The sequence below is a fragment of the Symphalangus syndactylus genome, chromosome 17, assembly GCF_028878055.3.
Source record: "Symphalangus syndactylus isolate Jambi chromosome 17, NHGRI_mSymSyn1-v2.1_pri, whole genome shotgun sequence".
NCBI classification, from domain to species: domain Eukaryota; kingdom Metazoa; phylum Chordata; class Mammalia; order Primates; family Hylobatidae; genus Symphalangus; species Symphalangus syndactylus.
The window spans coordinates 12,090,651-12,210,302 of NC_072439.2; the positions used below are offsets into that span (position 1 = coordinate 12,090,651).

The window sequence follows — 119,652 nt, forward strand, 5'->3', positions numbered from 1 at the left end:
GAAGCTGGAGTGGCTGTGGGTGGGCGGCCCCCTCACGCTGGCTTCTCCTGAGTCCCTTTCTGTTCACAGATCCCCACCCCTGGCTATCCGCATGCTGGTCATTTCTGCTTGGAGACAGTTCAGGTGTGTCCCACAGTTGCTGTCGCTGGGGTTCATGGCTCTATTGTTACTGGCCACCTGCTCTCACGGCTCACATTTCAGTCCTGCATATGTCAGTTCCTCGTACTTTCTTTCTTTACTGTATGTATGTATATATGTATGTATGTATGTATTTGAGATGGAGTCTCACTGTGTTGCCCAGGCTGGTCTCAACATCCTGGGCTCAAGCAGTCCTTCTGCCTCAGCCTCCCAAAGTGCTGGTATTACAGGCATGAGCCACCACACCTGGTCTTCCTTTCTTTCCTTCTCCCCTCCCCTCCCCTCTCCCCTCCCCTCTCCCCTCCCCTCTCCCCTCCCTTCTCCCCTCCCTTCTCCCCTCCCTTCTCCCCTCCCTTCTCCCCTCTCGCCTCCCCTCTCCCCTTTCCCCTCCCCTCCACTCTCCCCTCTCCCCTCTCACCTTTCCCCTCTCCCCTCTCCCTCCCCTTTCCCCTCCCTTCCCCTCCCCCCTCCCTCCCTCCCTCCCTTCCTTCCTTCCTTCTCTCTTTTTTTTTTTTCTGAGACAAGGTCTCACTCTGTCACCCAGGCTGGAGTGCAGTGGTGTGATCATAGCTCACTGCAGCCTCGACCTCCCAGGCTCAGGTGATCCTCCTGCCTCAGCCTCCCAAGTGGCTGGGACTACAGATATGTGCCACTATGCCTGGCTAATTTTTACAGGTTTTTTTGCAGAGACAGGGTCTCCCTCTGCCACCCAGGCTGGCACAATCATAGCTCATTGCAGCTTCGATCTCCTGGGCTCAAGTGATTAACCCTCCCGCCTCAGCCTCCTGAGTAGCTGAGACTACTGGCATGCACCACCATGAAAGGTCAATTTTTAAATTTTACATTTTGTAGAGATGGGGTCTCACTATGTTGCCCAGGCTGGTCTCAAACTCCTGGCCTCAAGCGATTCTCTTGCCTTGGTTTCCCAAAGTGTTGGAATGACAGGTGAGAGCTGCCACACCTGACCCCCCTTTTCCTTATAAATCACCCAGTCTCAGGTATTTCTTTACAGCAGGACAAAAATAGACTCAGACAGGCCGGGCGCGGTGGCTCACGCTTGTAATCCCAGCACTTTGGGAGGCCGAGGCGGGCGGATCACGAGGTCAGGAGATCGAGACCACGGTGAAACCCGTCTCTACTAAAAATACAAAAAAAGTAGCCGGGCGTGGTGGCAGGCGCCTGTAGTCCCAGCTACTCGGAGAGGCTGAGGCAGGAGAATGGCGTGAACCCGGGAGGCGGAGCTTGCAGTGAGCCGAGATTGCGCCACTGCACTCCAGCCTGGGCGACAGAGCGAGACTCCGTCTCAAGAAAAAAAAAAAAATAAAAAAAAATAGACTCAGACAACTGTGTTTAGGCATCACTTAGAGGGTGACGACTGTCCTGATTTGATTGGAATTGAGTGGTTTCCTGAGACATAAGACTTTCAGTGCTGAACAGGGACAGTCCTGGGCAAACTGGAACCACTGGTCCCTGTAAGTGTTGATGGGACACTGTGCCAGTCTGTTCTCATGCTGCTAATGAAAGCATACTCAAGGCTGGGTGCAGTGGCTCAAGACTGTAATCCCAGCACTTGGGAGGCCGAGGCGAGTGGATCACGAGGTCAGGAGTTCAAGACCAGCCTGGCCAATATGGTGAAACCCCGTCTCTACTAAAAATACAAAAATTAGCCAGGTTAGGGTTAGGGTTAGGGTTAGGGTTAGGGTCAGCTACTTGGGAGGCTGAGGCAGAAGAATTGCTTGAACCTGGGAGGCAGAGGTTGCAGTGAGCCGAGATTGTGCCACTGCACTCCAGCCTGGGCGACAGAGCGAGACTGTGTCTAAAAAAAACACCTACCTGAGACTAGGTAATTTATAAAGGAAAAAGAGTTTTAATGACTCACAGTTCAGCGTGGCTGGGGAGGCCTCAGGAAACTTACAGTCATGGCAGAAGGAGAAGCAAACATGTCCTTCTTCACATGGCAGCAGGAGAGAGAAAAATGAAAGCCCAGCAAAGGGGATGCCCCTTATAAAACCATCAGCTCTTGTGAGAACTCACTATTACGAGAACAGGATGGGGAAAAGCATCCCCATGATTTAATGATCTCCACCTGGTCCCTCTCATGACATGTGGGGATTATGAGAACTACAATTGAAGATGAGATTTGGATGGGGACACAGCCAAACCCTATCAGATACCTGGAGGGAGAAGTCAAGAATGTAGGTGGCAAAACTTTCTAAACGTGCTTGATGTGGAACAGCTCTCCAGCAATGTGTGTCCTAAGACAAAGCATGAGCTTCTGAGTGTGGTGCACAGCAGCCTTCCAGATGGGGCTGTTGGGCCTTCCTGCCCCACCTCTCACAGTTCTACACCCCGCCCCACACTAGGCCCTGACGTTCCCTAAACTGACTTTCTTTCTTTCTTTCCTTCTTTCTTCTTTCTTTTTTCTTTCTTTCCTTTCTTTTTTCTTTCTTTTCCTTCTTTCTCTTTCTTTCTTCCTTCCTTCCTTCATCCCTTCCCTTTCTCTTTCTTTTCTTTTCTTTTCTTTCTTTCTTCCTTCCTTCCTTCCTTCCTTCCTTCCTTCCTTCCTTCCTCTCTCCTTTCCTCTCTTTTCTTTTCTTTCTTTCCTTCGTTCCTTCCTTCCTTCCTCCATCCCTCCTCTCTCCCTTCCTCTCTCTTTCTCTTTCTTTCTTTCTCTCTCTCTCTTTTCTCTCTTTCTCTTCTTTCTTTCTTTCTTTCTTTCTTTCTTTCTTTCTTTCTTTCTTTCCTTCCTTCCTTCCTTCCTTCCTTCCTTCCTTCCTTCCTTCCTTCTTTCTTTCTCTCCTCTTGCCCATCTCAAGTGCAGTGGCACAATCACACCTCACTGCAGTCTCGACCTCCTTGGCTCACTGATCCTCAGCCTCCTGAGTAGCTGGGACTGCAGGTGCATGCTACCATGCCCAGCTATTTTTTCTATTTTTTATACAGATGGGGTCTTATTATGTTGCCCAAGCTGGTCTCGAACTCCCATGGTGCTGGGATTACAGGCATGAGCCACTGCACCTGGCGGGTTATAATTAACTTTAGTTTTAATAGCCACAAGGGGCCAGTGGCTGCCATTTTGGACTTTGCTGGTGTAGTTGTGTGACTGTTTATGCTCTCAGCTCCCACTTAGTGGGAGAATCATGCAGAGAGTCATGAGACTGAGGCAAGAGGATCATCTGAGCCCAAGAATTCGAGGCTGCAATGAGCTACAATTGTGCCACTGCACTCTAGCCTGGGCCACAGAGTGAAACATTGTCTTAAAAAAAAAAAAAAAAAAAGCCAGGTACAGTGGCTCATGCCTGTAATCCCAGGACTTTGGGAGGCCAAGGTGGGCGGATCATTTGAGGTCTGGAGTTCAAGACCAGCCTGGCCAACAAGGCAAAACCCTGTCTCTACTAAAAATAAAAATAAAAAATTAGCCAGGCATCATGGCATGCACCTGTAATCCCAGCTACTGGGGAAGCTGAGGCAGCAGAATCGCTTGAACCTGAGAAGCAGAGGTTGCAGTGAGCCAAAGTCGTGCCACTGCACTCCAGCCTGGGCAACAGAGCAAGACTCCACAAAAAAAAAAAAAAAAAAGACAGTGGATTCTTCTCCAGTCGAGCCTCAGATGAGAATGCAGCCCAGCTAACACCTGGATTGCAGCCTCATGAGATGCTGAGCAGAAGGCCCAGCTAAACCCTGTCAGAATCCTGACCCCAGGAAATGAGGAGGTAACAAGTGCATGTTGTTTGAAGCTGCTAAGTTTGTGCTGATTTGTTACACAGCAATAGCTGACTAATACACTTTCTCTACGTTAGTCTTGACTTCCTTTCTCCTGCCACAGGGATTCGAGATACTTTATCCCTGCCATGTAGAATCCGTTCCTTCCACTGGATGCTTACTCAATTCCTATTTATCCTTCCGAACTTGAATAACTCATCACTCTCTCAGAAAACCCTACCCTGACTGCGTGTCTAAATCAAAGACCCCTGTACACAGATTCAAAGTTCCTGGTTGTGCCTCTAGTTTTGAGCCATTCTTGTAGCATCTTGTTAATGGATCTGGGCCTCTTCCACTCGGATTAAAGCTCTCTGAGTTCAGAGAATCCTATCTGTTTCATTCAGGGTTCAACACAGCCAGGCCTGGCCCATCATAAAGGTTGGCTGGATGGAGAGAGTGAAATGAATGGCGCTTCTATGTTTGATGCTAAATAGCCGTGGAGTCCTTTCTGTGAAGCAATGATGGTGATGACAAGACCATTTAGAGAACACAGGAATCCTTAGAAAACCTGTGGGGCAGGGTCAGCAGAGGCAGCTGGGGTCGAGTGAACACTGTGTGTGTGTGTGTGTATGTGTGTTGGGGAGTGAGCTCATACTCTGTGCCTTTCCAGCTCTAATCACAGAAGTGAATCTTGGTGTCTTTTGTTTCTAAACCACCCATCAAGTGATTCTTGGAGATTCTCCGGCTCCTCTGAAGGCAGTTCAACTCGAGTGTAAGAGTAAATGGGAAAGTGTGGTGCGGCTTCACTCCCCGCTGCCCCTGCCTCCCCACCGCCCCTGCCTCGCTCCCCACCGCCCCTGCCTCGCTCCCCACCGCCCCTGCCTCGCTCCCCACCGCCCCTGCCTCGCTCCCCGCCACCCCGGTACATCTCTCCTTTCTCATTGGCTCTGGATGGTAGCGGCCAGGCATGGAGTGGCCGTTCCCAGAGAGACACGTTCCTCTGAGGAGGGAACATTCTGGCTGGGCCCCAGCATAGGGTTGCCAGACTCAACAATAAAACATTCAGCACACTCGGAGACATTAGAATTTCAGATATGTATTCATTCATTTATTCATTCATTCATTCATTCATTCATTCATTTTGAGATGGAGTCTCGTTCTGTCGCCCAGGCTTAAGTGCAGTGGCGCAATCTCGGCTCACTGCAGCCTCTACCTCCTGGGTTCAAGAGATTGACCTGTCTCGGGCTCCCGAGAAGCTGGGATTACAGGCGTGCGCCACCATGCCAAGCTAATTTTGTATTTTTAGTAGAGACAGGGTTTCACCATGTCGTCAGTCTGGTCTCGAACTCCTGACCTCAGGTGATCCACTTGCCTCAGCCTCCCAGACTGTTGGGATAACAGGCATGAGCCACGGTGCCCTGCCAGAATTTCAGATTAACAACCAAAATGTTTCGTTTTTTTAAACAGGGTCTCACTCTGTGTCGCCAAGGCTGGAGCGCTCACTGCAATCTCTGCCTCTGGGGTTCAAATGATTTTCCTGCCTCATCCTCCCAAGAAACCATGTGCCACCATGCCCGGCTAATTGTATTTTTGGTAGAGATGGGGTTTCGCCATGTTGGCCAGGCTGGTCTCAAACTCCTGACATCAGGGGATCCGCCCACCTTGGCCTCCGAAAGTGCTGGGATTACAGGCATGAGCCACCGCGCCCGGCCAAAACATTTTTTTAGTAGGAGAATGTCCTAAATTTTGCACAAGAGAGACATACTTATACTAAAATACAGATTAGAGACAGAATTCTCCAGAGAAACAGGACCAATTGAGTGGATACATAGACATATACGCACAGATGCACACACAGACGCACATGCACACACACACACAGACACATGCACACACAAACTCACACATGCACACACACAGACCCACACATGCACACACAGATGCACACATGCACACACAGATGCACACACACAGATGCACACACGTGCACACACAAACGCACACATGCAGTGCACACAGATGCACACATGCACACACAAACGCACACATCCACACATGCACACACATACACAGATGCACACATGCACAAACACATGCACGCAGATGCACACACACACACACACACCTATGTAGACACACATAGATTGAGATTTATTTTAAGGATTTGGCTCATACCATTGAGGGGCTGCAGGTCTGGAATCTGCAGGGCAGGCCAGAGACCTAGGGAAGAGCTGATGCTGCAGTCTCAAGCCCAAAGGCTATCTGGAGGCAGATTTCTTTCCTCTTGGGGAACCTCAGTCTTTTAAGGCCTTCAACTGTTTGGGTGAGGCCCACCACATTATGGAGGGTCACCTGCTTTATTTAATATCTACTGATTTAAATGTTTATTTGGCTGGGCGCAGTGGCTCATGCCTGTAATCTCAGCACTTTGGGAGGCTGAGGCAGGTGGATCACCTGAGATCAGGAGTTCCACACCAGCCTGGCCAACATGCAAGACCCCGTCTCTACTAAAAATACAAAAATTAGCCAGGCATGGTGGCAGGCACCTGTAATCCCAGCTACTTGGGAAGCTAAGGCAGAAGAATTGCTTGAACCTCGGAGGCAGTTTGCAGTGAGCCGAGATTGCACCACTGCACTCCAGCCTGGGTGACGGAGCTAGATTCCATCTAAAAAAAAAAAAAAAAAAAAGAAGAGAAGTTAATTGGGCTGGGTGGGTGCAATGGTTCCCAGCACTTTGAGAGGCTGAGGCAGGAAGATGGCTTGAAGCCAGTAGTTCCAGACCAGCCTGGGCAACATAGCAAGACCCCATCTCTAAAAAAAAAAATTATGATTGTTAAAATTTTCTTAGAGGCAGGGTCTCCCTACATGACCCAGGCTGGTCTTGAGCTCTGGGCTCCGGTGATCCTCCCATCTCAGCCTCCCAAGGTGCTGGGATTACAAGCGTGAGCCACTGCACCCTGACTCTACAAAGACATTTTTTAACTTAGCTGGCATAGTGGTACACATCCATATTCCAGCCACTCCAGAGGCTGAGGTGGGAGGATCGCTTGAGCCCAGGAGGTCGAGGCTGCAGTGAGCTATGATCACACCACTGCACTCCAGCCTGGGGGACAGAGTGAGACCCCCCCATCTCAAAACAATAAAAATAAATAAATAGATGTTAATTGTATCTAAAAATTACCTTCACAGCAACGGCTAAAATAGTCTTTGACCAAAGCACCAAAGCCCGGCCAAGGTATTGCATAGAGTGAACCATCCCAGGGACACACTTAGGCTATAAAAGGATGTTTGATTGTCTGAAACTCAAGCTCCATGTGGTGTTCTGTATCTTATCTGCCCACCCAGGCCTGGTTTTCATCCCCACGGGCGTCCAGAGCAACTCCACTCCCTCCAGAGAAGCCCTCGGCCACGTGGGCACGTCCAGGGGACACCACCCGGGGAAACAGAATGGCATTGTTCCCCCAGCTTCCTTTTCTGTGGGTTTCTAATGGGGAAAAGTGTTGGAGGCCAGGCATGAATCATTCTCCACCCACGCAGGAGACCCAGCATCCCAGAGGAGCTGAGGTGGAGGGGAGGCAATGAGATCCACCTTTGCAGACAATGTGGAGGTGATTCACCCCCTCTGCAGAGAAAGGCGTCCCTGCAGGCTGAGAACATGCAGAGTTTGAGGTTAAGGTCTGTTGGGGTCTCACGAGCGTAAAAGAATGTAAGCTAGAGAACCAGGTGTGGTGGCTCCCGCCTGTAATCCCAGCACTTTGGAAGGCCGAGGCGAGCAGATCAGCTAGGGTCAGGAATTCGAGACCAACCTGGGCAACATGGCGAAACCCCATCTCTACTGAAAGCACAAAAATTAGCTGGGTGTGGCTGGGCACGGTGGCTCATGCCTGTAATCCCAGCACTTTGGGAGGCCGAGGCAGATGGATCACGAAGTCAGGAGATCGAGACCATCCTGGCTAACACAGTGAAACCCCGTCTCCACTAAAAATACAAAAAAATTAGCCGGGTGTGGTGGCATGCCTGTGGTCCTAGCTACTCTGGAATCTAAGGCAGGAGGATCGTTTGAGCCTGGGAGGTAGAGGCTGCAGTGAGCTATGATAGCACCACTGCACTCCAGCCTGGGTGACAGAGCAAGACCTTGTCTCTAAAAAATAAAAAAAGATTACGTATCTATTCCAGGGGTCAGGAAACAACATCCTGTGAGCCAGAGCCAGATCTGGTCTGCAGAATTATTTTTTCATTTTATTATTATTACTAGAGACTGGGTGTCGCTCCGTCACCCAGGCTGGAGTGCAGTGGTGTGATCACAGGTCCTTGCAGCCTCAACCTTCTGGGCTCAAGCAGTCCTCCCACCTCAGCCTCCTGAGTAGCTGGGATCACAGATACGTGCCCCACCACACCCGGCTAATTTAATTTTTATTTTCTGTCGACATGGGGTCTTGCTATGTTGCCCAGGCTGGTCTCAAACTCCTGGACTCAAGCGATTGTCCTGCCACGACCTCCTAAGGAGATGGGATTGGCCGGGAGCGGTGGCTCACGCCTGTAATCCCAGCACTTTGGGAGGCCGAGGCGGGCGGATCAGGAGATCAGGAGATTGACACCATCCTGGCTAACACGGTGAAACCCCGTCTCTACTAAAAATACAAAAAATTAGCCGGGCGTGGTGGCGGGTGCCTGTAGTCGCAGCTACTCGGGAGGCTGAGGCAGGAGAATGGCGTGAACCTGGGAGGCGGAGCTTGCAGTGAGCTGAGATTGTGCCACTGCACTCCAGCCTGGGCGACAGAGCGAGACTCCATCTCAAAAAAAAAAAAAAAAACCAAAGATAGGATTACAGGCGTGAGCCACTGCGCCCAGCCAGGATTTGAACTTTAGTGTCCATAAAGTGTGAGGAGAACATCGTTGTGTCTAATTCTTTACACGTGGTCGGCTGCTTTAGCTTGACAATGGGAGAGTGAAGGGACACAGTCCTCACTGCCTTGTGAGCATGAAAATATTTACTGCTGCCAGCGCGGTGGTTGACACCTGTCATCCCAGCACTTTGGGAGGCCGAGGCAGGTGGGTCACTTGAGGCCAGGAGTTTGAGACCAGCCTGGCCAATATGGTGAAACCCCGTCTGTACTAAAAATACAAAAATTAGCCAGGTGTGATGGTGTGCCCCTGTGGTCCCAGCTACTTGGGAGACTGAGGCATGAGAATCACTTGAAGCTGAGAGGCAGAGGTTGTAGTGAGATCACGCCACTGCACAGTGCACCTGTGGTCCCAGCACTTTGGGAGGCTGAGGAGGAAGGTTGCCTGAAGCCAGGAGTTCAAAACCAGCCTGGGCAACATAGCAAGATCCCCTCTCTACAAAAAACAGAAAAATGAGGCCGGGTGCAGTGGCTCATGCCTGTAATCCCAGCACTTTGGGAGGCCGAGGTGGGTGGATCACCTGAGGTCAGGAGTTGGAGACCAGCCTGGCCAACATGGTGAAACCCCCTCTGTACTAAAAATATAAAAATTAGCCAGGCATGGTGCTGGGCGCCTGTAATCCCAGCTATTGGGGAGGCTTAGGCAGGAGAATTGCTTGAACCCGGGAGGCAGAGGTTGCAGCGAGCAGAGATTGTGCCACTGCACTGCAGCCAGGGCAACAAGATCGAGACGAGACTCCATCTCAATAGATAGATTAGATAGATAGATAGATAGATACATAGATACGTACATACATACATACATAGAAAGAAAGAAAGAAAAACGAGCCTGGCGTGGTGACACACACTTATGGTCCCCACTATGGGAGGCTGAGGTGGGAGGATCGCTTAAGCCTGGAAATTTGAAGTTGCAGTGAGCCAAGATCGCACCACAGCACTCCAGTATGGGCAACAGAGAGACTTTCTCTCTCTCTTTAAAAAAAAAAAAAATCGGGTGGGGTGTGAAGGTCAGGAGAACTTTGGGTTTTAGGCTGCTGGAGGGATTTTAGTGTGTGTGTCGCCAGGGATGATGTAATCTGATGAACACTTCAAAGGCACCCTTAACGGCCGTGACCAGCTCACAGAGGGGCAAGGGAGGGAGGAAAGAGGCCAGTCCCTCCAGAGGGGATGCTGGTGGCCTGTCCAGAGCCGTAGCTGCACAGATGGTGAGGAATGACTGGATTAGGAATCTGTTTTGAACACTAGCCAACAGGAGTTGTTGATGAGTGTGACAGAAAAAGTCTGTGGTCACAAATTCTTTGATGCACCTCCCTTTGAAAGATGGCACTCAGGCTGGGTGCGGTGGCTCACGCCTGTAATCCCAGCACTTTGGGAGGCCCAGGTGGGAGGATCGCATGAGGTCAGGAGTTTGAAACCAGCTTGGGCAACATAGGAAGACTCCCTCTCTACAAAAAAATTAATTAGCTGGGCGTAGTGGCACACGCATGTGGCCCCAGCTACTAGGAGGCGGAGGTGGGAGGATCGCTTGAGCCCAGGAGGTGGAGGCTGCAGTGAGCTGTGATCACACCACTGCACTCCAGCCTGGGCAACAGAGAAAGACCCTGTCTCAAAAAAAAAAAAAAAAAAAAGGAGGCGGGAGGATGACAGTCAGGGAGAGACTGGAAGAGGCTGCACCGTGGCTGTGAAGGGGGAGGAAGGGGCGCTGAGGCTTGAGACGCTGGGAAAGGTGGAAAACGGATTCTCCCTTGGATCCCCCAGAAGGGCCCAGGCCTGCCCACAGCTTGATGGTGAGCCCTATAAGATGGATCTCAGACTTCTGATTTTCAGAACTGTGAGATAATAAATCAGTATTCCATTTTTAAATTTTCTGAGACAGGGTCTGGCTCTGTCATCCATGCTGGAGTACAGTGGCACAATCACAGCTCACTGCAGCCTCCACCTCCTGGGCTCAAGCGATCCTCCTGCCTCAGCCTCCTGAGTTGCTAGGATCACAGGCATGAGCCACCACATCTGGCTAATTTTTGCTAATTTTTTTGTGGAGATGGGGGTCTCACTATATTGCCCAGGCTGGTCTCAAACTCCTGGACTCGAGCAATCCTCCCGCCTCAGCATCCCAAAATGCTGGGATTACAGGTGTGAGCCACCAAGCCTGGCCAATAACTCAGTGTTCCTCTAAGCCCCCAAGCGTGGGGTCCTTGGTTGCAGCAGCTGTGGGAACCTCAGACTTACTCTTTCTAGCAATGGACCACAGCGACCCACGGGAGCCCCTCACCCTCACTCAGCGGCCCAGCCAGCAGTCACGTTCCACCTTTTTTTTTTTTTTCTGAGACGGTGTCTCGCTCTGTCGCCAGTCTGGAGTGCAGTGGCGCGATCTCAGCTCCCTGCAACCTCTGCCTCCCAGGTTCAAGCGATTCTCCTGCCTCAGCCTCCTGAGTAGCTGGGATTACAGGCGCCCACCACAACGCCTGACTAATTTTTCGTATTTTTAGTAGAGACGGGGTTTCACCATGTTGGCCAGGCTGGTCTCAAACTCTTGACCTCAAGTGATTCACCCACCTTGGCCTCCCAAAGTGCTGGAATCACAGGCATGAGGTACCGCATCCGGTTTTTTGTTTTTTTGTTTTTTTTTTTTAAGTCTCACTCTGTCACCCAGGCTGGAGTGCAGTAGCGCGATCTCGGCTCAATGCAGCCTCTGCCTCCTGGGTTCAAGCGATTCTCCTGCCTCAGCCTCCCGGGTAGCTGGATTACAGGTGTGCACCAACATGCCTGGCTAATTTTGTATTTTTAGTAGAGATGGGGTTTCACCATGTTGGCCGGGCTGATCTGGAACTCCTGACCTCAAATGATCCGCCTGCCTCAGCCTCCCAAAGTGCTGGGATTACAGGCGTGAGCCACCGTGCCTGGCCATTTTTAAGGGCATAGTTGCAACCCTTGCTTATGGGAAGAGAAGCACCTTCAGCCTCTGACCCCACGTTTCTGTCTTGCTGTGTGGCATCCAGCTTGCTGTCTGCGTGTCTCTGAGCCATGGAGCCCACTGTGGCTGACGTACACCTCGTGCCCAGGACAACCAAGGAAGTCTCTGCTCCGGATGCCGCGTGCTGTCGAGTGGCCACCATTGGCGTGGTGGCCACCAGCCTTGTCGTCCTCACCCTGGGAGTCCTTTTGGGTAAGTGGCTGTGGGATTGGCTGGGTTCACAAAACAAGGGACGTGTGCAGTCACCGAGAAGTGACTTGATGGTGTCTCCATGGCCATCTTAGAATCAAAGGGCAGTTAGTCTAGGCGTGGAAATGAAGGCTGCCCTAGGTCAGGCAGGTGGGCGGGGAGTGGAGCAGATGAGTTCCTGCGTGTGTCAGTTTTCCCGATTAAAGAATCTCCCAAAGGAAGTTTTCACAGCTGGGGTGACAGAGAAACAGAGATAAGGAAATGACCTTGTTTTAAATTTTGGCAAATCAGCAAAATACCCAAAAATATATATATATATATATATTTTTTTTTTGAGACGGAGTCTCGCTCTGTTGCCCAGGCTGGAGTACAGTAGCGCGATCTCGGCTCACTGCAAGCTCCGCCTCCCGGGTTCACACCATTCTCCTGCGTCAGCCACCCCCAGTAGCTGGGACTACAGGCGCCCGCCACCGCGCCCGGCTAATTTTTTGTATTTTTAGAAGTGACGGGGTTTCACCGTAGTAGCTAGGATGGTCTCGATCTCCTGACCTCGTGATCCGCCCGCCTCGGGCTCCCAAAGTGCTGGGATTACAGGCGTGAGCCACCGTGCCCAGACCCAAAAGCATTTTTATAAAGCGGAGCAATTGGGTTGGGAGTGGTGGCTCACGCCTATAATTCCAGCACTTTGGGAGGCTGAGGCGGGAGGACCATGGGAGCCCAGGAGTTTGAGAATAGCCTGGGCAACATGATAAAGCCCTCCATCTACAGAAAATACAAAAAATTACCCAGGCGTGGTGGTGCCTGTAGTCCCAGCTACTCAGGAGGCTGAGGCAGGAGAATCGCTTGAACCCGGGAGATGGAGGTTGCAGTGAGCTGAGATCGCACCACTGCACTCCAGCCTGGGTGACAGAGTGAGACTCCATCTCAAAAAAATAAATAAATAAATAAAAAATAAGGCCGGATGCAGTGGCTCACACCTGTAATCTCAACATTTTGGGAGGCTGAAGTGAGCAGATCATGAGGTGAGGAGTTCGAGACCACCCTGACCAACATGGTGAAACCCCATCTCTACTAAAAAGAAAGAAAGAAAGAGAAAGAAAATAGCTGGGTATGGTGGTGCACGCCTGTTATCCCAGCTACTTGGGAGGCTGAGGCAGGAGAATTGCTTGAACCCAGGAGGAGGCAGAGTTTGCGGTGAGCCAAGATCATGCCCTTGCATTCCAGCCTGGGTGACAGAGCGATTCCATCTCAAAAAAAAAAAAAAAAGTTAATTTTAACATTTAAATGATGATAATAAACAGCAATTTGGGGAGAAATGCTCTTGTGTAGCAAAATAGTAAGTTCACGACCCTATGAGAATCCTTTTTTTTTTTTAATATTTGTGGAACTTCCGGAAACTCCCAGAGCCAGACACGTTTGACTGAGGCCCTCTAGTGGCCGTGGGTACCAAGTGCAATACAATTTGGATTCCTCGTGTGAGTGTATTTGTGTGTGCATGACTGTGTGCATGGTGCACATGTGTTCATTTGCATGCGTTTGTGTGTGCATGCATGCGTGTGTCTGCGTATGTATCTATGTGTGCATGGATGTGTGTGTGTGTGTCCGTCCTCACACTAGTGAGAGGCAGGGGCGGGGCAGAGTTTCTCATCTGCATTGTAACAAATACATTTTGGGAACAACAGATAAATATAATTTCCATCAGGACCCCCCTGAAAGGAAGTCTTTTTTTTTTTCTTTTGAGATAGAGTCTCACTGTCTGTCTCCCAGGCACGACAGAGTGCAATGGCACGATCTCAGCTCATTGCAACCTCCACCACCCAGGTTCAAGCAATTCTCCTGCCTCAGCCTCCTGGGTAGCTGAGATTACAGGTGTGTGCCACCATGCCCAGCTAATTTTTGTATTTTTAGTAGAGATGGGGTTTTGCCATGTTGGCCAGGATGGTTTCGAACTCCTGACCTCAAGTGATCCACCTGCCTTGGCTTCCAAAAGTGCTGGGATTACAGGCCTGAGCCACGGCGCCCCACCAGGAAGTCTTTCAAGAAGCACTTAAGGCCAGGTGTGGTGGCTCCCGCCTGTAATCACAGCACTCTGGGAGGCTGAGGCAGGAGGATCGCTTGAGCCCAGGAGTTCGAGACCAACCTAGGCAACATAGCAAGACCCCATCTCTACAAAAAATTAAATAATAAAAACAAGAAACATTTAAAATTAAAAATTTTAAATGTTTTAAGTGAAAATGAGTGTTGTGCATGCCTGTAGTCCCTGCTACTCGGGAGACTGAGGTGGAAGGATTGCTTGAGCCCAGGAGTTTGAGCCTGCAGTGAGCTATGATCACACCACTGCACTCCAGCTTGGGAGACAGAGCGACACCCTGATAAAAAATGAAAAAGAAAAAAGGACATGATGCCAGGCATAGTGGCTCACACCTGTAATCCCAGCACTCTGGGAGGCTGAAACAGGAGGATTGCTTGAGCCCAGGAGTTCCAGTTCAGCCTGGTAACATGGCGAAACCCTGTCTCTACAAAAAATGCAAAAAATTAGCCGGGCAGGGCGAAGCCACCTGGGCTCCTGAGTGGAGTGGGAACTTGGAGAACTTTTATGTCTAGCTGGAGGATTGTATATGCACCAATCAGCACTGTGTGTCTAGCTTGGGTTTAGTGAATGCACCAATCAGCACTCTGTGTCTGGCTAATCTAGTGGGGACTTGGAGAACTTTTACCTCTAGCTAAAGGTTTGTAAATGCACCAATCAGCACCCTGTGTCTAGCTCAAGGTTTGTAAACGCACCAATCAGTGCTCTGTGTCTAGCTAATCTAATGGGGATTTGGAGAACTTCTGTGTCTAGCTAAAGGATTGTAAATGCACCAATCAGCACTTTGTGTCTAGTTCAGGGATTGTAAATGCACCGATCAGCACCCTGTCAAAACGGAGCAATCAGCTCTCTGTAAAACGGACCAATCAGCCCTCTGTAAAATGGGCCAATCAGCTCTCTGTAAAGTGGACCAATTAGCAGGATGTGGGTGGGGCCAGATAAGGGAATAAAAGCAGTCTGCTCCGGCTAGCAGCAGCAACCCATTCCGGTCTTCTTCTGCACCGTGGAAGGTTTGTTCTTTTGCTTGTTGCAATAAATCTTGCTGCTGCTGTTTGTTTGGTTCCATACTGTCTTTATGAGCTGTGACACTGCAAGGGTCTGCAGCTTCACTCCTGAGGCTAGCAAGTCCACAAACCCACCGGGAGGAATGAACAACTCCAGACAGGGCGCCTTAAGAGCTGTAACACTCACCGTGAAGGTCTGCAGCTTCACTCCTCAAGCGAGTGACACCACGAACCCACCAGAAGTAAGAAATTCTGAACACGTCCGAACATCAGAAAGAACAAACTCCGGACACGCCATCTTTAGGAACTGTAACACTCACCGCGAGGGTCTGCAGCTTGATTGTTGAAGTCAGTGAGACCAAGAACCCACCAATTTCGGACACAGTAACATGGCGAAACCCTGTTTCTACAAAAAATTAGCCAGGGCCGGGCATGGTGGCTCACCCCCGTAATCCCAGCACTTTGGGAGGCCGAGGCAGGCAGATCATGAGGTCAGAAGTTTGAGACCAGCCTGGCCAACATGGCGAAACCCTGTCTTTACTAAAAATACAAAAATTAGCTGGGCAGACTGGTGTGTGCCTGTAATCCCAGCTACGCGGGAAGCTGAGGCTGGAGAATTGCTTGAACCTGGGAAATGGAGGTTGGAGTGAGCCGAGATCGTGCCACTGCAGTCCAACCTGGCCAACAGAGGGAGATCATGTGTCCAAAAAGAAAAGAAAAAAGCCGGGCGCGGTGGCTCCCGCCTGTAATCCCAGCACTCTGGGAGGCCGGATCGGGCGGGTCATGAGGTCAGGAGATTGAGACCATTCTGGCCAACATGGTGAAACCCCGTCTCTTCTAAAATACAAAAAGCATTCGTTGGGTGTGGTGGCACGTGCCTGTAGTCCTAGCTACTCGGGAAGCTAAGGCAAGGGAATCGCTTGAAGCCAGGAGGCAGAGGTTGCAGTGAGCCAAGATCGTGCCACTGCATCCCAGCCTGACCACAGAGTGTGAGACTCCGTCAAGGAAAGAGAAAGAGAGCGAAAGCAAGCCAGCCCGCCAGGCGTGATGGTGGGCGCCTGTGGTCCCAGCTACTTGGGAGGCTGAGGCAGGAGGATCACCTGAGCCCAGGAGGTCCAGGCTGCAGTGAGCTGTGATTGCGCCACCGCACTGAAGCCCGAGCAATAGAGACCCTGTCTCAAAAAAAAAAAACATTTAAAAAAATAAAGATGAGAATTCAGCCCTTCCCAAACAGCTCACCATTTTAGTTGGAGACGTCAGGAGAGGCTGAGTGGAGAGCGGGAGACGTTCGGAACTATTTTTGCAACTTCCTGAATCTGCAGTTGTTTAGAGTAGAAACAGAGTGAGGTTGGGACACAGGCGGGGCAATTCAGTCCGCCCACCAGGGTGCTTGTGTTTCTTTATTTTTAGTTTCTTGAACGAGAAAACATACCGTTTTTAGAACTGGTTCAGAATATTCTATCTACTGGATATATGGCTATGTAAATACCCATCTAGCATATCTATCCATTTAGGATAAACGGAATTGGGACCCAGCTTTCATGGTTTACACGGTTGTTATTTGCATCCTTTAAATGTAATTACGGCCATTTTTTTTGCACTGGTGTGCACTTCTGGTAGTGTTTTTTTTTTTTGTTTTGTTTTGTTTTGTTTTTTTTTGAGACGGAGTCTCGCTCTGTCGCCCAGGCTGTAGTGCAGTGGCGCGATCTTGGCTCACTGCAAGCTCCACCTCCCGGGATCACGCCATTCTCCTGCCTCAGCCTCTCCAAGTAGCTGGGACTACAGGCGCCCGCCACCACGCCCGGCTAATTTTTTTTTTTTTTTGTATTTTTTTAGTAGAGACAGGGTTTCACCGTGGTCTCGATCTCCTGACCTTGTGACCCGCCCGCCTCGGCCTCCCAAAGTGCTGGGATTACAAGCGTGAGCCACCGCGCCCAGCACTTCTGGTAGTTTTAACGTATTTTTGACCAAAACTCGTGCTCTCATGGTTTCTGTGGTTGCTCTCGTTTTTATTTAGATTTTTTTCTTCTGCTGCTTGAATCAGCATAGGAATTTTTTATGACTATTATTTTTGCTGTACTTTGGACACGACATAGCCAACAGCTAAAAACCAGTGCTTTCTGCCGGGCACGGTGGCTCACGCCTGTCATCCCAGCACTTTGGGAGTCCGAGGCGGGCAGATCACCTGAGGTCAGGAGTTCCCGACCAGCCTGACCAATGTGGCGAAACCCCATCTCTACTAAAAATGCAAAAATTAAGGCTGGGTGCAGTGGCTCACGCCTGTAATCTCAGCACTTCGGGAGGCCAAGGCGGGTGGATCGCCTGAGGTCAGGAGTTCCAGACCAGCCTGGCCAACATGGTGAAACCCTGTCTCTACTAAAAATACAAAAAAACTAGCCAGGTGTGGTGATCCACGCCTGTAATCCCAGCTACTCAGAAGGCTGAGGCAGGAGGCTGAGGCAGGAGGATCGCTTGAACCCGGGAGATGGAGGTTGCAGCGAGCCGAGAAAACACCACTGCACTCCAGCCTGGGTGACAGAGTGAGACCCTGTCTCAAAACAAACAAGGCTGGGCGCGGTGGCTCATGCCTGTTAATCCCAGCGCGTTGGGAAGCCAAAGCTGGCGGATCATCTGAGGTGGGGAGTTTGAGACCAGCCTGACCAACATGGAGAAACCCCGTCCCTACTAGTTGGGCATGGTGGTGCATGCCTGTAATCTCAGCTACTCCGGAGGCTGAGGCAGCAGGAGAATCGCTTGAACCTGGGAGGCAGAGGTTATGGTGAGGCGAGATCATGCCATTGCACTCCAGCATGGGCAACAAGAGCAAAACTCTGTCTGAAAACAAACAAACAGGCTGGGCGCGGTGGCTCACGCCTGTAATCCCAGCACTTTGGGAGACCGAGGAGGGCGGATCACAAGGTCAGGAGATAGAGACCATCCTGGCTAACACCGTGAAACCCTGTCTCTACTGAAAATACAAAAAAAATTAGCCAGGCGTGGTGGTGGCAGGCACCTGTAGTCCCAGCTACCTGGGAGGCTGAGGCAGGAGAATGGCATGAACCCGGGAGGTGGAGCTTGTAGTGAGCCGAGATCATGCCACTGCACTCCAGCCTGGGTGACAGAGCGAGACTCTGTCTCAAACAAACAAACACAAACCAACCAGTGGTTTTTGAAGATGACCTCATGGGACTGTGGCCGGAGAGATCTGACGGCCTCTGGCTGTGCTCATGCCCCTGCAGTAGGAGGTGGGGACTGTCATTTCACCATCCCTGATGCCATTCCAGTGGTTACTCCCTGAAGTCAGCTCAGATCCTGGGCCAGGCACTGCATGGGAGACAGGCTTGAGCAGGACCTCTTCCTGCCTTCGAGGAAAACGTGGGGGCGTCTGGGGCTCACACTTGACGCTCATCCACCTTGTGCTGTACCTGGGGACCTCCGGGTGGGTGGCTGTAGTAGAATTCAGCTCCAAACCAGGATGCTTTTGGGAACTGAGGGAGAGCCCTGTGAGTAGCTATTCAGGGCAACCACAGGGGCGTTGGCCACCCCACTGCGTGTCAGGAGTGACCACCAGGGGGTGTGGGTGCAGATAAGGCGGGGCCCGGGTGGCAGCTCAGTGGAGCCCTGAGCCCCCAAAAGTGGGCTTTCTCACGGGCCCTGGTCTCGTCCCCAGCCTTCCTCTGCACACAGGGCGTCCACGTGGACCACACGGCTGAGCTGCGGGGAATCCGGTGGGCCAGCAGTTTGCGGCGGGAGACCTCGGACTATCACCGCACATTGACGCCCACTCTGGAGGCACTGGTGAGGGTGGTCTGTGTTTGGAGGCCAGGGAGGAAGAGCGGGTGGCCGGGGGCTTTGACCTGGAGCTGCTTTCCATGTGGGAGGGAGGCAGGCCACAGGCAACGAGGCTGAGGTGGAGGCTGTGAGACCGGGACGCCAGGCCATGGGGCGGGCAAGACGAGGCCAGGTGGCCAAGGCAGGTACCTGCAAGGCAGAGCTGTATCCACTGAGGACATACTCACATGGGACTTTAGGCCACATTTAGAGGTTTTGTTTGTTTGTTTGTTTTTTTGAGACGGAGTCTTAGTCACCCAGGCTGGAGTGCAGTGGAATGATCTCGGCTCACTGCAACCTCCACTGCTCAGGTTCAAGTGATTCTCCTGCCTCAGCCTCCCAAGTAGCTGGGATTACAGGTGTATACCACCACGTCCAGCTGCTTTTTGTATTTTTAGTAGAGACGGGGTTTCACCATGTAGGACAGGATGGTCTTGAACTCCTGACCTCAAATGATCCTCCCTCCATGGCCTCCCAAAGTGCTGGGATTACAGGCGTGAGTCACCATACCCGACCCGCCACATTTAGAGTTTTACATCTTATTCTAAATGGGAATCAGAGCCCTCATGCATAGCTGGGGGAATGTGTTTGATTTTAGTTTTTTGAGACAGAGTCTTGCTCTGTTGCCCAGGCTGGAGTGCAGTGGCAGGATCGTGGCTCACTGCAACCTCTACCTCCCGGGTTCAAGCGATTCTCCTGTCTCAGCCTCCTGAGTAGCCAGGGTTACAGGAACCCACCACCAAACCTAGCTAATTTTTGTATTTTTTGTAGAGATGGAATTTCACCATGTTGGCCAGGCTGGTCTTGAACTCTTGACCTCAAGTGATCCACCCTCCTCGGCCTCCCAAAGTGCTGGGATGACAGGCGTGAGCCACCGCACCCGGCCTAGGGGAATGTAAAATGAGGCATCCCCAGAAAGCAGGAAAAGGGAAAAGATACCACGGTGTAGGCTGGGCGCGGTGGCTCACTCCTGTAACGCCTCCTGGGCTCAAGCAATCCTCCCACCTCAGCCTCCCGAGTAGCTGGGACTGCAGGCACACACCACCATGCCTGGCTAATTTGGGAGGCCGAGGTGGGCAGATCACGAGGTCAGGAGTTCAAGACCAGCCTGGCCAACATAGTGAAACCCTGTCCCTACTAAAAGATACAAAAAATTAGCCAGGCATGGTGGTGTGTGCCTGTAATCCCAGCTACTTGGGAGGCTGAGGCAGGAGAATTGCTTGAACCTGGGAGGCAGAAGTTGCAATGAGTCGAGATCGTGCCACTGCACTCCACCCCAGGCGACAGAGCAAGACTCTGTCTCAAAATAATAATAACAATAAAAAATCTAAAAATAAAACATAGGCTGGGCGCGGTGGCTCACGCTTGTAATCCCAGCACTTTGGGAGGCCGAGGCGGGCGGATCACGAGGTCAGGAGATCGAGACCACGGTGAAACCCCGTCTCTACTAAAAAATACAAAAAATTAGCCGGGCGTGGTGGCGGGCGCCTGTAGTCCCAGCTACTCGGAGAGGCTGAGGCAGGAGAATGGCGTGAACCCGGGAGGCGGAGCTTGCAGTGAGCCGAGACTGCACCACTGCACTCCAGCCTGGGCGACAAAGCGAGACTCTGTCTCAAAAAAAAAAAAAAATAAAAAATAAAACATAAGTCTGGGCGTGGTGGCTCACAACTGTAATCCCAGCACTGTGGGACGCCGAGGCAGGTGGATCACGAGGTCAGGAATTCGAGACCAGCCTGGCCAACATAATGAAACCCCATTTCTACTAAAAATACAAAAAATTAGGTGGGCATGGTGGCGGGCACCTGTAATCCCAGCTACTTGGGAGACTGAGGCAGCAGAATCACTGAACCCGGGAGGCGGAGGTTGCAGTGAGCAGAGATTGCGCTACTGCACTCCAGCCTGGGCGACAGAGCAAGACTCTCTTAAAATAAATAAATAAATTCATACATACATACAGATAAAAATTTAAAAGTTTAAAATAATAAATAAAAGGAAATGCTTTCTCATGGAACCTACCCCTTCTCCAGCTCCCTCCAACACCTGACAGGCCTCTTAAAGTGCCGGGGCGCCCATGCTGTGGTTCTCAACATTTGATGTTCTTGTTTCTATTGCAGTTTGTAAGTAGTTTTCAGAAGACAGAGTTAGAGGCAAGCTGCGTGGGTTGCACAGTGCTAAATTACAGGTGAGTTGGAGCTTCCATTGGGTGAAGGAAACTTGGTGGACATCTGGGAGTTTCTGGAGGATTCCAGAAAAGTTTGGAAGATTCTAGAAGATTCCAGAAGATTCCAGCAGGGAGGAGCCCCTCCCTCTCCAAGGGCCTCTCCTCCATACCTCTAGGGATGGGAACTCCAGTGTCCTCGTACATTTCCAGCTGCACTTTCTGCTGCGACCCCTCCAGACGCTGAGCCTGGGAGTGGAGGAGGAGCTGTTGCAGCGAGGGATCCGGGCAAGGCTGCAGGAGCACGGCATCTCCCTGGCTGCCTATGGCACAATTGTGTCGGCCGAGCTCACAGGTGAGTGGGCAGCCGAGACCGAAACCCCATCACGAGGAGGTTGGAAGGGGGCAGGTGTTGCAAGATACATTTTGATATCTACCCCTTCCCATAAAAAGAAAACAAACTGGCCGGGCGTGGTGGCTCATGCCTGTAATCCCAGCACTTTGGGAGGCCCAGGCGGGTGGATCACCTGAGGTCAGGAGTTTGAGACCAGCCTGGCCAACACCCCGTCTGTACTAAAAATACAAAAATCAGTTGGGTGTGGTGGTGTGCACCTGTAATCCTAACTACACAGGAGGCTGAGGCAGGAGAATCGCTTCAACCTGGGAGGCGGAGGTTGCAGTGAGCCGAGATCGTGCCACTGCACTCCAGCCTGGGCAAAAAGAGTGAAACTTCATTTCAAAAACAAACAAACAAACGTAAAAACTGACATTGCCTTTGCCTTCATGGTGTGGACCAGGGGTCAGCCATCTTGTTCTGTAAAGAGCCAGAGTGAGGCCGGGCGTGGTGGCTCACGCTTGTAATCCCAGCACTTTGGGAGGCCGAGGCGGGCGGATCACGAGGTCAGGAGATCGAGACCACGGTGAAACCCTGTCTCTACTAAAAATACAAAAAATTAGCCGGGCGTGGTGGCGGGCGCCTGTAGTCCCAGCTACTCGGAGAGGCTGAGGCAGGAGAATGGCGTGAACCCGGGAGGCGGAGCTTGCAGTGAGCCAAGATCGCGCCACTGCACTCCAGCCTGGGTGACGGAGCAAGACTCTGTCTCAAAAAAAAAAAAAAAAAAAAAAAGAGCCAGAGTGTTGTTGTGTTGTGTTGTCTTCTCTTTTCCGTTTTTTTAATTTTTGAGACGGGCTCTCACTCTGTTGCCCAGGCTGGAGTGCAGTGGTGAAGTCCTGGCTCACTGCAACCTCTGCCTCCCGGGTTCAAGCAATTCTCCTGCCTCAGTAGCTCCCAGCTCACTCCTGAGTAGCTGGGATGACAGGCAGGCACCACCACACCTGGCTAATTTTTGTATTTTTAGTAGAGATGGGGTTTCACCATGTGTACCGGGCTGGTCTTGGACTCCTGACCTCAGGTGATCCTCCTGCCTTGGCCTCCCAAAGTGCTGGGATTATAGCTTTGAGCCGCCGCGCCCAGTTAATATTTTCATCTTTGTGGTCTCTTGGGTTTCTGTGACAAGCACTCAGCTCTGCTATTTGTAGCACAAAAGCAGCCACAGACAATACATAAATGAATGGGTGTGGCTGTTTACCGATGAAACTTATTAACAATAAGAAGCAGTGGGCTGGATTTGTCCCATGGCCGTAGTTGGCCAACCCCCTACTGTAGAATTAAGGATAAATGCTACATTCTAATAAAATTGTATGGAAGGCCGGGTGCGGTGGCTCATGCCTGTAATTCCAGCACTTTGGGAGGCCAAAGTGGGCTGATCACTTCAGGTCAGGAGGTCGTGACCAGCCTGGCCAACACGGCGAAACTCCATCTCTACTAAAAATACAAAAATGAGCTGGGTGTGGTGGCACGTGCCTGTAATCCCAGCTGCTCAGGAGGCTGAGGCAAGAGAATTGCTGGAACCTGGGAGGCGAAGGTTGCAGTGAGCCAAGGTTGCACGACTGCACTCCAGCCTGGGTGACAGAGTGAGACTCCATCTCAAAAAAAAAATTAATAAAAAAATAAAATTATACGGTGCATGATTTTGTAGGCACCTGGGTTTAAAAAATAAAAAAATTGTAAGGTGCAGCAGGTCATGATTGGAGAGTCAGTTGCAAGTATTGTTAAAGATTTGTTGCCAGGCGCAGTGGCTCATGCCTGTAATCCCAGCACTTTGGGAGACTGAGGTGGGTGGATCACCTGAGGTCCGGAGTTTGAGACCTGCCTGACCAACATGGTGAAACCCCATCTCTACTAAAAATAAAAAAATTAGCCAGGCATGGTGGCGGGTGCCTGTAATCCCAGCTACTGGAGAGGCTGAGGCAGGAGAATTGCTTGAACCTGGTGGAGGTGGAGGTTGCAGTGAGCCAAGATCACACCACTGCATTCCAGCCTGGGCAACAGAGCGAGACTCTGTCTTTAAAAAAAAAAAAAAAAAAAAAAAAAAAAAAATGGCTGGGCTCGGTGGCTCACACCTGTACTCCCAGCACTTTGGGAAGCCGAGGCGGGTTGATCACGAGGTCAGGAGATCGAGACGATCCTGGCTAACACGGTGAAACCCTGTCTCTACTAAAAATACAAAAAATTAGCCGGGTGTGGTGGTGGGTGCCTGTAGTCCCAGCTACTTGGCAGGCTGAGGCAGGAGAATGGCGTGAACCTGGGAGGCAGAGTTTGCAGTGAGCTGAGATCGCGCCACTGCACTCCAGCCTGGGAGATGGAGCAAGACTCCGTCTCAAAAAAAAAAAAAAAAAAAAAAAAAAATGAGTCACCGTGACCTCGACATGCAGGACATTTATGGTTCCCTCCCCACCAACAGTCACATGCTGGTTGAGGTTTTAATAACCTCTGCTCCAGCGTTCACAGAACTTCGCTTGGTGATAGGGAGGTTCCAGGCCCTGTGCAGTTTGGTGGCCGCGCGAGCCCTGGGGCTAGTGAGACTGAGAATCAGTGTTGAAGTGGATTTCATCCTTGCTGATTGAAGGTGGAATTTAAGTGACGCCAGGGTGGACAAGGCAGCTGCTCACTTTACTCCATGACCTGTCTGCAATAGGACGTTTTCTTTCTTTCTTTTTTTTTTTTTTTTTATGAGATGGAGTCTCGCTCTGTCGCCCAGGCTGGAGTGCAATGGTGCGATCTCGGGTCACTGCAACCTCCATCTCCTGGGTTCAAGTGATTCTCCTGCCTCAGCCTCCCGAGTACCGGGGATTACAGGCTCCCGGCACCACACCCAGCTAATTTTTGTATTTTTAGTAGAGACGGGGTTTCACCATGTTGGCCAGGCTGGTCTGGAACTCCTGACCTCAAGTGATCCACCCGCCTCAGCCTCCCAAAGTGCTGGGATTACAGGTGTGAGCCAGCGTGCTCAGCCAACAGGACGTGTTCAAAGGGTTTTACCGCTTATTCAATGAGCTTCTATCTTCTTTGTTTTGTTGCAGGAAGACATAAGGGACCCTTGGCAGAAAGAGACTTAAAATCAGGTATGTTTTTCTCTCTGGCCTTTTCTCTGATTGCAGTTACTGACAGAGGTTTCCTAAGACTCCTTTCAAGGAAGTGAAAGAATCCCTGGAACAACGTTGGGCGGGGTGGCTCACATCTGTAATCCCAGCACTTTGGGAGGCTGAGGCAGGAGGATCACTTGAGGCCAGGAGTTTGAGACCAGACTGGACAACATAGCAAGACCCTGTCTCTACAAAAATAATAATAAAGGCCAAAAGTAATTTTAAAAATTATTATTAAAAAATAATAAAAATTAGCCAGGCATGGTGGCGTATTGCCTGTACTCTCAGCTACTTGGGAGGCTGAAGAAGGAGGATCGCTTGAACCCAGGAGGCAGAGGCTGCAGTGAACTGAGATCGCGCCACTGCACTCCAGCCTAGGCGACAGAGTGAAACTATGTCTCAAAAAATAATAAATAAGGCCAGGTACAGTGGCTCACGCCTGTAATCCCAGCACTTTGGGAGGCCGAGGTGGGTGGATCACCTGAGGTCGGGAGTTCGAAACCAGCCTGACCAACATAGAGAAACCCCGTCTCTACTAAAAATACAAAATTAGCCGGGCGTGGTGGCACACGCCTGTAATCCCAGCTACTCGGGAGGCTGAGGCATGAAAATCGCTTCAACCAGGGAGGCAGAGGTTGCGGTGAGCCGAGATCACGCCATTGCACTCCAGCCTGGGCAGCAAGAGTGAAACTCTGTCTCAAAAAAAATAAAATAAAATAAAAATAAATAAATAGCTTGCCCACCGCCATGTAAGACATGAGTTTGCTCCTCCTTTGCCTTCCTTTCTACCTCCTTCGACATGATTGTGAGGCCTCCCCAGCCATGTGGAATTCAATTATATCGGCCTACTGACTTGTATGTTCTTTCTACCCCTGGGCACCATATTGCTGGGTCAATCTTGCTGGTGCAAGAAAAATGAAGAATCAAGATCTCGCTGTTTGGAGCATAATTTCCAGTGTCTGAAAGGCTTCCATCTGGTGTAGTTCTGCTGGGCTCAGGAAACCCATTCGCAGGCCTCCCAGAGAGTATCAAGCAACTGAAATTCACATCATGGCATGCAGAAAAAGAGATGGCAGAACCCACACTCATCTTGATTATTTTCTTTCCCCTCCCTAATTCTTATTTTCCCATATGTAGCTACATTTCTTCCCCACTATATAAACCTCCCATTTTAGTAAGTTGAGGGAGAGTGATTTGAGATTTATCCCCATCCCTTTGGCTAACATCATCTGATTAAAGCCTTCTTCCCTGGCAAAAAAAAAAAATAAAAATAAATAAATAAATAAATAAATAAATAATAAAATAAAATAAAAATAAATAAATAAAATAAATAGCCTGGGTTGGTGGTGTGCACCTGTGGTCCCAACTACTCAGGAGGCTGAGGCAGGAGGATTGCTTGAACCTGGAGTTAGAGGCTGCGGTGAGCTGTGATCGCACCACTGCACTCTAGTTTGGGTAACAGAGCCAGACCCTGTCTCAAAAACAAAAATAAAAACAAGAAAAGGAAAAGGAAAAAAAAGGAGAGAGAGAGTTTCCACGTTTCCATACCCTGGGTGTACTAAGTATAGCTGGTGCTTTACTGCAACCAGGAGATGTAGCACGAGGTCAGAAAGTCGGTTCTTTTCTGTCCCCAGGTCGCTGTCCAGGGAACTCCTTTTCCTGCCAGAACAGCCAGTGTGTGACCAAGGTGAACCCGGAGTGTGACGACCAGGAGGACTGCTCTGATGGGTCCGACGAGGTGCACTGCGGTCAGTCTGCCTGTCCGGCCTGGTCTCTGGGCCCCTTCCCTTTTCCAGGGTCAGCTGCTGGCTCTGGTCTATGGTCACTGTGCTTATTTCACTCGGGCACACGGGCCTGGCATTTATGGGGGCTGGGCGGAGAAAAGAAAGGGGCCCCCACGGTGTGGGGAGAAACGTGAGCAAACAGCAGAGTAAAGGAAAAGTGCAGGTGTGTGATGGGAAGAAGCCTGGGGAGAGGACGGAGAAGATATCAGGCTGAAAACAGAGGTTGTGGCCAAAGCCTGGAAGTCTTGAATACCAGGGACTGGAGCTCTGTCCTGTAAGCAGTGGGGTGTGGCCACAGGGATTTGAGCAATGGAAAGAGACAATTAAAATGCTGGGAGAGATTAGCTGGGCACGGTGGCTCACACCTGTCATCCCAGCACTTTGGGAGGCCAAGGCAGGAGGATCACTTGAGGCCAGGAGTTTGAGACCAGCCTGGACAACATAGTGAGACCCCATCTCTACTAAAAATAAAAAAAAATTGGCTGGGCACGGTGGCGCACACCTGTCATCCCAGCACTTTAGGAGGCTGAGGTGGGCGGATCACGAGGTCAGGAGATCGAGACCATCCTGGACAACACAGTGAAACCCCGTCTCTACTAAAAATACAAAAAATTAGCCGGGCGTGGTGGTGGGCGCCTGTAGTCCCAGCTACTTCGGAGGCTGAGGCAGGAGAATGGCGCATGAACCCGGGAGGCGGAACTTGCAGTGAACCGAGATCACACCACTGCACTCCAGCCTGGTGACAGAGTAAGACTCTGTCTCAAAAAAAAAAAAAAAAAAAAATTAGCCAGCGCGGTGGTGTGTGCCTGTGGCCCCAGCTACTCAGGAAGCTGAGGTGGAAGGATCGCTTGAGCCCAGGAGACTGAAGCTGCAGTGAGCTATGATTGTGCTACTGCACTGTCCAGCCTGGATAATAGAGTGAGACCTTGTCTCAAAAATAAAATGCTGGAAGAGTAGCCAACATTTTTCTAGCAATGCTAGCCCATGCATTAAGGTAAGGACAGCAGTTTAAGTATTGGAAAGGAAGAGGAAAATCTTAATTCATTTGAAATCATTGTCTGTCTAAAATAAATCAATATCCAAACAGAAGGAGAGAAGCTGCAAGAGTAAAATAAAATGAATCAAGAAATTGACTAAAAAGCTATTTAAAATAAAGGCTGGGTGTGGTGGCTCATGCCTGTAATCCCAGCACTTTGGGAGGCTGAGGCAGGAGAATCCCTTGAACTTGGTTGGTAGAGGTTACAGTGAGCCAAGATCACGCCACTGTACTCCAGCCTGGGCTACAGAGCAAAACTCTGTCTCAAAAAAAAAAAAAAAAAAAAAAGCTGTCATTTTGCTTTATACAGTAATAATAAATTAGAAGATACAAAGGAAAAAATACCTTTCATGATCAGTAGTGACAAAAAATAAAATATCGGCCGGGCACGGTGGCTCAAGCCTGTAATCCCAGCACTTTGGGAGGCCGAGGCGGGTGGATCACGAGGTCAGGAGATCGAGACCATCCTGGCTAACACGGTGAAACCCTGTCTCTACTAAAAATACAAAAAATTAGCTGGGCGTGTTGGCAGGCGCCTGTAGTCCCAGCTACTCGGGAGGCTGAGGCAGGAGAATGGCGTGAACCCGGGAGGTGGAGCTTGCAGTGAGCCGAGATCGCGCCACTGCACTCCAGCCTGGGGGACAGAGCAAGACTCCGTCTCAAAAAAAAAAAAAAAAAAAAAAAAAAAAAAAAAAATAAAATATCAAGACTAGGCCGGATGCTGTGGCTCAGGCCTGTAATCCCAGCACTTTGGGAGACCAAGGCAGGCGGATCACTTGATGTCAGGAGTTCGAGACCAGCCTGGCCAACTTGGTGAAAACCTGGCTCTACTAAAAGTACAAAAAATTAGCCAGGTGTGGTTGTGGGCGTCTGTAATCCCAGCTACTCAGGAGGCTGAGGTAGGAGAATCCCTTGAACCTGGGAGGCGGAGCTTGCAGTGAGTTGAGATTGTGCCACTGCACTCTAGCCTGGACGACACAGCAAGACTCCATCTCAACATCAACAACAAAAAAGAAATATCAAAGACTAAACTTAAAAATGTGCCATGCCTGTGATAATAATTATTATATATAATTATAGAATTACAAAATTTTGGGGCCGGGCACGGTGGCTCAAGCCTGTAATCCCAGCACTTTGGGAGGCCGAGGCGGGCGGATCACAAGGTCAAGAGATCGAGACCATCCTGGCTAACACGGTGAAACCCCGTCTCTACTAAAAATACAAAAAAAATTAGCCGGGCGTGCTGGTGGGCGCCTGTAGTCCCAGCTACGCGGGAGGCTGAGGCAGGAGAATGGCGTGAACCCAGGAGGCGGAGCTTGCAGTGAGCCGAGATCGTGCCACTGCACTCCAGCCTGGGTGACAGAGCGAGACTCTGTCTCAAAAAAAAAAAAAAAAAAAAAAAAAAAAAGAATTACAAAATTTTGCTGAAGGACATAAAAGTAGACTAAATAAGCAAAGAGACACAATATCCTACACAAACATGTACGTGTGGTCATCATCCCTTACCCACAGCTAAGAGACCTTTCTCTACCACTCACTGGTGCACGTGACCTTGGATGCTTGACCTACGTGCCAGGATGGGGCAGCCAGAGGAGCTGAAGAGGGAGGGATGGGGAGACCCCAGAAGAGTTAGAGAAGCCAAGGAGGGGCCCCCAAGCATCTCTTTGAACCCAGGGACTGTAGATGAGAGACTCAGAGATGCATGTTCTGGGAGTTTAGGGTGAGGTCCTGCCTTCGTGGGGTCCTGGCTGGTGACCTGCTGTCTTGCAGAATGTGGCTTGCAGCCTGCCTGGAGGATGGCCGGCAGGATCGTGGGCGGTGTGGAAGCGTCCCCAGGGGAGTTTCCGTGGCAAGCCAGCCTTCGAGAGAACAAGGAGCACTTCTGTGGGGCCACCATCATCAACGCCAGGTGGCTGGTGTCTGCCGCTCACTGCTTCCATGAGTAAGCCCCCATCCCGAAGCGCCAAACCCAAACCCTCTGTATTTCTCCTGCCTTCCTGCGTGCACTGGGGGCGTCACTTCTGGTTTCCTTAGAGCCCTTTGAAGTAATTTTTTCTTTTCCTTTCTTTTTTGCTTTTGCTGTTGTTGAATCTGAGGGCATTCTTTTTTTTTTTTTTTTTTTTTTTTTTTTGAGACAGAGTCTGGCTCTCTCACCCAGGCTGGAGTGCAGTGGCGCGATCTCGGCTCACTGCAAGCTCCGCCTCCCGGGTTCATGCCATTCTCCTGCCTCAGCCTCCCGAGTAGCTGGGAATACAGGTGCCCATCACGACGCCTGGCTAATTTGTTTGTATTTTTAGGAGAGATGGGTTTCACCGTGTTAGCCAGGATGGTCTCGATCTCCTGACCTCGTGATCTGCCTGCCTCCGCCTCCCAAAGCGCTGGGATTACAGGCGTGAGCCACTGTGTCCAGTCTCTTTATTTTATTTTTTCTTTTGAGACAGAGTGTCAGTCTGTCGCCCTGGCTGGAGTGCAGTGGTGTGATCTCAGCTCACTGCAACCTCCACCTCCTGGGATAAAGCAATTCTCTTGCCTCAGCCTCCCAAGTAGCCAGGACTACAGGTGCACGCCACCACACCTGGCTAATTTTTTTTTTGTATAATTAGTAGAGATGGGTTTTTGCCATGTTGTCCAGGCTGGTCTCGAACTCCTTGACCTCAGGTGATCCGCCTGTCTTGGCCTCCCAAAGTGCTGGGATTACAGGCACACCCGACTCTAGCATTTCACATTCCCACCAATGGTGCACAGGGGTTGCAATTTCTCCACATTCTCCACTTGTTGCTCTTTTTTTTTTTTTTTTTTTTTGAGACAGAGTCTCATTTTGTCGCCCAGGCTAGAGTGCAGTGGCACGATCTCGGCTCACTGCAACCTCTGCCTCCCGGATTCACACGATTCTCCTGCCTCAGCCTCCTGAGTAGCTGGGATTACAGGTGCCTGCCACCACGCCCAGCTAATTTTTTTGTGTGTAATTTTAGTACAGACAGGGTTTCACTATGTTGGCCAGACTGGTCTCGAACTCCTGACCTCATGATCCACCCGTCTCGACCTCCCAGAGTGCTGGGATTACAGGTGTGAGCCGCCGTGCCCGGCCCACTTGCTGTTCTTTTGAGAGTAGCCATCCCAGTTGGTATGAAGTAGCATCTCCCTGCGGTTTTGACTTGCATTCCTCGGTGACTAATGACATTTTGTTGATGTTTTGCTCATTGTGGACATTTTTTGCATTCACTTTGATTTTTTAAAACATTGTGTTGTGATATCCTTTTTTTTTTTTTGAGACAGAGTCTCACTCTGTCACCCTGCTGGAGTGCAGTGGTGCAGTTTTGGCTCACTGCAACCTCTGCCTCCTGGGATCAAGCGATTCTCCTGCCTCAGCCTCCTGAGTAGCTGGGATTACAGGTGCCCACCACCATGCCCGGCTAATTTTTGTATTTTTAGTAGAGACAGGGTTTCACCATCTTGGCCAGGCTAGTCTTGAACTCCTGACCTCATGATCCACCCGCCTCAGCCTCCCAAAGTGCTGGGATTACAGGCGTGAGCCATCGTACCTGGCCTGTTTTTTTTGTTGTTGTTTTTAAAGACTGCGTTTCGCTATGTTGCCCAGGCTCGTCTTGAACTCCTGGGCTTAAGATCCTCCCGCTTCAGCCTCCAAAAGTGTGGGATTACAGGCACGAGCCACTGTGTCCGGCCTGATTTTTATAAATACTATTAATAATTATGAATGTAGGGGGGGATACCCCTTACATTTTGCACCCAAGGCGAGTGTCCCATCTGCCTCCCCCAACGGCTCTGACCCTCGGTGGCCTCTGAGCTGGGGTTTGCTCCTGCAGGTTCCAAGACCCGACGGAGTGGGTGGCCTATGTGGGTGCCACCTACCTCAGCGGCTCGGAGGCCAGCACCGTGCGGGCCCGGGTGGCCCAGATCGTCAAGCACCCCCTGTACAACGCGGACACAGCCGACTTCGACGTGGCGGTGCTGGAGCTGACCAGCCCTCTGCCTTTCAGCCGGCATATCCAGCCCGTGTGCCTCCCGGCTGCCACACACATCTTCCCACCCCGCAAGAAGTGCCTGATCTCAGGCTGGGGCTACCTCAAGGAGGACTTCCGTAAGCATCTTCCTCGGCCTGCAAGGGAGCTCAGGCAGGCAGGCGGGCAAATAACGCAGAAAAGGGCCGGGCGCGGTGGCTCACGCCTGTAATCCCAGCACTTTGGGAGGCCGAGGCGGGTGGATCACGAGGTCAGGCGTTCAAGACCAGCCTGGCCAACATAGTGAAACTCCATCTCTACTAAAAAATACAAAAAAAAAAAAAAAAAAAGCCTGGCATGGTGGTGCACGCCTATAATTCCAGCTACTCAGGAGGCTGAGACAGGAGAGTTGCTTGAACCCAGGAGGCAGAGGTTGCAGTGAGCCAAGATCACACCACTGGACTCCAGCCTGGGTGACAGTGGGAGACTCGTCTCAAAATAATAATAATAATAAAATAATAATAATAATAATAATGCAGAGGGCCGGGCGCAGTGGCTCACGCCTGTAATCCCAGCACTTTGGGAGGCCGAGGCGGGCGGATCACGAGGTCAGGAGATCGAGACCACCCTGGCTAACACGGTGAAATTCCATCTCTACTAAAAATACAAAAAATTAGCCGGGCGTGGTGGCGAACGCCTGTAGTCCCAGCTACTCGGGAGGCTGAGGCAGGAGAATGGCGTGAACCCGGGAGCCGGAGCTTGCAGTGAGCCGAGATCGCACCACTGCACTCCAGCCTGGGCGACAGAGCGAGACTCCGTCTCAAAAAAATAATAATAAAATAATAATAATAATAATAATGCAGAAAAACACAATGGGTCTGCATTGTTCTCTGATTCTGTATTTACGAATTCCACTGCTTGCTAAGATATATTTATAACCCATCATCAATGCTACTGCTTTTTTTTTTTTTTTTTTTTTTGAGATGGAGTTTTGCTCTTGTTGCCCAGGCTGGAGTGCAGTGGTGTGATCTTTGCTCACTGCAGCCTTTGCCTCCGGGTTCAAGCGATTCTCTTGCCTCAGCCTCCGAGTAGCTGGGACTACGCACCACCACACCCGGCAACTTTTTGTATTTTTTAGTAGAGACAGAGTTTCACCATGTTGGCCAGGCTGGTCTCGATCGCCTGACCTGGTGATCCTCCTGCCTTTGCTTCCCAACGTGCTGGGATTACAGGTGTGAGCCACCTCACCCAGCCAAAGAAATTGATCTTTTTTTTTTTTCTTTTTTTTTTTTTTTTTGAGACGGAGTCTTGCTCTGTCACCCAGGCTGGAGTGCAGTGGCGCGATCTCGGCTCACTGCAAGCTCCGCCTCCCGGGTTCGCGGCATTCTCCTGCCTCAGCGTCTCTGAGTAGCTGGGACTACAGGCACCCGCCACCACACCGGGCTAATTTTTTGTATTTTTAGTAGAGACGAGGTTTCACCGTGGTCTCGATCTCCTGACCTCGTGATCCGCCCGCCTCGGCCTCCCAAAGTGCTGGGATTACAAGCGTGAGCCACCGCGCCCAGCCGAAATAGATCTTAATGTACTGAAATGTACATCTAAATAGCCGCGTGTGGCCCATGGCTACTGTATTGGGTGGTGCAGTTCCAGGGGGTGGTCAATCAGCCACAAGATGACTGACAGAGGGAAATGAATCCAGTAGAAAAAAATAAGATGGGGTGTATCGCTTCTCGGCCTTTTGGCTAAGATCAAGTGTAATAAGATGGGGTGGGGGCTGCAGCTTTAAATAGGGAGGTCAGGAGATGCCTCCTGGAGAGAGGAGAGGAAGGAGGAAATCAGGCAGATTCTGCAGGGACAAGCATTTCAGGCAGTGGGAACAGCATGTGCAAAGGCCCTGGGGTGGGAGGACAGCAAGGCAGCCCCCGGGGCTGGAGTTGATATGACCTGATTTAATATTTAGCAAGGGTGGTGCTGGCTGCCAAGTTGGGAATGGATTTCAGTGGGGTGGGACCAGAGTAAGAGAAGGCAATGAGGAAGAGCTGTAATGACCTGGGCAAGGATGGGCGTGAGACAGGGGCTGATTCTGGGTATATTTGGGGGCTGACTTGAGGCCAACTTGGAATTTGAGGACTGTGGACCTGGAAGGAGGGGCCTGAGATCCCTGAGATGGGGAATGCTGAGGGGTGGAGCTTGCGGAGGGGAGATGAGGACCTCCGGCTGGGGGTGTTAAGTCTGCTGCCTCTTCCTTGTCCAGGCAGAGAGTGTTGCCAGGTAGGGAGTTTACCTTTTGCAGTTTCGGAGCCAGGTGTTGTAGGCGGCCACGCTTGCAGCTGGGGAAACTGAGGGAGGCTCGAAGAGATGTCCTTCAGCCTCCCAGCTCAAAGTGGCTGCCAGGGCTCTGGCATTCTCACCCTGCTTTTCTCTCCCCATCGGGCCAGTGGTCAAGCCAGAGGTGCTGCAGAAAGCCACTGTGGAGCTGCTGGACCAGGCCCTGTGTGCCAGCCTGTACGGCCACTCCCTCACTGACAGGATGGTGTGTGCTGGCTACCTGGACGGGAAGGTGGACTCCTGCCAGGTAAGCCCCCGACGCCCCAGACCCCAGAAAAACACAAAAATAGACACGAGCGTGTTCAAATGCTGAGCAATGCACAGATATCTGGATGCCCGTTGTGAGCCCCCAACGCCCCAGACCCCAGAAAAACACAGAAATAGACATGAGCCTGTTCAAATGCTGAGCGATTCACAGATATCTGGATGCCCATTCTTGAGGAATTTTAAAGCAGTTGGGACTGAGAGGCAGGTGCTGCTTAGAGGATCTTCCTGAAGCTCTAACCTGACTTCACTCCCTCCTCTGCCCTCCATGGCTCCCTGCTCCCTTCCAGTGGGCCCCAGGTGCGTGCCACAGAGCCTGGGGTCCCTGTGTAATCTCCCTGGCTACAATGGGGTCCCTGTGTAAATCCCCCTAGCTGCCCTCTAAACCGGGACTTGTGTGGGGACACAGACACTGTTCCCAGCACTGGGCCTGATACAACGTGGCACCCAAGAAACACTTCTTGTATGAATGAGGCCAGCACATACCCTGGGCATCAGATTCTCTCCATCTGTACAGGAAAGGTTGGTCTATGGGAACCCCATGGACTCTTGCCCCTGGGTGGTCAGCTGGGCCATGAGCGAGCTGCAGGCTCAACTCAAGAAGGTTCCAGGGCTGGGCGAGGTGGCTCACGCCTGTAATCCCAGCACTATGGGAGGCCGAGGTGGGTGGATCACTTGAGGTCAGGAATTTGAGACCAGCCTGAGCAACATGGCGAAACCTCGTCTCTACTAAAAATACAAAAATTAGCCGGGCGTGGTGGCGGGTGCCTGTAATCCTGTAATCCCAGATCCTCCTCGGGAGGCTGAGGCAGGAGAATCATCTGGACCTGGGAGCTGGAGGTTGCAGTGAGCTGAGATTGCGCCATTGCACTCCAACCTGGGCGACAAAGTGAGACTCCGTCTCAAAAAAAAAAAAAAAAAAAAAAAAAAATCAGGGGTCACCCAAAGCTGCCTCTGCTGTATACCTGGAACCTTCTTTTTCTTCTTTTTTTTGAGATGGAGTCTCGCTCTGTCACTCAGGCTGTAGTGCAGTGGCATGATCTCAGCTCACTGCAACTTCCGCCTCCCAGGTTCAAGCGAGTCTCCTGCCTCAGCCTCCAGAGTAGCTGTGATTACAGGCATGCGCCACCACACCTAGCTAATTTTTGTATTTTTAATTAATTAAGACAGTGTCTTGCTCTGTCACCCAGGCTGGAGTGCAGTAGCACCATCTTGGCTCACTGCAACCTCCGCCTCCCGGGTTCAAGCGATTCTCATGCCTCAGCCTCCCGAGTAGCTAACAGGTGCCCACCACCACGCCTGGCTAATTTTTGTATTTTTAGTAAAGACAGGGTTTCGCCATGTTGGCCAGGCTGGTCTCGAAATCCTGGCTTCAGGTGATCTGCCCACCTTGTCCTCCCAAAGTGCTAGGATTACAGGTGTAATTACAGGATTACAGGTGTGAGCCACCTCGCCCGGCCGATAATTATAATTTTTGTTTTCAAGGTATTTCATTGTTCTTTCTTCCTTCAGCCACCTGGTCTTGTTTGCAGTGTCCTGTTCTTGTTTCATGGATGCCATTTCTTTCTTTTTCTCTGAGGATCGTAATTTAATCCCAGTTATGGTTCTTCTATATTCTATATTTGTGGTTAACTGTATTTCAGGCCAACATAAGTTACTCTGTTGTAACTGAGTGTCTTTATTTCATGGAGATTGGAATCCCTCAACTGGTGCTTAAGAATGAAAGGCTGGGTGCAGTGGCTCATGCCTGTAATCCCAGTACTTTGGGAGGCTGAGGCAGCCAGGTTGCTTGAGGCCAGGAGTTTGAGACCAGTCAGGGCAACATAGCAAAACTCTGTCTCTACAAAAACAAAAGCAAAAATTAGCTGGGTTTGGTGGTGCATGCCTGTAGTCCCAGCTACTTAAGAGGCTGAGGTGGGAGGATTATTTGAGCCCGGGAGGTGGAGGTTGCAGTAAGCCCCACTGCACGCTAGCCTGAGTGACAGAGTGAGACCCTGTCTCAAACAAAATTGAAAATTTAAAAAATGTCGCTCAATTCTTGATGTGATCTTATATTTGCTATTCACTTTCTCTCAGTGGGGGACATTAACAGTTTGTGTTCTTGGATTCTATGTCCCCTTTCAAGGGACCAAAGGCCTCCTGGTCTCATTGATCCTTTGTGGTTGCCCAAATCCCTTTTCTACCCCAACCAACCCAGGTCCTCTTGAGAAAGATCTCTCTTTTGTCTTGAGCTTCTGCACAGGGGCTGGGCGGCCACTTCCTCTCTCAGCCTCTCGTGAGTCTTCGTGGTTTCTGGTCCACCACCAGGATCTCCCCTGCCTAATTATTTTTAGCATGGCTGTGGATTTCTGTCTTTTTTGTGCATACCTTTGCTCTTGTTTCTAAGGCCTGGTGGGTGAGGAAAAGATAGGGAGAGACTGCTACATGTGCTTAGATTGCAATATTGAAACCAGAATCTGGAGAAAATGCTAGGAACTAATAAGAGAGGGCTCCTGTTTAAGAATGTAAGAGTCGGCCGGGCTCGGTGGCTCAAGCCTGTAATCCCAGCACTTTGGGAGGCTGAGGTGGGCAGATCACTTGAGGTCAGGAGTTCAAGACCAGCCTGGCCAACATGGTGAAACCCCGTCTCTACCAAAAATACAGGAAAATTAGCCGGGCGTGGTGATGCGTGCCTATAATCGCAGTTACTTGGGAGGCTAAGGCAGGACAATCGTTTGAACCTGGGAGGCGGAGGTTGCAGTAAGCCGAGATCGCGCCACTGCACTCCAGCCTGGGCAACAGAGTGAAACTCTGTCTCAAAAACAAAAACGAAAACAAACAAAAAGGCGATACACAGAATGTAAGAGTCAGCGTGAACTGGATATGGCAAGGTAAAAAATGGTGAGGCCGGATGAGTGAGAGCAGATGAAGCACTTTGGGAGCAGTCCCGCAGCTACGAGTGAGATATCTGGAGGCACCCGCATGGCAGCCATACTGTCAGCCTAAGCAAGTGGTGACATTATCAAAGATGTACTGAGTTAGGAGGAGGAGGGGACGTTATTTATTTGGGTCACGTTTTGGCCTGCCAGAGATAGGACTGAAAGACATCTTAGAGATCCTACAGTCCAACTGTCTTGGGTTTTGTTTTTTTTGCCTCCACAGAAGAGGAAACAGGTTCTGAGATGTGACTGATCAGCCCCCAAGTGCTTTGTGAACTTGTGTGGAGAGAGGTCCTGGCAGTCCCAGCTCAGAGCTCCTTCTTGGGCCTCGTAGCACTGGTGTTTGGACTGGCTGCTACCGACCCATCCTGAGGGTGTGTGTTGGTTTCCTAGGGCGACTCAGGAGGACCCCTGGTCTGCGAGGAGCCCTCTGGCCGGTTCTTTCTGGCTGGCATCGTGAGCTGGGGAATCGGGTGTGCGGAAGCCCGGCGTCCAGGGGTCTATGCCCGAGTCACCAGGCTACGTGACTGGATCCTGGAGGCCACCACCAAAGCCGGCGTACCTCTGGCCCCCACGGTGGCTCCTGCCCCCGCCGCCCCCAGCACGGCCTGGCCTACCAGTCCTGAGAGCCCTGTGATCAGCACCCCCACCAAATCCACGCAGGCCCCCAGCACTGTGCCTCTTGACTGGGTCACCGTTCCTAAGCTACAAGGTATTTTTGGGGCAGAAAGGTAGAAGATGATGATGTAGGCTCCTATCTTGATTTAGGGAGAATTGATATCTTCATAGTATCTTCGTAATTTTGGATCTTCCTGTTCAAGGAAAGGTCACGTGTATCCATTTATTCCCATATTATATTGCGTGTACCCTCATGGTATCTTTCTGTACACAGGTCTTGCCAATGTCTTGTTAACTATGGCGATCTATCAATGGGATACTTTTTTTTTTTTTTTTTTTGAGACGCAGTCTTGCTCTGTTGCCCAGGCTGGAGTGCAGTGGCACGATCTCGGCTCACTGCAACCTCTGCCTCCCGGGTTCAAGTGATTCTCCTGCCTCAGCCTCCTGAATAGGTGGGATTACAGGCGTCCACCACCATACCCAGCTAATTTTTGTATTTTTGGTAGAGACAGGGTTTCCCCATGTTGGTCAGGCTGGCCTCAAACTCCTGACTTCATGATCTGCCCGCCTCGGCCTCCCAAAGTGCTGGGATTACAGGTGTGAGCCACCGCGCCTGGCCATGCTTCATTTCAGTTCACCTATACCCCCACTCTGTTCTGAAACCCCATAACAATCATACCCTTCCTTTTCTCAGCCGCCCCATGGGTCTCCTGGAGTGCAGCCCCGTCTTTGCAACGAGCCTGTAAACCTGGCTTTGTGGGCTGCGGGGCTGCAGTGGGGTCTGTTGCGGGGGGTCCTCAGGCTGACTGGGCCGCTGTATGTTGCTTTCTTAACTTCTGTCCCCCGAGCTAGGCCACAAACTTGCTAAAAGACCTTGGGCAAACTACGGACACCCCGAAGCCTCCACGGCTTCATGTGTGGAACGGGAGGGATTGCAGCACCTTTAGGGCCTGGCTGCAACCAGTGTCCTGGGACCACCCCACCGGATGCTCCCATCCGAGCAGGCCAAGATCCCCAGACCCGGTCTTGTGTCCCCCTTCCAGAATGTGGGGCCAGACCTGCAATGGATAAGCTCATCCGGGTCGTGGGCGGGTTCGGAGCTGCCTCCGGGGAGGTGCCCTGGCAGGTCAGTCTGAAGGAAGGGTCCCGGCACTTCTGTGGCGCAACCGTGGTGGGGGACCGCTGGCTGCTGTCTGCTGCCCACTGCTTCAACCAGTAAGGCCCGCCTCCTCTGGGAAGGCTGCTCGGCTTCCCCTCCTCACCAGCCCCTCCCTGTCAGAAACCATCCTGCTGGGGCTGCCGCATGGATCCCCTGGGGAGCAGCCCTTCCTCTCCTGAGGGTAGCTGAGAGACAGGAGGGAGCCGGTGCCAAGGCTTCTAAGGACAAACAGGGCATAACCAGGGGAGGGGGAGGAGGGTTTCTTGCCCATTGCTTGCTACCCAGGCAGCGTTTATCTTGGAGATTCCCAGGCATGGTGGCCCGCATCTGTGGTCCCAGCTACTCAGGAGGGTGAGGCAGGAGAATTGCTTGAGACCAGGAGGTCGAGGCTGCAGTGAGCCTGATGGTGCCACTGCACTCCATCCAGGGCAACAGGGCGAGACCCTGTCTCAACAAAAGAGACTCATAAAGCTGTAGGGGGCTGGGGGGGGGGGGCAGTGGCACAGGTGTAGAAAATGAAGCCTGAGGGTCCCCTGACTTGCCCAAGGTCCCTGAGTGCAGGATCCTTTTCAGGAGGAGCCCGGCAGCCCCTCTTCCCCTGGTCCTCCTCCCTGGAGCCGAGGGTCAGAGGAATGGTCCTGGGGCCCAGGCAGCCCTGTGTGGCTTCCTGGGGGTGTGCATCAGCCCCGTCCCTCCCCAAGAAGGTGGGCATGCGCTGGAGGGCGGGCACGTCTGAGGGCCCTGTCTCCATAGCACGAAGGTGGAGCAGGTTCGGGCCCACCTGGGCACTGCGTCCCTCCTGGGCCTGGGTGGGAGTCCGGTGAAAATTGGGCTGCGGCGGGTGGTGCTGCACCCCCTCTACAACCCTGGCATCCTGGACTTCGACCTGGCTGTCCTGGAGCTGGCCAGCCCCCTGGCCTTCAACAAATACATCCAGCCTGTCTGCCTGCCCCTGGCCATCCAGAAGTTCCCTGTGGGCCGGAAGTGCATGATCTCTGGATGGGGAAATACGCAGGAAGGAAATGGTGAGCCCTGCCCCGTCGAGGGGAACGGTGGATTTATTCTCCAGGGCCTGGCCTGGGGAGGGTCAGGATGGGCATCTCTTAGCTGGACCCTAAACCAATTCCACTGCACAGGGACCTCTGTGGCTGATCCCTTTGTCTTTGGTCCCACTGCCCACACACCACTCACCTCCCCATTCCATCTGGGGGCAAAATCTGGCCGTTGCCTGTTTGTATAAATAAAGTTTTATTGGAACAGGGGCCACGTTCACACATCAACAGATTGTCTATGGCTGCTCTCCTGCAATAGCAGCAGAGTTAAATACTTGTGATGGAGACTGGCCCTTAAAGCTGAAAATATTTAATTCTCTGACTATAGAAAATGTTTGCTGGTGGCCACATGTGGTGGCTCACACCTGTAATCCCAGCACTTGGGGAGGCCTCAGCTGGTGGATCTCTTGAGGTCAGGAATTCAAGACCAGCCCGGCCAACAGGGCGAAACCCCATCTCTACTAAAAAAATACAAAAATTGGCTGGGTGCAGTGGCTCACGCCTGTGATTCCAACGTCTTGGGAGGCCGAGGCGGGTGGATCACTTGAGGTCAAGAATTCGAGACCAGCCTGCCGAACATGGTGAAAGCCCCTCTCTACTAAAAATACAACAATTAGCAGGGTGTGGTGGCATGTGCCTGTAATCCCAGCTACTTGGTAGGCTAAGGCAGGAGAATTACTTCAATCTGGGAGGCGGAGGCTGCAGTGAGCCAAGATTGTGCCACTGCACTCCAGCCTGGGCAACAGAGCAAGACCCTGTTTCAAAAAAAAAAAAAAAAAAAAAAAAAAAGCAAATGCTCACTGGTGCTTGCTTGTGCTAGTCTATCCCGAGACCCCTCCCACCCCAACAGTTAATGCTTCCCTTGACCTCAGAATGGCCTCCGACACATTACCCAGGTGCTCGGGTGGCAGCCCTGCGGGGACAGTGGGGAGACTCTTGTGCTCTGAGTGAGGAATCTGAGGCCCACCTCCTTCTCACTCTGTGGCTTTGTGCGATTCCTGCAACTCTGTCAGCCCTGGTTTCTTCGTCTGTGGGGTGGGGATGCTGCATCTTGGGGCTGTTATCGGAGCTGAACTAGAGCTGCTCTGATGATCACTCTGCAAGCGGCCTTTCTGGGCTCTTTCCTCGGTAGCCACCAAGCCCGAGCTCCTGCAGAAGGCGTCCGTGGGCATCATAGACCAGAAAACCTGTAGTGTGCTCTACAACTTCTCCCTCACAGACCGCATGATCTGCGCGGGCTTCCTGGAAGGCAAAGTCGACTCCTGCCAGGTAAGCATTCATTCAAAGGGGGAAACCAGGCAGTATTTCCATGAAATGCCCACAGCCATTCACCTGGCGGTTGGGTGTGTGCAGACCTAGATTTCTTCCCTTACTTTCCTTCCCTCCCTCCCTCTTTCTCCTTCCCTCCCTACCTTTCCTTCCCTCCCTTCTCTCCCTTTCCTTCTCTCTCTTTCTTTCTGACGGAGTCTGGCTCTGTTGCCCAGGCCAGAGTGCAGTGGTGCCATCTCGGCTCACTGTAACCTCTGCCTCCTGGGTTCAAGCGATTCTCCTGCCTCAGCCTCCCAAGTAGCTGGGATTATAGGCACATGCCACCATGCCCAGCTAATTTTTGTATTTTTAGTAGAGATGGGGTTTCACTATGTTGGCCAAGATGGTCTCGATCTCCTGACGCCATGATCCGCCCACCTGGGCCTCTCAAAGTGCTGGGATTACAGGTGTGAGCCACCGCGCCCAGCCTAGATTTTTTTCTTTTCTTTTTTTTTTTTTTGAGATGGAGTCTTGCTCTGTCGCCCAGGCTGGAGTGTAGTGGCATGATCTTGGCTCACTGCAACCTCTGCCTCCTGAGTTCAAGTGATTCTCCTGTCTCAGCCTCTAGAGTAGCTGGGACTACAGGCATTTGCCTCCACATCCGGCTAATTTTTGTATTTTTAGTAGAGACGTGGTTTCACCATGTTGGCCAGGCTGGTCTCGAACTCCTGACCTCAGGTGATCCGCCCGCCTCGGCCTCCCAAACTGCTAAGGATGGCCGGCCTGAGCCACTGCACCCAGCCATAGCCACCATGCCCAGATTTCTGAAGGGCTCAATTGTGCACGCAAAGACAGGTTAATTTTCAGGCTGGGTGCAGTGGCTCATGCCTGTAATCCCAGTGCTTCAGGAGGCTGAGGTAGGATCAGTTGAGGCCAGGATTGCATGACCAGTCTGGACAACATAGTGAGACCCCGTCTCTACAAAACTTAAAAAAAAAATTTGTCAGGCAGAGTGGCAGGCGCCTGTGGTCCCAGCTCCTTGGGCAGCTGAAGTGGGAGGATCTCTTGAGGCCAGGTGTCTAGGCTGCAGCAAACTGTGATCACACCGCTGCACTCCATCCTGGGCGACACAGCAAGACCCTATCTCAAAAAACAAAGTAGAGCAGGTGCGGTGGCTCATGCCTGTAATCCCAGCACTTTGGGAGGCCGAGGCAGGCAGATCACCTGAGGTAGGCAGTTCAAGACTGGCCTGGCCAACATAGCAAAACCCTGTCTGTCTCTACCAAAAAAATACAAAAATCAGCCAGGTGTGGTGGTGGGCGCCTGTAATTCTAGCTACTCGGGAGGCTGAGGCAGAGAGAATTGCTTGAGCCCAGGAGGTAGAGGTCACAGTGAGCTGAGATCACTGCACTCCAGCCCGGGCAACAGAGCAAGACACTCCACCTCAAAAAAAAAAAAAAAAGGCATCAGATTTCAATAGTAACTCTCAAAGTTAGATGCCATTATTAATATCAATACAAAATATCAATGACAGTGTAAATGCCCATTCACACACAGTAGTTAAAAGGAAGGTGGTAAATAACCTGCAATGGGAACCTACCCAGCTCAAGTTCTTGAACGAGACTCCTGAGTTCAAATCTTGCTTCAACTACTGTGTGACCCCAGGCAAGTGCCTCAACCTCTCTGGGCCTCTGATCCTCATATGTAAAGTGGGAAGCATAGCAATGCCTGTCTTCTAGGAGTGTTGTGAGATCGGTGTCTTGCATAGTCTTTCCTTCCTATATATTCATTATATTTGCTCTTTATATCTGACAATAAAAATAGAATAATAGATATTTATAATATCTATTATACTATTTACTCTCTATATAAATGGGCAATTCATAATAGCTTTTTATCTTGAAAAGAATATTGAGGCCAGGCCAGGTGGCTCACATCTGTAATCCCAGCACTTTGGGAGGCTGAGACGGGTGGATCACCTGAGGTCGGGAGTTGGAGACCAGGCTGGCCAACATGGTGAAACCCCGTCTCTACTAAAAATACAAAAATTAGCCAGGCGTGGTGGCGGGCGCCTGTAGTTCCAGCTACTCGGGAGGCTGAGGCAGGAGAATCACTTGAACCCAGGAGGTGGACGTTGCAGTGAGCTGAGATCGTGCCACTGCACTCTGGCCTGAGCCACAAGAGTGAGACTCTGTCTCAAGAAAAGAACCAAGCGTGGCAGCTAGTGGTCAGGGGCTACTTCTATATGGTGGGACTATTCGTGGCTGTTATTGTTGTTATTATTATTATTTTTTTGAGACGGAGTCTCGCTCCGTTGCCCAGGCTGGAGTGCGGTGGCACGATCTCGGCTCACTGCAAGCTCCGCCTCCCAGGTTCACACCATTCTCCTGCCTCAGCCTCCCAAGTAGCTGGGACTACAGGCGCCCGCCACCATGCCGGCTAATTTTTGTATTTTTAGTAGAGACAGGGTTTCACCATGTTAGCCAGGATGGTCTCAATCTCCTGACCTCGTGATCTGCCCGCCTCGGCCTCCCAAAGTGCTGGGATTACAGGCGTGAGCCACCGCTCCCAGCCTTATTGTTACTATTTTTAGAGTTTTTCTGCACTTTTTTTACCGCCCCAAAACAAAAGCAGGAATGATGGAAACTCAGAGAGGAGAAGTGACTCACTCCAGGTCACACAGCCAGGCACAGGGCTGCAGTCAGGTCTCCAGACCCGTGCTGTGCCCTCTCCCCGCCGCCCTCAATGGCTCCCACCCACTGTAGGAATGCAGGAGGGTATGGCAGTGCTGGGAAGAGAGGGTCCCTGCAGGACCAACCAGTGCTCTTTTCTTCCTTTCTAGGGTGATTCTGGGGGCCCCCTGGCCTGCGAGGAGGCCCCCGGCGTGTTTTATCTGGCAGGGATTGTGAGCTGGGGTATTGGCTGCGCTCAGGTTAAGAAGCCGGGCGTGTACACGCGCATCACCAGGCTACAGGGCTGGATCCTGGAGATCATGTCCTCCCAGCCCATTCCCGTGTCTCCCCCCTCGACCACAAGGATGCTGGCCACCACCAGCCCCAGGACGACGGCTGGCCTCACAGTCCCGGGGGCCACACCCAGCAGACCCACCCCTGGGGCTGCCAGCAGGGTGACGGGCCAAGCTTCCAACTCAACCTTATCTGCCGTGAGCACCACTGCTAGGGGACAGACGCCATTTCCAGACGCCCCGGAGGCCACCACGCACTCCCAGCTACCAGGTACTGGGAGAGACGGAGGGACCCCTGGGAGTGGAGGGGCCCATGTTAATCAGCCTGGGCTGCCTAACAAGACATAACATCCTCCACTTTGGGAGGCCGAGGTGGGCGGATCATGAGGTCAGGAGATCGAGACCATCCTGGCAAACACGGTGAAACCTCGTCTCTACTAAAAAAAGTACAAAAAATTAGCTGGGCGTGGTGGTGGGTGCCTGTAGTCCCAGCTACTCGGGAGGCTGAGGCAGGAGACTGGCGTGAACTCGGGAGGCGAAGCTTGCAGTGAGCCGCGCGCCACTGCACTCCAGCCTGGGCAACAGAGCGAAACTCCGTCTCAAAAAAAAAAAAAAAAAAAAAAAAAAAAAAAAAAAAATATCCTCTCTGGCTGGGCGCCATGGCTCACGCCTGTAATCCCAGCACTTTGGGAGGCCAAGGTGGGTGGATCACCTGAGGTCAGGAGTTCCAGACCAGCCTGGCTAACATGGTGAAACCCCATCTCTACAAAAAAATAAATAAATAAAAAGCCAGGCATGGTGGCAGGTGCCTGTAGTCCCCGCTACTCGGGAGGCTGAGGCAGGAGAATCGCTTCAACCCAGGAGGCAGAGGTTGCAGTGAGCCGAGATTGTGCCATTGCACTCCATCCTGGGCAACAGAGTGAGACTCCATCTCGATAATAATGATAAAAATAAAAAGCCAGGTGTGATGGTGCATGCCTGTGGTTCCAGCTACTGGGGAGGCTGAGACAGGAGAATCATTTGAGCTCAGGAAGCAGTGGCTGCAGTGAGCCGAGATCATGCCATTATACTCCAGCCTGGGTGACACAGCCTGTCTCTAAAAAAATGAAAGCAGGGGCTTTGATGGTTCACAGCTGCGCCATGTCCTTGGGTGCGTGTTTCTTGCTAACTTGGCAGCTGTCCTCATGTGGGTCTGTCCCCGCAGCCTGGGGGCTCTCACTGTCTCAGTCTCAGCTGATTTTGACTTTTTCAAGAGCTATGGCCTGGGATCTCTTTGGGCCCAAAAGAGGTGGAGAAGGCCCCCACTGAAATACAGGCGGGTTCTGTGTAGAGGTAGCTGGCGTTCCCAAGGACAGGGGCTGCGGCTGCTGTCAGATTCTCCAAGGCCACTTGGTCTTAGGTCAGGGCCAGATGGTGCCAAGGCTGGTGGGGAACTGGCACTTCCCCTTGCTGGCCTTGGTAGCTGCTGTGGGTTGGACAGCGGCGGGAGAGGGGGGTAGGGGTGGGGGAACCCAGGGAAGCCAGCTGGGTGGTGATAGAGGGCGGGGAGGGGGGCTTGCCCCTCTGGAGACAGCAGGTGGGTATGGTACCCCCTCCATGGGTGGTAACAGGGTCCCTGAAGCCCCCTGGAAACCACCCACGTGTTCTTTCCACAGCTGTGTTCTGAGGAAGGCCTTTGCCCTTGGCACCGTCTGGGGAGGGCTTGGAGGCGATCAGGGATCCAGGCAGAGGGCACCAAGGCAGGGCTGGGAGGGACCTCCTGGAGGGCGGAGATGTGGGAGGCTGCCATGAGAGTGGCCTCCGGCAGGGGAAAGGTGTGGTCCCAACACTGAAGTCATAGGAAGCAAATGCATTTCCAAAGTTATTTGAGAAAAGCCCAAAGACCAAGCAGCAGACACAGTGTCCTTTCCTGCCGAGTTTTCCTGGGGCACGTCCCCCCTTGCATCTTACTCCCTGGGGCTCCCAGGGGGATTCGCGGAGAGGCGGCACCCGGGCGGGGGGCCTTCGTGGAGGAGGCGCCCTGGGTCCACCTGCCCACGCGCCTGGCTCCCCCGCAGACTGCGGCCTGGCGCCGGCCGCGCTCACCAGGATTGTGGGCGGCAGCGCAGCGGGCCGTGGGGAGTGGCCGTGGCAGGTGAGCCTGTGGCTGCGGCGCCGGGAACACCGCTGCGGGGCCGTGCTGGTGGCAGAGAGGTGGCTGCTGTCGGCGGCGCACTGCTTCGACGTGTGAGTCCCAAACGCTCCAAATGCCCCTGCACGTGTCTGTAGCTCACCCGGAATCGAGCTGTTGCCCGAAAACGCACCGTGACCCCCTCCTTTGTCGGGAGTGCCCTCCCCAACCCCGGCTCCCACTGCCCCAGGCCACTCCTCCCACCCCCCCATTCCCGCTCCCCCCACCCCCCCATCCCCGCTCCCTGCAGCCCTCCCCTGACCACCCACCCACCCACTAGCCTGACCACACGGGGCTGGGGCTGCGAAGGCCGAGTCCTACCCCGCGGTCCCCACCTAACCCGGGGGCTGCGCCCCCACCCCCCAGCTCCAGGCCAAGCCCACGGGGACATTGGGGTTACTTCTTTCCCCAGCCCTCGCCCCTGGGACTTGGCTCCAGACCCCCAAAGCCCACCCAGTAGAAAGCTGCCCTCCCCAGGGCCCAAGCCCTGGCAGGCGAGGGGTCTGGTCTTCCAGAGGAGACACCTAGCTCTGGGCCCTGCGGGGGTTCGAGGTCAGAAGGGGAGGGCAGGCGGGGGAGCGGGACCCTCACGGCCACTAGACACCCTTTCAGAGCGCTAATACTAGGTGGTGATGGCTGCAGTTCCTGGTGCCGCCTCGGTGCCTGGTGGGAAACACTGAGGCCATTCCGAGACCGGCAGCCAGAGACCAAGAGGCCAAGAACTCTGCCCAGGGTCCCAGCCGGCCGCTGGGGGACACCGCAGGGGCGGGGGCCAGGAGCCAGGGGCGTGGGGGCTCGGGCCGACACCTATCCTCGCGCGCCCCGCAGCTACGGGGACCCCAAGCAGTGGGCAGCCTTCCTAGGCACGCCGTTCCTGAGCGGCGCGGAGGGGCAGCTAGAGCGCGTGGCGCGCATCTACAAGCACCCGTTCTACAATCTCTACACGCTCGACTACGACGTGGCGCTGCTGGAGCTGGCGGGGCCGGTGCGCCGCAGCCGCCTGGTGCGTCCCATCTGCCTGCCCGAGCCCGCGCCGCGACCCCCAGACGGCGTGCGCTGCGTCATCACCGGCTGGGGCTCGGTGCGCGAAGGAGGTAGGCGCGCCCGGGGCCGCGGTGGTGCGGGGCTCGGGGGCGGCTGGACGCGGTCCCCACCCGCCCGGTCTCACTCGCCCGCAGGCTCCATGGCACGGCAGCTGCAGAAGGCGGCCGTGCGCCTCCTCAGCGAGCAGACCTGCCGCCGCTTCTACCCGGTGCAGATCAGCAGCCGCATGCTGTGTGCCGGCTTCCCGCAGGGTGGCGTGGACAGCTGTTCGGTGAGCCCTAGCCCGGCCCAGGCGACCAGGGGACCAGGTCCCGCCCAGCCGCCGGGGAGGGCGGGTTCCCGCTGCCACGAAGCCCACCATCCGGGCGCCACCCTCGGGGCAGACTTCTCCAGCAGATCCAGCAAGCGGCCTTTGTGGCTCTGGAGGAATTTCCACTCCACAACCGTTTACTGGGCGACCCACCGCATCCCCCACTCCCCCGGCCTGGCGGCAGAGCAGGCAGAGGCTGCAGTGGGAGGCCCCGTTCCACTCGGGGACCACGTGGCGGGTGTCCATAAATGTCTGCCACCTTTGCATTGAGCCCATTTTCCAGATAGTGAAAATGCGGCTCCCAGGGGAAGTCTCTCACTAGGGTCACTCCTCCAGGGGCCAATGACCCAAGGGCCGCTGGAGGGGAGGTACCGGCCTCTGAACCCCCTTTCTTCTCTCCCCAACAGGGTGATGCTGGGGGACCCCTGGCCTGCAGGGAGCCTTCTGGACGGTGGGTGCTAACTGGGGTCACCAGCTGGGGCTATGGCTGTGGCCGGCCCCACTTCCCAGGTGTCTATACCCGGGTGGCAGCTGTGAGAGGCTGGATAGGACAGTACATCCAGGAGTGACCGCCACATGACTGCCCAGGCCAGGACTGTCAGGCCTCTGAGCCCAAGCTAAGCCATCATATCCCCTGTGGCCTGCACGTACACATCCAGATGGCTGGTTCCTGCCTTAACTGATGACATTCCACCACAAAAGAAATGAAAATGGCCCGTTCCTGCCTTAACTGATGACATTGTCTTGTGAAATTCCTTCTCCTGGCTCATCCTGGCTCAAAAGCTCCTCTACTGAGCACCTTGTGACCCCCACTCTGCCCACCAGAGAACAACCCCCCTTTGACTGTAATTTTCCTTTACCTACCCAAATCCTGTAAAATGGCCCCAACCCCTATGTCTCTTCGCTGACTCTCTTTTCGGACTCAGCCCGCCTGCACCCAGGTGATTAAAAGCTTTATTGCTCACACAAAGCCTGTTTGGTGGTCTCTTCACAGGGACACACGTGTAATTTGCTGCAGTGACTCGGATCGGGGGACCTCCCTTGGGAGATCAATCCCCTGTCCTCCTGCTCTTTGCTCCGTGAAAAAGATCCACCTATGACCTCAGGTCCCGAGACCCACCAGCCCAAGAAACATCTCACCAATTTCAAATCCGGAAAGCGGCCTCTTTTTACTCTCTTCTCCAACTTCCCTCACTATCCCTCAACCTCTTTCTTTCTCCTTTCAATCTTGGCGCCACACTTCAATCTCTCCCTTCTCTTAATTTCAATTCCTTTCATTTTCTGGTAGAGACAAAGGAGACATGTTTTATCCGTGGACCCGAAACTCTGGCACCAGTCATGGACTGCGAAGGCAGCCTTCCCTTGGTGTTTAATCATTGCAGGGACGCCTCTTTGATTATTCACCCACGTTTCAGAGGTGTCACACCACGCAGGGACGCCTGTCTTGGCCCTTCACCCTTAGAGGCAAGTCCCGCTTTTCTGGGGGAGGGGCAAGTACCCCAACCCCTTCTGTGTCTCTACCCCTTCTCTGCTTTTCTGGGGCAGGGGCAAGAACCCCTCAACCCCTTCTCCTTCACCCTTAGCGGCAAGTCCTGCTTTTCTGGGGGAGTGGCAAGTACCCCAACTCCTTCTCTCCGTGTCTCTACCCCTTCTCTGCTTTTCTAGGGGGTCAAGAACCCCCAATCCCTTATTTCCGTGCCCTAACCCCTTTCCCGCTTTTCTGGAGGGTAAGAACCGCCAAACCCCTTCCCTCTGTGTCTCTACTCTTTTCTCTGGGCTTGCCTCCTTCACTATGGGCAACCTTCCACCCTCCATTCCTCCTTCTTCTCCCTTAGCCTGTGTTCTCAAGAACTTAAAACCTCTTCAACTCACACCTGACCTAAAACCTAAATGCCTTATTTTCTTCTGCAATGCTGCTTGACCCCAGTACAAACTCGACAGTAGTTCCAAATAGCCAGAAAACTGCACTTTGAACTTTTCCATCCTGCAAGATCTAAATAATTCTTGTCGTAAAACAGGCAAACGGTCTGAGGTGCCTGACGTCCAGGCATTCTTTAACACGTCAGTCCCTTCCTAGTCTCTGTGCCCAGTGCAACTCGTCCCAAATCTTCCTTCTTTCCCTCCTGCCTGTCCCCTCAGTCCCAACCCCAAGTGTCGCTGAGTCTTTCTAATCTTCCTTTTCTACAGACCCATCTGACCTCTCCCCTCCTTGCCAGGCCGAGCTAGGTCGCAATTCTTCCTCAGCCTCCGCTCCTCCACCCTATAATCCTTTGATCACCTCCCCTCCTCACACCTGGTCCAGCTTACAGTTTCATTCCGTGACTAGCCCTCCCCCACCTGCCCAGCAATTTACTCTTAAAAAGGTGGCTGGAGCTAAAGGCATAGTCAAGGTTAATGCTCCTTTTTCTTCATCCCAAATCAGATAGCGTTTAGGCTCTTTTTCATCAAATATAAAAACCCAGCCCAGTTCATGGCTTGTTTGGCAGCAACCCTGAGACGCTTTACAGCCCTAGACCCTAAAAGGTCAAAAGGCCGTCTTATTCTCAATATGCATTTTATTACCCAATCTGCCCCCGACATTAAATAAAACTCCAAAAATTAGAATCTGGCCCTCAAACCCCACAACAGGACTTAATTAACCTCACCTTCAAGGTATACAATAATAGAAAAAAGTTGCAATTCCTTGCCTCCACTGTGAGACAAACCCCAGCCACATCTCCAGCACAAGAGAATCCAAACGCCTGAACCGCAGCAGCCAGGTGTTCCTCCACAACCTCCTCCCCCAGGAGCTTGCTACAAATGCCAGAAATCTGACCACCAGGCCAATGAATGCCTGCAGCCCAGGATTCCTCCTAAGCCGTGTCCCATTTGTGCAGGACCCCACTGGAAATCGGACTGTTCAACTCACCTGGCAGCCACTCCCAGAGCCCCTGGAACTCTGGCCGAAGGCTCTCTGACTCCTTCTCAGCTTAGTGGCTGAAGACTGACACTGCCCGATCGCCTCGGAAGCCCCGTAGACCATCACAGATGCCGAGCTTCGGGTAACTCTCACAGTGGAAGGTCCCCTTAGTCAATAGGGAGGCTGCCCACTCCGCATTACCTTCTTTTCAAGGGCCTGTTTCCCTTGCCTCTGTAACAGTTGTGGGTATTGACAGCCAGGCTTCTAAACCCCTGAAAACTCCCCCACTCTGGTGCCAACTTGGACAACGCTCTTTTATGCACTCTTTTTTAGTTATCCCCACCTGCCCAGTTCCCTTATTAGGCCGAGATATTTTAACCAAATTATCTGCTTCCCTGACTATTCCTGGACTACAGCTGCATCTCATTGCCGCCCTTCTCCCCAACCCAAAGCCTCCTTTGCGTCTTCCTCTCGTATCCCCCCACCTTAACCCACAAGTATAGGACATCTCTACTCCTTCCCTGGCAACCAATCACATTCCCGTTACCATCCCATTAAAACCTAATCACCCTTTCCCCGCTCAACGCCAATATCCCATCCCACAGCACACTTTAAAAGGATTAAAGCCTGTTATCACTCGCCTGCTACAGCATGGGCTTCTAAAACCTGTAACTCTCCTGACAATTCTCCCATTTTACCTGTCCAAAAACCAGACAAGTCTTACAGATTAGTTCAGGATCTGCGCCTTATCCACCAAATTGTTTTGCCTATCCACCCTGTGGTGCCCAACCCGTACGCTCTTTTGTCCTCAATACCTTCCTCCACAACTCACTATTCAGTTCTCAATCTTAAAGATGCTTTTTTCACTATTCCCCTGCACCCCTTGTCCCAGCCTCTCTTTGCTTTCACTTAGACTGACCCTGACACCCATTAGGCTCAGCAAATTACCTGGGCTGTACTGCTGCAAGCCTTCACAGACAGCCCCCATTACTTCAGTCAAGCCCAAATTTCATCCTCATCTGTTACCTATCTCAGCATAATTCTCATAAAAACACACGTGCTCTCCCTGCTGATCGTATCCGATTAATCTCCCAAACCTCAATCCCTTACAAAACAACTCCTTTCCTTCCTAGGCATGGTTAGTGCGGTCAGAATTCTTACACAAGAGCCAGGACCGCACCCTGTAGCCTTTCTGTCCAAACAACTTGACCTTACTGTTTTAGCCTAGCCCTCGTGTCTGCGTGCAGCGGCTGCCGCTGCTTTAATACTTTTAGAGGCCCCCAAAATCACAAACTATGCTCAACTCACTCTCTACATTTCTCATAACTTCCAAAATCTATTTTCTTACTCACACCTGACGCATATACTTTCTGCTCCCCGGCTCCTTCAGCTGTACTCACTCTTTGTTAAGTCTCCACAATTAGCATTGTTCCTGCCCCGGACTTCAATCCGGCCTCCCATATTATTCCAGATACCACACCTGACCCTCATGACTGCATCTCTCTGATCCACCTGACATTCACCCCATTTCCGCACATTTCCTTCTTCCCTGTTCCTCACCCTGATCACACTTAGTTTATTGATGGCAGTTCCACCAGGCCTAATCGCCACACACCAGCAAAGGCAGGCTATGCTGTAGCACAAACCACCAGCCCGCCTCTTACCTCTCATTTCCTTTCCATCGTGGAACTCTGTCCTCAAAGAAATAAGTTCTCAGTGTTCCATCTGCTATTCTGCTACTCCTCGTGGATTATTCAGGCCCCCTCCGTTCCCTACACATCAAGCTCATGGATTTGCCCCCACCTAGGACTGCTAAATTAGCTTTACTCAACATGCCTCGAGTCAGATAACTAAAATACCTTAGTCTAGGTAGACACTTTCACTGGATAAGTAGAGTCCTTTCCTACAGGGTCTGAGAAGGCCACCGCAGTCATTTCTTCCCTTCTGTCAGACATAATTCCTCAGTTTAGCCTTCCCACCTCTATACAGCCTGATAACAGACTAGCCTTTATTAGTCAAATCAGCCAAGCATTTTTTCAGGCTCTTAGTATTCAGTGACAGACTAATGGTCTATTAAAAACACACCTCACCACGCTCAGCCACCAACTTAAAAAGGATTGGACAATACTTTTACCACTTTCGATTCTCAGAAGTCAGACCTGTCCTCGGAATGCTACAAGGTACAGCCCATTTAAGCTCCTGTATAGACACTCCTTTTTATTAGGCCCCAGTCTCATTCCAGACACCAGACCAACTTAGACTGTGCCCCCAAAAACTTGTCATCCCTACTATCTTCTGTCTAGTCATACTCCTATTCACCATTCTCAACTACTCATGCATGCCCTGCTCTTGTTTACACTGCCAGTTTACACTGTTTCTCCAAGCCATCACAGCTGATATCTCCCGGTGCTATCCCCAAACCACCACTCTTAACTCTTAAAGTAAATAAATAATCTTTGCTGGCAGGACTATGCTGAACCTCCTTAGGCACTCTCTAATTAGATGTCCTAGGTCCTCCCAATTCTTAGTCCTTTAATACCTGTTTTTCTCCTTCTCTTATTCCGTTTAGTTTTTCAATTCATACAAAATTGTATCCAGGCCATCACCAATAATTCTACACGACAAATGTTTCTTCTAACAGTCCCACAATATCACCCCTTACCACAAAATCTTCCTTCAGCTTAATAGCTCCCACTTTAGGTTTCCACGCCGCGCCTAATAACACTCGAAGCAGCCCTGAGAAACATCACCCATTATCTCTCCATACCATCCCCCAAAATTTTCGCCGTCCCAACACTTTACCACTATTTTGTTTTATTTTTCTTATTAATATAAGAAGACAGGAATGTCAGGCCTCTGAGCCCAAGCTAAGCCATCATATCCCCTGTGACCTGCACGTACACATCCAGATGGCTGGTTCCTGCCTTAACTGATGACATTCCACCACAAAAGAAGTGAAAATGGCCTGTTCCTGCCTTAACTGATGACATTATCTTGTGAAATTCCTTCTCCTGGCTCATCCTGGCTCAAAAGCTCCCCTACTGAGCACCTTGTGACCCCCACTCTGCCCGCCAGAGAAAAACCCCCCTTTGACTGTAATTTTCCTTTACCTACCCAAATCCTATAAAACGGCTCCACCCCTATCTCCCTTCGCTGACTCTCCTTTCAGACTCAGCCCACCTGCACCCAGGTGAAATAAACTGCTTTATTGCTCACACAAAGCCTGTTTGGTGGTCTCTCCATACGGACGCGCATGAAAGGGACTCTAGATGAAAGCAACAGGAGCAGCAGGCCACCCAACACCCCACCCCATCGTACCCTACCCAGGGACGGGTGTGGGGGGCTGTGGGTCATGGGGATGCATTTTGGTAGCACCCTTTGTTCCAATAAACACAGCCCCTTCACCCTAGCTCACTGGCTCAGCACCTCAGTGTCACAGCAAGGACCACCTGCCTGGCGCTCCACCAGGACCCGGGGTGGAACGAAGCGGGGTCAAAGCAAGCCCTGAGAAGGGGAGGGCTGTCCTCCTTAGCCTTTGGGGCAGCGGTGGCGGCAACAACACATTCCTCGTGACTCAGCAGCCCAGTGGCACTAAGGGGAAAGATGGACTTCTCCCAACCCAGGGGAGGCTGAGACCCTCCGAGCTGGGGTTCCAGGGACACGCCTCACCTCTTCCCAGAGACCCCTCAGAAGGGAAATAAAGAGGTTTCTCTCCGTCCTCCACCAATTTATTTGACCATCCGCAGGAGGTGACAGCTCCCGTGGGGTCTGACCACCCCCAACTCCAAAGTCCAGACGAGTTGTCCGCCCAGAATACGAGGCTGACCTGGGCACACTAGGGGAAGAACCCAAAGGCCTGAAGGAGGTGCCACTGGGCTGCCAGCACTTTGGGAAGGCACAGGGCCCCACACCCCCGAGATCCAAGCTGCACTGGCTGGCAGGGGGCAGGGCGGGGGGTGGCGAGGACACAGTCCCGTCTGTCCCAGCACCGGTGCCACCCTCCTAAGCCCCGGGCAGGCAGTACGCACGTGCGGAACCCGCCTCTCAAAGCACGTTTATGGAAATAAACAGGGTGGGGTGGTCCGCGGGCTCGCCGGTCACATGTTGGCTCGTTCCCGCTGCAGCCGCGAGTTGTAGGCGCGGGACACGGTGTTCCAGGCGTCCATGTAGCGGTCCATGCACATGGCGATGCACTTCTGCGGGAGCGGAGAGGCGCACGGCTCAGCTCGGGACCTCGCGCCCCCGGGGACCGCCCTCACTCCGGCTCCAGGCCGCCCGGGCTGCAGACTACGCACATGCGGTGGCCGCTCCGCCGCACCTCCCCGTTAGTCTGCGCACGCGCAAACGCCTCCCCCCCCCCCCCCCCCCCCGAATCTAGACCCTCGCGACCCTTGCCCCGAACCTCCGCCGGTCTCACCTGCTCGGAGTTGTCCAGGGAGCCCCCAGGTTTCCCTATACACTTCCGGAAACACTTGTCCGTCATCCTCTGTGGAGACACGCGAGGCTTTAAGCCGCGAGTCCGCCCCCAGGGGTGGCCCTGTCGCCCCCAGCGCCCGTCCCCGGCCAGCCCCGCACCTGCAGCAGCTCCTGCGCGTTGGCCACGGCAATCTGCACTTTCACCTGCTCCATTATGAGCCCTGGGTCCAGCTTCCCGCTGCCGGAGCCCCCGAAATCGGAGCTGAAGCCGCCCTCCATGGCTCCGCAAAGTCAACCGGACCGAGGCCGCGTGCGCCGACCCGTAGCTGCGCCGGAAGCGGGCCGCCCGGGGCACCACGGGAAACGGAGTCCGCGCGGGCGGGGACGGAGGACTACAACTCCCACATGACCGCGCGCGCCCGGGCCATTCCAGGTCGCGCGGGGGGCCTTCCGCTCATGCGCAGGCCTGGACCTGCCGTTACCTACACGGGCTACCCGTGGTTGCGACTCGGCGGGAAGAGGGCGGCCCTGACTTGGCCCGGGGAGTAGGAGGGCTACTGCGTGCGGCCGAGGCCGATCACTTTGTACTCACGCTTTGCCTCCGGCTCGTCCCGAGGGGCCTGCGGCGCATGCGCACGAGGCACCCGGCGCCTCTATACCGCGTGCTGCCGCCGGGGCGGAGCCCGGTCGCATCACGTGACGAAGAGTCCGCTCGTGCGACAGCGTCTGAGGCTCACTAGAAAAAAAACGGGCAGGGTCCCATGCATCGCCTGGGCCCTGGTTACACTCGCTACACTCGCCAGTGACCTTTTTCCTTGGGGGTGGAGGGGTCTTAGACATCCGCTTCATTAGGGACAGAGGCCCCGGCTCGAGCTTCCCCGCGCAGGGATAAACTCAGAGGCAGAACCTAAAATCAAAATGTTTATTGGAGTGTTGTACAAAAAAGTTTCCAGTCATAAAATGTATATTACAAATCATTGGAAAAAAAAAAAAAAACCAACACATTTGGCATGCATCTTCTTAAAAACCGAATCTCTGAAATGAAAGTCCACGCCAGCCCGGCTGCAGCCCAGCTCCGTTTGCAGGTTGTGCTGAGACGCTCGCTGGACGCAGGGCTTGGAAGAGGCTGCAGGCGGCGACGCCCCAGGACTGAGTCCCTCGGATCTTTAACTAAGAACTGCCGCGTGCAGGCCTCAGACCAACCCCAGCCAAAGCCGCTGGCATGAGGACAGGTGCATGATCGGATTCTGGGTCAGCCCGCAGGCCTCCCGGCTCCTGGGCTCAGCGGGGCAGGCTTCAGCGTTAACCTGGCGCTGTGCACCCCAGAACCCGCGTTGGTCCAGCAGCCGTGGGCCTCCCCCCAGGGCTGGGTGGCGTCTGATGCTTCGCAGGGAGGGTGCTAGGCTTCGCAGTGGCTTACACACAGGGACGGATGGCTTCGCATCGTTTTAAGCGGCACACAGCTAAGCGTATTTGGGGACAAATGCAAATTGTTTCCCAGGCCATAAATAACTTTTAAAAATTTGATTTTTTTCGTGTTTCCAAAGACTCAATTCTCAATGAACCTCCAATCACCCACAGGCTGCCCAGTCCACGCTTCTCCCCACCCCGTTCAGCTAAGGGCACCCGCAGTCCTAGGACAACCCCCAGCTCCACCCAAGGCAAACGTAGGGTGGGGGGTTCTGTGGGCCTGGGGTGTGCTGTGTTCAGGACAGGACTGGGCAGCGTCTGGACATCAGGACCTGCGGGTTTTGGGGGGGACTTTGTCCCTGAGCCCAGCCTGTAAGGCTGTCGGCAAATCACAGACCAACTCCGGGATACAGCTTTGCTCCTCCAGGGCCAGAATACATAGGATGTGTCTGAGAACACTGCAGACACCCCACAGGATAAGATCACCAAGACCCATCCCCAGAACACTCGCTGGCACGAAGCCCAGCCAGTCGGGTCTGGGTGATTCCTGCCATGAAGGTGGGAAGAGGACACAGTCTGTCGCCAGCATTCCCACTTTCAGCGGCTGGCAGAGGGTATCCCCGGGGCAGGCAAAGCTCCCTACCAGCCGCCTGACTGGCAGCACAGCGGCGTAGCCTCCAGGAGGAAATGCTTTGCTAAAATGCGGCCCCCTCTATCTACTGAAAGCAAGGACAGCGAGCGGGGCTACATGGAGCAGCGGGTGTTTCTGCTTTGTCGGCCGCTGGCTCCTTCCCGGCCTGGGGCTGGGGCCATCCATTCCTTCCTCCCACAGGCAGGTCCCCAGGGAGGTGGGATGCACAGTCACAGGGGAGCGGTGCCGCCCCCGCCCTGCAGTGAATGCCATGGCCGGGAGACGGCGCGTGCCCATGGCTCAGTTTTGGTGTCTTTAAGACTTGAGCTGCACTTTCTGAAGGAGGCTCTGCCATCAGAGGGTGCCCCAGCCCCGCGCCACCCCGGGGAGGAGGGTCAGCTTGTCCTCAAGGCCCTGGCGTGAGCTCCTGACCTGCATACTGACCAATGTAAAAAAATAAATATCCATTAAAAAAATAACTTCTGTGTATCTATGAGGGAGGGTGTAAACGGTGAGCTATTGCCGAAGGGGGGTGCCAGGCGTTGGGGAAGTTGGACTGAGGGGCTTGGGTGCATCGTGATAGGAGTCAGGTGGCCTTGGCCTGTCTGAGAAACATGGTTTCAGTGAGAAAATCACAGATAAAAGCTACAGTATGGATAGACGCATGTGTATATATAGGCGCAGGGCAGGCGCAGCTGGAACACGGGAGGGGCTCCACAGCGCCCTCCTCCAGAGCGTCAACACGGTGGCGTGCCCTGCAAACAGCTGTTCTGAAACTCAGCCTCTGCCTCCAAGGCAACCAGATGTGTCCCCTCCATGTCTCCCCCCCCGCTTATCATTGTGACAGGTCTTACGATGGGACTGTCCTCATTCTTCCTTCCCCGGATCTTCCCCTCCCCTGCCCTGTTGGCCCTGCACAGTCAGGAACTGAACTGCGGGAAAACTCCCGCAAATAAAGTCAAAGGTCCAAGAAACCTGGCCAGTGTGCTGTCAGAACAGGAATCTGGAAGCCCAGGCAGCGGGCGGAAAACCTGCCCTGGGGGGCCACGCCATCCCCATGCTGGTCCACACCCGCTGTGTGGCTGCCTGAGGAGTTCCCGCTGTCCGAAGCTGGGCAGCCAGAATGCAGGCGTGGCCCCCGGCCCCACCAGGTTGACGCCTGGATTCTGAATTTGGTTTTGTAGAAAGCCTTAAAAAAAACCCACCACCATTGAATTCCTACGCAGTTTCTGCGCTCTGTCCGCATCAGGGCCGTCTCCTGTCCCCTCTCTAGCCTTGCCGGCCCTCCCCCCTCCAAGCCTGAGCATCTTCTAAACCTGGGGGTCCTGGCCCTGGGCTTCCAATTTGACCAAATGGTGAGATGGGGAGTGGGGTGGAATTGAAAAGTCTCCGGGACAGCGGTGAAGTGGCAGCGAAGTGAGGCTGGGGAGACCCGCTGGGAGGGAGGGCTGGGGGAGACCCACCCACACGTTCTGGCAGTTCGATTAGAAATTCTCTAGAAATGTATCAAGAACTAAAGAAAGCCAATGATATAAAAATAGTTTTCAGTGGCTCTAGGTAAAGAAAGGTGTGTGGATGAGGAGTGTGGGTTCACATCACGTAGCAGCCTCTCGAGGTGGTCCTCGGATCCCCCTGCAGGAAGGAAGGAAGGATGGCCACGATCAGGGCCAGCCTGAAGGCGGCCAGCAGGTAGATGGCTGCCCCCACCACCCCACCAGGGAGGGGCTGAGCGACAACGGTGTCTATTTCTAGAGCCTTCCATTCCACTTCCATTTCCCCATGAGCCCGCCTGTGAGCTACATGTTCTGTGTTGGGTTCCAAGACAATCCCAGAGATCTTGCGACGCGCGCATTTAACGCAGCTGTGGTTTCTGCGCTCATCTTCTCCCCAGAGGCCAGCACTGAAGGGACCTGCGTCTTCGACTGAGGGAGCCTGGTTGACCAGAGAGCATCTGGGGAGCTGTTCAACACCCACCTCTCAGGTGACCCCCTGGCCAGCTACCCGGAGGTCTGTGATGTCGCAAATCCACACGACGGGCACGACCCAGGAGGCGAGAACAGGTCTCTGCCGTGCCCGTAACAGCCAAGGCTGGCTTCACCCTGAGCCAGGCAGCCAGATGGAGCTCCCGCCGGGAATGCGGCCAACACGCGCGTGTGTGTGCACGAGCTCACTCTGCCCCAGAGGCTGCCCCCCAGCCGCAAGTGGGCACAGGGGTCCTACCTGTTGGTGGAAAAGGTCCTCCTCGCCGAACTCGGCTTCCTCCTCCTCTTCCTCCCCATTCTCATTCTCACGCACCACCGAGGACTGCTTCACGGTCCTCATGGCCACTTCCTGGGTGGGACAGGACACGGCAGTGTGTCCCGGGATCAGGCCCAGAGCTGCTGTGGCGGCCCCGAGGGTCCCCAGACCCTGCTCAGGACTCCAGCCGAGCACCCCCCCCAAGCCAGACACCCACCTCGCCGTCCGCGTTAACCAGGACGGTGCGGAAGCTCTCGCCCGTGCCCCAGCTGCTCTGGCCCTTCCACACCAGCGTCGAGGGGGGGCTGTGGGCCACCCCCGCACCAGCTGCCCACACCTGGGGACCCAAGAACAATGGCCCCATCAGGGTCACCTCTGGTTCCAGGGACGTGGGCTAGCCACTGGCCCCTACCACACAGCCCCCTTCAATGCCCTGGGCGTTCAGTCCTTCCAGCCCGACACAGGCTTATCCAGGGTGACGGTCCCCAGGATATACAAGAAGAGACCAGGGTTCACAGATGCCAAGGGCTCTTGGCAAGCAGGGGCTGCACTGGGATCTGACACCCACCAGGCTCCACGGCCCATGCGCCTGACTGTTAACACTTCACGGGGATGCCGGCCAGCCCCAACAGCCTGGACTCAGACCCGGGGCACACCGCTCAGGCTCCAGGGAGGTCCAGTGGGATGATGCCAGCACATGGAGGTTCTATCACCGCGGCAGCTGCTGTGAGATGGTGCCTGGTGCCACCACCATCCCCACCCACCGCCACCAAGTCCTGCGCTTCCAGTCCCCTGACCCCACCTCACACCACATCCGTGGCCACCCTCGCCCTCCTGCCCCACCACCTACCGTGACCATCTGGCCAGCGCGCAGGACGTACTTGGGCGTGAACTTGTAGGCGATCTCCTCCCCCTCCAAGATCTGCCTCTTGATTCTCCAGTTCCCCAGAGACTGATCCTGGAAGACACGGCACACGCCTGACCCTCAACCGCCAGGACTGTGACACTGCCCCAATCGCCCTGGCTGGTGGCCCCGTCACCTTGACCCTGGTCACCCCCACCAGCTACGTCACCCCATTACCCCCATGCCCCGGTCATTCCAGTCCCCTGCCTTGCCCTGGCCGGCGGCCCCCTCACCCTGACCCTGGTCACCCTGATCCTGGTCACCCTGCTCCTGGTCACCCCCATCAGCTAGGTCACCCCATTTACCCCCGTGCCCCGGTCTTTCCGGTCACCTTGTCCCCTGCCTCGCCCTGGCTGGCGGCCCCGTCACCCTGACCCTGGTCACCCCCATCAGCTGGGTCACCCCATTATCCCCGTGCCTCGGTCTTTCCGGTCACCTTGTCCCCTGCCTCGCGTTGGCCGGCAGCCCCATCACCCTGACCCGGGTCACCGCCACCAGCTGGGTCACCCCATTACCCCCCATGCCCAGGTCATTCCAGTCACCTTGTCGGAGTTGTTCTTGAGCTGCACGAACTTGCCCTCCAGGTCGATCTCCTCGATGCTGACGCTGCCCGAGGCCGAGGCCTGCTGGGCCAGGTGGAAGCCACCGCTGCCACCCGTGCCCGTGCCCAGGACGCTTGGGCCGCTGCCCAAGGGCTCCTCCACCTCCAGCCGCTTCCGCTTACTGCGGCCCAGGCGCCCGGTGGCCAACATGCTGCCGCTGCTGCTCGAGGTGGCTCGTGAGACCGTGACGCGCGAGGATGGGCTGGGGGACAGCTTCAGCCTGTGGGGAAGGCAAGGAGGGCAGGACTGGTAGTGGGAGCCCCAGACAGCCCAGGGCACGCAGAGTGGCAGCCGCGGCCCGGCGCCACCTCCACCCCTGCCCAGCACTCCCAGCAGCCTCGTCCCGCCTCTCCTCCTGCCCCACCCCTCCTCCTCGCTCCGTGCTCCCAAGCCTCCTGGCCTGCCGCACCTCTCCTCCTCGCCCTCCAGGAGCTTCCGGTAGGCGTTGATCTCCATGTCCAGGGCCAGCTTCACGTCCAGCAGCTCCTGGTACTCGGCCAGCTGCTGCTGCATCACGTCCCGCATCTCCGTCATCTCCTGCTCCTTGGCGTCCAGCATCTTACGGAACTTGTCCCGCTCCCCAGCCATGGCCTCCTCCAGCTCCCGGATGCGATCTTCAGCGGCACTGGCCTGCGGAGGGGGCGGGCGGCGAAGGTCAGGGCAGCCCGTGGGTCACAAGGCCCAGGTGATCCTGGGACTGCGGGAGACGGGCCCTCAGCGCAGACTGGGGCAGAGACCAGGCCTGGGCATGGGGCGCACGGGAGGGGAGGGAAGGGGCATCGCTGGGTGCCCCGAGGGCTGCATCTAATGCCAAGAGGCCAGAGCCCCGAGCCTCGCACATCCAGGGCAGGACCCAGAGGTTGGGCCAGGAAGACGGCGGGTAGTGGCGCCGTGCTCCTCACCTGCTTCTGGAGGCCGGAGAGCTGGTAGCTGAGGGACTCCAGGCGCATGCGGGCCTCCTTCAGCTCCTCGCGAGCCGCACTGGCCGCCTTGTCGTTCTGGTCAGAGCTCAGCTTGGCGCTGTCCAGCTGCGGGGAGACGGGCGGGTGAGCGCGGGCGCGGGGCGGGGGTCCCACCGGCCGTCCCCGCCCACCGGCCCGCCAGCCACACCTTGGCCTGGTAGGTCTGCTCCAGCTCCAGCTTGTAGAGCCGCACTTGCTCGTCGTGCTGGCTCCGCAGCTCCTCCAGCGCCTGTGCCATCTTGAAGTCGTACTCCTGCTGCCGGCTGCTGTCCACCTCCACCAGGCGCCGCTCGTGCCGCCGCCGCGTCTCCCGCACCTCCTGCGGACAGAGGCTTCGTGATCCTCCGGTCCCGCCTGGGCCCCAGGCACCAGGCCCAAGGGAGGGCTCAACAATGTGCCAAGAAGAACCTCCAGGCAATTCCTGGTTCCTTGTGCACAAGTTACAAACCGATACACGTGCAGGTCAGAGGCGACCCAGGGACCGTCCACGCGCTAGAACGTGACTCAGCCACGAAACGGAGTGAGGCTCTGACACCGCCACGGCATGGATGCACCTTGAGGACGTCACACTCAGTGAGAGACGCCAGACACAAAAGGCCACACAGCGTGTGATCCCATTTCCAGGAAATGTCCGGAAATGTCCAGGACAGGCCCATCCACAGAGACAGGGCGGGGGCTGGGGAGTGACTGCTGATGGGGAGGGGGTTCTTTTTCAGTGATGGAATATTCTAGAATTAGAGGTGGTGGTTGCACAACCCTGTGGATATCCTGCCACTGCTGAACTGTACACTTTCAAAAGGTGGACTTAAAATAGCCAGGCATGGTGGTGGGCGCCTGTAGTCCCAGCTACTCAGGAGGCTGAGACAAGAGAATCGCTTGAGCTTGGGAGGTTGCAGTGAGCCAAGATCGCACCACTGCACTCCAACCTGGGCAACAAAGCGACACTGCGTCTCAAAAAAAAAAAGGGACTGTCTCTCATAAAAGCCATTATTGAAGAAAGTGGGCCAGGAGTGGTGGCTCATGCCTGTAATCCCAACACTTTGGGAGGCCAAGGCAGGCAGATCACCTGAGGTCAGGAGTTTGAGACCAGCCTGGCCAACATGGAGAAACCCCGTTTCTACTAAAAATACAAAACTTAGCCAGGTGTGGTAGCGGGCGCCTGTAATCCCAGCTACTCGAGAGGCTGAGGCAAGATAATCACTTGAACCCGGGAGGTGGAGGTTGCAGTGAGCTGAGATCATGCCACGGCACTCCAGCCTGGGCAACAAAGCAAGACTACGTCTCAAAACAAACAAACAAAAAACAAAACAGAGAGTAAATTACTGATGTTCCCATCTCAGGGCCCAAATCACAGGGGGGCAGCAGACCCGGCCCTGACAGTGATGGGATGCCCGGGCCACAAGGCAGGGGAGCCACGGGGCAGCTGTCCCGACACAGGGCGGGGTCACACCAGGGCAGAGGCACCAACTGGAGCTCACATGGATCTCAGGAAGGAAATAGCCCCTTCCTCCTCTTCCCAGCTCCCCCAGCTCCGGGACAGAAACCATGTCACTTATCACCATGGAACTGGTTTATAAAAGCAGCAGAGGTTGGGCATGGTGGCGCACACTTGTAATCCCGGGACTTTGGGAGGCTGAGACGGGCGGATCACGAGGTCAGGAGTTTGAGACCAGCCTGGCCAACATGGTGAACCCCATTTCTATTACAAATACAAAAATTAGGCCGGGTACAGTGGCTGAAGCCTGTAATCCGAGCACGTTGGGAGGCTGAGGCAGGTGGATCACGAGGTCAGGAGGTCAAGACCAGCCTGACAAACATGGTGAAACGCCGTCTCTACTAAAAATACAAAAATTAGTCGGGTGTGGTGGCACGCGCCTATAATCTCAGCTACTCAGGAGGCTGAGGCAAGAGAATCGCTTGAACCCAGGAGGCAGAGGTTGCAGTGAGCTGAGATCACGCCACCGTACTCCAGCCTGGGTGACAGAGCAAGACTCCGTCTCAAAAAAAAAAAAAATTAGCTGGGTGTAGTACCGCGCACCTATAATCCAGCTACTCGGGACGCTGAGCCCATCGTGGGCCACAGAACAAGACTCCATCTCAAACAAAACAAAACAAAACAAAACAGCAGAAACGCTTCTGAAGGAAGCTGGCCACCTTCGCAGTCAGCAAGGCGGGTGGCCCAGACAAGCAGAGCTCTGCGAACCGCCCCCCGCCTCCGCAGCCGCCCTCTCGGGACTCTGCACCCTGTGGGCTGCACAGGCCTGCGCCAGGCTCCCTACCGCAGCTCCCTGTGAGGGCCCCTCCGGGGCCTCTTCCCGGCCCCTGCACCGCCTTCGTGGGTGTCTTCCCAGGTGCCCTGTGGGTTCCACCTGGGGCACGTTCCTGGGCCACTGCACAGAAGCCCTCGTGAGTCTCTTCACGGGCTGTCTCACAGGTTCCCCCACAGGCCCCCTCACAACTGCCCCGGCCGCCTCCCTTCTGGCGCCTATGGGGGCCCCCGCAATCTCTGGGACTGCCGGGAGCGGGGCGCGGCTCCTGAGCAGCCTGGACATCCCTCCACCAGCAGCCAGCAGCTCTCCCTGGGCAGTGAGTGTGGGCCCAGCAGGCCCTGGCATTCCACCCTGCACTGTGACATCACAATTGGTTCTAAGGGACACAGGCCGACGCCTTCCCTCCCCACTCTCCCCTCCGAGCCCCCGGAGGCGGAGGCCCCAGGTGAGGGGTGCAGGTCGGGGAAGGAGGCTGGGTGGGGAGCGCAGGCTTCACCCTTGCTTTGGACAACGAGGCCCTGTGGGAGGCTGGACAGGGGCCCCCAGAAGATGCACCTGACGCCTGCCTCATGGTGTAGCAGTTAGGATCCCAGGCGGCCAGAGTTCAGCTCCCAGGGTGGGAACACCAAGCTTTTGAAAGGCAAGAAATTAAAGTAGACCTTCCTTGACACTGAAGAGATGCATTTTGGCTGGCCATGGTGACTCATGCCTGGAATCCCAGCACTTTGGGAAGCCGAGGTGGATGAATCACCTGAGGTCAGGAGTTCGAAACCAGCCTGGCCAACGTGGTGAAACTCCGTCTCTACTACAAATACAAAAATTACCTGGACATGATGGTGCATGCCTGTAGTCCAGCTACTTGGGAGGCTGAGGCAGGAGAATTGCTTGAACCTGGGAGGTGGAGGTTGCAGTGAGCCAAGATCGTGCCACTGCACTCCAGCATGGGCAACAGAGTGAAACTCCGTCTCAAATAAAAAAAAAAAGTTGTGCCCAAGTCCCGATCCCCGGCAGCTGTGAATGGACCTTATTTGGAAATGGGGTCTCTGCAGATGCCATTAGGTCACTCTGGATGACCCAGGCAGGCCCCAAATCCAATGACAAGTGTTCTTGTAGGACACACAGAGTACGGACACAGAGGGGAGGCAGCCGCGGGAAGACAGAGGCAGACACTGGGGAGATGCAGCCGAAGCCAAGGGCACCCTGAGAAGCAGGAAGGAGCCTCCCTGGAGCCGGGGGAGGGACCCCGGCCACACGGTGCCCTCAGGCTTCCGCCCTCCACAGCCGAGAGTGGGCTTTGCGTTCCCGCCGTGCCAGGCTGGAGGCCAGGCCGCTCACTCACCTCCTCAAACACACTCTTGCGGAAGTCCAGCTCCTCCTGCAGGCTCTGGCAGCGGTTCTCCAGGTCCACACGCATCAGCGTCTCCTTCTCCAGCTGCTTTTTGGCCACTGCATGACCGTCCTCGGCCTGGGAGACACAGGACAGCGAGCCGGCGTGACAATCTGTCTGCTGCATACACCCTGCTGGGGCATCCCGCGGCCCCTGGCACCTACCTTGGCCAGCTGGGCTCGCAGCTCGGCCACGTCACTCTCCAGGCCGCGCTTGTCGCTGAGGGCGGCTGCCAGCTCCACCTCGCTCCGGTGGAACAGGGACTCCAGGTCCTTCACACGGCCCTGGGCCACCGTGAGCTCGCCCTCCCTCTTCTTGGCACTGAAAGTCAAGAGGGCAAGTGAGCTGGGAGGGGCAAGGTCCATGGGGCCACAGGGAGCACCTCAGGAGCCTCAGGCAAGCCCAAGGACAAGGTCACGGGGGCCTCCGAGCTCCAGACCTTCCTGTCCCGCAGATGACGCAGCCCCGCGCGCCCCAGCAAAGGCACACGTGCCCTCATCATCTGCCCTGCACTGTCAGGAGTCCAGCAAGTGACAGGCACCAGTGCTTGGGACCACCCTGGAGGCGTGGGTTTTCCCAGCCTTTCCTGCCTGTTCTGGACCCAGGACGACCATTTCGGGAGAAATTAATGCATCCTCTGCTACAATGTTACAAAGGAAGACCCTGGCCTTTGAAGAGTCGGCCTTGTTTGTAAACTTAAGCTGTCTGAAGTAGGATCACCGGGTCTTCCACTAAACCAAATTAGCTCCAACATTACATATTTAAGATAGCAAACTCAGGCTTTTTAAACACACAAATACTACCACTGTGGACTGTAGGCACTTAAGCTTTTTTTTTTTTTTTTTTTTTTTTTTTTTAAGAGACAGGGGTTCACTTGTTTGCACAGGCTGGTCTCGAACTCCTGGGCTCAACGAATCCTCCTGTCTCAGCCTCCCAAAGTGCTGGGATTACAGGTGCGAGCCACCGCGTACGGCTGACTCTTAAATGTTTTTAAGCATAATTATAAGTCTTGGAGCTGAATTTCACCCCCTGCCCGCAGTGAACTAACTATATCCTCCCAAGCAACAGTGAGGACACCCAGGGTTCCGCAGCGTCACAACTGCTGACATTTGGGGTGGTCCTGAGTGAGGACACCCAGGGTTCCGCTGCGTCACAACTGCTGACATTTGGGGTGGTCCTGAGTGAGGACACCCAGGGTTCTGCAGCGTCACAACTGCTGACATTTGGGGTGGTCTTGAGTGAGGACACCCACGGTTTCTCAGCGTCACAACTGCCGACATTTGGGGTGGTCCTGAGTGAGGGCACCCACGGTTTCTCAGCATCACAACTGCTGACATTTGGGGTGGTCCTGAGTGAGGGCACCCACAGTTCCGCAGCGTCACAACTGCCAACATTTGGGGTGGTCCTAAGTGAGGGCACCCAGGGTTCCGCAGCGTCACAACTGCTGACGTTTGGGGTGGTCCTAGGCACTGCAGGGTGCTGAGCACTGTCCCTGGCCTCCACCCACTTCAGACCAGGAGCCCCTCGCTGCCCAGTTTTGACAACCACAAATGTCCCCAGGAATCACCCAGTGTCCCCTGGGGACAGAATCACCCCAGGATGGGGACAACTGGGTGCATCTGGAATAACACAGCAAAGGCTGCTGGCTGGACATTAAAAGAACATCCACATCCAGGTGACTCGAGCCTGTGGCCAGAGGTCAGAAGTGACAGGGACCTCTCCTGCCCAGCGGAATGCACTCCCGACTCTCCCCAGAGCCCTTTTTTTTTTGAGTTGGAGTTTCGCTCTTGTTGCCCAGGCTGGAGTGCAATGGCGTGATCTCCGCTCACTGCAACCTCTGCCTCCCGGGTTCAAACGATTCTCCTGCCTCAGCCTCCTGAGTAGCTGGTATTACAGGCATGCACCACCAGGCTCCACTAATTTTGTATTTTTAGTAGAGACGGGGTTTCTCCATGTTGGCCAGGCTGGTCTCAAACTCCTGACCTCAGGTGATCTGCCTGCCTCAGCCTCCCAAAGTGCTGGGATTACAGGCATGAGCCACTGCGCCCGGCCCCCAGTGCCTTTCGAAAGACCACCTAGGCATTTGCCCAAGAACTGAAAGTGACCCATAGCTGAAAGTGACCGTATGTCTGTCTATCTCCATCAATAACTGTATTTATCTATATAATCTATGTCCGTATATATCAATCTACAGATAGCTATATCTTTTTTTTTTTTTTTTTTTTTTTTGAGATGGAGTTTCGCTCTTGTTGTCCAGGCTGGAGTGCAACAGTGCGATCTCAGTTCACTGCAACCTCCGCCTCCCGGGTTCAAGTGATTCTCCTCCCTCAGCCTCCCAAGTAGCTGAGATTACAGGCAAGTGCCAGCACGCCCAGATAATTTTGTATTTTTAGTAGAGACGGGGTTTCTCCATGTTGGTCAGCCTGGTCTTGAACTCCCGACCTCAGGTGATCAGCCCACCTTGGCCTCCCAAAGTGCTGGGATTACAGGCATGAGCCACTGCGCCCAGCCTTACAATAGCTATATCTATCTATTGCTCTATCACTGTCTATCCATCTACCCATCATCTATCCATCCATCCACCCATCATCCATTCATCCATCTACCCATCATCCATCCATCCATCCACTCATCCGTCCATCTACCCATCATCCATCCATCCATCTACCCATCATCCATCCATCCATCCACTCATCCGTCCATCTACCCATCATCCATCCGTCCATCTACCCATCATCCATCCATCCATCCACTCATCTGTCCATCTATCCATCCACCCATCATCCATCCATCCATCTACTCATCCATCCATCATCTATCCGTCATCTCCATCCATCCATCCTTCCATCCATCCCTCCATCATCTATCCATTCATCCATCTACTCATCCATCCATCATCTATCCATCCATTATCTATCTATCCACCATCCATCCATTCATCTATCTACTCATCCATCCACCCATCCACCCATCCATCCATCCACCCATCTCTCTCTCTCTCTCCCACTAACTGCCAAGCTCTCATTCTCTGTGGGACTCTTCCTTCCTTCCTTGTGTGACCCGGGGAGGGAGGGCTGCCTTCCCAGCTCACAGTGCCCTCCCTGCCCAGGATCTGTAATAAATCTTCAAACTTGTTTCCTATCGCTGTGCTGAATTTGCACCTTCCGTCAGAAGAACCAGGAGCTACCCCAGGCTGGGATCCCAGTGCCAGAGCGATGGTCGGGCAGGCATACCCTGGACACAGGTCAGACACGAGCTACAAGGCAGCCGCTGTGTAAACAGGTCTCTCCTGTGAGGGGTCCCTGGTCGGGGGTCAGACAACCAGGTCTAAGGCCACCTGCCAGGTAAAAGCATCCATGGCAGGTACACTGAACCCCGGGTCTGGCTCCCGTTGTGTCCCGCCAGGGCAGGGCTGCCAGCCGCTCTGGCGCTGGACCTGGTGTAGCCAGGGCTCTCCACACACTGGAGGTGCAGCATCTGCTTGCTTTCGAGAGGCGTGAAGGCCAGAGACTTCGGCCACAAAGCTGATGCGCCCCCGTCCGCAGCCCTCAGGGGCACTAAGCTCTACTTCCCCACATGGAGCGGATCTCCAGCAGGGTCTGGGGTGCAGATACCCCATCTCTGAGAACATGTCACACAGGCCAGGCCCTTCCGCTCAGAGGGCTGTGAGCCCCGCGGCCCTGCTGGGGATTTTTGCAGGGGTTTGGGGGAAGCTGGAATCTGTTGGGCAAATCCTGAGTGCCCGCTATGTGGAAGGCACTGCTCTCACACCAGAGGTGCATCTAGAACCCTTGCCTTACACTGCGTGACGTCCTTGCGGAGGGAGGCATCAGCGACACAGGCTGCCCACCAGACAGGAGGCTGCCTTCGGGCAGGGCTGGATTGGGGCTGGGAGACAACGCTGGGGGTAGAGACCTGAAGGAGCAGTACTGGAGGAGACAGGGCCACCGCTGCTGAAAGATCCTTCCAGGCAGGCGAACAGCAGTGCAAAGGCCCAGGGGTGAGGTGGAAGAGTCAGGCTGCAGACCAGTTCAGAGGACTGGAGCAGAGATCAGGGAATCTGGGAAGCTCCTCAACAACTCGGTCTAAACCACAGGGTTCCGCAGGACTGCAGGGCATGCCCAGAAGGCAGGGTGCTGGCTCCCAGGGCTCAGACCCGTTTCCTAAGAGCACCAGGCGCTGAGTTAGAATCTTCAGCTGGGTGCCCGGGGTTTCGTGGCAGGCTCTGGCCTGTTAGGTCCTGCACGCTGCCCCCAGTGTTTCTCTCATTGTGGAGTTTTGGAGATAAATTTGTTAGGATAAGAAAAACATTAGGCTTGGCCCACTGACTCATACCTATACCCAGTGCTTTGGGAGGCCGAGGTGGGTGGATCACTTTAGCCCGGGAGTTCAAGACCAGCTCGAGCAACATAGCAAGACCTCATCTCTACAAACAATAAAAAAATTAGGCCAGGCATGGTGGTTCACACCTGTAATCCTAGCACTCTGGGAGGCCAAGGCGGGTGGATCGCTTAAGTCCAGGAGTTTCAGACCAGCCTGGCCAACTTGGTAAAAAAATTAGCCAGGCAGGGTGGTGTGAGCCTGTAATCCCAGCTACTCAGGAGGCTGAGGCAGGAGAATCGTTTGAATTTGGGAGGTGGAGGTTGCAGTGAGCCGAGATTGCACCACTGCACTCCAGCCTGGGTGACAGGACAAGACTATGTCTCAAAAGTAAATAAATAAAAAATAAAAAATATTAGCTGGGTGTAGTGGTATGTGCCTGGGGTCCCAGCTACTCGGGGTGGGGCTGAGGCAGGAGGATCACCTGAGCCTGGGAGTTCGAGGCTGCAGCGAACTATGATTGTGCCACTGAACTCCAGCCTGGGCAACAGAGACCCCGTCTCAATGAAAAGAAAAGATGGGCCTCACTGTAGATGCCATGCACTGCTCAGGAGATTGTGAACTGGGAATTCCTCAACACCTAGGGCGGGCACTGTGTAGCATTTTCTTTTTTTAATGTTTTAATTTGAGGTGAAATTCACATCCTGTACATTTCAACGTTTTAAAGTGAACAGTTGAGAGGTGCGTGGTGTGGGGCCAGCCAGCAGCAGCTCTGTCCCATCTGCACGGTGCAGTTCTGACATTTCAGAGCTCCGTGCACCCCTGTCCAAGCTCTAGTCATCCCAGAGCCTGCATGACTCCACTGATGAACCTGCTTATTAAGCACGGTGGGTGCTGGAGGCAGAGAGCTCAGAGCCGCTGCCTGAGCAGGTCCTGGCATGCACCTGTGCTGTGCGGGATGTGCTGAGAGTGGGCAGCCTGTCCTGGCTCGTGCCTGGCCCCAGGGTCCCCGGCTCATGGCCACCGTCAGGGTGCAAATGGTCCCTCCTGGAGCCCCAGGCCCCAGGCCCCAGGCAGGCGGGCAGTGGTCCCTGGGCCGACCTGGAGGGTCTCCTGTTGGGGAAGGGAAGTCAGCTCTCCACGGGAGCAGCGCCAGCCCAGGCAGAAGAAGGGCGTCGGATGGAGAGGTCACCTGCAACCACACATGGGAGCCCCGGTACTGCTGCACATGGGGTCCCCGGTCATTCCTCCGGCCACACTCCAACTCAGGGACAACGTGGATTCTCAAGCCACTGGCTGCTGTGACCCCCATACCAGGTGGTCGAGGTGCCACCCCTCCTGCCAGCGGGTCCCTCCAGGCTGAGCCAGGCCTGCGTGGCTCTGGGAGAATGAGCAGCGTGGGAAGACCCTGACCCACCCCAGCCTGAGGAAATCCGAGGCACCTGCAGGTGCCTGAACACTGGTGGCCGGAGACCACGGAAGACGGTGTCCACACGCAGGGCACCAGAGACCTCGCTCTAGCTGGAGCCTCACACCAAGAAAAGCCTTGAGCTCAGTGTTTCAGTGGCCTCCTGGCCCATCTGAATAAATATTCCTTTCGTCATCATCGTTCTGTTTAAACTGCCGCCCACCACATCCCACGCCCAGAATCAGGCAAGACTCACTGCCAGGCTGAGAGGGGAGATCGTTTCTCCCGACGGACACAGTTGTCACCCAGAAGGACTTTGCAGCCAACCATGGGGCAGCCCAACAACCCATGAGCACCCTGGTCACACACCACACACCCGAGTGTCCCAGCAGCCCCGGCACCAAGAACATCCGACCACAGGGAAATGCCCACGATGGGCCCTGAGGTCAAACGTGTCTCACAGTGTCCACTGGGCGCCGCCCGTGGTCTAGGTGAGTGTGTGCAAGCGCGTGTGCACACTAGGGAGACAGGCCAGGCTGACCAGGAAGCCCTCTTTGGGGAGGCTCGCGGGAGATTCTACTTGTGAGCTTAAGCTGCCCTGCGCTTCCCGCCGTCCCACATGAGCATCTATCACTTTCCTCAGCACAGAAAAAGTGACGTGGCAGCCACTGGTGGGGGAGAGAGGATGGGAGCTGTGAGCTCCAGGCTGTGCCCGTATCAGAGGGTGTCCCGCATGAGCCCAACGCCCACCTGCCCCCGTCCACCCCATGGTGCCGGGATCAGGGTGACGTCGTGCCCAGCCGTGACCACTCACCTCTTGTTGACCTCGTCCAACTCTGCCCTCAGCTTCCCAATCTCTATCTGCAGCCGGGCACGCTCTCGAGCCGTCTCATCCAGGACTCTCCGGGCATCAGCCAGCTCCGACTCGTACAGCGCCTTGATGCCACTCACCTGGGGAGACCCAGGACAGGATGAAATGAGGAGGGACCCTTCCCCTTTGACTACAGCAGCCTGGGGGCCTGGCCACCGGCCCTGCTCAGATTCCCGGGGACTGGCACGCAGAGAGAGAGGATGGCAGCCTGGGGACACTGGGACACCCTGTGTTGCCCATCTCACAGACACAGCAGAGGGAGCCCCCTGTTGGGGAGGGGTTGGCACCCAGGAGGAAGCCAGGTGGCCCTGGGTCCCAGCCATCCCAGGAGCCTCCTCCTCTGCTGCAGCCCCCTCTGGAATGATCGTCTCTCCACAAGCTCCAGCTCCTGGCACAGCGGCGCCCAGTGCCAGAGACCAAAGGCCCTGGGCCTGGACCAGCACAGCAGCTGGATGGAGCCTGTCCCCTTCCCCCGAGGACCAGCCACACCCGGACATGCAGCCCCTTGGCTGCTGTCATAGCGACATGATGCCTGGCCATTAGGTGCATTTTTCACACTCTCAGTTTCAGAACCAGAAAATGGGTGGGACGTTTAATCAAGGATCTCTCCCGCTGGGCACCACGGACACTGGGCTGATCACTCTCGGACAACTGGTGATGACAGCAACCCGGGGCCCTCCCAGATCCCACTGGGCCCAAGAGCCCCCCGCCCCCACCAGCATCTGCAACCTGGGGTCCCCTCCCAGACCCCTCTGGGCCCCTGAGACTCCCCCCAGGCCTCTGCAACCCAGAGCCCCCGCTTTCAGACCCCGCTGAGCCCAAGATCCCCCACTTCTGCCAACCAGGGGCCAGCCTGTGCCCCTCTGTGCCCCCACCTCGCACACAGGCACATGGCCCAGGGTCAGGCTGGGCTGCTCCCTGGGATGGAGGGAGGAGCATCTGGCCTCCCCGTGCCGTGTCCCCCGGACAGGCCAGCTGCCAATGTGGTGGCTCTGAGGCTCCAGGACAGAAGCTCCCACCCCTCGATCACAGGGATCTGCAGTCAGAGTCCCCAGCTGCCCCCCCCCCCCGTCACCAGTGGCCCTCACCTTTCACCCCTCGATCACAGGGATCTGCAGTCAGAGTCCTCAGCTCCCCACCCCACCAGCGGCCCCCACCTTTCCCCACGGAGACCCGGCCCAGCCAGCAAGGACACGGGGAGGGGCTGGAGAGCCAGGGGTCACCAGGGCAGGCAGAAGCGACTGGAACACCCTCTGGACCGCCCAGCTAAAGAAAGCCCCTCCCTAAGCCCTGAGCAAAGCCCCCAAACCTGCCCCTCTCGAGGGCCTCCAGGCGAACTCAAGGCACACGCGGTGCCCGGGAAGGCGACCTCTTCACTTCCTACTAATCCTGCTGCAACCACAGCCGCCACCTGCCCGGCCTCTGCACGCGCCAGCTGGGGGCACGGCTCAGGCTTCGCGTGGCCTTCTTGCCTCCCCTCCTCCCACAGGGCCATGCACTCAATGAGTTTAAAAATATGTGGAAGCAAACTGCAGTTAGATGCTACTTCGCACCCGCTAGGGCGTCCGTCAGGAAGACAGACGGTCACAGGTGCGAGCGGGTACACAGAGAAATCGGAACCTCACAGGCAGCGGCAGGAACCTGAGCTGAGGCAGCCCTACAGAAAACAGCCCAGGGGCTCCCCCGAGTCACAGAGCCACCCCGTGACCCGGTAACTCCACTCCCGGGTGTGGACCCAGAAGACATGAAATTCACATCCATGCATGTTTGAAAACTACACACGGTGCCGGGCACGGTGGCTCATGCCTGTAACCCCAGCACTTTGGGAGGCCGAGGCGGGCAGATCATGAGGTCAGGAGATTGAGACCATCCTGGCTAACACAGAGAAACCCCATCTCTACTACAAATACAAAAATTAACCGGGCGTAGTGGCGGGCGCCTGTAGTCCCAGCTACTCGGGAGGCTGAGGCAGGAGAATGGCGTGAACCCGGGAGGCGGAGCTTGCAGTGAGCCGAGATTGTGCCACTACACTCCAGCCTGGGAGACAGAGTGAGACTCCATCTCAAAACAAATAAATAAATAGAAAAATAAATAAAAGCAATGCAGTCCCTCCACCATCCACACACAGGAACATGACCCAGCTGTGTAACGGAGCGAGGTTCTGACACCACAGTGTGGATGCACCTTCAGGATGTCACACTCATGAGACGCCAGACACTAAAGGCCACACAGTGTGTGATCCCATTTCTATGAAATGTCCAGGTCAGGCCAGTACACAGACACAGGAAGGGGGTGTGTGGGCAGCGGGGCTGGAGAAGGGGACGGGGAGTGACAGCTGATGGGGATGGGCTTCTTTTAGTGGGGATGAACGTTCTAAAATTGGACGCATTGGTGGTGGCACAGCTGTGGATATATGAAAACGCAAAACCTATGGGTGAGCTGGGTGAACCGTATGAGGTGGGAATTAACTGCTCCAGCTCCGGCGCTGAGGAAAAGGAGGACCGGAGGATGGCAGGCGGAACCAGGCCCAGCACGGCCCGCTACAACACTGTGACGTTCCCACAGCCCTACAGGGCCACGGGCGTCTGTGCAAGGTGGGTACAGGGTCGGCCTGCATCTGGAGGGCCATGCCCCCATCTTACAGGCAAGGCTCCTGTGCAGAGGGCTGGGGGCCTGCCAGGACGCACCCCTTGGCAGTAACTGGGCCTCTTCCGAGGTGGGGCCCTCAGCCTCAAACCAAAGCATCCTGGGCAATCTGGACAAGTCAAAGTCTGAGGCTGCCCCAGCACCGCAGCTCCGAGTCCTGTCAACCTATAATGGGGCGGGATAAGGGTTCCCAACCCGATTTTATATATGGGGAAACTGAGGCATGGATCAGTAAAAAGCCTCCTCCTGACCACCACTGGGTCCTAGACATATCAGGTCTGCGGGGACCAATTGCAGGACGGGGACCCAGAGGCAGCAGCAGTGCAAAGCGAGCTCCTCCCGCGGCACCCCGGCCACCCCTGAGCCCTCCCTCCCATGCAGGCGATCATCTGGGCTATGCCCTCCACATCTGTGTCCTGGGAACAGACTTCTGGAATAACCCAGGTCAGGAAAAAGCGGCTAGCTCCACACTGCAAACAGCTGGGCACCAGGTGCAGGCATGGTGGTGTCTGCCCCTCCCTCGAAGCTCCCAAATGCCCCTAACCTCGAGGGAGGGGCCGACGGGACACCTTCAGGATTGGGGTCACACACGAGCTCTCCTGTCCCCACAGAGAGAGAGCTGACTGCGGCTCACGAGGCAGAGGGGCCAAGATGAACAAAACAGCAGTTTCCAACAAAGACAAGATCAGTGCCGGGAAACACAGGAGACCGTTCAAGGTGAGAAAAAGCAGCGACTCTGCAACGGCAGCCAAGCACAGCGGCATGCTGGGCACCCCCAGACCGTGTGCACGGCAGTCCTGTAAGACTCTAATGCACGCCTAGCGTGGTGGCTCACGCCTGTCATCCCAGCACTTTCGGAGACCGAGGTGGGCGGATCACGAGGTCAGGAGATCGAGACCATCCTGGCTAACATGGTGAAACCCCGTCTCTACTAAAAATACAAAAAAATTAGCCGGGCGTGGTGGCGGGCACTGTAGTCCCAGCTACTCGGGAGGCAGAGGCAGGAGAATGGCACGAACCCGGGAGGCGGAGCTTGCAGTGAACTGAGATAGCACCGCCATACTCCAGCCTGGGTGACAGAGCAAGACTCCGTCTTAAAAAAAAAAGACTAATGCAAGCCCAGCATGGGGGCTCATGCCTGTCATCCCAGCACTTTGCGAGGCCGAGGTGGGTGGATCACCTGAGGTCAGGAGTTCGAGACCAGCCTGGCCAACATGGAGAAAGCCCATCTCTACTAAAACTACAAAAATTAGCTGGGCATGGTGGCAGGCACCTGTAATACCAGCTACTTGGGAGGTTAAGGCAGGATAATTGCTTGAACCCAGGAGGCAGGGGTTGCCGTGAGCCGAGATTGGGCCATTGCACTCCAGCCTGGCGACAGCAAGACTCCACTTCAAAAAAAAAAAAAATAAATAAAAAGAACCTAATACCGTATTCTTACTGCACCTTTCTTGTGTTTATTTACTTATTTTGAGACAGAGCCACACCTAGGCTGGAGAGCAATGCCGCAATCACAGCTCACTGCAGCCTCAACCTCTGGGCTCAAACAATCCTCCTGCCTCGGCCTCCCCAATAGCTGGGACTATAGGCACACACACCACCATGCCCGCCTAATTAGTTTTTAATTTTTTTTTTTTTTAGAGATGGAGTCTTGCTATGTTGCCCAGGCTGGTCTCGAACTCCTGGACTCAAGCAATCTGCCTGCCCCAGCCTCCCAAAGTGCTGGGATTACAGGCTGGAGCCACTGTGCCCAGCCCTTTCTCGTGTTTAAATGCCCACATACTTACCATTGTGTGACAGGTGCTCACAGCATTCCACAGAGGAACAGGCGGTGTGGGTCTCTGGCCTAGGAGGCCACGCCAGAGCCTGGGTGCGTGGTGGCTTCCACCATCCAGGAATGTGAGTGCACACTACGATGCCCACACAAGGGGAATGTCTCCTAACGACACGCTTTCCACAAGGTATCCCTGTCACTAAACAACACCTGACTTGAATTAATATTTTGTTCATTTTAGATTTTTTGAATTAATTGATTTTTAAAAAATATTCCATTAGGGCCCAGTGCCGTGGTGCATGCCTGAAATCCCAGCACTTTGGGAGGCTGAGGCAGGTGAATTACTTAAGGTCAGGAGTTTGAGACCAGCCTGGCCAACATGGTGAAACCCTGTCTCTATTAAAACACAAATTAGCTGGGTGTGGTGGCGGGTGCCTGTAATCCCAGCTACCTGGGAGACTGAGGCAGGAGAATTGCTTGAACCCAGGAGGTGGAGGTTGCAGTGAGCCGAGATCACGCCACTACACTGCAGGCTGGGTGGCACAGAGAGACTCTGTCTCAAAAAAACATATACATATGGCCGGGTGCCGTGGCTCACGCCTGTCATCCCAGCACTTTGGGAGACCAAGGCAGGTGGATCACCTGAGGTCGGGAGTTCGAGACCAGCCTGACCAACATGGAGAAACCTTGTCTCTACTAAAAATACAAAATTAGCCAGGTGTGGTGGCGCATGCCTGTAATCCCAGCTACTCAGGAGGCTGAGGCAGGGGAATCGCTTGAACGAGGGAGGTGGAGGTTGTGGTGAGCCAAGATCACGCCACTGCAGTCCAGCCTGGGCAACAGAGTGAAACTCCATCTCAAAAAAAAGAAAATAAAATACATATACATATATATGTATATACATATATACACACACACGTATATATGTATATATTCCATTAAAACATTACTCATCCCATCACCCCAGCGTGACCATGAGCAAAACAACACACACACCCCCACTGAAGAACGTCCTACTGCACACCTGCCCAGCCCGCTCAGGACCAACCGGAACCTCTAACCAGGAACGTGGAGGAAACTATCAGCCTGGAGGAGCCTGGGAGACAGGGACGTAGTCACTAAATGTCACGAGATAGTGGATGGGGTCTTGGGGGAGGAAAGGACATCGGGGAAACTGAGGAAGTCTGAATACATGATGGATGTTGCTGGGAACAGTGGCTCACAGCTGTAGCCCCACAACTTTGGGAGGCTGAGGCAGGAGGATCAGCCTGCCTCAGCCTTCCAAAGTGCTGGGATTACGGGCATGAGCCACCGCACCTGGCATAAGATGATGGGAGGCTGAGGTGGGCAGATCACCTGAGGTCAGGAATTTAAGACCAGTCTGGTCAACATGGTGAGAAACCCCATCTCTACTAAAAACACAAAAATTGCACCATTGCATTCCAGCCTGGGCGAGCACAGGGCAAGACTCTGTCTCAAAAAAAAAAGTAACCCAAGATTTTTCTTTTTTTTTTTTGAGACAGAGTCTCACTCTGTTGCCCAGGCTGGAGTGCAGTGGTGCGATCTGAGCTCACAGCAACCTCCACTTCTTGGGTTCAAGCGATTCTCCTGCCTCCCAAGTAGCTGGGACTATAGGCGCGCACCACCACGCCCGGCTAATTTTTGTATTTTTAGTAGAGACGGGGTTTCACCATGTTGGCCAGGATGGTTTCAATCTCCTGACCTCGTGATCCACCCGCCTCAGCCTACCAAAGTGCTGGGATTATAGGTGTGAGCCACTGCGCCCAGACAGTTTTTACATTTTTAAATGGCTAGGGGTAGCCAGGAGAGGTGGCTCACGCCTGTAATCCCAGCACTTTGGGAGGCAGAGGCTGGCAGATCACCTGAGGTCAGGAGTTCGAGACCAGCCTGCCCAGCATGGTGAAACCCCATCTCTGCTAAAAATACAAAAATTAGCCGGGCGTGGCAGTGCAAACATGTGATCCCAGCTACTGGGGAGGCTGAGGCACGAGAATCGCTTGATCGCTTGAATCCGGGAGGTGGAGGTTGAAGTGAGCGGAGATTGTGCCACTGCATTCCAGCCTAGACAACCAGACTGTCTCGAAAACAAAAACAATAAAGCCTAGGGGAAAAAGATGAAGATACTTTGTGACACAGGCAGATTCTATGCACTTCACAGTTCCATATGTATAAATAAAGTTTTGTTGACACATAGCTGCACCCATTTATTCACCTATGGTCTAAGGCAGCTTTCACCCTACGGCAGAGCTGAGTGGTTCAGATGGAGACAGTCTGGCCCTTTTTAGAAAAAGTTGGCCAACCATGCCTGGTCTGCTGTGCTGTAATGATGAGGAAAGCTCTTGTCTAGAGGCCGGGGCACCTCACGAAGACCCTTTGAGCCTGCGGAACAGGTGTGCCGGGGCAGGACGGCCTCCCTGTGCTTCTAAGGCGCTGCAAAGGGCTGGGGACAGGCTGGGCCATTTGTTCCATCTTTCACAGCATCTAGCAAGTGCTAGGCTTGAGGGATGCCAACAAGTGTGTCCACACATGTGGGCCTGGCAGGGCTCGGATAGCCTGAGATGGCCTTTGCCTGGGAATCCTCGGACACACAGAGCAGCACAACTCTGCTGGAGGAGGCCACGGTGGGACAAAATGGCCCGGCTAAGAACTACAGCTCTGTGCAGAAAATGCAAACACCGGCTTGGGGTCACTTCCAAAACGGACTCCATCCTCCACGTTCGCCTGGGCTGCCTCCGAGACCCCCTCCAGCAGCCCTGAGCAGCCAGGGGACACCGGGGCGGGGCAAGACAGAAGATGCCGAAGCCAGGTCTCCTCCCTTGGGAACGTTAAGGCCTGGCAAGGAGGTACCTGGAGTACCTGCCTCTCCCGGGCCTGGACACGGGCCACGGTGCTGCCTCCCTGCACCTGTCCCCGCCCCCAGCACCCAGTGATCCTCCTTCAAGAAATACCCATCTGGCCAGCCCCCACCCCACCCTTCCCCAAACCCCCCAACAACTCTTGTATATGGCGATTCATCCACACCGTCAAAAGACACCCCCTAGTGTCACACGGGAATGTGGAACCCATGCTTGGCCTGGTTTTATACGAGTGTGCAAGGGTGAGCTCCTGGGGGCAGGAAAGAAGTGAGCAAGGTAGCCGGGCATGGTGGTGCATGCCTGTAATCCCAGCTACTTGGGAGGCTGAGGCACGAGAAGCTCTTGAACCCAGGAGGCAGAGGTTGCAGTGAGCCAAGATCACGCCACTGCACTCCAGGCTGGGCGACAGAGAGAGACTCTGTCTGGAAAAAAAAAAAAAAAAAAAAGGCCAGGCATACTGGCTCACGCCTGTAATCCCAGCACTTTGGGAGGCTGAGGCGGGCAGATCACAAGGTCAAGAGATAAGACCATCCTGGCCAACATGGTGAAATCCCATCTCTACTTAAAATACAAAAATTAGCCGGGTGTGGTAGTGCACGCCTGCAGTCCCAGCTACTTAGGAGGGTGAGGCAGGAGAACTGCTTGAACCTGGGACGCAGAGGTTGCAGTACGCTGAGGTTGCACCATTGCACTCCAGCCTGGGCGACAGAGTGAGATTCCATCTCAAAAAAGAAGTGAGAAAGGCGTGTGTGAGGACCTCGGGGGCCGCCACACACCAGGATGCTGTGAGTCCTGTTAGGAGCCTGAAAAAATCTGAACTGAGTCCCTCCCGCCTCCCAGCAGGCTCCTCGGCCTGGCCATTGTCATGGCTGCGTAAGCCTCATGGAGGCTGGGTCATCCTCATGGGGAACAGCTAATTCTCTTTTCGGGGCGCTGAGTAGCACCCCAGCCTCCACCCACTCTATGCCAATGATGTCTCTCTCCCAGTGTGACAACCAAAGGCATGCCCAGCCTTGGCCAAGAGTCCCCTGGGGGTAGAACCTGGCCAGGTGAGAGAGGCCCTGCTGTCCAGGGACCTGCATGCTCTGAGGCCTGACACCCCAGGTCCCTCCTCGTTCAGAGCTCCCTCCCCTGCCCCCATCCTGCCAGCCTGAGCCTGAAGCTGCTCTCTGAACCCCACCTGGCCCACCTGTGTCTAGAAGGCCCCCAGCTATTCCAGGTCACTCCCTCCATGTGGGCCCACGTGACGCCCCCCCACCAGCGGCCCCCACCCCAGCAGGCTTCCAGCTCTGCTCCCCACTAGCAGGGTTCCTGGCCCACCAGTCGCAGGCGGAACTCCCAGCTGTCCCCTGCCACATGCCCTGCAGACACGGCTGGGTGACAGGGCTCATGGGGGGGGGGGTGGGGGGCAGTGTGTCACCTGCTGAATGGCTGCCTTCACCGGAGTCAGACCCGCATTTCACCCAGCCTGAGTGAACTGAGTTGTAAAGGGCGCTGCTGCGGCCCCGAGAGGTGGCTGGGCCAGGCTCCCTCTAGGGCACAGGGCCGGTCCAACAGGGCGTCAAGCGGGGCTGGGGCTGGTACCTTCCCAGCACTCACCAGGCCCTGCACCCTCAAAGCTCCCTGCAGCTATTCGTCCCATTTGCAGGTGGGACAACAGAGGCCCAAAGACAAGAAACCAGCTCTAAGCCTGCACGCCATGGGTCCAGCAGGCGGACTCTAAGTTGGGACAATACTATCCCCACTGGACAGATGGCAACATGGAGGCTCCAAGAGACACAGGGGCCTGCCCAAAGCCACACTAATTGAAAAGCAGGGGACTGGCTGGGCACAGCGGCTCACACCTGTAATCCCAGTACTTTGGGAGGCCGAGGCAGGCGGATCACCTGAGGCCAGGAGTTTGAGACCAGCCTGACCAACAAGGCCAAATCCTACTAGAAATACAAAATGAGCTGGGCATGGTGGTGAACACCTGTAATCCCAGCTACTCGGGAGATGGTGGCAGGAGAATCGCTTGAACCCGGGAGGCAGAGGGTGCAGGGAGCTAAGATTGCACCACTGAACTCCAGCCTGGACGACAGAGCGAGACTCCATCTCAAAAAAAAAAAAAAAGGAAAGAAAGAAAAGCAGGGGACCCCACCAAGCACTGATCTTCCTTCTACCTGCCTGAAGGCACCAGCTACATTCTTTCAGGTTTCCTGTCCCCAGGGCACTGTGACAACAGAACCCACAGGGAGCCACTAAACAAAAGTTAACCTGCTGTGGCCCCACACACAAGAGGTGGGTATTATAATTATACCCATTCCAAAGGCGAGGACACTGAGACCCAGAGAGGGTAAGTGACTAGCCCAAGGTCACACAGAGGGTCAGTGGCTCCCAGAAATGACCCAACCCCCTCAACCAGCAGCTCTTCTCCCAGAAGCCCACCACGTCCTCTGATCTCCAGATGGGCGAGTGGGGGCTGGGCACTGCAAATCCCGACTTCAGCACCCGGCTCTCCCAACAGGATGCTGGAACCTGGGGACCCCAGGACTGCCAGGACCCCAACCCATGGCAGGAATCAAGTGGGTGCTCCTGCCTGCCCCCCATTCTGGAGTCCTGTCCTTGGATTGGGCATGGCCAGCGGGAGGGACAAAGAGCCTCCCCAGGGTTAGGTTAGGGGGCAGGACAGATTGCACCCAGACCCCAAGACACCCCGACCTCACATCCCCTTGGAGGGCAGACTTTCCCGCCTCTTCTCCTTCAGTCTGCACGGAAGCCTCGGGGCCCATTCACAACCTCAACACTTTCCACTGGACCCAAGGTCCCAACTCTCGCCCTTCCTTCATATTCCCTTGGGGACAGAACCTGCCAGGCCACCGGTGACCCCAGGGCACAAATAAGGGCCTCCCAAATTTCCCGTGGGACCCCAAGGCATCAGAACCTCTCCCTCGGCCCCCTACCCACCCTGGCCCTGGTGAGAGATGAGGGGCCTAATTCCCACCCCAGTCACCAGTCTCTTCTGGATTCATCAGGGAACTCGATAAAGCTCCAGGGAGAACTGAGACCACATGACTCACCCCAGAGACTCCAGGAAGACCCCCCCACACCCCATCTTGGGCCTCCTCAGAGGGCCTGGGCCCCCCAGTCACCTTGGAGCCCAGAGACCACCCCATTCCCCCCTGGATACCCCAATACCCAGCTTCATCCCCAGAGACTCCCACTCCCAGAATTGGGGGGTATCCACCGATTCTCCTTGGAATCCTTTGAGGGACGAGGCATATGGGGGGCTGCAGCCCAATACTCAGGGAGCCCCCAAATCCCCAGGACCTCTCTTTGGTGGGGAACCCTAGTCTGTAACCCTCATGGCCCCAAAATGCATCTCTCACGGAAGGGTCCCCAGAGCTAGATGGAGGCCCCTCTGCAGCCCTCACTCAGGACACGGAAGATCTCCTGGGACCCCCTCCACAGGTGGGGCATTCCTGGTCTGCACTTTTCACTCAGTGCCCTAGAAACCCCCTGGGGGTCCCCGAGAGAATGGGCCATTCTGGTCTGCACCCCTCCCAAGGGGTCCCCCAAGATCTCGGAAACTGCGGTGGGCAGGGCCTGCCCAGGTGGCACCCCTCACTCAGGGTCTCCCCCTGGAGATCCCCGAGGCCAGGCTGTCCCCACCCCTGCTCAGGGTCCCCCGCGATCGCGTACCCCGCGGTGGGCTGGGCCTGGCCGAGCTGTACCCCTCACTCAGGGACCCCTTGAAACCCCCTGGAGACCCCCAAGCTGGGACCCGTCCCGGTCTGCACCCCTGCCCAGGGTCCCCGCGATCGCGCCACCCCGCGGTGGCCAGGACCTGCACCCTTCATCCAGGAACCCCCCCCAAACCCCCTGGAGACCCCAAGCCGGGAGTCGTTCAGAGTCCCCCGCGATCGCGCACCCCGCGGTGGGCGGGGCCTGGCCGAGTAGCATCCTTCACTCAGGGACTCTCCGAAACGCGGCGGAGATCCCCGAGGCCGGACTGTCCCCGTCTGCATCCCAGCTCAGGGTTCCCCGCGATTGGGAGCCCCGCGGTGGGCTGGGCCTAGCCGAGCAGCACCCCTCACTCAGGAGCCCCCAAACCTCCTGGAGACCCCCGAGCCAGAGCCTCTCCCCGTCTGCACCCCCGCCCAGGGTCTCCGCGATCACGCACCCCGCGGTGGGCGGGGCCTGGCCGAACTGCACCGCTCACTCAGGGGCCCCTCGAAACCCCCTGGAGACCCTCGAGACCCGGGCCCGTTCCGGTCTGCACCCAGGATCCCAGCGATCGCGCACCCCGCGGTGGGAGGGACCTGGCCGAGCTGCACCCCTCACTCAGGGGCCCCCCGAAACCCCGCGGAAACCCCCGAAGCCGGGGCCCGTCCCCGTCTGCACCCCCGCCCAGGGTCCCCGCGATCGCGCGCCCCGCGGTGGGCGGGGCCTGCCGGCTGCACCCCTGCCCGGCCCCTAAGCCCCGGCGCCCACCTCGCGTGTGGTCACTTCCTCCTTCTCTGAAATCTTGAGCAGGAGCCGGTCGTTCTCCAGCTCCAGCGCGCGGACGCGGTCAATGTAGTGCGCCAGGCGGTCGTTGAGCTCGCGCAGCTCCTCCTTCTCCTGCAGCCGCGACAGGCGCGTGGGAGACAGCGGCGTGGCGGGCCCGCCCGCGCGGCCGGGCAGCGGCGTAGCCATGGTGGCTGCGGCTCGCGGCCTGCGCTGCTCCCGACGGCGGCCCGGGCTCGGCGGGCTCATTCAATCCGCGCCGCCGGCTGCAAGATGGCGCCGCGCCGCGCCGCGCCCGCCGCCCGCCGCGGCGGGGCAGCCTGGGACTGGTAGTCCGGCCACCGGGCGCGCGCGGGGCACGCCGGAAGTTGAAGTCTCCGTCCAGCTCCCGCTTCGCAGAGGCGCTGACTCCAGAGACAGACTGCATGGCTGCAAACTCCCAGCTCCGCCACGAGGAAACAGCATTGGGTTGCCATTGGGTTGCTTTCTAGTACCTGTTTCCCCACTTAGAGAACCTCAAAACGTGTTCAAAGAACCAGACACAAAAGGCCATACAGGGCCGGGCGTGGTGGCTCACACCTGTAATCCCAGCACTTTGGGAGGCCAAGGCTGGTGGATCACTTGAGAAAAGAAGTTCGAGACCAGCCTGGACCACATAGGGAGACCCCCCCCCCAACCATCTCTACTATGGAGGTGCGCGCCGGTAATCCCAGCTACTCGGGAGGCTGAGGCAGGAGAATCTCTTGAACTTGGGACGTGGAGGTTGCAGTCAGCCAAGATCGCAGCACTGCATTCCAGCCTGGGCAACAATGAGAAACTGTCTCAAAAAAAAAAAAAAAAAAAAGCCATATAGTGTAGAATGCCACTGGTATAAAATGTCCAGAAGAGGCTGTCAAGGAGTATGAATTTCAACAAATTCAGTTTAATGATCTCATTGGCTCTTATTAGCAATTCATGAATCGGACAGCATTCAATCTATTAAATAGGCACTCCAGTGAGCTGAGCAGAGAGGATGGGCATTCTGCATTATAGGCAGAAAAGGCTGAAGAAAGGAGAAATAAGAAATAAAATAAAAGCCAGGTCAGGTACAGTGGTTTGCTCACGCCTGTAATGCCAGCACTTTGGGAGGCCAAGGTGGGAGGATCGCTTGAGCACAGGAGTTTGAGACTGGTCTGGGCAACATAGCAAGACCTCGTTTCTAAAAATAAAAATAAAAAATTAGCCAGGTGCAGTGGCTCACACCTGTATTCCCAGCACTTTAAGAGGCCAAGCCGGGCAGATCATGAGGTCAGGAGTTCGAGACCAGCCTGACCAATATGGTGAAACCCCGTCTCTACTAAAAATACAAAAATTAGCCAGGCATGGTGGCTCATGCCTGTAGTCTCAGCTACTTGGGAAGCTGAGGCAGGAGAATTGCTTTAACCCGGGAGGCAGAAGTTGCAGGGAGCCAAGACTGCACCACTGCACTCCAGCCTAGGCAAGAGTGAGACTCCATCTCAAAAAATAAAAATTAAGGCCGGGCGCGGTGGCTCACGCCTGTAATCCCAGCACTTTGGGAGGCCGAGGCGGGCGGATCACGAGGTCAGGAGATCGAGACCATCCTGGCTAACACGGTGAAACCCCGTCTCTACTAAAAATACAAAAAATTAGCCGGGCGTGGTGGCGGGCGCCTGTAATCCCAGCTACTCGGGAGGCTGAGGCAGGAGAATGGTGTGAACCCGGGAGGTGGAGCTTGCAGTGAGCCGAGATCGCGCCACTGCACTCCAGCCTGGGGGACAGAGAAAGACTCCGTCTCAAAAAAAAAAAATAAATAAATAATAAAAAATAAAAATAAAAAAATAAAAATTAAAAATTAAAAAATTAGCTGGGCGCCTATAGTCCTAGGTATTTGGGAGGCTAAGGTGGCAGGTTTGCTTGAGCAAGAGAGGTCAAGGTTGCAGTGAGCCATGGTCACATCACTGCATTCCAGCCTGGGTGACAGAGCGAGACTTTGTCTCAAAAAAAGTAAAAATAAAAATATGAAATAAAAACCAATTGGTTGTTTCAAAGTTACTTTTTTCATAGGGTGTGTTTTAACCCCCTCTATTTTGAGGGGCCTTCTTTATCAGGTTAACCGGGCCCCTTTGGCTTGGTGGCTGTGAATGGTTTTTTTTTGAAAACCTGCACCCTTTAAAGTTCAGTTTAAGGCCAGGTACGGGTGGCTGTCAGCACTTTGGGAGGCTGAGATGGGGAGATCACTTAAGGCTAGGAGTTTGAGAACATCCTGGGCAACACAGTGAGACTCTGTCTCTACAAAAAAAAAAATTTTTTTTTTTTTGAGACAGAGTCTCGCTCTTGTCACCCAGGCTGGAGTGCAATGGCGTGACCTCGGCTCACTGCAACCTCCACCTCCTGGGTTCAAGCAGTTCTCTGCCTCTGCCTCTCGAGTAGCTGGGATTACAGGCGCCCGCCACCACGCCCAGCTAATTTTTGTATTTTTAGTAGAGACTGGTTTTCACCATCTTGGCCAGGCTGGTCCTGAACTCCTAACCTCGTGATCCACCCACCTCGACCTCTCAAAGTGCTGGGATTACAGGCGTGAGCCAACGCACCCAGCCAAAAAAATTTTCAATAATTAGCCACGTGTGCTGGCACGCACCTGCAGTCCCAGCTCCTCGGGAGGCTGAGGCAGGAGGATGGCTTGCATCCAGGAGTTCAAGTCTGCAGTCAGCCATGATTGCGCCACTGCACTCCAGTCTGGGCAGTAGAGCAAGACCCTGTTTCAAAAAATAAAAAAATAAAAGTTCAGTTTGACTACGTGGCACCTAGCACTAGTGACTCCATTCCAATTTTATCTGGTCTGCTGGGGACTAGAGACCCTATTGTCTAAAACAATGGCCTGCCATACATTTTATTTAACAAGGCCAGGTGCGGTGGCTCATGCCTGTAATCTCAGCACTTTGGGAGGCCGAGGTGGGCAGACCACCTGAGGCCAGGAGTTCGAGGCCAGCCTGGCCAACATGGCAAAAACCTCTCTCTCCAAAAAGTACAAAAATTAGCCAGGCGTGGTGGTGTGCGCCTGTAATCCCAGCTACTTGGGAGGCTGAGGCACAAGAATCGCTTGAACCCAGGAGGCAAAGGTTGCAGCGAGCTGAGATCACACCACTGCACTCCAGCCTGGGCGACAGAGCAAGACTCCGTCTCCAAAAAAAAACCCCCAAAATGTAATTTGACAAGACAACCTGTACAGCAGTGTTTCTCCAACTCTGCACTAGATATTTGGGGCCAGATCACTCTCTGTTGCAGGGGGTTGGAGTCAGGAGGTGCTGTCCATTACAGGGTGTTGAGCAGCATCCTCGGTCTCCACCCACTCCATGCCACAAGCATCCCAGTCTCCTACTTATTTTTTATTTTATTTTTATTTTTATTTGAGGCGGGGTCTCGCTCTGTGGCCCAGGCTGGAGTGCAGTGGTGCAATCTCGGCTCATTGCAACCTCCGCCTCCCGGGTTCCAGCGATTCTCTTGCCTCAGTCTCCCGAGTAGCTGGGATTACAGGCATGTGTCACCATGCCCAGCTAAGTTTTTGTATTTTTAGTAGAGACAGGGTTTTGCCATGTTGGCCAGGCTGGTCTTGAACTCCTGACCTCAAGTGATCTGCCCGCCTTGGCCTCCCACATTGCTGGGATTACAGGCGTCAGCCACCGCGTCCGGCCCCAGCCCCCTAGTTATGACAAGCAAGTATGTCTCCAGACATTGCCATATGTCACCAGAGGGGCAAAATTGCCCCAATTGGAGAATAACTTCCTCCTGACCTAGAACTGGCCCGGTCTTCCTTCTGCCTGGGGAACTCCTCCTTTTCACACATCTCACCTTGGGGGTTTGGCTCAGCCTCCGCCAGAGACCCCAGTAAATCACACACTGAGAATCTAATTCCCTTTCCAGCCTACTGAGGACACTGGGGGAAAGAGCCCACCTGCCTCCAACAGCCAACATTCACTTGCTAATATTCCCCTCTTACCAGATAGACCCCCAGCCTTAGAACCCAGGCAGGAAGCCTGGCATGGTGGCTCACACCTGCAATCCCAGCCACTTTGGGAGGCTGAGACAAGAAAACGGCTTGAGCCCAGGAGTTCGAGACCAGCCTGGGCAACATAGCAAGACCCAACTCTACAATACTCTACAATTTTTTTTTTTTTTTTTTTTTTTGAGACAGAGTCTTTCTGTCCCCCAGGCTGGAGTGCAGTGGCCCAATCTTGGCTCACTGCAACCTCTGCCTCCTGGGTTCAAGAGATTCTCCTGCCTCAGCCTCCTGAGTAGGTGGGATGACAGGCATGCGCCACCATGCCTGGCTGATTTTTGTATTTTTGTAGAGTTTCATCATGTTGGCCAGGCTGGTCTTGAACTCTGGACCTCAAAATGATCTGCTCACCTTGGTTTCACAAAGTGCTGGGATTACAGGCGTGAGCCACTGTACCTGGCCCCTACAAAAAAAATTTTTTTAATTAGTTGGTCGTGGTGGCGTGCATCTGTATTCCCAGCTACTTGGGAGGCTGAGTCAAGGAGATCGCTGGAGCCCAGGAGGTGGAGGCTGCAGTGAGCTATGATTGCATCATTTCACACCAGCCTGGATGACAGCGCAAGACTCTCTCTCTCTCTTTTTTTTTTGGCAGGGGGGACAGGGTCTCACTCTGTCACCCAGATTGGAGTGCAGTGGCTCGATCTCGGCTTACTACATCTTCCACCTCCCAGGATCAAGTGATTCTCCTGCCTCAGCCTCCCGAGTAGCTGGGATTACAGGTGTGCGCCACTACTGCCCAGCTAATTTTTGCTAGAGATGGGGTTTCACCATGTTGGCCAGGCTGGTCTTGAACTCCTGACCTCAAATGATCCGCCCACCTCGGCCCTACAAAGTGCTGGGATTACAGGCGTGAGCCACCGTGCCCAGCTGCAAGACTCTTTCTCAAAACAAACAACAAATAAACCAGCCAGGCAAGAGGGAGCTAAGCTGTGACTGTGTATTTAGAGAACTGATACTGTTTTCGTTCCTCATAAAGGGAGGAATATAAAATATAAAGACAGATGGTAAAGCACAATGGGAAATAAATACTACTACAGGAGGCGGGGCCGGAGGGGAGAAGGATTATTGAGGTTTGGGTGGGAAGTGGGGTCACTTTTTTTTTGTTTTGTTTTGTTTTGAGACAGAGTCTTGCTCTGTGGCCCAGGCTGAAGTGCACGATCTCAGCTCACTGCAACCTCCGCCTCCTGGGTTCTTGTGATTCTCCTGCCTGAGCCTCCTAGGTAGCTGGGACTACAGGCATGCGCCACCACGCCCGGATAATTTTTGTATTTTTAGTAGAGACAGGGTTTCGCCATGTTGGACCAGGTTGGTCTCGAACTCCTGATCTCAGGTGATCTGCCAGCCTCGGCCTCCCAAAGTGGTGGGATTACTGGTATGAGCCACCACGCCCGGCCAGGTCACTTCCTATTCTCCACCCTCAGACTGATCTGAAACCCCCTCCCCATCAACTTCTCACTGACCACCGGCCTTGGCCACTGGCTGACCTAATCCCCCAACTCGCCGGTCATTGGAGGCCCTACGGGGTCCCGCCCCCAACCCCGTCGCGCTGCCCCTCTGGGCACTTCCATCCCCACATACCCCCATACCCAGCCTTTGCCTGTGCTGTTCCATCCGCCAGGAGCGCCGTTTCCTGCCTGCCTGAGCGGGCCTGGGCCTCAGTCTTGCGCTCTGCAAACCGGGGTCTCGAATCTAGCCCCGCCCTCCTGCCTCGGCGCTGGGGAGGGGCTTCGGGTGCCCAGAGCCATCCCCGCGGGACCCCCAGGGACTGGACTCCAAATCCCAGAAAGCCCCGCGCTTCCCGTGGGTGGGGCCCGGGGCTTTCCCCCTCCCAGCGCGCAGTTTGGGAGGCGCTGGGCAATTTTCAAATTTTGGCGCTGAGCGGGAGGGGCGGTGACAGCTGAGACCGTGGTCCCCCCGGGGGCACCCACTCCCAGGCTGCTGCTGGCAGCTGCGCCCGGAGTCCGAGGTCTGGGGCATCCCGCAAAGCTGCCCCGTCCATTCCGAGGGGCTTCCCCAGGCACGACACGCGCCAGGGGGCTCCGGGCCCATTTCCATTATGGGAAACTGAGGCACAGGATGGTTAGGGACCGGTCGGGGGATCCGCACCAGGGACGTAGCGGAGGCGGGATTCGAACGTGGGACCCTAACGCGGGACCCTCTTTCCCCCGGGAGCTAGAAATTAGTGACCAATTGGCCGGGCGCGGTGGCTCACGCCTGTAATCCCAACACCTGGGGACTCCGAGGCGGGCGGATCACCTGAGGTCAGGAGTTCTAGACCAGCCTGACCACCATGGCGAAACCCCGTCTCCACTTAAAAAAAAAAAAAAAATTAGCCGGGCGTGGTGGCAGGCGCCTGTGATCCCAGCTACTCGGAAGGCTGAGGCAGGAGAATCGCTTGAACCCAGGAGGTGGAGGTTGCAGTGAGCCGAGATCGCGCCATTGCACTCCAGCCCGGGCTACAAAAGCGAAACTGCGTCTCAAAAAAAAAAAAAAAGAAAGAAAGTTAGTGACCAACTGCTGTCTGCTTTTGGGGAGAGGGTGCGGAGCCGCGGGAGAGAAATCCCGGACCCTGGGACTATGCAGCCCGTGAGGGCCCCAGTCCCGACCGGTCCATTCCACTGACCTCCACCCGGCACCGCCACTCCCACCTGGGGAGTGGATTTTGGCGCCAGATTTTAAAAATCTCAGCCTAACGGCTGTGGCTGGCTCCGGGCCAGAATGCGAGCCTGGAGCCCGGATTCCGGAACCTGGATCTGGAGGAGCCCGGATTCCGGAGCCTGGATCTGGAGGAGCCCGGATTCCGGAGCCTGGATCTCGAGGAGCCCGGATGCTGGAGCTTGGTTCTGCGGGAGCTCGGATTCCGAAGCCTGGATCTCTGGGAGCCTGAATTCTGGAGCCTGGAGCCTGGATTCTGGGGTCTGGGTCTTGGGAAGCCGGATTCTGGAACATAGATTCCAGAACTTGAAGGCCAAACCTGGTATCTAAGATCAGAATTCAGGACCTTGGAGTTGGAACCTTGTGACCCCCAACAGAACCCCAACAGGCGAGCAGAGCTCTGGGGCCGTGGCTGGCAGCTGCCTGTTAAATGAGTGAATGGAGAAGTGAAATCAACACATACTTGCAGGGCTTCTACTTTGTGGCAGGCACTGGGGGGACAGAGGAGAAGCGGGTACACATTATAAATAAGTGAATTAGGTGGGGCGCAGTAGCTCACACCTGCAATCCCAGCATTTAGAGAGGCCGAGGCAGAAGGATTGCTTGAGGCGAGGAGTTCGAGACCAGCCTGGGCAACATAGTGAAACCCCATCTCTACAAAATATACAAAAATTAGCCAGGCGTGGTGACTCACGCCTGCAGTCCCAGCTACTTGGGAGGCTCAGATGGGAGGATCACTTGAGCCCAGAAAGTGGAGGCTGCAGTCAGCAGAGATTGATTGAGTCACTGCACTCCAGCCTGGGTGACAAGAGTAAGACCCTGTCTCAAAAATAAATAAATAGGGCTGGGCGTGGTGGCTTATGCCTGTAATTCCAACACTTTGGGAGGCCGAGGCGGGCAGATCACCTGAGGCCAAGAGTTCGAGACCAGCCCAGTCAACATGGTGAAACCCCGTCTCTATTAAAAATACAAAAATTAGCCGGGCGTGAGGGAGCACGCTTGTAATTCCAGCTACTCAGGAGGCTGAGGCAAGAGAATTGCTTGAACTTGGGAGGCGGAGGTTGCAGTGAGCCGAGATTGTGCCACTGCACTCCAGCCTGGGTGATGGAGTAAGACTCTGTCTCAAAAATAAATAAATAAATAAACAAACAAATAAGTGAATTGTATGGCATGCTAGAGGATGGGGAGCATGGGGAAGAAAGAAAGTGGGGTAAATGCTGGAGCATGTGTGGAGTAGGGGCAGAGGTGAGCCTCTTAGAAAAGGGCGAGACAGGGTCTCGCTATGTTGCCCAGGCTGGTCTCCAACTCCTTGGCTCAAGTGATCTGCCTGCCTTGGCCTCCCAGAGTGCTGGAATTACCAGCATGAGCCACCATGCCCAGCTTATATTCACTTTTCTTGTCTCACAGTTTCTGTGGGTCAGGAATTCAAATGTGGCTTAACTTTGGCATCCTCTGGCTCAGGGCTCTGAAAGGTGGCAACCAAGATGTCTCTGGGACACAGTTCACTTCTGGACTCACTCACACGTGGTCAGAAGGATTCTGTTCCTTGCAGACTGTTGGAGCAAGAGCCTCAAATCCTGGCCCACTGCTGTCCAGGGTCTGCCTCCCTTCATCAGGAGGGGCTGGGGGTTAATTAGTCAGGGTTCACCAGAGAAACAGAACCAGTAGGAGGGGAGAGAGAAAAAGGGATTTTTTTTTTTTTTTTTTTTGAGACGGAGTCTCGCACTGTTGCCAGGCTGGAGTGCAGTGGCACAATCTCGGCTCACTGCAAGCTCCACCTCCCGGGTTCCCGCCATTCTCCTGCCTCAGCCTCCCAAGTAGCTGGGACTACAGGCGCCCGCCACCGCACCCGGCTAATTCTTTGTATTTTTAGTAGAGATGGGGTTTCACCGTGGTCTCGATCTCATGATCCACCTGCCTCGGCCTCCCAAAGTGCTGGGATTACAGGCGTGAGCCACCGCGCTCGGCTTTTTTTTTTTTTTTTTGAGACAGAGTTTCGCTCTTGTTGCCCAGGCTGGAGTGCAATGATGCAATCTCGGCTCACCACAATCTCCTCTGCCTCCCAGGTTCAAGCGATTCTCCTGCCTCAGCCTCCCGAGTAGCTGGGATTACAGGCATGTGCCACCACACCTGGCTAATTTTGTATTTCTAGTAGAGATGGAGTTTCTCCATGTTGATCAGGCTGGTCTTGAACTCCCGACTTCAGGTGATCCGCCTGCCTTGGCCTCCCAAAGTGCTGGGATTACAGGTGTGAGCCACTGCGCTCGGCCAAGAGATTTATTATAAGGTATTGATGCATGGGGGCTGACAAGTCACAACATCTGAAGTCTGGAAGCTGGAGACCCAAAAGAGCCCATGTTCCTTTTTATTTATTTATTTATTTTGAGATGGAGCTTTGCTCTGTTGCCCAGGCTGGAGAGCAGTGGCATGATCTCAGCTCACTGCAACCTCTGCCTCCTGGGCTCAAATGATCCTCCCACCTTAGCCTCCCGAGTAGCTGGGATTACAGGCATGCGCCATCACGCCCAGCTAATTTTTGTTTTTTGTTTTTTTTTTGTTTTTTTTTTTTAGACAGAGTCTTGCTCTGTCGCGCCCAGGTTGGAGTGCAGTGGCGCGATCTCGGCTCACTGCAAGCTCCGGCTCCCGGGTTCACGCCATTCGCCTGCCTCAGCCTCCCGAGTAACTGGGACTACAGGCGCCCGCCAACACGCCCGGCTAATTTTTTGTATTTTTAGTAGAGACGGGGTTTCACCGTGTTAGCCAGGATGGTCTCAATCTCCTGACCTCGTGATCCGCCCGCCTCGGCCTCCCAAAGTGCTGAGATTACAGGCTTGAGCCACCGCGCCCGGCCAATTTTTGTATTTTTAGTAGAGACAGGGTTTCACCATGTTGGAAAGGCTGGTCTCAAACTCCTGACCTCAAGTCTCCTGCCTCCCAAAATGCTCGGATTACAGGCATGAGCCACCATGCCCGGCCGAGAGCTGATCTTTCTGTTGGAGTCTGAAGACAGGAAAAAGCCGACATTCCAGTCTGAAGGCCTTCAGGTGGGAGGAATTCTCTGCTCCCCAGGGGAGTGGCAGCCTCTGTATTCCATCCAGGCCTTCAGTGAATTCCACAAAGCCCACCCGTGCTAGGGAGGGTAGTGGGTTTGAGTGACTCAGTGAGTCTACTGATGCAAAGGGTCAACGGTTCATCTCATCTAATAACCCCCCCACCGGCATTCACAGAGTAATGTTTGACCAAATATGTAAGCACCCACAGCCCAGCCATGTTGGCATAGAAAATTAACCACTGGGCCGGGTGCGGTGGCTCACGCCTGTAATCCCAGCACTTTGGGAGGCCAAGGCTGGTGGATCACTTGAGGTCAGGAGTTCAAGACCAGCCTGGCCAACGTGGCAAAACTCCGTCTCTACTAAAAATACATAAATTAGCCAGGTGTGGTGGTAGGTGCCTGTAGTCCCAGCTACTGGGGAGGTTCAGGCATGAGAATCACTTGAACCCATGAGGTGGAGGTTGCAGTGAGCCAAGATCACGCCACTGCACTCCAGCCCGGGTGACAGACTGAGATTCTGTCACAAAAAAAAAAAAAAAAAAAAAATTAAGCATCATAGAGCTGGGTGCAGTAGCTGCTCACCCTGCGATCCCAGCCCTCTGGGAGGCCAAGGAGGAAGGATCGCTTGAGGCCAGGAGTTCAAGACTAGCCTGGGCAACAGAGCAGGGCCCCATAACTACAAAAAATAAAATGAGCTGAAACCGCCTTTGCAAAAGTTCTATCAGTGAGAAATTTTTTTTTTTTTTTTTTTTGAGACAGATTCTCGCTCTGTCGCCCAGGCTGGAGTGCAGTGGTGCAATCTCGGCTCACTGCAACCTCTGCCTCCCGGGTTCAAGCGATTCTCCTGCCTCAGCCTCCTGAATAGCTGGGACTACAGCCACACGCCACCATGCCCAGCTAATTTCTGTATTTTTAGTAGAGACAGGGTTTCACCGTGTTGGCCAGGATAGTCTCGATCTCCTGACCTCGTGATCTGCCCGCCTCGGCCTCCCAAAGTGCTGGGATTACAGACGTGAGCCACCGCGCCTAGCCTCTATTTTTTTTTTTTTTTTTTAAGTAAAATACTTTGTTAGACTGGGGGGTCTCCCTATGTTGCCAAGGCTGGTCTCAAACTCCTGGACTCAAGGAATCCTCCCACTTTGGCCTCCCAAAGTGCTGGGATTACAGGCATGAGCCACTGCACCCAGTCACATGGTCTTTCTTTATGCAGTGGACAGGAAGAACCCCTGCATAGCTGGGTGTGGTGGCCCGTGCCTGCAATCCCAGCTATTTGGGAGGCTGAGATGGGAAGATTCCTTAAGTCAGGAGTTCAAGGCTGCAGTGAGCTGCGATGACGTCACCGCATTCCAGCCTGGACAACAGAGCGAAGCTCATCTCTAAGAAAAAAAAAAAAAATTAACCACCCTGGGGGATCACTGGAGCCAGGCCCGAAGCTGCCCACCATGCTAGCATTGTCTGCAATGCCTGCTGCCAGGGGTTCCAGCTGTTCCAATGTCTGTGAGCAAGCGTGTAAGTCGTAAAACACTCAGCGCAAGGCGAATGGTTCCTGTCCATTGTGTAGCAAGAAATTTTGCCTCTACCAGAGAAAGATCTGGCTTTTGTTTCAGCCACTAGGAGGTGACTCTTAGGCTCCAGGAATGTCCTGCCTGATGGATATACCGTCCTGTTTTTGTTTTTGGTTTTGGTTTTTTTTTTTGAGACAGAGTCAGAGTCTTGCTCTGTCTCCCAGGCTGGAGTGCAGTGGTGTGATCTTGGCTCACTGCAAGCTCCGCCTCCTGGGTTCAAGCGATTCTCGTGCCTCAGCCTCCTGGAGTAGCTGGGATTACAGGCGCCTTCCGCCACACCCAGCTAATTTTTGCATTTTTAGGAGAGAGGGGGTTTCACCATGTGGGCCAGGCTGGTCTCGAACTCCTGACCTCAAGTGATTCATTCGCCTCGGCCTCCCAAAGTGTTGGGATTATAGGTGTGAGCCACCGCGCCCGGCCTCAAGTGGCTTTCGAGGTCACTACAGTCGGGGAGGTGTACGGAGCACTCTCTATGCCAAGCCCATTCTAGGCCCTTGTTTTGGGTAAACCTTTCCACAACCTGACTTTCCCATGAAAAGAGGGAGTTTCAGGGAGGCTAAGCCACCAACCCAAGGACACACAGCTGATGACGGCTGCAGGTGGGATTTGAACCAGGCAAACGTGACCTCAGACGGAGCCTCTCCTTCTACCTCCCTCTGCGAGGCACAGTCCCAGACCTGCCAGCCTCTTGCTGTGCACAGTTTCCCCCGCCCCTCCCCTGCCACTGTCCTCAGAATTTCCCAAATGTGCCTCAGCCTTCGCTGTAGCCTCCGCTGCCACCTGGCGTGCCGACCCCACCTCCTCCCACCCCAGGCCTGTCTTACAAATGTCTGCAAGTTCAAATGATGACTCAGCTCCATCCGGAAACCTCTCCTTGGGGACAGGAGTCATGTCTTGCTCGTCTTGTTCATCTTTGCAGAAAAACATGATGTCAGAGCCCAGCCACTGCCAATCACTTCCTGGCTACATCCAGAGTGACACGCAGACCCCTCCCCGCAGCCCCCAAAGCCCGCCTCTGTGAGCTCATCTTCCCGGCTCTCCCTCTTGCTCACTCTGTTCCACCCCCAGGGCCTCCTTGGGATTCCTCAAATGCACCAGGTGAGGTCCTGCGTCAGGGCCTTTTCACACGCTGTGCCTGCTGCCTGGGACCCAGAGCCCTTGAACCTGACTTTTTACCTTTTTTTTTTTTTTTTTTTGAGACAGAGTCCTGCTCTGTCGTCCAGGTGGGGTGCAGTGGCATGATCTCGGCTCACTGCAATCTCCACCTCCCAGGCTCAAGTGAGTCTCCTGACTCAGCCTCCTGAGTAGCTGGGATTACAGGCATGCGCCACTACGCCTGGCCAACTTTTTGTATTTTTAGTAGAGACGGGGTTTCGCCATGTTGTCCAGGCTAGTCTCGAACTCCTGACCTCAAGTGATCTGCCCTTCTTGGCCTCCCAAAGTGCTGGGATTACAGGCATGAGCCACTGCACCCAGCCCGCCCCCCCTTTTTTTTTTCTTTTTGAGACAGGGCCTTGTTTTGTTGCCCAGGCTGGAGTGCAGTGGTGCGATCATAGGTCACTGCAGCCTCAAACTCCTGGGCTCAAATGATCCTCCTGCTCTAGCCTCCCAAGTAGCTGGGACTACAGGTGTGCCCATTACACCTGGCTAATTTTTAAAAAATTATCTGTGGCTGCGCGCGGTAGCTCACACCTGTAATCCCAGCACTTTGGGAACTTGAGGCGGATGGATCAAGAGGTCAGGAGTTCGAGACCAGCCTGACCAAGATGTGAAATCTCATCTCTACTAAAAATTAGCCGGGCATGGTGGCGGGCACCTGTAATCCCAGCTACTAGGGAGGCTGAGGCAGAAGAATCACTTGAACCCGGGAGGCAGAGGTTGCAGTGAGCTGAGATTGCGCCACTGCACTCCAGCCTGGGAGACAGAGAGAGACTCTGTCTCACAAAAAAAAAAAAAAAAAAAAAAAAAAGGCCAGGCGCAGTGGCTCACGCCTGTAATCCCAGCACTTTGGGAGGCTGAGATGGGCAGATCACGAGGTCAGGAGATTGAGACCATCCTGGCTAACACGGTGAAACCCCGTCTCTACTAAAAATACAAGAAAATTAGCCGGGTGTGGTGGCGGGCGCCTGTAGTCCCAGCTACTCGGGAGGCTGAGGCAGGAGAATGGCATGAACCCAGGAGGCAGAGCTTGCAGTGAGCCGAAATCATGCCACTGTACTCCAGCCTGGGCGACAGAGTGAGACTTTGTCTAAAAAAAAAAAAAAAATTATTCGTAGAGATGGGAGTCTTGCCAGGTTGCCCAGGTTAGTCTTGAACCCCTGAGCTCAAGTGATCCTCCCCAGTTGGCCCTCCAAGGTGCTGAGATTATAGGCATGAGTCTACCCTTAGAGATAGAGGCTGCAGTGAGTCATGATCACACCGCTGCACTCCAGCCTGGGCAATACAGGGAAACCCTGTCTCAAAAAAGAAAAAGAGAAAGAAACTAATCTCACTAGAAGACTGCACTCTAATGAGCTCATCCAACCCTAATCACTTCAAAGCCCCCGCCCGTGCCCAGCCTGCAATACGGTTTTTTATTTCATTTTTTATTTTTATTTATTTATTTATTTTTGAGATGGAGTCTTGCTTTGTCGCCCAGGCTGGAGTGCAGTGGCGTGATCTCAGTTCACTACAAGCTCCACCTCCCGGGTTCACGCCATTCTCCTGCCTCAGCCTCCTGAGTAGCTGGGACTACAGTCGCCCGCCACCACGCCAGGCTAATTTTTTGTATTTTTACTAGAGACGGAGTTTCACCGTGTTAGCCAGGATGGTCTCGATCTCCTGACCTCATAATCTGCCCACCTCGGCCTCCCAAAGGGCTAGGATTACAGGCGTGAGCCACTGCACCTGGCCACGTTTTTTTTTTTTTTAATCTAAATGAATGCAAAAATCTCTATGCTGGATAAATTTTTAAAAATTTATTTTGTTTAAAGCCGAATGCGGTGACTCACGCCTGTAATTCCAACATCTTGGGAGGCCGAGGCAGGCAGATCATTTGAGGTCAGGAGTTCGAGACCAGCCTGGCCAACATGGCAAAATGCCATCTCTACTAAAAATACAAAAAATTAGCCAGGTGTGGTGGAGGGCACCTGTAATCCTAGCTACTTGGGAAACTGAGGCAGGAGAGTCACTTGAACCCGGGAGGTGGAGGTTGCAGTGAGCTGAGATCGCGCCACTGCACTCCAGCCTGGGTGACAGAGATTCTGTCTAAAAAAAAAAAAAAAAAAAAAAAAAAATTATGACAGGATTACTCATACTGATTATTCCTCTCACCTCAGGCTCCAAGATGGCCTCAGTGACACTGTTATCGATCTCATCTTTTACTTTATTTTATTTCTAGACACAGGGTCTCCCTCTGTTGCCCAGGCTGGAGTGCACAGCGACACGATCATAGCTCACTGCAGCCTCAAACTCCCAGGCTCAAGTGATCCTCCCACCTCAGCCTCTCACGTAGCTGGACTACAGGTGCGCACCACCACGGTCGGCTAATTTCTAAAATGTTTGTAGAGATGGGGTCTCCCTATGTTGCCCAGGCTGGTCTCCAACTCCTGGGCTCAAGCAACCCTCCTGTCTCGGCCTCCAAAAGTGCTGCGATTACAGAGGTGAGCTTTGGCGCCCAGCCGAAAGATAATAGTCCACATTTCCTGAGCGCTCACCTGATTCTGGGAATTTCCTCCTTCAATGCCTATGATGAAGCCTTCGTGTGACTGTTCCCATCTTACAGAGAAAGAAACTGAGGCTGGAGCTCATTTTCTTTTTTTTTTTTTTCAGACAGAGTCTCACTCTTGTTGCCCAGGCTGGAGTGCCATGGCACGATCTCGGCTCACTGCAACCTCCACCTCCCGAGTTCAAGCGATTCTCCTGCCTCAGCCTCCTGAGTGGCTGGGACTACAGGCATGCGCCACCATGCCCGGCTAAGTTTCATATTTTTAGTAGAGATGGAGTTTCACCATGTTGGCCAGGCTGGTCTTGAACTCCTGACCTCGGGTGATCCGCCCGCTTCGGCCTCCCAAAGTGCTGGGATTACAGGCGTGAGCCACCACACCCGGCTCGGCTGGGGCTCATTTTCTGAGCTCAAAGGCACAGAGCTCAGAGTCTCTTGAAGATATTCCAAGATACTCCAGGTATTCTAAGATGCCTGGAGCCAGGGCTGGAAAAAGGAGACACAGGAGGGCTTGGGGTCTAGAAAGACAACGCTGGAGGGTGGAGGACCATGGGGGTCCAGGCAGTTGGTCTGGGAGAAAACAAGGCCAAGTCAGTGTTGACAGAGGAGTAGGGTTTTCCTGCTGAAGACCAGAGGAAGACAACATCCCAGGCAGAGGAAACAGCTGACAAAAGCCGGGCCTCTCGCAGAGGAGGTTGTTATGGCTGGCACAGGGGACACACGGAGGAAGGACTTGGACACATTTTCTCTGAGGCCCTGCTTTGCTCGAGTTATTTTAGAGACAGAGTCTCGCTCTGTCTCCCAGGCTGGAATGCAGTGGCGCAATCTCGGCTTACTGCAACCTCCACCTCCCAAGTTCAAGCGATTCTCCTGCCTCAGCCTCCCGAGTAGCTGGGATTATAGGCATGTGCCACCATGCCCAGGTAATGTTTGTATTTTTTGTAGAGACGGGGTTTCACCATGTTGGCCAGGTTGGTCTTGAACTCCTGACCCCAGATGATCCACCTGCCTCAGCCTCCCAAAGTGCTGGGATTACAGGCATGAGCCACTGTGCCCAGCCCTTATTTTATTTATTTATTTGAGACAGGGTCTCACTCTGTTGCCCAGGCTGGAATGCAATTGTGCAATCCCGGCTCACTGCAGCCAGGAACTCCTGGGCTCAGGTGATCCTCCTGCCTCAGCCTCTGGAGTAGCTGGGATTACAGCCTCCAGAGTAGCTAGGTGCACACAACACAGCCCTTTCTTTCTTTCTCTGTCTTTCTTTCTTTCTTTCTTTCTTTCTTTCTTTCTTTCTTTCTTTCTTTCTTTCTTTCTTTCCTTCTCTTTCTTTCTTTCTTTCTTTCTTTCTTTCTTTCTTTCTTTCTTTCTTTCTTTTTTTCTTTCTTTTTCTTTCTCTTTCTCTCTTTCCTTCTTTCTTTCCCCTCCCTCCTTCCCTCCCTCTCTCCTTCCTTCCTTCCTTCCTTCCTTCCTTCCTTCCTTCCTTCCTTCCTTCCTTCACAGAGTTTCACTCTGTCACTCAGGCTGGAGTGCAGTGGCGTGATCTCGGCTCACTGCAATCTTGGCTTACGGCAACCTCTGCCTCCCAAGTTCAAGCAATTCTCCTGCCTCAGCCCCCAGAGTAGCTGGAATTACAGGCATGTGCCACCATGCCCGACTGATTTTGTATTTTTAGTAGAGATGGGGTTTCTCCATGTTGGTCAGGCTGGTCTTGAACTCCCGGCCTCAGGTGATCCTCCTGCCTCGGCCTCCCAAAGTTCTGGGATTACAGGTGTGAGCCACCGTGCCCAGCCTTTTTTTTTTTTTTTTGTGGGGATAGAGTCTCTCTCTGTCACCACGCCATGTGCAGTGGCATGATCTCAGCTCACTGCAACCTCCACCTCCTGGGTTCAAGTGATACTCCTGCCTCAGCCTCCTGAGTAGCTGGGATTACAGGCACGTGCCACCACGCCCAGCTAATTTTTGTGTTTTTAGTAGAGATGGGGTTTCACCATGTTGGTCAGGCTGGTCTCGAACTCCTGAACTCATGATCTGCCTGCCTCAGCCTCCTAATGTGCGGGGATTACCCAGCCTGCAATACTTTTAAAAAATCAAAATCAATGCCCAAGTATCCATGAGGAACAAAATATCAAAATTGTAAATAAAGACAGAATCTGACTTTGCACTTATCCCACCCACCTCCCTGATCTTCCTTACCTTCAGCTCATGTTGGCCATGTTGGTCAGGCTGGTCTCGAACTCCTGACCTCAGTTGATCTGCCCGCCTCGGACTCCCAAAGTGCTGGGATTACAGGCGTGAGCCACCGCGCCGGGCCGATTTAATTTTTAAATTGAAATTATAAAACATAAATATGTATGTTGCATGCGTAAAACATTGCATAAAGTTATATAAAATGTTGCAACTGCCACGGTCCCCTTATCCCCCGCATCCAGCCCAGTGCCCCGCCCGTCCGTCCCTCTCTTCCGGCGCTGAGGGCGCAGAAACTCGGCGCGGCCACCAGATGGCGCCACCGCGCCTCGCAGCCCCGGGACATTTCGTGCCCCAGCGGTGGGCGGCGCGGAGGAGGCGGGATGCGTCAGCCGGACCCGCGGGCCGGGGAGCCGGGCAACCGGGGAAACCGAGCCGCCGGGCGGAGGCCAGACCCCAGGCTGGCGGGGGAGGGGACTCAGATGTGAGTCACCCGGGAGCCCCCAGTCGACCGTGGGAGACGTTGTCATGCGGGGCCTGCCAGCCTCGCTCCTGAACAGCCTTCCCGGGGCGGCGGAGTCCTGCAGGCGGCCGTGCCTGGCGCACACGCGTGGCTCCAACACGAACTAGCCTGTAGCCTCACCAAGCCTCAGTTTCCCCTTTTGCATAATGCACATAAGCATCCCCCCTGCTTCCCAGGTCTTGGATTAAATCATCCATGAATCGGGAGGGGTGGGGGGTGCCAGGTCCACACCACGCACTCAGTGCAGGTCAGCGCCCACCCCGGAGTGAGAAATAAAAGTGGCCGTCATCCTTGCACGTGGGCCCTGGGTGGCGGCGTGCAGCCGGAGACTGCCCCATTCCCCTCAACAATGGCTTTCTCCCGGGCCTGGAGGCCTCTGCACGGGCAAAGGCTGGAACGCCAGGCAGCCGGCGGAGGCGGGGCCGTGCCACCTGCACCTCCCACGCGCACCCCACCCTGAAACTCACGGGGTCGGCGAGGGGGCGCCCGCTTTCTTCTCCAGAGCGCCCCGGGCTTTGCAACCTACCACTTTCGGGGCCCTCGAGGAGGCCTCCCGCGACCACCAGGTGACAGCTGATGTGTATTGGGCGCTTACTGTCAGCCGCATTTTATGTCATGCTCTGCAAACCAGCGAGGCCGGCGCTGCAGACCCATTACTCAGACGGGAACAGAGAGGCCGGGAGAAGCGAAATCACCCAGAGGCTGGGGTCTTCGCAGCCAGGAGACACTCCGGCCCTCACCACCACCTGGGCGAGATCAGGCTGCAAACGGGGCCCCTTCCCGGTGCAGCCCCTCCACCCCCAGCAGAACTTGGGAAAGGCGCGGTCCGGGACTCTCCGCGGATCGGGAGGGGATTCCAGGCTCCCCCGAAAGTCCGGGCCGCCTCGCGCGCTGGAAATCCCGCGCGCGCCCCGAACCGCGGCTCGGCTGCCGGGAAATCAGGAGAAAAAAAACTTCTGCTTTTTTTTTCTTTTCTGGCATTCGCGGTCACCTACCCGGCCCCCGCGCGCCCTCCTCCCGGTTCTCGCCCCCACGTGGGGCGCCTCCGCACGGCGCTCCTCCCCCTCCCCTCCGTCTGCCAACCGCAGAGCTGGCTGCACTCGCCCTTGTCTTTCCACCAATAGGAGGGGCGAATGACTCCACTGAGGCGGCACCCCAGTGTTCAAGTCTATAAAAGTCGGTGCCGGAGGCTCCCGGCTCAGATCGCCGAAGCGTCGGACTGCCGTTGGTTTCTGCGACTTCCTGGATTATCCTCGCCAAGGACTTTGCAATATTTTTTTTCCGCCTTTTCTGGAAGGATTTCGCTGCTTCCCGAAGGTCTTGGACGAGCGCTCTAGGTCTGTGGGAAGGTTTTGGGCTCTCTGGCTGGGATTTTGCAATTTCTCCCTGGGGACTGCCGTGGAGCCGCGTCCACTGTGGATTATAATTGCAACATGACGCTGGAAGAGCTCGTGGCGTGCGACAACGCGGCGCAGAAGTAAGTAGCCGGGGCTACCGCCGCCTGAGGTCGGCCAGGACGGGATGGGTCGGGTTGGCTCGGGCCGGGAGCGGAACGTAGCACCCGGTGGTCCGCCCGTCACTGATTCCTCTCTCCTGGTCTCAGGATGCAGACTGTGACCGCCGCGGTGGAGGAGCTTTTGGTGGCCGCTCAGCGCCAGGATCGCCTCACAGTGGGGGTGTACGAGTCGGCCAAGTTGATGAATGTGTGAGTCAGACCCCCTCCCCGGGCTGGTCGCGGGTGGGACGGGACCTCCCCTCTGCTCTGGACGCTTTCCACACGCTTGTCTTGCATGGAGCTGGGACTTCCCCAAGTGTCCCCCGCTGTGGATGCAGAGCTTCTCTACCGTTTTGTGGATCGGGGGCTGCCGTATCCTCATGTATCGTCTGCAAACGCCCCTCCCGCTGTGGGCCTGTCTCCCCCCACCCCATACTTTGAACCGGGTGCTCTCCCCTCCCCCCACCGTCACCAGCTTGCAGAGGCAATCCCCTGCACCCTTGCAGTTTCTTTTTTGCTCTTGCACGCTCCTTTTTTGCAAACTCCCCCTGCACGGTGGCCTCTCCCCTGTCCCCAGCTGACCCATCCCTTCCTTTGGCCCCCTCAGGGACCCAGACAGCGTGGTCCTCTGTCTCTTGGCCATTGACGAGGAGGAGGAGGATGACATCGCCCTGCAAATCCACTTCACGCTCATCCAGTCCTTCTGCTGTGACAACGACATCAACATCGTGCGGGTGTCGGGCATGCAGCGCCTGGCGCAGCTCCTGGGAGAGCCGGCCGAGACCCAGGGCACCACCGAGGCCCGAGACCTGCATTGTCTCCTGGTCACGGTGAGTCGGGCCTCTGCCCTGCCCCGCCACGCCCGGGCACCTGGGCCGGTGTTTGTCAACAAAGTCGGGCTGACTGGTCCTGCACAGCTCAGCGCTCAACCACGTTTGGCATGTCCCGTGGGCAGCCGGGCTGGGGCCTCCTCACCCGGGGAGCTATTTTGAGCCTGCCTGTTTTCCCCACACAGGGGCCCCGGGAGAGGGACGCTCGCACTAAACCCCTTCTTTTCCCTCCTACAGAACTCTCACACAGACGCCTGGAAGAGCCACGGCTTGGTAGAGGTAGCCAGCTACTGCGAAGAAAGCCGGGGGAACAACCAGTGGGTCCCCTACATCTCTCTTCAGGAACGCTGAGGCCCTTCCCAGCAGCAGAATCTGTTGAGTTGCTGCCAAAAAGAAAAAAATAAAATAAATATTTGAACCCCCCTCCCCCCCAGCACAACCCCCCCAAAACCACCCAACCCACCAGACCGTGGGGGCAGAGCCGCTGGAGACTCAAGAGGAAGAGGAGGAGAAGGGGAGTGAGCGGCCGCCCCCAGGGCGGAGATCCGGGAGCTGGCGGCCGCCGATCCGATGGAGGAGAAGGGGGGACCCAGGCCAGCAGGAGACAGGACCCCGAAGCTCAGGCCTTGGGATGGAGCAGAAGCCGGAGTGGTGGGGCACGCTGCCGCCTTCCCCATCACGGAGGGTCCAGACTCTCCACTCGGGGGTGGAGTGAGACTGACTGCAACCCCCACCCCCCTTGAGACTGGAGCTGGCGTCTGCAGACGAGAGACTTGATTGAACTTGGTTGGTCCTTGTCTGCACCCTCGACAAGACCACACTTTGGGACTTGGGAGCTAGGGCTGAAGTTGCTCTGTACCCATGAACTCCCAGTTTGCGAATTATAGAGACAATCTATTTTGTTACTTGCACTTGTTACTCGAACCACTGAGAGCGAGATGGGAAGCACAGATATCTATATTTTTATTTCTACTATGATGGCCTTGTAATAAATTTCTAAAGCCTCTGGTTGCTTGTATGTTTTCAGCTTCTGAGAACAACTAGCACTCCTGCCCCCTCCGCAGGGACACGCTTCACCCCCGCCCCCACAACGCCCGTCACCTCACCAGGAAGTGTTACTTAAGCCCCTGTTAGCAGCTCCAGGCTCCCGTGCAAAAACAGTACCTCTTCTCTCTGCAGCAGGCGCCGCCACCGACTCCAACAAATCTATGCCTCTTTTTTTTTTTTTCTTTCTTCTCCTCCTACCCTGTAGCAATTAAGAGACCGGTTTATTACGAAACCTGGCCGCCGTGCCACCGCTGTTACTGGCTGTGCAGGAGCCAACCCCAAGCTCCGGGCACATACGGAGGCATTTCGGCGGGAGGGGGTGCTGGCTGCAGCCCCTGACCGCCTAGGCGGCCGCCGCAGCCCAAGGTCCGGAGCGGTCAAGGGGGCACCTGGGACCACACAGCGAGGTGAGCTCAGGGCTTGCAAGGAAGAGCTCGTTTGGAGGATTCCCCAGGGAGTGCCCCCCACCCACCACAGCCTTCTCCATCCCAGGATAGGCCTCTCTTTTGCACTAAAGAAAAAAACTTTTTTTTTTTTATTTCCGCAAGCTAAAATCAACAAGCAGAAAAATACCCCAGGAAGTCGGCCTCCGGGCCAGCTGGGCTTGGCACAGTGCTGCGTTTTGCCTCTAAACCGAAACTGCGAGCCCTGGCCAGCCACCTCCTACTTCTCCCAAAGTTGCAGGCGCGGTGGTGACTCCCCCTGCCCCGGGCTGGGAGCGGGGCCCAGCCCTTCCGTGCCCGGCCTCAGTCTTCCCGCCCCGGGTCTGCAGGGTGGGCCGCCCTGGCCAGGCGCCGGGATGACCTTGGGCGCTCTGCCCTGCAGCCCCAAGCCTGGTAACTAGGGGGGAGTGGGGAGGGGGTGGGGTGATCCTGCCCGCAGGCCGCGACCTTTCCACGGAGCCTCACGTGGGCGCATGAGGAAAACCCCAGCGGCTCCCTAGGAGTCACGGGGATCGGGGGAGCCCCGACGGGGGACGGAGAGAGAGGGAGGGGGAAGTCCCAGAGGGAGAAGGGGGGAGGGGAGAGGATCCCGCCTGGGGCTAGGAGGAGGGGAGAACTGAAGTGGGGAGAGGGGAGCCCAAGAAGGGGAAGGGGAATCCCCCACAGTCCTGAACCAACAGGGAAACCCCGGGAGGGGAGTAGACAGGTAGAAAGAGTCCCGAAGGTGTTGGGGGAGGGGAGAATGGAGGCGAAGAGGCGGGAGCCCCGAGGGGGTAGGGGGTGATGGAGTGGGGATCCCTGAGATGGAGCCCAAGAGGGGGAGCACCTGGGAAGAGTGACAGAGGGCGAGGGGCTCTTGAGGGATTGGGGTGCGGGAGAACATGGGGGGCCAAAACCCAAGGGGGCTCCAGGTGGGGAAGGACCAGGTGGGGCAAGGGTCTGCCTAGCGGCGGCCTGGAAAAGCTCTGGCTTTTCTTTTTCTTTCTTTTAAGACAAACTCACTCCATCGCCCAGGCTGGAGTGCAGTGGCGCGATCTCGCCTCACTGCAGCCTCCACCTCCTGGGTTCAAGCGATTCTCCTGAGTAGCTGGGACTACAAGCACCCGTCACCACGCCCAACTAATGTTTGTATTTTTAGTAGAGATGGGGTTTCACCATGTTGGCCAGGCTGGTCTCAAACTCCTGACCTCATGCCCCACTTGGCCTGCAAAATGCTGAGATTACAGGTCTGAGCCACCGCTCCAGTCTCTGGCTCTTCCATTGGTCAAGCTCCTAGGGTAGGGAGGCGAGGCCAGCTGGGAGGGCTATGCCCCCAGGGATGGGATGGTCTGTCTCCTTCCGGATTGTTCCATTCTTGCTCTCTGGAACAGTGCAGCAGGATCTCAGGCTCCTGAACCCCAAGCGGAGACAGGGCATGGAGGGGCCCCAGTGGTGGGACCCTCAGCCAGGACCCTCACCTGTCTGTGCCTCAGTTTCTCCCTCTGAAAAATGGGGATAATGCTACCTAGCTCATAGATTGTTGAGGAGAGTAAATGATACATAGATTTCTGGGCCGGCCCTGTGGCTCACTCTCTGTAATCCCAAGACTTTGGGAGGCTTGGCGGAGGTGGGAGGAATCCCTGAACCCAGGAGTTCGAGACCAGCATGGGCAAACACAGGGAGATCCAGATCTCTACAAAAAAATTTAAAAATTAGCTGGGCATGGTGGTGTAGGCCTGTGCTACTTGGGAGCCTGAGGCGGGAGGAGCACTTGAGCCCTGGAGATTGAGGCTGCAGTGAGCTGTGATCACACCACGACACTCCCGTCTGGGTGACAGGGTGAGACTCTGTCTCAAAACAAACAAACAAACAGACCCTGAAATATAGATTCTTTGACCAGCTTCCTTCAATGTACTTCCAGAATCATGGGTTTTTTTCCAATTTTTAAAAGATTATTCATTTAAAAATTTTAGATTTAGCTGGGCGCAGTGGCTCACACCTGTTATGGTTTGAGTTCTGTCCCCCACAAAAGATATGGAAGGCTGGGCGCAGCGGCTCATGCCTGTAATCCCAGGACTTTGGGAGGCCAAGGTGGGTGGATCATTTGAGGTCAAGAGTTCGAGACCAGCCTGGCCAAGAGGGTGAAACCCTGTCTCTACTAAAAATACGAAAGTTAGCTGGGCGTGGTGGCAGGCGCCTGTAGTCCCAGCTACTCAGGAGGCTGAGGCAGGAGAATTGCTTGAACCCAGGAGGCGGAGGTTGCAGTGAGCAGAGATCCTGCCACTGCACTCCGTCTCAAAAAAAAAAAAAAAAAGAAAAAAAGAAAAACAACGAAAAAGAAGCAGGGTCATGCTCTGTTGCTCAGGCTGGAGTGCAGTGGCATGACCGTGGCTCACTGCAGCCTCGACCTCCTGGGCTCAAGCAATCCTCCAGCCTCAGCCTCCTGAGTAGCTGGGACTAAAGGTGCACACCACCATGCCTAGCTATTTGTTACTTTTTTTGTAGAAATGGGGTCTCATTGGCCAGGTGCGGTGGCTCACGCCTGTAATCCCAGCACTTTGGGAGGCCGAGACAGGCTGATCACCAGGTCAGGAGATCGAGACCATCCTGGCTAACACGGTGAAACCCCGTCTCCACTAAAAATACAAAAAAATTAGCTGGGCATGGTGGCGGGCGCCTGTGGTCCCAGCTACTCGGGAGGCTGAGGCAGGAGAATGGCGTGAACCCGGGAGGTGGAGCTTGCAGTGAGCCAAGATTGCGCGACTGCACTCCAGCCTGGGCACTCCAGAGTGAGACTCTTGTCTCAAAAAAAAAAAAAAAAGAAAAAGAAAAAAAATGTGGTCTCACTATATCACCCAGGCTGGCCTCAAACTCCTGGCCTTAAGTGATCCTCCAGCCGCGGCCTCCCACAGTGTTGGGATTACAGGCGGGAGCCACCGCACCCGCCCCTCTCCTGTTGTTAGTACTATTGCAGTTGTTACTGTTGTTGTCATTTATGAAAGTATTCCACGGTCTCCCTGACCGAAGCCAGATATGTACAGGAACTGGCTTCGAAGGCTGCTGTTTCACTGAATTAATAATAGCAGCTAGGTTGATTCAATGTTCTCTGGGACTCAGCTGTAAACACCTATAAACTTATCACGGCCCCGTAAGGAAGATGCTGTTGTCCCATTTTCCCAAAGAAGAGACTGAGGCTCAGAGTGGAGAAGCCGCAGCCTGGCTAGGAGTCTTGAATTGTCGGTGTCTGGCTTGTCAGTCTCTGGGGAAAACTCTGGGTTGGGGGAACCCGGGGGATGCAACACCCCTGGCTCCCCAGACCCCCTCAAGTTCATGCTGGGTCAGGAAGGAGTAGTCACAGGGCACCAAGGCTCAGTCAGCTGGCACAGGCTGTTCCGGGCTCCCACACTCAGGACTGGATGCCAGGATACACGTGTGTATTCCTTGGACGACGGTAAGTGGAAGAGTTGGCAGTGCCCACCGCAGGTTGCAGGCAGACACGCTTCCCAGGCCGGACTCGTGAAGTTGGGTGCGTGCTCACCCCAGGGTGCCCACGATGGCCTGTGTCTGAACCTACACTCACAGGCTGAAACGCATACACACGCTCACACCCCGCCATGCAGTTATATTCACAGCTGAAGACATGTTCACACGCATGCACACACATACTGCATGCCATGGACACAGAGTCGCCTGCAAGAGGACACATGAGTCCACAGAAATGCCTGCCATGGCCGGGCGTGGTGGCTCAGACCTGTAACCCCAGCATTTTGGGAGGCCAAGGAGGGTGGATCATCTGAGGTCACGAGTCGAGACCAGCCTGGCCAACATGGTGAAACCCCGTCTCTACTAAAAACACAAAAAAATTAGCCAGGCATGGTGGTGCATGTCTGTAATCCCAACTACTTGGGAGGCTGAGACAGAAGAATCGCTTGAACCCAGGAGGTGGAGGTTGCAGTGAGCTGAGATTGTGCCACTACACTCCAGCCTGGATGAGAAAGAGAGACTCCATCTCTCAGATGATCTACCTGCCTCAGCCTCTCAAAGTTCTGGGATTACAGGTGTGAGCCACTGCACTCAGCCTTATTTTTTAATTTTTTTCCTTTGAGACGGGGACTCACTCAGCTGCCCAGGCTGGAATGCAGTGCTGCGATCTCGGCTCACTGCAATCTCTGCCTCCCCAGCTCAAGCGATCCTCCCACCTCAGCCTCCTGAGTAGCTGGGATGACAGACGTGTGCCGTCACGCCCAGCCATTGTTGTTTTTTGAGACAGTGTCTCCCTCTGTCATCCAGGCTGAAGTGCAGTGATGTGGTCACAGCTCGCTGCAGCCTCAACCTGCTGGGCTCCAGTGATCCTCCTGCCTTGGCCTCCCAAAATGGTGGGAGCCACCACGCCCAGCCACTATCTGCTTTCTATAGAAAGAGAATGTGGAGTTCAGATAGGTGCAGTGACTTGCCCCAAGTCGCAAGGTACAATGGCACAGCCAGGAACCAAACCAAGGCCAGTGTGGCTCAAAGTACTGTTTTTCCATACACATGCATGCACCCACACACACACACACATACACAGACATACACACACGTACACACACACACAGACATACACACACGTACACACACATACACAGACATGCACACATGTACACACACATACACACACAGTATATACACTGTATATAGGTACACATATATAGTACATATACACACTATATATATATATACATATAATGATATATATTATTGAGATATAGTTCATATACTGTAAAATTCACCCCTTTAAACTGTTTAACTAAGTGGTTTTTAGTATATTCACAAAGTCGTGCAACCATCACCACTATTGAATTCCAGAATATTTTCATCACCCCCAAAAGAAGCCCTGTCACCATTAGCAGTCACTCCTCATGCCCCCTTCCCCAACCCCTGACAACCACTACTCCACGTTTTTCCCATGAATTCACCTGTTCTGGACATTTCATATAAATGAAATCGTAAAATGTGCAGCCTTTTGTGTCTGGCTTCTTTTGCTTGCATACTATTTTGAGGGCTCATCCATGATGTTGTATGTATCGGTATCAAAGTTTGAACATACTGGATGCAGTGGCTCAGGCCTGTAATCCCAGTACTTTGGGAAACTGAGGCAGGAGGATTGCTTGAGCCCAGGAGTTCGAGACCAGCCTGGGCAACATGGGAAGACCTAGTTTCTAAAAAAAAAAAAGAGAGAGAGAGAAAAAAATAAGCCAGGTATGGTGGTGCATGCCTGTAATCTTAGATACTGGGGAGGCTAAGGTGGGAGGATTGCTTAAGCCTGGGAGACTGGAGCTGCAGTGAGCTGTGATCGCACCACTGCACTCCAGCTTGGGCAACAGAGTGAGACCCTGTCTCAAAACACAAAAGATTTGAACTTGTGTGGCCTGCCCTGTGCCTCTGCTCCCCAGAGCATGTGCCTGGGAATCCCAGCAGTATACTAGCACCCTCACGTATGGATGGCCATCCCTAGGAAGGCACTCAGAGTCACACACACAATTCATATTTAGTGACCAGCCACTATGTGTCGGCCTTGCACACGCAAATCCTCAACCCACATGTTGTTTATACACCTGGCTCTCTAACGTCCAGCCAGGGCCTGTGCTGACGCCTCTTCCCTACCTTTCTCCTAGTTAACACCTACTGACCTTTCGCTCACATCTCAGATGCCACCTCCTCCAGGAAGCCCTCCAAACTAGACCTGGAATAACCTCTGCACTATCTCTGCCCACCCGCCCTTCTTGGTACTTGCACCATTTATTTGTTTGTTTTGTTTGTTTGGTTTTTGAGACAGAGTCTTGCTCTGTCACCCAGGACAGAGTGCAATGGTGTGATCTCGGCTCACTGCAGCCTCCATCTCCTAGGTTCAAGCGATTCTCCCACCTCAGCCTCCCGAGTAGCTGGGATTACGGCAGCCGGCTAATTTTTGTAGTTTTGTGGAGAGAGGGTTTCACCATGTTGGCCAGGCTGGTCTTGAACTCCTGACCTCAGGTAATCCAACCGCCTCGGCCTCCCAGAGTGCTGGGATTACAGGCGTGAGCCACCATGCCCAGCCCCTGCACCCATTTTTATGACATATTTATAATCCTGTTATTTGCTTCTTGTCTATCTTCTGCGTGAGGCTGCAGACTCCCAGACGGATGGGAGAAGGTCTGTTTTTCTCACCCCTAGATCCCTAGTGGCTAGCCCAGAACCTGGGATACAGGCGGCACTTCATAAACGCTTATGGCATAAAGACTCAGTCAAGTCTGTATGACGAGAGGTTGAACTACTGATGACCTTCTGTGTCCATGCTCCAGCACAGACTGTTTCGTCCCTAAGGGACACACGTTGGTCTGCCAAGTGCTGGGTCCCGGCCAGGTACAGTGACACCACTCGGCTCAGGAAGGCTGGAACCTGGCTCTGTGGAGGAGGCCAGCTGTGTGGCCTCGGGCAAGTTGCTTCACCTCTTTGCGTTCAGTTTTCTTGCTGGTGCAATGGGGATGCCAATGGTGGTGCCCATCTCTCTAGGGGCTGTTGTGAACATTAAATTAATTATATTATGCAAAGCATTTAGAATGGGGAGAAGCTTGCAGAAAAGTTAGCTATTATTAGTGAGCTACTACACCATACAATGCTTTCTGCCTGTACACGAGTATCTGCATAGCTGCCTGTTAATGTGAGTTGGAATTTGTCTCTGAATCTCTGCACACCGAGGTGTGTTGGGCCATGAGGACTTGTGCTGCTACGTGGGAACACAGCAACATACATACACGTGTGGCTGCTGCTACAATTCTTGGCATCCTTGGAGTAAGCCCTGGACACCCAGAACACCTGACCGACTGGGGACTCATGACTGTACCTTCCTCATCACCCCAACTCAGAGGTCCATAGCTGCTGTTGCTGCTCACCTCTCCCCCAGAGTGGCCCCAGGGCATGACCTCTGTGGCTGCTGATTTGAGGGTCTATTTATTATTTTTTGAGACAGTCTCACTGTGTTGCCCAGGCTGTAGTGCAGTGGCATGATCATAGCTCACTGCAGCCTTGAACTTCCAGGCTCAAGCAATCCTCCCGCCTCAACCTCCCAAGCAGCTGGGATTACACGCCTGGCTAATTTTTGTATTTTTAGTAAAGACAGGGTTTCGCCATGGTGGCCAAGCTGGTCTCAAACTCCTGACCTCAAGTGATCCACCTGCCTCAGCCTCCCAAAGTGCTGGGATTACAGACGTGAATCACCGAGCCCTGCCATTTTTAATTTTTTTTTCTAAGAGATGGGGTCTTCCCCTGTCACCCAGGCTGGAGTGCAGTGGTGCCATCACAGTTTACTGCAGCCTCGACCTCTCAGACTCAAGCAATCCTCCCACCTCAGTCTCCCCAGCCTCCCAAGTAGTGGGAACTATAGGCATGTACCACCATGACTGGCTAATTTTTAATTTTTTGGTAGAGACAGGGTTTCACTACGTTGCCTAGGCTGGTCTTGAACTCCTGGCCTCAGGTGATGCCCCCATCTCAGCCTCCAAAAGGGCTGGGGTTACAGGCCTGAGCCACCACACCCTGCCTGATTCATTCAGTATTTATTGAGCCCCTACTGTGTTCGAGGGCCTGTGTTAGCCTTAGAAAAACAAGAGAGAAAGAGATAAAGAGAGGCATCTGTGTGTATGGGTGTGTGGGTGTCTGTTGCATGTGAGTATGAATTCTCATTCAAGTGTCTGCATGCGTGGCTGGAAAGACACGGGTGGGTGTTTTTGTGTGAGGATGTTATGGTTTGAATTGTGTCCTCCACAAAAAATGTGTAAGGCTGGGCACGGTAACTCACGCTTGTAATCTCGACACTTTGGGAGGCCAAGGCAGGAGAATCTCTTGAGGCCAGGAGTTCGAGACCAGTCTGGGCAACAGAGAGAGACCTTGATTCTACAAAAAATAAAAAAAGACATGGCCGGGCGTGGTGGTTCATGCCTGTAATCCCAGCACTTCGGGAGGCCGAGGTGGGCGGGTCACAAAGTCAAGAGATTGAGACCATCCTGTCCAACATAGTGAAACCCCGTCTCTACTAACAATACAAAATTTAGCTGAGTGTGGTGGAGTGCACCTGTGGTCCCGGTTACTGGAGAGGTGGAGGCAAGAGAACTGCTTGAACCCAGTAGGCAGAGGCAGCAGTGAGCCGAGATGGCGCCACTGCACTCCAGCCTGTCGACAGAGCAACACTCCATCTTAAAAAAAAAAAAAAGATATTAGCCTGGCATGGTGGCATGTCTCAAAAAACACTGAATGAATCAAAGCACACACCCAGGGCCACCTGGTCTCAGACACACAGATGTGTGCATTTGCATATAAACCCCCCTATTCATGGGTGAACAGGCATCTGCAATGAAGCAATCCAGAGCAGAGACAGGAAAGAGATGATGGTGCCTCCCTGAAGAGGTGCCTGCTGTGGGCATCTGGGGATGAGCCCCATAGGGAACTGCGAGAGGTGTGGTCACAATGGGGCAAGACAGCGAGTGCGGGCATATACTTATTTTATTTAATTTATTTTATTTTATTTTATTATTTTATTTTTGAGACGGAGTCTCACTCTTTCGCCCAGGCTGGAGGGCAGTGGCGCGATCTCGGCTCACTGCAAGCTCCGCCTCCCGGGTTCATGCCATTCTCCTGCCTCAGCCTCCTGAGTAGCTGGGACTACAGGCGCCCACCACCACGCCCGGCTAATTTTTTAATATTTTTTAGTAGAGACGGGGTTTCACCGTGTTAGCCAGGATGGTCTCGATCTCCTGACCTTGTGATTCGCCTGCCTCAGCCTCCCAAAGTGCTGGGATTACAGGCGTGAGCCACCGTGCCCGGCTATTTTATTTTATTTTGAGGCAGAGTTTCGCTCTTGTTGCCCAGGCTGGAGTGCAGTGGCACGATCTCAGCTCACTCAGGTTCAACCGATTCTCCTGCCTCAGCCTCCCAAATAGCTGAGATTACAGGTGCGCGCCACCTTGCCCAGCTAATTTTTTGTATTTTTAGTAGAGATGGGGTTTCACCATGTTGGTCAGGCTGGTCTCGAACTCCTGACCCCGTGATCTGCCCGCCTCGGCCTCCCAAAGTGCTAGGATTACAGGCGTGAGCCACCGCGCCCGGCTGGCATCTACTTATTAACCAACTGCATCCCCCCTGTTTGAGGGGTGTTCTGAGGCGTTGACTCCCTGGTACTTCCTGCCTACCCAGAGGGGGTTCTCGGTGAGTGTCTGTACGCAGGTGGGCGCCTGCACACAGTAGGTGCTGCATGTCTCTTGGTGTCTGCACACAGTAGGCATGGCACGCAGGTGGGGCTCTGCACACAGTAGGCCTTGCATGCAATAAAGACGCTGCACACAGCAGGTGTTTGCATGAAGGAGAGGGGCTGCACGCAGTAGGTTTGCACACCGTTAGAGAAAGACCCCAGGCAAAGGGACACGGGAAGCTGCTGGACTGTAGGAAATTGTCGGAAGCCAGCTCCCGGGTGGCCAAGGGGACATAGCAGTGTCTGCCATGCCCTTTGTGCACTTTAAACAGTGGTTCTCAGACTTCAGGGTGCATTGGCAACCCCCTGGGTACCCTTTTTTTTTTTTTTTAAGTAGAGACAGGATCTCCCTATGTTGCCCAGGCTGGTCTGGAACTCCTGGGCTCAAAGGATCCTCCTGCCTCCCAAAATGCTAGGATTACAGGTGTGAGCCACCATGCCCGGCCCCTGGGTACACTTTCAATGTGGTGGGTTGGATGTCGTGGCAGGGGACCCTACACCCGGTGTCCCCTTTTCTAGGACACAGCAGAAGGAATGCAGAGGCTTCCTGAACCATCACTCTTCCTCACTTTCTCCGGGGACCCCTTCTCTCTGCAGACCACTGCCAAGAGTCTGGCCCTCAGAGCCCCAGAACTCCCTGCAGCTTCCCAGCTCTAGGCCTTGGCCCCTGTGACCTCCACCTCGTGGTCGGGGCAGTGCCCAGCCAGGGCTCCGGGGAGGCGAGGGAGGAACCAGTGTGGGTCTCCTTGGAGGAAGCAGAGAGTCACGGAGTCTTGCAGAGAGAGGCTCAGAGCCCTGCACGTCACTTTCTCCAGCCCCCACCCCAGAGCCTGAAGCATGCTCCCCGGACACGTAGGTCACGCGACCCACAGCTTTACAGATCCCCAGGGACCCAGGATGGCCCCCAGAGACCCAGAACGCCCCATAGCCACACAGTGCGAAGGCCAAGGACCTCCTCCCCAGGACGCTGGGCCAGGGAGACCGCAGGCACACAGGACAGCCACACCAGAGCTGCATCTGGAGAAGGGGTGGGGGGTTTCCTCTCGCCGCTCCTCCCTATTCTTTCCCTACATTGTTCCGTTCCGTTCTCCCAGTTCCCACCCCACCTCCTCCACCCGGACGCCGGCGGTTCCCAGGCCCCGGAGCCGGGGTGGATTGGGGGTGGGGGCAGAGTAGAGTGAGGGGCCTCGTGAAGAGCGCTGCGGGCCAAGACCCTCTTGCGCGTGTGACGAGAGCGCACGAGTGTGGGAGCTTCGGCCTGCGCTCACATGCGTGCGCGTGGTGAAGTGTTTGGGCCGCCGTGTACACAGCAGGCACGCCATAAACGCCTCTTGGATGGCTCCATACGAGGGAAGGGAGGGAGGGCAGAGTTCAGGCCCTACAGGGAGGCAGGCAGGGAAGGGGAGGGGCGGAGACCTGGCTTTAGGTTTGAATCTCCACGGTTTACTAGCTCCAGCAGCTCAGCAAAAGCGTGACTCAGTTTCCCCCGTCCATAAAAGGGAAAACCGAATCGCCCTCCCACGTGTCGAGGTGAAACTAGACAGTGCACTAAGGCACTTAGCAAAACGCGCTGCCTTGAGAACCCTTATTACGCCTTCCTTCCACCCCACCCTCTCGCCAGACACTCTGGGGGTGGAGAGGGGCGCTGACCCAGGCCCCAGACGCCCCTCCCGTCCGCCCTCCCTAGCAGGCAGGAGTCCCGGCTTTCCCATTCCTTAAATTGGATAATTGGAGACAGAGGCGGGTGCTCGAGACGGAGAAATCCCCAGGTGGGCGAAAGGCAAGGGGCCTGTCCTCCTAGTTTCCCTGCACTGGGGGCCCCCACCCTCGCCAGCGCTCCCTCCGGTGCGTCCTGGGCGCGCAGTCTGTCCGCTCGGGAGCCCCCAGCGCCGGCCGTCAACCCCCTCCAGAGCCCGGCGGTGCCAGCCTCCCTCTGTTGCCCGCCAGGCGCGGTGTCTGCGGCCGCCCCAGCAGGAGGGGTGGGGGGGTCCGCGCCGGCGGCAGCTCCGGCGGCGTCTCCCTCCTCCAAGCCCCTGGCGGCGGGCGGCCGGGCCGAGGGCGGGGCGTCTGCACAGACCCTCCTTTTGTGAGCGGCGCCTTCCCCGGGCGGCCTGGCGCGCAGGGCTCGGGCACTGCGCCAGGGCCCGGAATAGCCTCCCTGCCCGCCCGCCCGCCCCACGCCCCACGCCCCACGCCCCACGCCCCGGTGGAGCCGCCTGACCTGCCCGGCCGGGCGCAGAGGAGCCTGGGGCCGCGGTGGCGCAGGAACCGGGTGCGTCCTCAGCGGCACCGGGCTGCAGCCGCTACTCTCCGCTGGGCAGGCACTGGCCGCGTGCAGGCGGGCCTACTGTGTGCAGCCCGTCTCTTGTGTGCAAACGCCCGCTGTGTGCAGGTCTCCGTCTTCGTGCAAGGCCTACTGTGCGCCGCACCCCTCTTCCATGCAAAGCCTACTGTGTGCGGCCCCTCTCCTGCATGCAAACGCCTGCTGTGTGTGACCCTTTTTTTGCGTGCAAGGCCTACTGTGTGCAGAGCCCTACCTTCCTGCAGTGCCTACAGGGTGCAGCCCCTCTCCTGCGTGCAGACGTCCACTGTGTGCAGATCCCTGTCTTAGTGCTAGGCTTACTGTATGCAGCACTTCTTTTCCATGCAAAGCCCACTGTGTGCAGAGCCCCACCTGGCCGCAATGCCTACTGTGTGCAGACACCCAGATACATACAAAACCGACTGTGTGCAGGCATCCACCTACATGCAAACACCCGCACCTGCACTCGTGCAAACACCCACTGTGCACAGCCACACACTGACAAACATTCATGTGAGGAGGTCCCAAGCTCCCACACTCCCAAACAGCCTTGTCTTTTTGTCTTTTTTTTTTTTTTTAAGATGGAATCTTGCTCTGTCGCCCAGGCTGGGGTGCAGTGGCGCGATCTCAACTCACTGCATCCTCCCCCTCCCAGGCTCAAGCGATTCTCCTGTCTCAGCCTCCTGAGTAGCTGGGACTACAGGCACGCGCCGCCACGCCCAGCTTGTATTATATTTTTAGTTTTGTATTTTTAGTAGAGATGGGGTTTCACCATGTTGGCCAGGCTGGTCTCGAACTCCTGACCTCAGTGATCCACTTGCCTCGGCCTCCCAAAGTGCTGGGATTACAGGCGTGAGCCGCCGTGCCCAGCCTTTTTCTTTTTTTTTTTGAGATGAAGTCTCGCTCTTGTCCCCCAGGCTGGAGTGCAATGGTGCAATATCGGCTCACTGTAACCTCCACCTCCCGGGTTCAAGAAATTCTCCTGCCTCAGCCTCCCGAGTAGCTGGGATTACAGGCGCCTGCCAGCACACCCGGCTAAGTTTTGTATTTTTAGTAGAGACGGCGTTTCACCATGTTGGCCAGGCTGGTCTCGAACTCGTGACCTCAGGTGATCTGCCTGTCTCAGCCTCCCAAAATGCTGGGATTACAGGCATGTGAGCCATGGTGCCCGGCACAAACAGCCTTGTCCAAGCACGCACAAGCACCCACATGTGTCTAAGACCCTGGTGTGCACACCTGCACTCTGACCTGCACTGCGTGTACCCACTAGGGAAATGCAAATATTTCTAAGCTCCAATGCACACTCCACAGAGCCCCGAGGGCTGCGAATACCCGAGGTATACAGAGATCCATGAGGTGCCAGCACTCAAGCTACGGAAGCCTGCACGTGCTGATTTGGGGTGGGAGCAGAGTGCAGGGAACTCATCTGTGTGCAGCCCCTTTCTCTGGGCCCTTTGTGTGCACCTCAGTTTACCCCACCTGGGTAAGAGACTCTGCCCTGCTGGAGTCTCTTCCGGTTCTGACTTTGAAGGGCTCCAAGGCGTGGAGGGAAAGGGGGCTGCATTCCCTCTCTGCTGTGTGCCTCTGAGAGATGGATTCAGGCTAGCAGGGCTGGGGGCTGGGCCTCCAGGCTCTTCCTGGAAGCCCGGGAGGCAGGTGCAAGGGCAGGCAGTCTCCGTGGGCAGGGCGCCAGACCTTGGCTTCCCTGAAACTGGGCACAGCAGCTGGGAGAGGTTTCCGGGCCCGCCTGGCCCCACCTGGCCCCCGGCACTTTCGGAAGATGGGCGGGGCAGGCAGGCAATGCCAAGGATGGGCGAGGCCTAGCCTGCACAAGAGTCGCCGGTGAAGCTGTGCGCACACACGCGTGTGCATGTATGTGTGTGCACACGCGCATGGGCCATGCTGATGTGAGTTCTGTACCCCACTTACAAACGGGTGTGCTAGTGAACACGTGCAGGGTCACCTTGGCACATGAACCGTGCAGCACAGGCAATGGCCCGGGGCTAATTCACCCACAGCGGTGACAGGAAAGAGATGCTTGTCTGCTTTGCGCACTGTGTGTCTCCAGCACCCCACAGCTGGTTGGCACTTGGTAAATATTTGCTGAGTGGACAAATGAGCGAATACATGAACACATCATTTTGCAAATATGTACTGAATGTCTCTACTCTGCATACCAGGCATTTGCACATCTTCAAACAACAAAAAGATCCTGGGAACCGACATTCTAGACATCCACAGGGGCGGGAATAAGCCCACACCTGCGAGTACACACTCGTGTCCAGGAAACACCTGAGTCCACTTTGATTTGTTCTCCTCCAGAAGCCAGAGCCCGGTGCGCACACACAGACCCTCATGCAGAGACACGCATTTTATTTTTTTATTTTTTGTATTTATTAATTTTTTTTTTTGAGACGGAGTTTTGCTCAGTCGCGCCGGCTGGAGTGCAGTGGCGCGATCTCAGCCCACTGCAAGCTCCGCCTCCCGGGTTCACACCATTCTCCTGCCTCAGCCTCCTGAGTAGCTGGGACTACAGGCACCCGCCACCACGCCCGGCTAATTTTTTGTATTTTTTTTAGTAGAGACGGGGTTTCACCATGTTAGCCAGGATGGTCTCGATCTCCTGAACTCGTGATCCACCTGCCTCAGCCTCCCAAAGTGCTGGGATTACAGGCATGAGCCACCGCACCCGGCCGCATTTTATTTTTTCTTTTCTTTCTTTCTTTTTTTTTGAGATGGAGTCTCGCTGTGTCGCCCAGGCCGGAGTGCAGTGGTGCGATCTCGGCTCACTGCAACCTCCGCCTCTGGCTTCAAGTGATTCTCCCACCTCAGCCTCCCGAGTAGCTGGGATTACAGGTGCATGCCACCACATCTGGATAATTTTTGTATTTGTAGTAGAGACAGGGTTTCACCTTGTTGGTCAGGCTGGTCTTGAACTCCTGACCTCAAGTGATCTGCCCACCTTGGCCTCCTAAAGTGCTGGGATAACAGGCGTCAGCCACCGTGCCCGGCCAGGATTTTGGACACACAAATTTCCCCTCTCTTCCCCTGCAAGCCCACCTGTGCTACCCACCCCAGCCATCCCCTCCTGAGGTGTCCGTCCTTCCATGCCTCAAGGGGTTC

The 119,652-nt window shown here is 54.6% G+C and overlaps 4 protein-coding genes and 1 long non-coding RNA gene across 8 annotated transcripts; 2 read left to right on the forward strand and 3 right to left on the reverse strand.

Moving 5' to 3' along the window:
- Nucleotides 1-11,746: 11,746 nt before the first annotated feature.
- Nucleotides 11,747-48,215, forward strand: TMPRSS9 (transmembrane serine protease 9). Of its 2 annotated transcripts, XM_055250234.2 has the most exons (18): nucleotides 11,747-11,910; nucleotides 18,671-18,798; nucleotides 20,946-21,013; nucleotides 21,169-21,344; nucleotides 24,413-24,454; nucleotides 26,110-26,223; nucleotides 29,066-29,237; nucleotides 31,120-31,394; nucleotides 33,693-33,829; nucleotides 37,158-37,476; nucleotides 38,426-38,597; nucleotides 39,295-39,566; nucleotides 40,726-40,862; nucleotides 43,684-44,077; nucleotides 45,864-46,032; nucleotides 46,805-47,070; nucleotides 47,155-47,291; nucleotides 47,738-48,215. In XM_055250234.2, the coding sequence occupies exons 1-18, from the start codon at nucleotides 11,769-11,771 to the stop codon at nucleotides 47,897-47,899; spliced, it is 3,282 nt and encodes a 1,093-aa protein (XP_055106209.1). In that variant the 5' UTR covers nucleotides 11,747-11,768; the 3' UTR covers nucleotides 47,900-48,215. The 2 variants fall into 2 exon arrangements, with proteins under 2 accessions (XP_055106209.1, XP_055106210.1); XM_055250235.2 differs by lacking the exon at nucleotides 20,946-21,013 and having other exon boundaries at nucleotides 21,203-21,344.
- A 5,720-nt stretch (nucleotides 48,216-53,935) lies between these two features.
- TIMM13 (translocase of inner mitochondrial membrane 13) lies at nucleotides 53,936-55,376 on the reverse strand. The gene is made up of 3 exons (XM_055250250.2): nucleotides 54,805-55,376; nucleotides 54,647-54,715; nucleotides 53,936-54,425 (listed from the first exon to the last, which is right to left on the reverse strand). Exons 1-3 carry the CDS (start codon nucleotides 54,922-54,924, stop codon nucleotides 54,327-54,329), a joined length of 288 nt encoding a protein of 95 aa, XP_055106225.1. The 5' UTR covers nucleotides 54,925-55,376; the 3' UTR covers nucleotides 53,936-54,326.
- A 177-nt stretch (nucleotides 55,377-55,553) lies between these two features.
- On the reverse strand, nucleotides 55,554-89,267 carry LMNB2 (lamin B2). Of its 3 annotated transcripts, XM_063620661.1 has the most exons (13): nucleotides 89,076-89,267; nucleotides 86,071-86,188; nucleotides 83,418-84,231; nucleotides 71,592-71,728; nucleotides 65,214-65,370; nucleotides 65,002-65,127; nucleotides 61,541-61,711; nucleotides 61,333-61,458; nucleotides 60,840-61,060; nucleotides 60,371-60,650; nucleotides 59,775-59,882; nucleotides 59,142-59,261; nucleotides 55,554-59,017 (listed from the first exon to the last, which is right to left on the reverse strand). In XM_063620661.1, exons 3-13 carry the CDS (start codon nucleotides 83,679-83,681, stop codon nucleotides 58,781-58,783), a joined length of 1,947 nt encoding a protein of 648 aa, XP_063476731.1. In that variant the 5' UTR covers nucleotides 83,682-84,231; nucleotides 86,071-86,188; nucleotides 89,076-89,267; the 3' UTR covers nucleotides 55,554-58,780. The 3 variants fall into 3 exon arrangements, with proteins under 3 accessions (XP_063476731.1, XP_055106218.1, XP_055106219.1); XM_055250243.2 differs by lacking the exons at nucleotides 86,071-86,188; nucleotides 89,076-89,267 and having other exon boundaries at nucleotides 55,554-58,318; nucleotides 58,907-59,017; nucleotides 83,418-83,772; XM_055250244.2 differs by lacking the exons at nucleotides 65,002-65,127; nucleotides 65,214-65,370; nucleotides 71,592-71,728; ... (1 more) ...; nucleotides 86,071-86,188; nucleotides 89,076-89,267 and adding an exon at nucleotides 63,672-64,022 and having other exon boundaries at nucleotides 55,554-58,318; nucleotides 58,907-59,017.
- A 5,773-nt stretch (nucleotides 89,268-95,040) lies between these two features.
- On the reverse strand, nucleotides 95,041-102,111 carry LOC134733011 (uncharacterized). Its single transcript, XR_010116525.1, has 3 exons — nucleotides 100,658-102,111; nucleotides 98,457-100,540; nucleotides 95,041-95,672 (listed from the first exon to the last, which is right to left on the reverse strand). It is a non-coding gene; the product is annotated as an uncharacterized lncRNA (long non-coding RNA).
- A 195-nt stretch (nucleotides 102,112-102,306) lies between these two features.
- On the forward strand, nucleotides 102,307-104,502 carry GADD45B (growth arrest and DNA damage inducible beta). The gene is made up of 4 exons (XM_055250248.2): nucleotides 102,307-102,648; nucleotides 102,775-102,876; nucleotides 103,274-103,496; nucleotides 103,734-104,502. The coding sequence occupies exons 1-4, from the start codon at nucleotides 102,605-102,607 to the stop codon at nucleotides 103,845-103,847; spliced, it is 483 nt and encodes a 160-aa protein (XP_055106223.1). The 5' UTR covers nucleotides 102,307-102,604; the 3' UTR covers nucleotides 103,848-104,502.
- The last annotated feature ends 15,150 nt before the right edge of the window (nucleotides 104,503-119,652 follow it).

Bases quoted from the DNA above. Each gene is read 5' to 3' on its own strand.
- TMPRSS9 (XM_055250234.2), top strand. From the start codon at position 11,769: ATGGAGCCCACTGTGGCTGACGTACACCTCGTGCCCAGGACAACCAAG. The intron at 11,911-18,670 runs GTAAGTGGCTGT...TCTCGTCCCCAG, and splicing joins CACCCTGGGAGTCCTTTTGG to CCTTCCTCTGCACACAGGGC. The intron at 18,799-20,945 runs GTGAGGGTGGTC...TTTCTATTGCAG, and splicing joins CGCCCACTCTGGAGGCACTG to TTTGTAAGTAGTTTTCAGAA.
- TIMM13 (XM_055250250.2), bottom strand. From the start codon at position 54,924: ATGGAGGGCGGCTTCAGCTCCGATTTCGGGGGCTCCGGCAGCGGGAAG. The intron at 54,716-54,804 runs GTGCGGGGCTGG...GTGTCTCCACAG, and splicing joins ACGCGCAGGAGCTGCTGCAG to AGGATGACGGACAAGTGTTT. The intron at 54,426-54,646 runs GTGAGACCGGCG...CCGCTCCCGCAG, and splicing joins CCCTGGACAACTCCGAGCAG to AAGTGCATCGCCATGTGCAT.
- LMNB2 (XM_063620661.1), bottom strand. From the start codon at position 83,681: ATGAGCCCGCCGAGCCCGGGCCGCCGTCGGGAGCAGCGCAGGCCGCGA. The intron at 65,371-71,591 runs GTGAGTGGTCAC...CTTGACTTTCAG, and splicing joins TTGGACGAGGTCAACAAGAG to TGCCAAGAAGAGGGAGGGCG. The intron at 59,018-59,141 runs GTGGGTGTCTGG...TGTCCCACCCAG, and splicing joins TGGTTAACGCGGACGGCGAG to GAAGTGGCCATGAGGACCGT.
- GADD45B (XM_055250248.2), top strand. From the start codon at position 102,605: ATGACGCTGGAAGAGCTCGTGGCGTGCGACAACGCGGCGCAGAA. The intron at 102,649-102,774 runs GTAAGTAGCCGG...TCCTGGTCTCAG, and splicing joins TGCGACAACGCGGCGCAGAA to GATGCAGACTGTGACCGCCG. The intron at 102,877-103,273 runs GTGAGTCAGACC...TGGCCCCCTCAG, and splicing joins TCGGCCAAGTTGATGAATGT to GGACCCAGACAGCGTGGTCC.